The sequence below is a fragment of the Marmota monax genome, unplaced genomic scaffold (assembly GCF_021218885.2).
Source record: "Marmota monax isolate L192 unplaced genomic scaffold, Marmota_monax_Labrador192_F-V1.1 WCK01_AAM20220418_F8-fsc00205, whole genome shotgun sequence".
NCBI lineage: Eukaryota > Metazoa > Chordata > Mammalia > Rodentia > Sciuridae > Marmota > Marmota monax.
This window is the reverse complement of record NW_026692417.1, coordinates 2,777,823-2,919,551: the sequence shown is the minus strand read 5'-3', so window position 1 is coordinate 2,919,551 and position 141,729 is coordinate 2,777,823. Positions and strand designations below refer to the sequence as shown.

Genomic DNA, 141,729 nt, shown 5'->3' with positions numbered 1-141,729 from the left:
AAAGAGGGTCTACCCAGGGAGTAGGCACAAGGCAGCTGAGCCCGGGGTTGCAGAAGCCCTCCATGCTGGCTGAGGAGGGCTCCTCCCTCCCAGAGGATGAGCAGCCATCCAAGAGCAGGGCTGAGGAAGGACATTATGATATCAGGATTTTAGGTGAAATGGAGCCAGTGGCCCAGCCCTGGGAACCTGAATGGGCTCTGGGGGGAGTCTGTGAAGTTCCCTAGGGTCCCTGAGAGCCCCTCCCCTGAGGATAGGCCCAGGGGAGGGGTCTAAGGAGGGAGCTGGGGATGGAATGTCCTCTCTAGGATGGCATGGAGAGCTGGGAGTCACCACCACTTTGAGAGGTGAGCAGAGTGCTGAGCACTGTGGAAGGCCCAAGGGGCAGGAGGGGGAGCAGAGGAGAATCTGGGGGTGTCCGAGAGGTGGGAGGAGAGTCAAGAGAGGGAGAGAGGGACTGGGGACAGAGCTCAGTTGGAAGAGTGCTTGCCTCGCATGCACAAGGCCCTGGGTTTAATCCCCAGCACCATCCTCTCCCCCCAAAAAATCCCATTCTAAATTTGGGCTGGGGTTGTGGCTCAGCATTAGAGCGCTTGCCTAGCCCAAGTGAGGCCCTGGGTTTAATCCTCAGCACCACATAAAAATCAATTAATAAAATAAAATTATGGTGTCCAGAATAAAATGATGGTGCCCATCTACAACTAAATAATTTTTTAAAAAAAAGAGGGAGGGGAGCCTCCAGGGAAAGTGGGGGAATGAGGGCTGAGGAAGGGCTCCTGGGATTCAGTACAGGTCCTCAACCAGGGAGCCCAGCCAGCAGCCTCTACCAGGGTTTTGTTCAGACAGCCAGGAGCAAGTTACACCAGAGGAAGTGAGTAAAGTTCCAATCCTTCCCACAGGATCTGGTCCCAGCCCCAGCTCTGAGCCACCTCCTATCACCCCTTCCTGCCCCCTGCTGGCTCCTGCTCCAGCCTTCTCTGCTAAGTGCTGGTGGCCTTGGGACGCTCACACCACTGTTTCCTCTGTCTGAAATGGCCACCCTAGATAACCAATGACTCACCCCAACTTCCTCTCTGCTCCTTATCACGGAGCCTGCCCCACCACCCTATCTATAAAACACCACCCATCCTCTCCCCTTCTGCTTTCTTCTGATTCTTATCACCACCTGACAACATACCTTTATTGGTTGGTTGGTTTATATTCTCTCTCCCCATCTTAGTCAGCAATTGCTGAAATAATGCTGTGTAACAAACACCCCAATACTCAGAAGCTCCGAACAAGTGTTGGTTTCTCTCTTTCTCTCTTCAGTGCTAGGATGGAACCCAGGGCACTGTGCATATTAGGGAAACGTTCTATCTCTGAGTCACATTTCAACCCAAGTATTGTTCTTATCCATGAGTCTGTGCGTCAGCTGGAGCAGGCAGCTCCAGGCTGCAGCTGGGGTTCCAGGATGATCCGTGTATCTCTGCATTTTCTTTGGAACAGCTACTCCCTGGGTCATGTGCTTCTCAAGGAGAATAGCAGGGGCTTCAAAGCCAAGCGTAAGTACATTTAAGGGTGATCATCACAGTCATTAGGGGCCAGTGAATCTGTAGCCAAGTCTGACAGCTGTGGGGGAAGGAATTTTACTCCCTCACACCTGCTGTGGAGGGGACAGGGATATGTGACTATTTTGATTACAGCAATGTAACTGTCACATGTCCCCAAAGGACATATATACCACAGGGCTGGGGCAGGTCTCTATCCTGGTTTCTCCCCAGCACCTAAAGAGTTCTTGGTATATATTAACTATTCAATAAATACTTAATAATGGATATTCAAACTACCCAAATAGCATGACACAATGATAAGGCTGTCCTTCTGTTCCCAGCTCCTAGTCCTGAAAGGTTGGGGGCCTCCTCCCCGCCTCCCTAACAAAGCTCTCCTGCCCCCTCCTGTCCATGCCCAGAGATGAGCTGCTGTGACTAGAACTCTGAGAACTTCCTGGCTCCCTGGGGATCACAGTGTCCACAGAAATCTCCATGTCTCTCTCCCATCCCTGGGGACCCTCTGGAAGTAGCTTCTAGGGCTCTCAGGGCTTAGCCAGCTCCTGCGTCTGGCCCCTGGTCATTCCAGGCTGGCTTTATTTTCTGACTTGACCCCTGTTTCATCACTTCTACCTGACTGTGGGATCCTGGCCAGGGGTGTGTGTGGGGGGGGGGGCGGGGACCAAGCGTAACAATCACCAGAGACCCAATGGTAGGATTGGTCAGGTTCGATTGGAAGAAAAAGTTGCTATGAAGGATGATATTGGACAATCGATGAGGCCTGAAAATAGACGGCATATTAGATCATATGTTGTGCTGTTATTAAACTTCCTGATGCTGATCATTCTTCTGTAGGTAAGAGAATGTCCTTGAAATATTTAGTGGGTGGAAAGGTCAAGATTGCTGGGACTTACGACTTACACATGGTTCAGCAAAATAAAAGACTAACAATAATGGTGTGATTATTATTATGTTAGTTACACAGAGCAAAAGAATAAGGTAATGTGCTGGGCACGGTGGTGCACACCTATAATCCCAGCATCTGGGGAGGCTGAGGCAGGAGGATCACAAGTTCAAAGCCAGCCTCAGCCACAGCGAGGCGCTAAGCAACTCAGTGAGACCCTGTCTCTAAATAAAATACAAAATAGGGCTGGGGACGTGGATCAGTGGTTGAGTGCCCCTGAGTTCAATCCCCAGTACCCTGCTCCCCCCAAAAAGAACAAAGTAATGTGATAAATGTCAGGAATAATGGAGGAAATAGGAATATGGATGTTTTTCATGTTCTTGCAACTTTGCTGTAGGATTCAAACCCTTCAAAATAAGTTTAATAATAAAAACAAACACTGGTGGTGAGGCTTTTCGTGTACTCGTGAGGAAACTGACCCCCCCATTCCTGACCCCTTATTTTCTCCCAAGCACCCCCGCCATGCCCCTGGGGACCCAGGGCTCTGTTTACTAAACATTTGGCAGTGAATTTCCACCCCCTGATTTCATCAATTATAAATGTGCTCGCTACTCACCACAGGGCAATTTGTGACGGACTGTGGTTTGTGGTGAGAGCCGCACCGTCCAAGTTCACCGCAGCCTCGAGCAGCGAGGAGGGCTGGGGCCAGACACGGGGCTGCGGGGGCGACAGCGGCATGCAGGCAGCCCTGCCACCTTCCTGTTTGTCAGCCAAGGGAGGCTCAGAGGGCTACGGGCAAGTGGGTCACAGCTTAGGCAGGGCTGGCTTCTGCTGCCAGGCCAGCCAGGTGAGGTCTCTGCCATCAGAGCCAGAGGCTCTCCCGGAACCTGAGGTCTCCCAGCTCCTGGAAACTGAAGGTACATGCTGACAAGCCCTGCTTGAAGGGAACTTCTGAGAATCAATTCATTCCATCTGCACAACAGACCTAGGAGCAGCTATTGTTGTTAGACCCATTTTGCAGAAGACTGAGGCAAGAAGAAGTGAAGTAACTTCCTCAAAGTCATGGGTAAATGACAGAATCAGGCCCCCACAACCATGATGCCTCATTGATAAGTAATTTTAATTAGTAGATACTACGTGTGTTCAGTTGAAATCTACTGATTACAAATCAGAGCAGCAATACTTGCACTGCTGCCTTATCCGCCTTCCTGCACCCCATCGAATATCTCCCTTGTGTAAAAGCATTTATTGACCCCCACTGATAATTTTTGTTTTTTGTTTTTTGGGATACTGGGGATTGAACTCAGGGGTACTCTCCCACTGAGCCACATCCTTAGCCCTTTTTGCATTTTATTTAGAAAGAGGGTCTCGCTGGGTTGCTTAGCACCTCACTTTTGCTGAGGCTGCCTTTGAACTTGCAATCCTCTTGCCTCAGCCTCCTGAGCTGCTGGTATTAGGGCTGTGCACCACCACGCCTGACCCCACTGCTAATTTTTAAGTAGAAATCCCTATCTGTCATATAAAGTCCTCTTTCCTATCTAACTCCCCACTTTTCTCCCTTTCTTCTTTTAATAGGCTTTTTCCTACCACATTACCCATAATTCCAGGGAGCAGACCTCCTTGCCTTGATTTTGGTGGCCCAGGCCTGGTCAATCACTTTCTGAAATTCCCCAGCTACAGTAATTGGATCAGGGAGGGGTACATGACCCACCAGAGCCAGTAAGGATCTACTCTGGTACTTCTGTCTGAACTGGTGGATGAAGAAATCTGTCAAAGTTGGGGTGGCTGAGAGAATGAATTTGAGCTGGGAGCTCCTAGTAAACATGGTATTCCCCTCGAATTTCAGGTCATGTTTTGACTTCCCCTAACAATTCCAAATCTTAATCGCTCCCCCTGTTCTTCCTGGGCTCGAGGGCTTCCATGGTCTCAAACTGGAGTTGGGATGTGCCTTGCAGTTCCCTGGTCGTGGAGACGGCTTGAGCCGGCCTGCCCTTCCCGGGGATTCATCCTTGGAGTGCAGGTTCCCTGCCTTGCTTTTTGCCCACAGAGATAAATAGAGCCACCTGGTGACCTTAAATGCATAGGGGAGACCCGTGGTTGAAGCACGGGGAGCTCTGAAGTTGGGACTAGAGGCTTGATTAAAGGCTGAAGCTTGCTACTTACTGAGTATCACCAGGCACATAAATTTCTCTGAGACTCAAGACTCTTGGTCTGTAAAATGGGTCCTGCTGAAAGATATGGGCTTGAGCAATGTTTCCTAGCCTCTAAGCACTGGACTTCCTGATCATGGCCTTAACACAGGGAGAGTGGGTTTATCCTCTCCTGCGTTGTCTTTGGGCTCCTGGTCATTGTGAGTTGGGTGACTGAGCCTAGGACTCTGAATATCTGGACAAGTTGAGTCTTCTAACTCTCTGGAACTTTCCCAGTGCCCGCCCCATATGGATCTTCTGTCAGCTTGCAGAATGAGTGCCAACTGTGGTGGGAAACAAAAGTAGACACTGTGTCATCAGAGTCATTGGTATTTGAGGGGCCACACTTGCTGCAGGATTAGTGCCCGGATCCACTATTGACTCGCTTTTCTAACCAAGGCCTGAAGAAGGGGCACTGGGCATATGTCAAGGGCATCCTGGAGGGACCAAGCCCAACCACCAGGCTAGGTCAGGTAGAGCTGCCCTGGCCTAGCCTCCTTCTCCCCACTCAACCCAGGGTTCCCACCCCAGGGGCCTGGAGACCAGGCTGAGGACCCCGTTGCTGAGAAGCCCACCCGCCCCCTCTCCCTTCCATAGCCTTTTGGCCAGGGAGAGCGAGAGCCCATCATCCACTGGGGTACAGTTTTGATCACAGTTTTTGAACTGGACAGTCTAGTGTCTGAACTGACATGATATTTGTGACTTCATGTGACTTCAGGACTCTGCTGAAGAATGGGCAGTAAAGTCATGGGCCTGGGGGCAGGCTCACTCAGGAGAGGTCATATTACCTGAAAAAAGTGTCAAGGAAGGTGGGAGCAGAAATAAAGGTGTGTCTTGTGATACTAGGAGACGTCCTTGTGTGGCATACAGCCGAACCCGCCATCGCAGAGCCGTGAGTTGGGGAACCAGGTGTTGGAAATTCTATCCAGAAGAACTTGGAGGGCACGCCCCGGGGGTTTCTGGGGCTAAAAGTCTGCATTGAACCCCAAGAGCCCGCCCAGGCTATCAGCCCAGTGTCTAGGCACAGCTTCTTTGAATCTCCCTGTGCCTTCTGAATCCTCTGCCCAGAGCCCCTCCCCCATGCTTCAGTGGTGGGAAGCGGGCCCCTGCTGGGCTGAGAACCAGGTTTCCATCCATGGGGTGGTCTGGGCTGGGGCCAGCCAGAGAGTGATAATTACCATCAAGTTGTAGGGCCCCTGGGTGAGCCCCCACACCCCCACTTCTATTTGGGCAATGAATAGACCTGCCCCCAGTTAAGACGGTGTCAGCAGGTATCCGCCCACCTCTTGCTGAGTTCCCAGGCCCCTAGGGCCTCTTGTAATAGGGGCCACTTGCCCCCTAACCAGTGGGTGACCAGCTTTTTAATCTTGGAGACCCCTCAGATCCCAGCTGGGAAGTGGGATTTGTCCAACGGGGAGGGGAGGGCCTGTCTGGGAATGCCAGGAGGCCTCTCGGCACAAGGGGGTTGACCTGGAGCAGTCTGTCTCCTTTCCAGACCAGCCTCCCCATCCCTCCGACCTCCCCCAATCCCAAAAGCCAGCCCGGTCGCTTCTGGGGGGGGAGTCTGTAACATGCCCAGCCACTGAAAGCAAATGGGTGCCTGAAGTTGACATTGGAACGGCTTGCTTTGTGCTAACTCAGGTGCACGTCAAATTGGGGTGCCTCTTTGTTTGTCTCCCATTCTCCCTCTTCGGGAAGCTTCCTTTCTGCCTGCTGCCTGTCAGCAACCGCCCTGACAACCCTTCACCTGGCCACGGAAAAAGGTCAGTCCTGGCTGTCAGGGGTGAGAACACTGGGCCAAACCCTGCCAACTCTCTGCCACAACTTGCAGTGTGACCTTGGGCAAGTCACCTTCCTTCTCTGGTCTCCGTTTCAGGAGGGGAACAGACTTGACACTTCTTGAGTGCCCATGTGTCTTGTTCTTGACATGCATGATCCCACACAGGCCTTGACCATGACCTTGGGATTTAAGTCTTCTTTGTTCCCAGTCCATAGCAGAGAAGGTGTGGCCTGGAAGGGATGAGCTGGTGTCTCAGACCACACAGTAAGTCACCCAGGACCAGGATCTGAAACAGATCTCTCCAATTCCACTGTCTAAGCCTTTTATCCTTTGCTGTGGCCTCCAGGCAATGGCGAGGACCCTTCCAGACTAAAGGGAGAGAGTTATGACCCAGGAGCCCAGGTCTCATGCCTTCTCTATGGCACTCATTGCTTGACCAAGGGTGTCTTTCCTGGAAACCATCCCCCACCCCCGCCTCACCTCTGCCAAGCTGTTGTGGTGTGTGCATGGCACCTGGGGTTGAGAGCCTTTGGCTTCAGTTTCCTTTTCTGAGAATTCATTCTCCTGGGGTAGATAAACTCAGGTGCCACCTCCTCCAAGAGGTCTTCCTGGCCATATCACCTGGACCACACATGGCCATCGCCCCCTGACCTCTCTCTCTCTCTCTCAGGACCTGGCATGTGCTAGGCAAGCAGTCTACCCCTGAGCTACATCCCCAGCCCTTTTCATTTTTTGAGATAGGGTCTGGATAAGTTGCTGAGGCTGGCGTCAAACTTGCTACCCTCCTGTCTCAGCCACTCTAGTCGCTGGCATTACTGGTGTGCATCACCCCCAACTCTATCAGACTATGCCACATATTCATTTGTCCATTATCATGTTCCCCTACCAGAATGTCAGTGCCACAGAGGCGAGGCTTGCTCAGTTTTGTTCATTGTTGTATCCTCAGCACCTAAAACTGTGGCTGGCCCATACGGTATAGGTGGAGCATCCCTAATCTGAAAATCCAAAATAGTCCCAAATCAGAGACGTTTTGAGCACCAACATGACACAAAATTTTAGATTTTTTAGCATTGTGGATTTGGGATTTGGGGGACTAAGGATGCCCAACTTGTAAATATTCTTAAATCCCAAAACTCTGAAATCTAAAGTACTTTTGGTACCAAGCATTTCCAATAAAGGATATTCAACCTGTACTCAGATGTATTTGCTCAGTGAACAAATGAATATATAATAAAACAGCAGTGACCACTTTGGGAATGTTCACCACGTATCAGGCACTGTGTCAATCTGCACAACCCTGTGAAGAATGGCAATCATTATACCCATTTTACAGAGTAGCAAACTCAGGCATGGAAGGTAGCTAACTTGCCCAAATCCTACAGTCTCACTTTGCACTTCTACATGTCTGGCTCCGATACTCATCCAAGAACTTTGACAATTCAAGAGTATTCTACAGCTTAAATGGCTTATAGCCACAGAGACTATCCTGCTGAGAGCTGGACTCTGACATGGGCACATCCTGTGCATAGCTGGCCTGTCCTGGACCTCTTGATCCAGTTGAGGGGAGAAGTACTGGAACCCACAGGAGCCCCGAGGACAGAGACCTGGATCCTTTCCCTTTCATGGGCAATGGTCCAAAATGAAAAACAAACACTTTAAAATAAAAGCCATATTAAAAAACAAAACTAACTTTTTTTTTTTGCCTTAAAATATTGCAAGTCAGGGGGGCAATTAGCAATTATGCTGTATTTTATTATGAGAAGATAGAATTCTAATTGGACTGATTTGAATTCCACACTCCTCTACAGATTGTTTTGGGAATTAAGGTATCAGTTGTATCGGTAATTATGGTTTACCATTAAATTACCCCCCCACAGAAAACTGTCAAATTGTCTGTGACGAGCTTAAATTTAGCCCAGAGCCATGTCCTATGAAGACTGCGCGAGTCAATACAAGCCATCCGGAAACCACTGGGTGCCCTGTGCCAGGCGGTAATTACGGGTTGAGGTTTCCAAAGTCTTACCTGAGACAGCAGGGACAAGCGCCTGGCCTGCGGGATGCTCACGTGGGGGCTTGGATGATCCCCCAGCACGGGATCCTGGATCCTGCCCTGCTTTGCTGTTCCAATACCTGGCTGCTGCAGGCATTCTGGAAAGCAGTGTGGTTTCAGCTGAAGGGTGACACTCTGGCGAGGTACACCAGCACAGAGGCCACCCTCAGGCAGGGGGGGACTGTGTAAGGCCCAGGACATTATAATCAGACACATCTGGGATTGATTCTCTGCTCTGCCGCTTTATCACTGTGAGCCTCTGTTTACTCATCTGTCGAATGGGTACAACCATTGGCCTCATGCAGGGATTATTTACTGTGAAGATGAACAGAATAGCAGTGACAAGAACACCAGCCACGGGCATTCACCTTTGACCGCTACAAGAAGTCCGTGAGTTGCTATGAGCTCTGTGCTGGTATGAGAGTGTGTTGGGTGGGGGAGGGGGATACTCACAGAATGGCAGGGGAGGCCAGAGGAGAGAGAGTCAGCGGGCCTCAGGGACATGAACTGCTCATCTTGGTCTCCCAGGCATCCCCAGAGGAACAAACAAGCTCCTGGTGTCTATCCCAGTCCTGGACCCTGGCCCTCCAGACCTCGTTGAGTTCCAAGCCTGCCCCTTTGTGCTTTGATGATGCAGGCAGCAAGAGGAAGTTCTGTTCAAAGGCCGGGCACTTACATTTCCTATTTTTTTGAGGCAATACAAAGAGTCGCAAAGGGAGATCAGGGTGCTTGGGAACAGAGACCTGACACAATTTTTATTACTTCCATTTTCTAGAGGAGGAGACCGAGGTCAGAGCTGCTAAGCCCCTGCCCAAGGGAGTGGCGGAGAGGGGATTCAACTTCTCGCTTCCCCCATCGACTCTGCTCCAGGCCTGTACCCGACACCAGCGCCCAGGAGTGGCATTCACAGGGCTCACACAGACATCGGGCTCTGGGGGCCCTAGCCAGGGTGGCCCAGCCTCAGCTTGGAGGGGCAGCTACCCTCACCTGACTCACGGGACCAGGCAGAGAATGCAGGGAGCACGTCTGGTCCTCGGTGTGCCAACACATCAGTCTGCACGGGGCTGGGGCTGGGCTGGGAGGATGTAGAAGTTGTTAGTTGCTCTGACAACCTCGTTTTGACGTTGTGAAAGGGCTTCGTCCTTCTTTGCTCCACACCTTGGCTTTGGCTATTTCTTCCACCTGGAACGATGTCCACCCCTTTCTTTATAACCCCACATATTTTTAGAAAACTGGGTCTAAATTCCACTCTTTCTTACAGGATTTTTTTTGGCAGGGGGGCACCAGGGATTGAACCCAGGGGCACTCGACCATTGAGCCACATCCCCAACCCTATTTTGTATATTAGGGTCTCACGGAGTGGCGTAGGGCCTCGCTTTTGTTAAGGCTGGCTTTCTGGCTTTGAACTCGTGATCCTCCTGCTTCAGCCTCCAAAGCCACTGGCATTACAGGCATGTGCCTCAGCGCCCTGCCAAATTCTACTCTTTCTAAGAAGCTTTTCTGACTCCCTAACCAGGGCAGTCCTCTCCTTCCTCTGGCCATTATAGAGTCTGTTCCCCTGACCCTGGCTGTGCTCTGTGTGGCTGGGAGCTTGTTTTGACACCTGTCACCAAAGCATAGTGCTGGCTCCAGGAGACAGTCACAAGCTGTGTATTAAGTGAATCAAAACTGTTTTCTTCCCCTAACAAATTTTTGTACTCATGACATGCCAGATACTGGACATCTTCTCTAATTGCTGTCTCTAACCCTCTGAGGCAGGCAATGAAGTTATTCTCTGGGTGGTAGAAGCAGAATCTGAGCTTCCAAACCTGCCCAGGGGCATCTATTAAATGGAGCAGCTGGGATTCACACCCAGGCAGCCAAGCGCCATATCCCCGTGTGAGATGCCATGTTGGATGCCCTCTGCACCTGTCTGTCTGTCTAGAAGTGCCTCAAATGGACCCAGTCAAAAGAGGGAGGCTGTATTTTCTCATTTCAACAAGTCTTATATCCATAAAAGGTTCTGAGGGGTCGGGCATTCTTTTCTCCTGAATATAAGATTGAGAAATATTAAAGGAGGAATTAGCTTTTTTTTTCTTTTCTTTTTTTGTGGTGGTGGTAACAAGTGTTGAAGCCAGGGGTGCTCTACCATTGAGCCACATCCCCAGTCCTTTTAATTTTTTTTTTTTTTTTTTTTTTGGAAACAGGGCCTCGCTAGTTGCTAAGGCTAACTTTGAACCTGTGATCCGCCTGCCTCAGCCTCCCGAGTCTCTGGGATTCCAGGCGTGTGCCACCCCGTCCAGCTAATCTTTACTTTTACTTATCTATTTTTTTGCAGTGCAGGGGAATGGGTCTAGGGTCTTGCATGTGCTGGACAAGCACTTTACCACTGAGCTACGTACCCTGCCCCTGGCTTTTTAATGTGGTGGGAAGCGAGGCCTGCATAGCCTCCTTGAAGAGACCCAGCAGAGCAAAGGAAAGAAAATCCACACCTTATACACCACAGAGGTCACTCACACTTCACGGTGGGGAAGGGGAGATGGAACCCTGTAAAATATATGGTCTGTGGAGGATAATGGTCAGGGAAAGGGCATGGGAGTTCTCCTCTTCCAGCACCATCCATGGTTGACCACATGGGCTTGCTATCAATTGACTAGCTGTGTGACCTTTAGCAAGTTATTTAACCCCTCTGATCCTCAGTTTCCTATCCTCAAAATAAAAATAGCATTTGAAGCTACAGTAACAATTCAAGGACATGATGAATGTGAAGGGCCTCACACACTTGGCCATTTGAGGAGACCTGTTCTTACTGATGTGTTGTTCAAGGCGCAGACAGTTCCAGTCCACCTTCCAGCCCACACCAAGCAGCCATGATGGCTTGTCCAAGTCTATTTTCTGTTGCTGGAACAGAGGACCTGAAACTGGGTAATTTATATATAAAAAAAGGTTTAGTTTGGCTTATGGTTCTGGAAATCCTGGCAGGAAAATAGAAGGGAAGTAGAACCAACTGCTCTCAAGACAACTAACCTCCTCTCATGGGAACCACATGAATCTCTTCATCAGGGAGGTGCCCACAAGACCCAGCACCTCTTAAAGGTCGCACTACTTCTCAACACTGTTAAGTCTTGACCTGAGTTTCGGCCACGTTGTAACCACAGCATGTCCTGGGTACTCTCTGACTTTGCCAAGCCTCTGTGCCTTTGCACACCCTGTTCCTTCTGCTAGGAAGGCTCTTCCCTTCTCCTACCCCCTGAGTTCACCTACTTATCCCTGAGACCCAAGCTAGCAGTAGATTCTCCACGGCGCTGCCCTAATCCCTCTGCAGCCCGCTGTTCCCCTGGGCCTGAGCTCCTTTAATTCAGCCCTGACCACAGTGAGCCGTAGGTGGGACGGCTATCTGAGCAAAGCCCGGGTGAGAGCCTGGCGTGCAGCAGTTGCCCATACGTGACTTAGGAGCTGGGACTGCCTTCACGGGCAGCTTCCCCACCCGACAGGCGCCTGGCTTCCCATTTACCCATTTCAGCACCTTAGGTAACACCTGCCACTCAGTGACCCCACTCTCCGTCTCTTTTAGACATTTGCCATTTGGGTGTGGAATCTCCTGGTGACTAGGGCTGGTGGGAGGTGGTGGGGGCCATCGGGGATCCCACCACGGAAGTTGCAGAGGACACAATATCCTACTCTGTACAGGTTGGACGAGTGACCCAGGCTTGACCAGCTGGATGCTCCCCCATCTTGCCCAGAACTCTCACCTGTGGTGCCAGCCACCAAGGGGTGGCAGTGGTGGCCAGTAGGGCTGGTGCCTGCGCAGTGAGGAGTGGAGCTAGCTGGCTCTCTGTTGCCTGGCCTCCTTGCCCATTCCCATCCTGGTGTTCCAGCCTCCCTGTAGACTCCTGGCGCTCCCTAAGACTCTTCCAATCCACTGCTTTGCTGTATCCTAGCCTGCGTTGGATTCTTTCTACCATGGATTGAATTCAGGGGCACTTGACCACTGAGCCACATCCCAGCCCTATTTTGTATTTAATTTAGAGACAGGATCTTACTGAGTTGTTTGGCACCTCACTTTTGCTGAGGCTGTCTTTGAACTCGTGATCCTCCTGCCTCAGCCTCCCAAGCTGCTGGGATTACAGGCGTGTACCACTGAGCCTGGCTATCAAAGTGTATTTCTGAGCATACGCTGAAAGGCTGTTCAGATTATATGTAAGACACAGGCATGCCCCCAGGGGACCTGATCCCCTGGAGAGACAGACCACTTCATGAGACCAATAACAAGACAATGCCATGAAGCTGGACTTAGCTGGTGTTGCAGACACTAGAAGGAGAAGACTGAGAGCTCATGTATTGGGGCCATCAAAACACCAAATTAATTAGATTGTGTGAACTGGAGGCAGTGGGACAATGTTCCAGATTAGGATTTGAGCTGAAAGGATTGGGGTAGAGGAAAGGAATCCTGTGGAACCTGTGAGCCAAAGCAGGAAAAGACCAACCGAAGAGCAAGCAGCCAGGTCCTTGTGTCCATCCACTTGGACCCAGCAGGGACCCAAGGGCGAACTAATCCAAATCTAGGCTTCTCTGCATGTGGGGTGTAGGCAGGAAACCACGAGGATGCCATGAGGCTGAGAGGTCTCCAGGCAGCGGGAGCAACAATGACTTCCTCTATCCTCTCGGGTAGGGCATGAACTTCATCTGGGGATAGTCAGAGGCACAAAGTGGGTCCTGGGAAGGTGGCGGGGTTTGAGTAGGGATGATTTTGACTGTGATGCTCTCCAGTGATATGGTGTTGGGCGCCCAGAAGCCCTTGGGAATCAGGTGTCCCCCAGAGACAGGAGCTGCATATAGCCCTGAGGGGACAGCGGTGCTGGTCTGGGCTCCCCTTGCCAGACAGCAGTTTATCTCAGTAGTTTTCAGTCTCCCGACCTGTCCTCTCCTTCCACTGTTGGATGTTCAGACCTGTCACTCCTAAGCTCCAATTTCCTGTCCATCCATCAGAATCCCTTCTGCCAGGGCCACCTTCTGTCTCATTTGGCCATGGTGCAGCCATCAGGGGCTTAAATGAGACCTTCCAAGGGCTTTTGGGTCCTAGGAATGGCAATGATGTGGCTGACCCACATTTTGTCAGGAAAGTTGGGATCCACATGCCCTGAGTGACTTGTCCCAAAGAGCACAAAGGTTATGACAAAGGAAGAGAAGTAGATATCTTTGACCAAATGTCCTCTAAAAGGGTGCTTTCTTCCTACAGTGTTGCCAAAAGTTAAAAAAAAAAAATTCCATGAAGTCAGCTGGGTGATATCAAAACAATTGTGGGAGGAACGACATCAGCAAGTTTGATGGTGTGGCGGGCAGAGGCAGCAGGGTTCTGTCTTTGGCTTCACCTCCCAGGTTTGATCTAGGTAAATACAGAAGATCCCACTAGAACCCAGCCTGGCAGTGACCTGGATCTACTGGGAGGAAGACGGTTTCTTGCAAGACATCACCTGGGAGCAAACCCCAGCCCCTTCTTGGCCTGACATTGAGGGGTTGGCTCTGCATCGCAGGAAAGATGACAAGAAGCCAGAGGGGCAAATAGTTCCCATTTCACACTAACGCTGACTCAGCTATTTCAGGGTCTAGAGTGGCCAGGTTCCCAGGCAGCCCTGGCCGGAGGATTCTGAGAGGCAGACAGGGAGATGGGCACTAGGAAGCAGCAGGTCCTTACATGCGATGGAAGCAAAAGAGAAGGAAGGCGAGGGAGTCCGAAAACTGCCTGCCAACACTGCAGGGAGCCTCTCCCAGCCCCCACACCTTCCAGTTCCTTCTCACCTGAACTACCCTGCTGCCACTTGGAGGCACCTGTTCCTTGGGTGTCCCAGGGCCACGCCCTTTGTGTGTGCATAGGGAAGTACATTGTACACATTTGGTTAGTTCCTTCTTTGAAAACTGTAAATTATCAGACACAACCCTTTTGTAAAGCCATTTGGCAACAATATCAAGTGACATAAAAATGTTCACAGCCTTTGACCCAGTCATCTTCCTCCTGGGAATTAATCCTAAGAAAATAATTTACGAGGAAGAGAGAATAGTTTCGTATCCACAAAGACATTTATTGGGGTGTTATTTATAATAGGGAAAAACTAGAGACACCTTCCACCAAGGAAGGGGAAGGGGCCCATAAATTATGGGATGCCCAGCCAATGAAATACTATCCTGCTAGTCAAAATGGTGGATTGAAAATTGTGTAGCAACAAGCGAGAGTATTTAGGAAATCAAAGCGGGTGCAGAAAGGCACACAGGGCCGTGTATGCGCTGTGGTCTCTGTGCGTGGAGGCTGATCCGCCAGAACCTGGAGAGATTAGATCAGGTGGCAGTTACCTGCAGGGAAGGGTAAGGGGATGCGACCCTGCTTCAAAGGTGCTTTTCCATGGCTCTAGAGACATCCTAGTGAGACCCATTTTTGTAAAATTGTCATTGATCCCCCGGGATTTTGACCCTCTTTACCGTGGGAGGGGGCAGAAGCGGCGCACCTGAGCCCGAGCGTCGGTTCCTCCCCGTCCTCCCGCCCAGGTCCCCAACGGAGATGCCGCAGCCTCCGAGTCCCCAACGCGACGTCTCCCAATTTTCTCTGGGTTTTCGGTGGCAGACAGAGCCTGGGGCACGTTTTCATGCTCATAATTGAAATTACCTGTTGAAGTCGGTCAAATGAAAAAATAGCCGCGCCTCCCACGCGGCCGCCGGGCGCCGCGCGCTCCCCGCCGCCCGCGGCTCGGCCCTGAGCTCATTTCCTGGGGCGCGCGCGCCGGGCTATTTCAGCCTGGCGCTGGGCACACAGGACAATTTACTGCAGCCAAAAGGGGCCCAAATTACAATCGTATCACAGACAAATATCCGCCACGCCAGGTCTCCGGAGCCCCGGGAGGGGCCAGGGCGGGCGCGGGGGGCGGGCGCGGGGTCAGGCGGGTCCGCGGCTCCCAGGCAGCGCCCGCAGGACTGGCACCCCGATCTGCAGCAGAAGCGGGCACCGGCTCCCCAGGGACCTTCCTATGTGGGTCACCCTGCAGAAAACCTCGCCTCTTCCTGCGGTCTCGCTGATTTAGAGCCCCCTTTTATTTGGCTGCTTGTCAGCACTTAGGAGGAAACGTCCCTCCATTCAGCTCCTTCAAGCTCAAAGTCATGTTTCCTTGGTCAGAAAGCTCGGTGCCTCACCATCACCATCACCGTAAGGAAAAGTGGGAATCCTTAGCCTTATAGCCTTGTGGCTGGAACAGCCATGCGCCAGCCCAGGCCACCTGTACTCCAGCCTCACTCCAGCCAGCTTCAGCCATCCCGGGGAACAGCAGGCTTTCTTGGCATTTACCTTTTTCATGTCCCCTAAATGTTCCTTTGTTGCCTGGTGAATTCTTATTTCTTCCTCAGGATCCAATTACATGTCACCTTCTCCATAAAGCTTTCCCCAATGTCCCCTCACCCCTCCAGGCAACCAGCCCTGTCCCTTCCTGGCACGCAGAGCAGAAGTGTACGGGACTCCTCACATTCTGTAACTATTGGCTTGCATGTCTGTGGTACACCATACCATTGTTCACAAATATTCCCTTCTTCCCTTTTGGGAAAAATTCTACTCCTCTAACCCATTGGCCTCTCTCAGACTTGGCCGTGTAACTTGCACAGGCCAGTGAAGTAGGATGTGTGAGTCACTGGGGCATCACGCTTCCACAGTCAAGGATGGTTCACCATGCTCTCTTTCCTCTGCTACCAAGTTGGCAGTGCCCTAGCCAGAAACCACACTGCCACCTGACCCAGAAATAAATGGAGTGGAGCTGTGCAGGAACCAACACAGAATGCATAAGAAATGAGACAACTTCAGCACTTGAGACCTCTGAGACCTTGGAATCACTTGTTATTGCAGCATCAACTAGCTGGTCCTGACTTCGGCAACCTCTGCTACTCTTTCCAGGCTTTACCCTCACAAAATCAAGGATTTTACTGTATTCCCATTATAGAGCGGGTCCTCAGCCCGTGTTCTTTGCGTGGTTAATAACGTTAATAGCAAAAGTTTGTTGAGTACACACTGTACACAGGCACTGTGCTATGCCCTTGACAAACTTTATCCCACTTCATCCTTTTGGCACGGTGGATGGTGGTTACATAGGGTTTATAAAAGGAAAAGGGGTTCAGAGGAATTGGGACTTACCTGAGATCTAAAAGCTTGAGAGGTAGAGCTGTTTCATATGACCTCCCCAGCCCCAGGCTCCAGGTCAAATTCTGAGCTGACTGGTTTCTGAAACTCCAGCTTTCCCTTTTGGGCACCTCTTTCCTGGGCTCTCTTAGAAGTGTTGTTTATTTTTAAAATGCCTGTTACTAAACCAGCATTTGGGCATTTAGGGAAGAATTCTCTACCAATTATTTAATCTCAATGGGAAATAGGACCAGAGTGAATCTCCTTCCCAGGACAGATACAAGTCCAGCCGTCTCTGATTATCAGAAAGGTTTACCCTTCCTTCCTTCCTTCCTTCCTTCCTTCCTTCCTTCTTTCCTTCCTCCTCCCCTTTTCCCTCCCTCTCTTTCTTTCTGTACTGGGAATTGAAAGCTTGGCTACTCTACTGCTAAAATATACCCCAGCCCTTTTAATTTATTTATTTATTTATTTTGAGGCAAGGGTTTCCTTAAATTACTGAGGGCCTCACTAAATTGCTGAGGCTGACCTTGAACTTGAGGTCCTCTTGCCTCAGCCTCTGAAGTCACTGAAATTCCAGGTGTGTAGCATCGCTCCCAGTTACTGGGGGTTGAATTCAGGGACACTCAACCACGGAGCCACATCCCACTCTATATTGTATTTTATTTAGAGACAGTCTTGCTGAGTTGCTTAGCGCCTTGCTATTGCTGAGGCTGGCTCTGAACTCACGATCCTCCTGTCTCAGCCTCCAGAGCTGCTGGGATTACGGGTGTGCGCCACCGTGCCTGGCCCACTTACCTTTTGTTCTTAGTTACAGAAATTTCCAGCTGGAGCTTGGCAGGAGAGGGGATGTATTTCTGACTGTAGGTCCCTCACATTGCTCCAAAGAGGGAGACATGCGTCTCTCCCCTGCAGGCTCTGTTAGCTATGCCATGTCTGTTTCTTGAACATGGTCTTGGCAGGGGCTGGGAAGGCTCTTGGCTAGCTTGTCACATCAGAAAAAGCAAAATGTGACAAATCAGAAGCACTCAACTGTGTGACCAGAAGAAACCCCCAAATCAATGTGGTTTAAGATTTCACTCACCCCATACAGCTTTCCAGAAAGGAAACCTGAGGGTCCTGGTTCCTTTCAAACCCCAAAGTTAAAAACTCTTTACCTCTTCCTGACCTTCCTGGCTTGGGAATTCAGGCAGCTTCTTGGGAGCCTCCTTCGCCTGCTGTAGACTTGGCCATAAAATCGTCCATTCAGCCCTCACTGATGGTCTTGCCATGTGCCTGTCAGAAAGGGAGCAGAAATGAGTGGGGTTTGTCTTCAGGGGTCTCAAAGCCCATGAGAAACACAATCCATGAACAGAGTCAAGCACAGTGGGTGCCGTGTTGTGTGTGAGTGTGTGTTTGTTGGGGGCAGGGGGCTTAAGGAAAGACAGAGGGGAACCAGCAGGGAGCTCTTGTGAGTTGAGCTGAGCCTTGAAGTATGAAGAGGAGTTCCTCACACAGCAGAGACAAACAGTGCCCTGAATATACTAGGAGTTAAAATGTCATGCTTCCTAAGCTCAGGGAGATAACACAAATGAACAAGGAAGACTGCAGTGAGGCAGGGATTGAAGTGGAGGCAGCAGTGTGAAGTGGGAGGCCCCCCACCCTGCCTACCAGGCCTCTGCTGAGAAGACAGCCTGGTTTGGACTTGGTCTGTATTTACTCCATCTGCCAGGTGCCTTTGTGCAGTGCACAACACACATATCCTCACATGGCTTCCCTTCCTACTTATGTTGGTCATCAGTTACTTGTTGCCATGCTGAAAAAGATACATCGACTTTGTTACATTTTCCTTTTTCAAGGGAATCCAGAAACCCAGATTTTACATAAAAATATCCAACGTGTCAGCCACTGTTGAGGCAAAATCATCATCATCATCATCAATCATCATCCAACCTCAGATTGGATCCATTGAAGAGTTTCAGTTTGTAACCTTGATGGCCCATTGTCTCCTCCTCACTCACACCACACCAACACCGTCCTTCACTGAAATGTGACAGGGAAAACATAATCACTGGTGGAAGCTGAATGGCTGCTGAGTGGCTCTGTCAGGAAGATGAGATTGGCCTCCAAACAACATGGGGCTGCCGGACAGGAGCTGGCCCTTGGCATTGATGGGGAGAGGTTTAATTTATCCACGCACTTCGCTTGGAGAGAGCTGTCCCTGCCCTCTGGGCTGCCCCCACCTCCCACCCCTCCTGTTTTGCTAACGACAAATGACAAGCAGTGGACATTTATTAATTAAACTGCTCACAGTGACCAGTGGTAAAACCAAGGCCACATGCCGAGGAGGCATTGAAAGCATTCCTGCTGTCCCGGTCCCGGGCACAAGGCCCCAGGCTCGTCCTGCCCGCACAGAGCAGAGCAGAACTCGGCCACGAAGCCTTGCACAACAGGTCTTCCTAGGATCTGTCTGGGCTCCACTCTGATGAATGAAAATCATCTCCATGGGCCACACAATAATTAAACTCCCAGCATTCTTTCAACAAAAAATGTTCCTCTTGGGACATTCCCACAAACCACTGAAGGACTGTCTGGGGCCTGCAAGCTCCCGGCTCATTACCTAGGGATTTTTTGAAGTTGACCTTGACTGGGGAACAAAGGGGGATGGGAGTTCAGGGGGAGGGTACTGGTGGGAAATGCCTTGAAATTAAAATTTATCCTTTGGTTGATCAGCTTGAAGGGCTAACACCTATTTCCCTGGGAATGAGATGGGCAGAGAAAAAACAGACTTTCAAGGCCCATTTTTTATGTTTGTATTGTCTGTTTACTGATGGATCCCAGACACCTGAGACAGAGCCGGGCACCTGAGTGAGTGTTCAATAAATGTTTGTCAACTGATTAGCCTCAGGTGCACTGATGGCAATTCATAATAAAAGCAATTGGGAGCAAATCCCAATTAAGGACATGTGGCTTCTGTTTATTGCCACAAAATTGTATACAGGGTGAAGGATGAGGCCAGTGTCTATTTGATTGACTGTTCCCAGTCCCAGCCCAATGCCCAACCCAGAACCTGCATATAGTGGTTTCTTTTCTTTTTTGGTACTGGGGATTGAACTCAGGGACACTCAACCACTGAGCCACATCCCCAGCCCTATTTTGTATTTTATTTAGACACAGGATCTCATTGAGTCTCTTAGCATCTCGCTTTTGCTGAGGCTGGCTTTGAACTCATGATCCTCTTGCCTCAGCCTCCTGAGCCCCTGGGATTACAGGCATGTGCCACTATGCCTGGCTCACAGTGGTTACTTGAGACTATTGATTGCCTGAAGGTCTCAGGGACAAATCCCATTTCAGGGCTGGGTCAGGCAGAGTCCTGCTAGGATGTGTCCTTCATGTACTTTGCAGTTCCTGGAGCTGTAGCTGCGGTGGCTCGGGGATCAGAGCCTCAGTGGATGTCATAGCTGAAAAGGCCTGAGATCTCAGCCAGCCATTGGCTGGACAGAAAGAAGAAATGAATTAGCTATAAGGTCGGGTTTCTAAAAATCACAGCTTCATTTTCCTGTGTCTCTCTTTGAGACCCTCATTCTGCCTGGGAGCAGCAAATTTAATTTGATTTAAAATTTCAGCCAAACTCATTCCTATTTGAATTCAAGCTATTCCAAATTTTCTCATCTTTCTCCCCAGGTCGAGAAGGTTGGCAGGGACTTGCTTAAGGCACACACCATGAGTGAGTGGCAGCATCAGCCAGGAGCCTGGGACTTGGCTCATCACTCTGGAGCCCTCCTCCTGTACCAGATGCTGTCCCAGGTTCCAGCACGTGCAACTGTAATCAACTGTAGTGACAGTAACTTTTTTTTTTCCTTTTTTCCCCACAATTGTTTAGAATTGGGTGACAGTGATAGTTTTAAAACACAATCACAAATTCTTTGATAATTTCCCAGTTGAGACATGGGTTCTTGTCCTCATTCCTTCAGTATCTGTAAGCTCCTGAATGCTTCCATCAATAGACTACAGAGAAGTGACACACGATGTGACTTCCAAGTCTAGGCCATTATAGGTCAATCAGCTTCTTCTGCCTTTTTAGCTGGGACGCGGAAACTAACCTTGCAGCCCTGAGCCTTCATGCAAGCTCAAGTCTCCTGAGCGGTAAGGAAGCTCAGGACATGGAGAAGCCATGTGGACACACTCTGGTTGACAGTCCCCACTGAGCCATCCTAGTGCAGGTACCAGACATGAGAGAAGAAGCCACCAGATGATCTCAGACCCTGGCCTTTCTAGCCATTTCCAGCTGTTTGAAACATCCCAAATGAAGCCCTGGGCTTTGTAGAGCACAGACAAGCCACCCTGTGGGCCCTGGTCAAATTCTTTACCTTCTAAATCTGCCAGCCTAGCAAAATGGCTCTTGTCTTATTCTTTCAATTTTGGGGTGATTTGTTCTGCAGCCACAGTGCGCTGAGACAGTGTGCCATCTTGTTCTGCTGGGAGCCCAACCCTCAAGGTTCTGGTATTTATGCTTCTCCTGACCTACCAAGGAAGCCACACCTGTCCCTACCAGAAGGCCACCAAGAAGGCCAGTGAGTGTGTGGCAGTGATCCTCATTTTAAGGAAATTGCATGAATAATGTTGTTACATGACGGGTAAGAAAATACAGTACATTCTTCAGAGGTTGCCTGGAATTATTTTAGGGAAGTAAAGGAGGCAATTAGGACTCATTGACAACAGACTCTTTTCCTGTCCCTGCCCATCCACATCTCATTGATTCCCAAGGGACCCTTGAGTATCCATTCAGTGCCAGCCCCCTCATTAGACTCCGGGCTATGTACACAGAGCTGGTCCTAGGATTTCCCGAGATCCGGCAAGAGATGAACATTAAACAATTATGCATGCACATACTTTAATGCAAAGCTCGGGCTGTTCTGGGAGTGGGTGGGTAGAGATCTGTTTAATCCTCATCATTTCCTTCTAGGGTGAGCATCTTCATTTCTATTTTTGGAGGGGACAATGAGGCTCAGAGTGATTAAGTGATCTCCCTGAGGTCACCTAGCAGAGACACAAGACTGAAAAGAAGCCTGAGCAGGGCTCCCAAGTGCAGCTGGGGAAGCGTGGGCACGGGCGGCTGGCGAAGCTGGAGGACAGTGGGCCAGCAGGAGCACCGGGTGTGGGGGGACAGAGGGCAGCACCTCAGGCTGGTTGTGTTCGAGGAACAGCATTAACTCCTGGGAAGCCAGGGTAGCTTGTTGATCTAGCAGGGCTGTGCATCTTCCCAGCAGGAGATGGTCCTCTATTGGGAAGGGATGATGGGACCTCATCAAATGGGAGTCCCTGGGCAGCCATGTTCACTACCTGTAAAATGGGGACAGGACTAGATGGGTGAGGTAGGGCACCCCACAGAGAAAGCAGCTTTTTCCCTTAACCTACACCTTGATTTGAGTCCCAAGAGCCAGGGAGGGGTATAGGGAGGTGAGGTGGGACATCCAGACCCGACCCCCACCCTGGGATGGTAAGGTCTAGAAGAAGCACCCAGCGAATAGGTTCTAATACTGCTGGGGGGCTCCTGCCCTGGGAGACTTGGGTCCATTTGGCCTTGAGGGCAGCCTGAGCATCTTTGTGCTGTGAGCAACAAACACCTGGGATCTGATGCAAAGGATCCCTGCCCCAACATTTGGGGACCTCTGCCTCGAGCATTTACTCAGGTGCCTCAATAGGCAAAAGAGAAGTCTAGTCAGAGAGGGTGCAGGCCACACCCCTGCCTCCTCCGCCTGGCTCAGGCCGCCCCTCCTCTTGGGAAGGCACGTGGAAGGGGGGTCTTCGTGTGTGGATGCTCAGCCTCTGCCTCTGGTCCCACCTTCAGCCTTGTCAAATTCCAAGGCCAATCTTGGCTTCCTCCTCTCCTTGAAGGAGGACAGCACAAGGTCGTGGGCGAGGCAATCTGACCAGACTGGGTGGGAATCCCAGCTCTACTCACTAGCAGTGGGACTTGGGTGCCTTGATGAGCAATTAGCAGACAACTTTTAAAAATATATCCCAGCCGGGCATGGTGGTGCACACCTGTAATCACAGTGGCTTAGAAGGCGGAGGCAGGAGGATTGCAAGTTCAAAGCCAGCCTCAGCAATTTAGCAAGACTCTAAGCAACTTACCAAGACCCTGTCTCAAAATAAAATATAAGAAGGGTTGGAGATGGAGCTCAGTGGTTAAGCACCTCTGGGTTCAATCCCTGATACAAAAAAAAAATGTGTGTGTGTATGTATACATATATAATATATATTTATATGTATGCATATATACATATATGTGTGTGTATATATATATATATATATATATATATATTTCCTTAGCTGTGCTTTTCATAAAGCCATTAGAGTACTCCAAAGACTCAGGAAAATGAGGATGTTGAAAAATGCAAAGAGGCCATTAGGCAAATAAATCACTAACTAAATTGGCTTTCAGCTAATGGTTTTATTCCCTCAAGATCTTGGGCGAATTACTTGTCCATTCCAAACCTCAGTTTCCCCAACCATAAAATGAAGCTAATAAAACCCATTTCACCGTTTGGCGGTGAGGAGGTTGGTTGTAAGAGGGCGGGAGCTGTGGGCCAGGTTGATGGTAAACATTCAATACATTCAACTTCCCTCCCTTCCTGAGGATTTGGACCACACAGGAGCCTTCCTGCTCTGGGCTTTGGCTTTAAGGAGCTTGTGGTCACGGCGAGGATCTGACACTGGAAGTACGTGCATTCCAAATTGATACCTAACCGAATATTTTCTGGTGTAAACTATATGTCGACTCTAACTTTAGCCTGGGGAGCTTTATTATTTGTGAAAGCTATAATAGAGGAAGAGAAAACCCTGCCTCATACATTCCAATTCCTAAATACACAATTTAAAATTTTCTGGGATATTATTTAAGTTTATTTTAGTTATGGAGTCTCGCCATCCCTGTTGGGTGCTTATTTAAATTCCTGGTGGGCTCTGGAAAAGCCTGGAATATCTCAAAGGGAGGGAAAAAGAATCTCCCCATTCATTAAACAGCAGGCCTGAGAGGCCACTGCAGGTTCTAGGAGAGCGAGGGATCCCTGGGCGGAGGCTGAGCTCAAGCCAACCTCTACTTCTTATGACCTGCAGCTTTCATAGTTGAGCCTCTTTCTAACTTTTATCATCCTTTGCTCATATTGAGGCCAATGGGAGGGACTTGTTGGGCCACGGTCTGGCTGGGGCACCAGCTTCTTCCTTTTCTCTCTCTTTTTGGGAGGTTGAATCCTGGGGTGCTTTACTACTGAGTTACATCCCCAGTATTTTCTATTTTTTTAATTATTATTATTTTGAGACAGAATCTCATTAAGTTTCTGAGGCTGGCGTTGAAATTGCAATCCTCCTGCCTCAGCCTTCCAAGTAGCTGGGATTACAGATGTCGGCCAGCCACCGTGTCCTGGCTCATCCCTTTTTCTTGATGGTCGTGGGACCCAGTCGTCCATGCCCACGCCCCATGTGTAAGAAAAGACCCAACTTTAATCAGGTTCTCAGAGGGATCAGGGACCTCCAAAAGGATAAATACAGTTGCTGGATGGTCAATATCTCCCTCCCACTTGCTTCCTGTCCTCATACCTTGCTCTTGGGACAAGGCTTTCCATGCAACTCAATGGTGAGTCCTCAAGGAAGGCCTCAGCCTTGCTGAACATTCTTCAGGGAGGACTTCAGCTTCTGGCCCTGTGTCAGGTGCTATCATTAGCCACCAAGGTGCAGAATGGGGCAGCATGTGGGGGGGTTCTCCCTCTTTGTTCTGGTTGTAAATGATCAGCCTCTGTGCTGGAGTTCTATACTGGGGCTCTCAAACTTTAATATGCAGAAGAGTCCGGTGTGTTTTTAAAAACTTCACAAAAGGTCCTAGTATAGGTGGATACTTAGAGAAACAATGATTGATAAAGTTGCTAGAAAGCTGTCCCAAGTTATTGGATGTCTTTGAATTAGTTAGTCTCTCTCTCTCTCTCTCTCTCTCTCTCTCTCTCTCTCTCTCTCTCACTCTCATACACAAACACACACAAAATAATTGGGCACCTTTTTAAAAGGTATTGGCAAACTATGACTCAGGAGCCCAATTTGGCCCACTGTCTGACTTTATAGATAAAGTCTGTCTGACCTGAGCCAAGAGCCTGTGGAGAGGAGCTTGCAGCACAAAGTTTTAAAGGTAGACTAGCTCTTATACAAAACGACTTTCCCTGGTCCTTATCCTAGGTTTCTGGGAGGGAGCTTTTCAAAATTCCAACTTACCTTGGGATTTCCCAAGTGATATGTCTTTGTTATTTCCAGTGAGCCCCTAGAGCCACACCTGAGTTAATGCTAACCAGCTGACTTTATGGATGGGCCCCTAAAAAGTTTCAGCCATCAGAAAAACCAATCATGTGATTAGAGGGTTGGGCCTGTGAAGCCCATGATAAATCGGCCGAACTTTCAGGGAAGGCAGGAGGTTGAAGATAGAGTTCAGTCACATGAATAATGGTTCTATCAATTACACCTATGTGATGAAACCCCAATAAAAACCATGGATAGCAAAGCTCAGTTGAACGTCCTTCGATGTTCTAGGAGGGTAATGCATCCTGATCCTATGGGGACAAGACATGGAAGCTCTGTCCTTCCAGACCTGGCATATGGATCCCTTCCCTTGGCCGGTCCTGATTTATACCCTTATGATAATAAACTATAACAGTAAGTAAAGCACTTACTGTTCTGTGAGTCATCCTGAGGCAGGAATATAGGGTTAAAGTTTAAATCAGTGACTGTTAACAGATCTGCATGCCCAATGCTTCAGATGAACGGTAGGATCGTTCCCAACTACATCCATTATTTGAGACAAACAGCAGGAGAGCATGGAACCAGTGCAGGTAGACTGGACCACATGTGCTTGCCTGAAAGTGTCAGAGACCCCCATTTAAATGCACTTACATGCTAAAGGATACCCTCAGCAGGCAGACCTAACACAATTTTAGTCTCACTTTGGACTGTGCAAATCGGAGCAGGTGCAATAAGAGATTGCAACATAGCTTATGAATATGTTCCTTTCTAGCCCTGAAAGGTATACATGTTGTTCACCCCCTGATCTCTTTGTTACTTGCCCATGGGGCAGCCACCTTGCTATGTCAATCAGTGCAATTCTTACCAACCCTCTCTTTGGTAGCTGTGTTTGATTTCTATCCTGCATGAGATGAAGGACCTGCTGAGCTAGTGTCGGTTCCTAGCAAATTAGCAAACGTGAGGGGGTTGTGTGAATCCTCAAATTTGTAGCCAATTGATCAGACATGCAAGTGGCCTAGGGATTCCCAAACTTGTGCTGGTGTCTGCAATGAGATAAATCCTTAACCTCTGGATTCTGCACTAACTCCAGGTAATAGACATTGAAAAAAGGTACAATGTAGGGCTGGGGATACAGCTTAGTTGGTAGAGTGCTTGCTTCGCATGCATAAGGCCCCAGGTTCAATCCCCAGCACCACACACACACACACACACACACACACACACAAATGCAGTGTAGAATTGCAGTGTTAGATCCAGAAATGCCTGATTCCAGATTTGGATCTTATTTGGTTGGTGGCTAGGAGTCATGGAAAGTTTATGAGCAGAATAACAACAGAATTAGTGTCTGGGATTCTGGAATAATAATCAGGCAGATACTGAGGCCAGTCAGAGTCCCAGGCCCCCTCAATCTTGAGGTCTTGTCAGGTGTATGTAATGCTGGTCACCAAAAATTCTTCCTTTCAAAAAATAAAGAGCAGCTATAAAGCAACTCACATGTATTGGTGGGTTTGGAGGCATCTTGGGGTAGGCTGGACCAAGGAGCTGCAGAAAGCACTACTCCTGGGAAGCAAAACATTGGTTGGTTCTTCCTGAACCACTTTTTTTCAGACACTGAGGCCCATAAAAAAGGACCAGATGATGCTATGTTTTGAATACAGTTGAGTGTGACCCCAAAAGGTCTTTGTACTGGAAGTTTGATCCTCAGTGTGGGGCTACTGAGGTAGGGCTCAGTTGTAGGTGTAAGAGGTAGGGCTTAGTTGAAGGTGGTTAGGTCACTGGGGCTGTGCCCTCTGCAAGGTAATTCTCATGGAAATCCAGTTGGTTTCCACAGTAACTGGTTATTATAAAAAAGGGTAGGATTGGCCCCGATTCCCTCTGGCTTTAAGGCTCACCATGTGATCTTTCCCTCTTGCACATGCTCCAATCACGATGCCATCCACCATATTGTGATCTAACCAGAGGCCCCCACTAGAACTGAGCAGAAGCTGGTGACGTGCTCTTGGACCTCCAAAATTGTGAGCTAAACAATCTCTTTACTTATAAAGCACCTAGCCTCAGGTATTTTGATAAGGCAACAAAAAATAGCCTAATACAGATGCATACCCAGAATAAGCCTTCTCATTAAAGCATAAAAAGTATGGCAACAGACTCTGGTTCAGCCTTCTCCTTAGATATTTGAAGAACCAGTTGTCATTCAGGACCCCTTTTTCTCTAACCCTTCTGTGCTTTCCAGCTTTGATTCTTTCCAGCACCAACTAACCATGAGGGAATTGTATTCCATCATTTCTTCAGCACCCCCTGCAAGTTGGACACTACATTGCATGTTCTCTCTCTAATTTAGCCTCCCTGAAGCCTTCCCCGAGGTGATGACTTAATCTCTGGGCTGTGTGAATAGAGCCACGAAGTTCAGATAAATTTTGCAAGACAAAAACCCAAATCTATTTTGTGGCTGCTGATACACATTCTGACTTCACCACATCCGCAGTCATTCTGATCACAGACACAAAAAGTGCTATAAATTCTTCCCATGAGGTATTAGATTGTTTCTTGTCTCATTCATTTTTTGATAAGTCAGCCAGTCAAAATAGCCTGTCATTGATTCAAGAGCCCCATGGTGTTCAGCCTTTCTAAGCAGAAAGCAAGTACTTAACTTACTGACACAGTTTGGTCTTAATAGTTAATAGCCACGTTTCTGTTTTTTTCCTTGACTTCGACGAGAAAATTTCTTTTCTTTTTTTTCTCCCTTCTTTATTGATTCTTTTTTTTTTTTCTTTTTTTTGGTGTTGCTGTGTGTGCTAATGATCAAACCCAGGGCTTCATGCATGTTAGGCAAGCACTTCAGAGAAAAAATATTTAAGAGAGATGACAGTGAAAAGATTTAATTCTACTCAAAGAAGCAGCAGTCACTCTTCTTTTTTATTTAATATTTTTACAAAATAATGATCTTCAGCAAAGCTGTAAAAATATGAAAGTGTCAAGAAAACAATTCTGTAGGCATGGTGGTGCATGTATGTAATCCCAGCAATTTGGGAAGCTGAGGCAGGAGGATTACAAGTGAGGCCAGCTTCAGAAACTCAGTGATGCCCTAAGAAACTTAGCAAGACCTGGTCTCAAAAGAAAAGCGGGTGTGGGTTTGTGGATGTAGCTCAGTGGTTAAGCACTCCTGGGTTCAATCCTTGGTATAAAAAAAAAAAAAAACCCTGAGATAATGAACTTCATAACGATAAAGGGTTTATTTTAGGTCACAGTTTCAGATATTCCTGTGCCCGTAGTTGCTTGGCTCTGTTGCCTTTGGGCCTGTGGCGAGGTAGTACCTAGTGGTGGGGAACACATGGCAGAGAAAGATACTCACTTCATGGCTGGGAATAGAAAGAGAGGAAGGGGCTGGGGTTCCAACATCCCTGTCAAGGTCACTCCTCCAGTGACTTGAATTCCTCCCATTAGGCTCCACCTTTTAAAAGTTCCATCCTTCCCAACAGCATCATGGGCTAGTGACCAAACCTTTAACACATGGCCTTTGGGGGACTCTTACTTATCCAAGCCATTACACTTCCTGACTCCGATTATTTTAGAGCAACTCTTAGAAGTGAAATTACAGATTCAAAGGCTACAATGCAACGGTCGCTTTCCATGCTTTTTGGCCAGTGGGTACCTTTTGAATATACTTCCTGTATTTGATGATTCTCACTCTGTCATACCCGTCTTCCCCTGAAGGAAACAAAACTCACCTTCTCAGGGCTCTTCAACACTAAGGATCAAGGCTACCACCTAAGCTCCACTGGGCACTGAGAGGCACCATGAGTTCTAAGCAGAAAGCAAGGGGAAGTGGGAGGCACCCATAGAGTTCCCTGATTCTGGGGAGATCATGATGAAGCAAGCCAAGAGCCAACACCTTTTAGGGGTTGCTGCTGCAGGTCCTGGGCCCATCCCCAGTGGAATCTGATACCTGTGCCCAGAATTGGACTGTTGCCAAGCCTGGTCCCTGTCTGCTTGATCTCTGGGTCTCAAGGAGAGTCTCTCAGCTCCCTTACACCCTTAATCCACTTTTTTTTTTGTACCGGGGATTGAACTCAGGGGCACTTGACCACTGAGCCACATCCCTATTTTATATTATTATTTAGAGACAGGGTCTCACTGAATTGCTTAGTGCCTCATTTTTACTGAGGCTGGCTTTGAACTCCCAATCTTCTGGCCTCAGCCTCCTGAGCCACTGAGATCACAGATGTTCACCACCGTGCCTGGTTTAATCCATTTTTTAACAGCTTAAACTGACCAAGAACCTGATGGATTTGTGAATATCTTAAACACTTCTGATACACATTGATGTAAATTTTGAGGGTTTTTTTTTTCTTAATTTAATAGAACACTATTACAAGAACATTTACAAGAATTTACCTGAAAGGTAAGATGTAAAACCTTAGGGACATTTTCAGACACTCCCACAGAAGCCCAATGCTCTCTTTCATGCTGGTCTAGTCACTTAATAATGCTATTCTAATAATAGTGATATTTGCCTCTACATTCTACATCAGGGCAAAATCATGTTCTAAGAACTAGTTCCAGATTATGTCAGATGCCACGGGTTGTGTATTTTTCTTATTTTCTTGCTGAGAGATAATTCACATATTATAAAATTCACTGTTTAAAAATGTACAATTTAGTGGTTTTAGTTTATTCATAAGATTGTGCAACTATCACTGCTAATTCAAGAACATTTTTGTGGCCTACAAAGAAAGCCACACCCATTCCCAGTCATTCTCTGTGCCCCTACTTTCCTGGCAACACCTAGTCTACCTTCTGCCTCTTCTGGATATTTCATATAACTAAAATTTTATCATATATGTCCTTTGGTGACAGGATGCTTTCGCTTAGACTCATGTTTTCAAGGCTCACCCATGTTGGGGATCTAGCAATATTTTATTTCATCCTATGACTGAATAATATTCTATTGTGTGGATATACCATATGTGAACACACAGTCACCAATGACAGCACATTATTTGACTCTTATACATATATGCTGCTGTGAGTGTTGTTATACAAGCTTTCGTGTGGAATTATTTCTTCAAATCCCTTGGGAATATGAGTGGAATTGACAGGTCATTATGGCAAGTCTATGTTTAACCTACTGAACTAGAATCTCTGGAACTAGGGCCCAAGTTTTAACAACTCTATAGTTGATTCTATAATCACCAAAATTTGAGAAGCACTGCCCTCAATTAAGGGGCAGAAATTTTTTTCCTGTAGAATCAGGTGGTATATATTTGAGGTCTGCAGGCCAAGAGGCAGAATTGATGATGTTAAATAGGTACTTGGTACCAAAGCCTAAATAAATTTCCACAAAACTTTTTTATTGACAGAACTTTAAATATAATCATAATTGCCGGTGCCGTGGCACACACCTGTAATCCCAGAGGCTCAGAAGGCTCAGGCAGGAGGATTTCGAGTTCAAAGCCAGCCTTAGCAACTTAGCGAAGCAATAAGCAACTCAGAGAGACCCTGTCTCTAAATAAAATATTAAAAAGGGCTGGGGATGTAGTTCAGTGGTTAAGTCCTTCAGGGTTCAATCCCTGGTGCCAAATAATAATAATAATTAATAATGAGTGGGCACAATATTTGGTAATGCAGGTTTACTACAGAGAAGAATGGAAAATTTTGGAGAATGTATCATTTAATTGGGATTCAAAGTTTGTAATCCTTATGATTAAATCAATGACAAATATTCATCTGTATAACCACCCTGAGCTCATGAGCTAAAAAAAAAAAAAAAGGCAGATTTGGCCTGTGGCTCTTCTTTGCTAACCCATCCCAGTGCCAAAGATTTTGCAGCTTAGCTAATGGCTAATGTCAAGTGGCTCCTTTTGCCCACAGTCCAGTTTTCTTTGAGCAAATGATCTCTTTCTCGTGTCCCATGCAGTTCCAATGGGGCTATGGGTTCTAACTCCTCCCACCCCAACGTCAGCTACAGCCATGAGGCCCTCAGCAATTTGAATCTGGAAGGAGCCACTGATGGTAGAGATCAGGGCTGCAGAGCCTTCTGATGGCAGCCCTGAGTTAATTCCTGCCATGAGGATCACACTCCTATGTCTAGGCCTTGCAGGATCGCAGAGGCTCCCACCCCATCCGCTCCAGCTCTCAAATTTGCAGGCAGCCTTTGCCATATCCATTTATCGATTCAGTTTGGCAACATCTACTAATGACCTAAATCCCTTGCAAATGTACTTAAAGTGGCCCCCAGGGTTAAAGATCTGAGTGTTCTCCCTCCAGCAAAAGTACTGCTGTCTTCACAGCCCGGAGGAGGTCCCATTCTGCCTGCTGTCAGACATTTATTTATTGCTTATTAATATGTGCCAGAAATTGGATCCTCTCTTGGCCTATTTGGGTCACAGATTGTAAAGTGGTACCTATCTTCTGGAAAGGAATCGAGCAATATCTGTTAAGAGCCTCAGAAATGTCTTCCTCCCAGGAAAATAAATAATCCTAAATGCAGAAAATTCTTTTTAAGCAAAGGTGTTCACGACTGTCTTATGCCTCTCAGTGTCCTGAAATGATACAAACTCAGTTCACCACCAGCAAGAACCTTCTACACTCATCCAGGATGCAGAAGATTTCTGCCATTTTCATTGGGTTACCTTCTAGAAAACAGCTTCCTGATGTCCAGAAATCTCTGTTTCCCTTTCCCTGTCCTCCTTCCTTGTTTGACCACCTTCTCTCAGAAAACCAACCTCATCCCCTTTGGTCAGAAGCCAGCAAATCTGAATTTCTCTTGTGACTTTTGTGCTCAAGGTGGACATAACCACCTGCCCTGCATCCTCCTATTCTCTAAGTGGAGGACCCTTGAGGTAATCAGCCTCTGGTTAGAGCAGTTTCTCAATGTGTCACTTTAGTGGTTTATGATGTTCAAAGCTCCCTCTCCAGTAGGGATGAGCAGAGAGAATAGAAAGGGACTGTCTAGGTCAGAGAATCCTACCTACTACATTTTTTTAAAAAATATTTATTTATTTTTTTTTTAGTTTTAGGTGGACACAATATCTTTATTTTATTTTTATGTGGTGCTGAGAATCGAATCCGGTGCCTCACGCATGCTAGGCGAGCACGCTACCACTTGAGCCACATCCCCAGCCCCCCTACTACATTTTTAATAGCAAAAATATTAGAAACCATCAGATGTTCCAGAAGCCCTTTTGTACCAGCCAAGGGGCTTGACCCCGGAGCAGGATCCCATCAGCTGGGGTAGGATCGTGGCATGGCACTCCAAGCAACAAGGCCTCTCAGATCTGAGGATGGGTGATATCCTCAGCCTGATAGGATAGGCCTCTGTTCTAGAGAAGTCCTCTGGATTTGTGTTCTGAGTTGTGTGCGAGGGTAGAGGGTGGTTGAGAGGGCCACTGTCTCAGGTCTCACCTCAGTGGGTCTCAAATTTAGAGTGCTGCTATATTTTCAAATGTATTTGCATACTCTGAGGAATCCAAAAGAAAGAGAGAGTCTGTCACTTGGCCTTGACTCTGTGTCCCACCTCTGGGCCACTGATACCACCCAGTGAATCTTAGGAATTTATCTTTTTCTTGTGAGTTTCTTAAGGATGTTGTACCACATTATTGACTGATAAGAATATTAATTTGTTCAATGTAAACATTAAAATAGCTGGTGATCTTTAGGGATAGCTTCATTTTATAATAGACTAGGAACTGCACAAATGGATGGTAATGCAGGTTTTTCCAGTCTTGAAGTAGGCATTATCTAAGTTGCCAGATCTGGGGAAGTGACAAGTGTGTCACACATTGGGAGGCAGAGCAAAAAGTTTAGAGCAGGGAGAAGTGGGGAGCAAGGAACTAGATTGAGAGGGTCGGGATTTGGGACTTGAACAGGGCTGGGTTCCTGGAGCAGACTCCCGGTACCAGGGTATAACTTAGCGTGATGATGGGTGGGTCTGCAGACAGCAGGTGATCCTTAGAGACATCATGGCCGGACTTCTAGGCAACCATTAGGAAAGAGGGTCATGAAGATGCTACAAAAATATGGGAAGTGCTCATATTGTTATATAGAATACAAAACTCTATGGACCTAGTACACACACAGGCGCGTGTGCTCGGGGACACACACACACACACACACACACACACATATGCACACATGAGGAAACAAGACTGGAAGGAATTACACCTAAATGGAAGCAGTGCTTGTGTTAATGGGGAAGGATAAGGTTGTGGGTGGGTTTATTTGCTCTGTATTTTAAAATAAAACAATAGCACTAGCTATTAAATAAAGTACCATCTGCTAGGGTGTGGCCAGCACAGGCATGGTCCTTGTTCCCAAAACAGGCCCAAGTCAGGAGATAACTGAGCATCCCATCCAGCAACCGCCACCCCTGGGAGAAGCCCAGGCCTTGCCAAATTCCCACCACCTGGCCAAGAAAAACTAGAGCGACATGGAGGCTTCTGTCCCTCTCCTGGTGTCCTGAGCCGTGGATCTAAAACCCCATGCCTTGGGGGACCAGGCAGGGATTGGGGGCAGATGTTAAAGCTGGCAAGGTCTAGCTTGGTGGGAGCCAGCGTGATGTGGCTCCTGTCCTAGTTCCAGCCCCTTCGCCAGCATCCTAAAGTCGCCTTGAGGCTGGCTGTCCCCACCCCAACATCCCCACCTCCCCAGCCAATCAGGCCCAAGGTGCTTCCAGGACACCATCTCCTCACTGGCCAGCTAGGGGAGAGTCGGCTTCCCACTGCAGCTCCTCAGGAGATCCACATGGGAGGTCCTCAGTGAGGGACTGCATGGTGAGGCCCGAGTCCCTCCTGTGGGTCTGGGCCCACCCACCTCCACTGGGCAGTTCCCAGATGGTGCCTCCTCGGAGGCGTTGCTCAGCGCTGCTCGGCACTCCCAGGAAGACAAGGAGATTTTCTTAGGGCTTCTTTGGGCATCTCAGTCCAGGCCAGGTCTTTGGCAGGATTCCACACTTGAACTCTACACGGCCTTCTCCCTGGGTCCACCCTCAGGGACTGTGGGGACTTAAATCCCATAGCCTGGGCTTTGGGGCCTCTGACAAAAGCAGAATATGACCTTCAGTGGCTTCTAAATATTTCGATAAGAAAACATTGTTACTAAATCGTGTAAAAGTCCTTTACATTTCTGCTAGATGAGGAAGAATTTTCCTGAATACAAGAGTCAGACAAGGGCTAGGGTTATAGCTCAGTTGGTAGAGCACTTGCCTCACATGCATAAGGCCCTGAGTTCAATCCCCAGCAACACACACACACACACACACACACACACACACACAAAACCCAGCCCTGTGGCGCATACCTGTAATCCCAGCAGCTCTGGAGTTCAAAGCCAGCCTCAGCAAAAGTGAGGCATTAAGCAGCTCTGTGAGACCCTGTCTCTAAATAAAAATACAAAATAGGGTTGGGGATGTGGCTTAGTGGTTGAGTGCCCCTCGGTTCAATCCCAGTACCCTCCCTTTCCAAAAAATAAAGAAAAAGAGTCAGGCAAACTTTGAAACAAGAGGTTGGTCCCAGTCAAAAGCCAACCAATGAGGGTACAGTGGTGCATGCCTGTAACCCCAGTGGCTCCGGAGGCTGAGACAGGAGGATCATGGGTTCAAAGCCAGCCTCAGCAATGACGAGGCACTAAGCAACTCAGTGAGACCCTGTCTCTAAATAAAATACAAAATAGGGCTGGGATGTGGCTCAGTGGTCCAGTGTCCCAGAGTTCAATCCCAGGCACACCCCTCCCCCCAAAAAGCCAACCAATACAGTGGACTGCTGCATCAGAATCACTCCTTGTATTTTTTGTACTAAAAATGCAACTTCCTGGTCCCCAATCCAGAGTTACAGAATTAGAATCTTACTGGGGTGAGGACTGGGAATCTGACATTTTAACAAGCTTCCCAGGTGACTCTGAGGTACATTAAACCTCAGAGTGGTGTAACGGCTTCAGTACAGAGGAGAGTTGCTCCCTTCCTGAATGCCACCTCTCTAGCAGTAGCTCCTGAGGACATGAGAGGACTGGCCAGGACATGAGAGGCCAGGACTATGGAGATGGTGGCAGAACCAGAGGCAAGTTCCAGAGAGACATGAATGGATTCATAGACATTAGGCAGATGGACAGAAGACAGAAACGAGGCACAGGGTGGTGGTGGTGGTGGGTGGATGCATGCAGGTGGGGGTCCACAGAGGAGTCTTGGGAATTCTAGGGCCCAGTTGGGGCTCCTGAGGAGGTGGAGGGGCCCAGCTGGTCAGCCAAGCAGAAGTAGAGCAGCATGAATGGGTCCCACACTGACTTGGAATGTGTGCCTCGTCTCCCCAGACGGCAAGAGAGGCCCAGGAAACATTTTAAAGGGATTGTGTGAATTGTGTTAGTAAGACAAAGTCTCTAATGAAGGGGTGACAGTTGGATAAAAGGGAAATATTGAGGGAAGGAGGGAGGGAAAGTACCTTGTGCAGAAAGAGGCCAAGAGCCACAGGAGAGTTTAAAACAGTTTTCCAGGCCTAGGATGAAGGGGAGGGCAACCCTCACCCCCTTCCAAGGGATAGATCTGCAGGGAACTAAGGAACCAAAGTGTTTGTGATCCAGGAATTTAAATGACACCCTCAGTGGCAGTAGCCGAGCGACCAGTCTCCCCTCTGCCACTTGCTGGTTCATTCATTTCTCCAGCGTTTACTGAGCACCTGGTACGTGCCAGGCGGCTCTGTGGTCTCAGACCTCAGGAACAAGCCAGCTCTGGACAAGCTTGACTCATAGAGCTTATGACTGAGCAGCCGACGCAGACATGACACGACACAAATATAACATGGTATGACGCGTTCCAACTTGACAAATTGTGACAAAGCTGGGAGAGAGAACACAGGGTCCTGTTTTAGCCTGGGTGGTCAGAGAAGGCATCTTGGGAGGGGGTGACATGGGAACTGGGATCAGATGGCAGAGAATGCAGGAAGGGTGCTCCAGGCAGAGGGGACCAGCGCTGCCATCATCTGGGAGCCTGGTGCTTTCGAGGAACTAACAGAGGACAGGGAGGGTGGAGGGTGGGAGCCAGAGAGGGGTGGGGGCTGCCAGAGCAAGAAGCGGAATCTTCAGGCAAAGACTGGACCAAATGATTCCTGAGGGCCTTTGTCACCCCAGGTTTCAATGACAGTTTAAAGAGCCATCCTGATGCCATCATAAAAGCCTGGGGAGTCTGTTTCCTCTCCAGGTCTCCTTTAAGAAGAGGGGGCATCCAGACTGTCAAAGAGCCTGTGACCTAGAAGATGTTCCTTGGGCCAGTTCCTGCAAAGTGTCCCGTAGCATTTTTAGAAAACAGTCCCTTTTAGATTCAACTTGTCTTAGCCAAATTGACTAGGGAAAAATAAGTCCCTACAAATAGCGATCACGGGCGAGTGAGGAGAGTCATTATCTTAAATTGAGGCTGGTTTCTAAGAAAAAAGGAAAGGAAAAAAAAAATGTCACTGGGCCAACACCCTCCCCCATCTCGGAGGCACGCTCGATGGCTCCGGCTCCGACACCCTCCCTGTAAGTAGCAGGCTCCAGCAGCGGGAAGGAAGCAGACAGAGGAAGGGAGGTTAGAGATTAGAGAAACGGACAGATGTAAATAGCCCCGAGGAGCCGCTCTGTCCGGGCGTTCCTCCCCAGGGAGCCTTTGTACCGGGGAATCTGGTTGCATGAATGAAAAATGATATCATTTATTTCTTTAGTCACAGGGAGCTGTTTTCTTCAGACATAGAAATAACCTAACACCACAACACCAAATTGTGGGCCAAGTGATAGAGATATCTGTCATTTGGGCACTTGATAATGTCCTAGGTAAACAACCTTGAGGTTGTTTTTTTTTTTTTTTTTTTTTTTTTGGTACCAGGGATTGAACCCAGGGCGGCTCAACCACTGAGCCTTTTTCATATTTTATTTAGAGACAGGGTCTCACTGAGTTGCTGAGGCTGGCTTTGAACTTGCAATCCTTCTTCCGCAGCCTCTTGAGCTGCTGGGATTATAGGCGTGCACCATTGCATCTGGCCCATGGACTTCTTTCTTAGGAGGGGCCCAGTTCCCCCACTGAGGATGTTGCAAAGGTACAGAGGGACTTCAATAAGAGAAGTGCTTTTGAAAAGTTGTCCAGGGCTCTTCAGCTGGTTGCTGAACTGGAAGGGAGCTGGGCTTTTTCATTCTGTGGCTCAAATCACACCCTACCAGCCTAACACTCACTAATTCAACAAACATTAATGGAGCCCTGACTCTTGCCAAGCTCTGTGCAGAAGCACTGAGGCGACAATGTGCAGAGATGGGGTCCTGTTCACAGTCCAGAGGGGAGTTTTGGGCGTGTGGCAGTCCAGTGCAGTCAGTACAGGGTATGGTGGTCTGTCTGTCCTGTAAGAAGGCATGGGATAAGGTAGGACTTGAAAGTGGAAAGGACTTCCTTAGCTAGAGATGTGGGGCATGAAGGGGTCCCAGGAAGACTAATGAGACTGTGCAAAAGGACAACAGAGGACAGGGAGGGTGGAGGGTGGGAGCCAGGAGGGGTGGGGGCTGCCAGAGCAAGAAGCGGAATCTTCAGGCAAAGACTGGACCAAATGATTCCTGAAGGCCTTTGTTTAAAACCACCGGAGTTATTTGGAAATTAAAAGAAATAAAATATCGTAAGCCGGGCATGGTGGCTCACGCCTATAATCTCAGCGACTCGGGAGGCAGAGACGGGAGGATTGTGAGTTCAGAGCCAGTCTCAGCAATTTAGCGAGGCACTTAGCAAATCAGTGAGACCCTGTCTCTAATAAAATACAAAATAGGGCTAGGGATGTGGCTCAGTGGCTGAGTGCCCCTGAGTTCAATCCCTGGTACCCCGCCCCCTGCAAAAAAAAAAAAAAAAGGAAATACAATATTCCAGAGAATAAAGTTCTAAGGAGATCAGTAGTCGAATGTGTAGATGGACAGGTAGGCAGAAAGCAGAACTAATTCATATAAACTGATGAGTTTAGAGGAACCAGAGAGGAATTTGAGCAAGGAAGTAACATGATTTTTATATTAGAACACTGTCCTAGACAACATTTTCTGTTGCTATAACAAAATACCTGAAGCTGGGTAGTTTATAACTACAGAGATATATTTTGGCACACAGCTCTGGAAGTCCAAAAGCATGGTGTTGGCATCTACGTGGCTTCTGGTGAGGGGCTTCCTGCTAGATTAGAACATTGTGGAGGGTATCACATGGCAAGACAATGCAAACATACCAGAGTCAGCTTGCTTGCATAACAAAGCCACTCCCACAATAATATACTAATCTGTGAATGAATTAATCTAATCACCTCTTAAAGGTCCCATCTTTTAATACCTCACGATGGAAACTGGATTTCAACATGAGTTTTGGTGGGGACATTGAAACCATAGCAAACACTCACTCCTCTGTATCTTGAAGAAACCCTGGCCTGTATTATATGATGGAACCAATGCAGGCATCTTCCTTACAGCATTGCTTGTGATGGTGAAAAGCATCAGTAGAAAAAGGAGAAACAAATAGGGGTATAGTCATAAAATATAATACTGCTTAATAGTTTAAAATAGTCTAATATGTCTATCTACCTATCTATCTATATTTTGCGCTACGGATTTAACACAGGAACAATTTACTACTGACCTAAATTCCTAGCCCTTTTTGAGACAGGGTCTCACTAAGCTACTTAGAGCCTCCCTAAGTTGTTGAGGCTGGCTTGGAACTTGTGATCCTTCTGCCTCAGCCTCCTGAATCTCTGGGATTACAGGCATGTGCTACTGAGTCCAGTTCCAATATGACTAGATCTTAAAGCACAATTTTGAGTAAAAAAAGGTGAGATTCAGAAAATGTACAGTATGACAAAATGTATATAGAATTTCAAAACACACATTTGTATTTGTTTATAAATGACATATTTGTTTTACAAAAGCATAAAAACATGGATTGTTGCCTCTAGAGAGAGAAGGAAACACACGGAGAGGGAGGGGAACACAAGAAAGACAAAGAGAACTTTATCTACGATGTTCTATTGGTTTTATACTAAAAAAAGAAGAGGGCTTGGGTTGTGGCTCAGTTGTTGAGTGCTTGCTTCACATGTGTGAGGCACTGGGTTCAATTCTCAGTACCACATATAAATGAATAAAATAAAGATCCATCAACAACTAAGAATACATTTAAAAAGAAAGAAAGAAACAGAGGCTGGGGATGTAGCCCCATGGTAGAGCACTTGCCTAGCCTATAGGAGGCCCTGGGTTTTATCTCCAGGACCATAAAAAAAAAAGCAAAGAAAGGTCCACCAAAGGAGGGGGTTGGCAGCAGAGATTCTAAGCCAGCCTGTATACTCCCTCATAGCTCCCCCAGATGGAAGAGGGCTGGAGAAAGATCTCAGGGGACCCCAAAGGTGAATGCATAGAGAAAACCCTGCCTACTTGAGCTTCTTTTGGCTTCTGGACAGAGCTGAGGCAAGGTCTTGGACTCTTGTGTGGTGTCCCTGGAGATATGGGGCTCTGTCTTGTTCAGAAGTGGCTTCCTTTCTGACCCAATGTGACTTCTAGACCTCCATGGTTCAGTGCCTTGGACATCAAAACCATTCTTGGACATCTGATAACCACCTGCACGTGCACATGCACACCGCCACCCACCACGGGAGTGAGACTAGGTGCAAATTCAAGAGCAGATTGATACCAAGTTGTCTCAAAGGGGGTTTGCAGCGGGTGATGTGACTTGAGCTTGCTCACTGCTGACAGTGTTCTTACCCAGAGAAACAAGAATCTTTCCACAAAGAAGTTCATTTCTAGATGCCTTCTTAGCCTGTGGATCTCCCCCACACACACACACACACATACCACCTATCCTTCCCCACCCCTGGCCCTTGGGCTTGGCTCAATCCATCTAGATATATTTTGTTTGCTTGTTTGTTTGGAACTGGGGGGTCGAACCCAGGGCTTTGCAAATGCAAGGCAGATGCTTTGCCACTGAGCTACATCCCAGGCCCATCTAGATATATTTTGATGTCTGGGGTAGAGCTGCAGCAGGAAGGAACAAGCAATACGTTCATGCACCTTCCCGGACCAGCAAACCCTCAGCTCCATCCCAGCCTGGATTTGGTAGGCATCCGAAATGGGAGCGACAGGGTTTCCTACAACTGCCTATGAATCTCAGGGTATAGGTGTGTCCTAGAAGGAATTCAAGGGCATCGGTTTTCTTGTTGTAATACATCTATCTGCCCAACGCTGACAGCCTTCCTTATGCAAACAAAAGCTTTAAGGAAAAGGTCTTCCTAGCAATGTCATTAATAATATGCACATTGGGCCTCTCTGGGGCCTTTAATCTACAGGGCCAGGATCAGGAGAACATACAGAGAGTCTTACACAAGTGCACACAAACACACACACACACACAGATAAGCACGCACGCACACATCTCCCCTCTATAATTATAATTACTACTCTGGCTTCCAGATCACCGGTTAGCAACCTTGGCATGGAGACGTCTGAAAGACACCCAAGGCAATTAGCGGTGTCCCTTCCCCTCCCCGTACATGCCTTCAGGGCTTTTGTACTTGCTGTTTTCTCTCTCTCTCTCTGCACATTGGGCTTCATAGGGTCCATCAATGCCTCACTGCATTTAGCTCTCAGCTCAAATGCCACCTCCTCAGCGGGGCCTGGCCTGGCCACTGCAGGGCTCTATCTGCTCACTGGCTAGCTGTATTTTTATTTATAGAATTTTCATTCGCAGATCTTATGGTATACATTTATTTGTTATCCATCTTTGTCTGTTTTCTGTTACTAATAACATCATCCAGACTTGATACATTCCAATGAAAAGAGGTCTGTTTTGGTTCATGATTCTGGAGGCCCAAGGCGGGGGGCGAATCTGATGGTGGCTTTCTCGCTGGCAGTATTGAGGAGGTTTATCACATGACGTGAGATTAAGTGTGCATGTATGTCTCTTTTCCCCTTGTTATGTAGTCACCAGAATGCAATCATGGGGATCCATCCTAGGAACTTTACCTAACCCCAGTCACTTCCTCAAAACCCCACTGATAAACACTAGAGTTGGATTAAGTTTCTACCTTTTTTTTTTTTTTTTGTACCAGGGATTGAACCCGGGGGTGCTTAACCACTGAGCCATATCCCAAGCCTTTTTAAATATTTTATTTAAAATAGGGTTTCCCTGAGTTACTTAGGGCCTCGCTAAGTTTCTGAGGCTGGCTTTGAACTTGCAACCCTCTTGCCTCAGCCCACTGAGCCACTAAGACTACAGGTGTGCCCCACTACTCCTGGCAATTTCTACACTTTAACACCTCACAACAGGGATTAAATTACAGCACATGAAGCCTCGGTGGTTGGGACATACTTAACCATTCCAAATCATAATGCCATCTAACACCCACCTCTCTTCCAGCACTGGTCTGTGGACTTCACGAGGGGTTGGTTTTCCTCTTCTCCTGTCCATCTGAACCCTCTTCTTTCTTCTACTCCCTCTACTGATCTTTCCTGCCTCTGCATTATACGTGAAGACAAGATAGGCCCTCAGGGTGTCTTGAGGCAGGGCAGGTTTGTGGTCTGGGTCTTTCACCTGTCCGCCTCCCTTTCCTGCTCTCCCCCCCCCCACACCCAAGGATGCTTCTTCTCCTACCTACAGCTGATGACTGCCAATTCTGACCTCTTTAACAGGCAACACCCCATCAGGCACTCCAGATGATTATAGGGAAATTGGAAATAGGGTAAGAGAACGGTAAAAAAAAAAAAAAATCAGTCTTTCCCAAAGGAGTCCATGCTACCTTTACAGGGACCAGCCTCTTTCTCCTTGACATTCATTGCCCCTTCTCCAGTCATGACTGACAGTATTTGACTCCACTCCCAGCTCCTACTTGCTCCTCTTCCTAGTTTCCTGTGGGCACTTAATACTAAGCCTGTTATGTGAACTGACTACTCACCCACAACCCACCAGACTCTGAGCACCTTGAGTGAGTGTGGGAGCCAGGAAATGAGCCCAGGTCTGCTGCAGGGAAACAATTAGCCCCTTGGTGCCTCAGTCTCCTCAAACACAAACCTGGCTGCAGAGGCTGTGTCCCTGCCCACTGTACCACACTGCCTCTTGAGGCCAGACAATGTCTCCATTGCTGATGCTGATAAATAATTTATATGGAGTTGTTGGTAGTTAAACTGGAAAAGCCATGAAGAAGGACTAGAGCTTACTTTGGGTGGTGGGGTTCCCCAAGACAGGCTGGACTTGATTGAAAACTTTGCAGTTGACCATCCCTCCTTATTGCAATCATAGAGCATTTACTGAGTCCCAGGAAGTATGCAGCACTAGAAAGCACCACAGGAGGACAAGCCTTTGAAGGAGATGTCAGACATTATCTCTTCTTTTGAAGATCTTACTGGAAGCAGAAAATCCACATTTGGAAAAGAAAGCTCCACTGAGCTTCTTGTGAATTGGCCCTGGGGTGTACCTGCCTTTGTGTTTATCTCAGCACTAAGGAGCACTTGGCCAGGATAGCCAGGGCAAGAATGTCCAATGGAAGGCCTAGAATTAGAAACCAAAGTAGTGGCGTGGACAAAGGGGCTGGGACATCAGAGGAGAGAGGCTCACCAGAGACTGGAATATCTCTGGAAGGTTCAGAGAAGAGGTCACATGTAATATGAACTCTAAAGAGTAGGAATTCTTGGGGTAGTAAGTAGAGACTGTGAACTAAGGAGGCTGGGATCAGTGTGGCCATTTGGAGTCGGGAGGGACACTTGGCAGAGTGGGGGATGGGAATCAAGCGGAGGAAGACCCGACACATCAAACTGAGAGCCCACACTTAATCCTGGGAAGAGGAGCTGTTGAAGGATTGGGCACGGGAGTGAGAACAGCATTTTTGGAAGACAGTGTGGAGGGCAGGCTGCTCAAGGGAGAGACCATGATGAGGTTATGACAATGACCCAGTGAGGGATGAGGTGTAGGTTTGGAAAGGAAGAAACAAACATGACTTTTCAAAGGAAGAACATAATTGCCACAAGAGCCACCAAAGAACAGTCAAAGGTGCCTCACAAGGTTTGGGCCTTGTGACCATGAGAAGGGTGTTACCTGACAGAAATGACATTGTATGTGGTTGACAAAATGAGACCACATCCTCTGGGTAAGGATTCATTGTCTTTATTAACAATGCCTCTGGACTCTGAAAGAACAGACTGGTATTTTATAAAGCAATATTAACTTTGTCACTCTACAAGACAAACTTTTGCATAAATAACTTAAACGAGAAAATAAATATGTAACTTAACTCTTTAAAAACTACTACTTTCATTCTTAAGGACAAATCCCACGTGGAAGGATTGCAAAACAACCAGCCCGACAGGCTTTCACATGGCATATGCTTCTGTTTAAGATTTTCTTTTTTTTTTTCCTTTAACAATTAAAAACTATACAGAAAGTAAGAGGGGTCTGGAAATGATTTTCAAAAAAAGATTTGTGGGTGGCAGCTCTTATGCTTTGTAATTTCCCAGCGTATGTACAGCACTCGTTACCCGCCCCCCAATAATATTCCTTTAATGTAAGATAAACCATCACAGGTGGGAGCGGTAAGAAACTATTTTCTAGACAGAAATATGTCTGTGAGTGGTGGGCAGCAGGAGATGCCTGGGAAGGGACATGCTGGTCTTCGATGGGTGGTGGCTGCTCTCTTCTGGTCCTCTAACCTTGAACTTCTCTGTAGAAGGTGACTTTAAATTGTGGCAATGGGGCAAGTGGGGGACGCTGCTCTTTGGGAATGGGGGTGGGCTCTCTGTCTCTCTCACCATCTCTGGGACCCTCTTCTTCTCTACCTCTTCTTTCTTTGAGATGGACCAGGCAGAGGTAGTCAAATATCTGGGGAGGCCAAGCTGTCAAGCAGCACAGCTTCTTGCAGAAATTTGTCAACCATAAATAGACACTCTCTTTTCCTGATTGTTTTCTATGTGGGCTGTCAGACCAGAGCAACACAACTCTGAATTTGGAAAGTTGCATTGGCACTGAATGAATCCAATCCCCCCCCCCCCCACTTCTTCTCTTTTGCCACCGCCTGCCCATTCAAAGGGCACTTGGGATCATGTTACAGTACATAGTTCTGGAGATACTAATCCCAACCTCACCCCCATTTTACAAAGAGATTATTGAAGTCCCCAAAGAGAATCCTGTAGTCCAAGGTCACACTGCGAGTTAATGGCAGATCCAAGACTAGAAACCATATCTAGTCCTGTGTTCTTGGCACACACAGGCTTTCTGGTGGGTAGAGAGGTGGAGGGGGAATTTTATCGAACTCTCTGAACCAGTCCCCAACCTTTCCACACTCCCCACTGCTCCCTAAAGCCCCGGGGTGGTTAAAAAAAAAAAAAAAAAAAAGCTTCCATTCCTGCCTCCTCTGAATCGGACCAGCAAAGGTAGGCGGCCCCGGTGGGCAGGGCTGCGTGGCTCAGTGTCTGACTCTCGGCTCCCTCCCCTGCCTTGGGGGACCCGCTGGAGGGGCGGGCGAGGGGGACTTTGCGGGCACCCGGGGTTCCGCACTGCCTGGGAGGTTTCGGCTCCCTGCCCTAGTTACAGGCATTTAAAAATGAAATACAAACAATCGAACCACGCTCGGGGGGCATGAACAGGGTGTGCCTGGTCGCGGCGCCGGCAGGGGCGGCGGGCGGGCTCTAGTAGGCGTTCTCCAGCTCCGCCTGGTTGGCTTTGGCGCCCCGGGCGCTGGGCCTGGGCTTCCGACCCTTCTGCGGCCGCGCGGTCTCGGGCCCGAAGTCCTTGAGCTCCGACTGGTTGTGGAAGCGGGTGAGGCGCTTGCACTTGCAAGAGGCCACCAGGCGCACTTTGCGCGAGCGCGGTGCCGCGCCGCCGGGACACAGCAGCTGCACCCGCTGGGCGCGATAGCGGTCGGGGATGCAGCGAAAGTCTGGCCCGCTCGGGCGCCACCACTTGCCGCGGCCGATGGCATTGGGCAGCAGGCGCGCGGGGCCACACTGGCCCGAGCACACCAGCTCGGTGACCGGTTTGGCGCTGCGGCACGGCCCGTCCGTCACGTAGCGGGTGAAGTGCAGCTCCCGGCAGCTGTACTCGGACACGTCTGCAGAGAGAAGCGCGCGTCAGGGCCGCGGTCCGGCTCTCTCCACCCGGCCTCCACTTTCCCAACCTGCCTCTCCTGCCCCCTCCAGAGGATTTTGCACCTGTGCACCTATGATAGGAAGGCCCCAGATACTCCTGGAGCTGATGGGAAGATCTGGGGCTCTCCTTGGAGCAAGTGACTGCTGGATCCGACCAAGGCACCATCACTTAACTACACCAGTGATCTTGGGCAACTTACTTTACCTTTCCTCTTTCAGTCTGTAAAAGGGGTTGTCCTGGGATTCAGTGTATCAATCCACTACATATAGAATGCACAGAATACCATTTGTGCAGCCCATGGGGAGAGCTGGACATGTTGACTGTCATTGTGTATTATTATTATCCTCCTAAAGGCCCTCTTCTGATTTTATTTAAGCCACACCTGTGTGGCAGGGTCCCTGACCTGAACAGGGTAAGTACTAGCCACACCTTCTGCATGGTTCTGTCTTCTCCTAAATTCCTTTTCCAGCCACTTGGGAGGGTTGAACAGGAGATGGAGAAAGGAGTAGAGGTTAATTGAAGGCAATAAATCAGGACAGCTGCTAGGGAGGAGAGGGATAGAAGGGCAGGTGGTCAGGATAAGAATTCATTAGACTTGAAAGGAACCAAAGGCAGTATGTCCAACCCCCTCATTACCAATGAGGACACTGAGATCCAGAGAGAGACAAGAACTTGCCCAAAAGACAGAGTGGGCCTCCTGACTCCCCTCTTTAGGGGCTCAGCACCTTTTGGCTCCTTCTTGGGTGGAAGCAATTTGTTCAGGCATCCATGGGAGACTGAGCTGGAGGAGAGGGTCCAGAGGGCTGATTTTTACAAATTACCAGAGAAGGAGAGAGCTGTGACCCAAAGCCTATACCTTCAGCTGCCACAAACATTGATTAAGCACTTTCTGTATACCTGGCTCTCTGCTGGGCACATCTCTTGTTCTGGGTCACTTGATAGACACCTAATCATGATACAAACCTGCTCCCTGGGTGGGAGGAAACCTGCTGGGACCTGGCCTGGACCTCTGTGTACACCTTGACCCACTGTAGGTTTAGATGGGTGAGAGCTTTTTGAACAGCTGGTCCTCATGTGAGCACCTGTCCACCCCCAAAGGTTTCATAGGGTCAGTTCCATTTTGACACAAAAAGATAAAAAAAAGAATCCTGTGACCCAGACTAGAGAGGGTCCTGTCCCAGACCCTGGAGAACAAGCCCAGCAGGGGATATGTGGGACTTTGCCACCTCCTGTGGCTGGCTTTCTTGGTTCTGGCCTGGTTTGGTATCTTCACCAACACCTTCAGGGGTGTTGTGTGGGGGTGACCTATTTGCCCAGGAAAGAGGTGTTTGGGGGCTTTCCAATAGTGCCCCAAGGTCAGGCATTTCCTCTGCAAAGCAAGACTTTGTTTTGAGTGCTTGGCTTCCTCAGGGGCTGTGACCTTTCTTGGGATCCCAGGGAAGTGGGCTTCTTGTATTCAGGGTCCCCTACATCCCTGTAAGCAGTCATTTAAGCTCGGCTGACTGTATATGTGGGGAGTTGAGGAGGAGGGTGTTTTGTCCCCCTCTCTCATTTTAGAAGATACAAACCCTGGTTGGCCTCCCATAGGGTCCCTTTACCCACAAGCCCTGCAGGCTGTGAGGCAGGGAAGGGTGGCAGGCAGCAGCAGCCTGGGCAGTGGGCCCCTCTGGCACATGGAAAGCAGCCAGAGAGCAGTGAGGCCCTCTGAAACGTCATTCCAGCCCCTACCCCAGCCATCCCTGCCAGGTGCAGAGCCAGCTGTGCAGCCCCATCCTACCCCGCTTCTCTTGCAGACCTGACCAGGAACCCCAATTCAGCCTCCTCCAGGCCCATTGCCTTCTCATAGGGTCAGGCTCCCTCCCCAGGAATAAGGCAAAACTTGTCTGGGGCAAAGGCCTGGGACAGATGGTGCCACCTATGTCCACTGCTGCACAGGGGATACGGCCTCTCCTCCAGGACCTGGACTCAGCTGCCACCCATGTCAGATGCTAAAACTGCACCTACAATTCCCCTTCCTTCAAGTGCCAGACCTCTGGGCAAGTGGCGCTGAAGGGGGCCTCTGTAGCTTCCCTTTCCCACTGCTTCAAAAGAAGAGGGGTCTCAGTCCCCACCCACATCCCCACTCTCCCCGACCAGGACTGTCTTGGGTTTGCATCAAACTGGATTCGAATCTCAGTTCTGCTAGGCTGTGACTTAATTTTTGGAGCTTCGGTTTCTTTGCCCTCAAGCTGGGAGTTCACCTCCTGGGACTTCCACGAGATGGATGTGTGCAGCCAGTGTCTGGCATCCAGCAGGTGCCACTACCCCTCCTTGGTGCCAGCAGCTGGACCTGACTCCTGAATTCTCAGGAGAGGATTATTTGAGCCATTTTTGGAACCCCTAAATCTGTCCTAACTCTCCATCCCAGCCTCCTCCCTCCCTGCCCTTGGCTCTCATGACCAGCCCTGCCGGTACACTGAGGCTGGGATGGGGGTGGGGAATGGCAACCCTTCCCCTGTCTCCAGGCAAGCCTCCCAGCACCTATGGCTGACTTCTACCTCAGTCTCCAAAGCCTCCAAAGAGAGGATTCTAAAATCTTCCCAGATCCACCCCCAAGACCCTTAGGCTACCATTTCTCTCCTCCACCCCATACCTTTGGCCTCAAAGGGGTGGTGGGGAGGCCTCCCTCCGTTCTCCGCCCGGTTCATGGTCTTGTTCTCCAGTTCTGGCGGGGGCTCAGGGTACTCTCCGAGCTCAGGGATGATTTCCGTGGCGTCATTCTTGAAGGCCTGCCATCCCTGACCCTCCACCACATGGAAGGCTGTGTGCACCAGCAGGCATACGAGACACAGGGCTAGAGAGAGCTGCATGGTGCCAGCTGGAGGAGGGCACCCAGCCTTCCAGTAGCACAGGCTCCAGTCCCCAGCCTAGACACAGTCGCCTTTTTAAAGCCCCCTCTGCCTCATGCCAGCCAATGAGGACAGGCTGGGACAGGGCTGGTCCCATGTTTCCCTCAACCCTGGGGGAGGGAAAGGGGTGTGCTCAGAGCAAGCCCTCCCCAAAGACTTCTCAAGCTCAGCAAACTTCCAAATTGCTGCTGGCACTCCCAGGTGACCCAGGGAGAGGGGGGCGTGTGAGGCAGGGCCCAAGCCTGCTCTCCAGGCACCTCCCACGTGCAGTGGCTGTGGTTTTCAGATATCAAAATGAGCTCTCGCTTTTAATCGGCTCCCTCTGTGGGCCCCTCGGACATTCTCAAAACAAACTGCGGACCAGCTTAACAAAGAAAATGTGCAACTCTGGGTTCTCCACAGGGCTGAGCCCAGCTCATTCCATTTCTCAGGCCAAGTTCATTTGTCACCCCACCGACAAACAGACCTAGGGGTGTCTGGCTCCCGCTGACCCAGTCAGAGCCAAAGGATACTTTGTGAGTGTGTGTGTGTGTGTGTGTATTTTGCTGGGGATTAGAAGCACAGCTTCGTGCATTCTAGGCAAGCACCCAATCCCCAAGAAGGCTGCTTTTTAAAGAAATCTCATTGATTTCATCTCCATGAGGTTGGGCACTGATTATCCTGACCAAGAGAGCTTTCTCTGCAAGTCAAGAGAGAAATTTGGAGGATCACAGCAAGGGTGCCCACTTGGACAAGATGGTGGGATTCTGATGACAAGTTGAGGAGGAGAAGGTCACAAGGGCTCTGGTGATGGAATAAAAAGTGGAACTCTCACTTCCTGCTCCTCAGGGACCCAGCACACCTACCACAGGCATTCTCTGCTGGGGCTCTCACTGTGGCTCACAGCAGCTCACAGGCTGATGTGCCAAGCAGTTATTTCCCTGGCCAGGCCCTGGGTGGGAGTGGACAACACAGAATCCCTTTTCTTAGCAAAAGCCAAAGCCAGCATTTTTTAGTGCTGACATTTTTTTTCCCTGTCTCCCAACCCCTTACATTTTTCAAAACCAGCTTTGTGTTCAATATGGAAGACTTTAGTGGTATATACCATGGGTATGTTCCAGGAAGGCATCCCAGGGCTATCTAGGCACAAAGAAACCCTGGAGTAGAAAGAGGGACACAGGGAGGGGTAGAGGTGTGGGCAGGAAGGTTCACACCTGAGGTGCAAGAAAAGAAAGGAGGGCCAGCGGAAGCTTTCATTGGGGAACGTAGTTGGAGGCCGCCCTAGCCCTGGAGGGAGGCTGGGAAGAAGGCTTGGCCTGATCGCCTTGGTATGCTAACTGGGCAATGAATCAGCGTGCCCCACCTGCAGGGCCTCCGCAAGGCCTTTACCACCTGCCTCAACTTGTAAGTCACTGTGTCCATCTGCGGCCTGCTGACTGTCCTCCTTCTTTTCATCATCCATCACCCAACACATGAATGCAGCTGCTCTGACAGTTTTACAAGCCAGACAGAAGCCCCTGCAGGAAGGGCCCTCACTGATACCTGCTTCCTAAGTCAGTTTCCTCAGGGCAGACAAAAACAGCTGTGGCCATTGTTGGGGGTGATCTATCTCTCCCAACAGAGCCTGGATGTTGTGAGAAGCTGGCCCTCTCTGCCCCCTCCCTTTGTCTGTGGACCCCAGGCCCCCCACCTCCTTTTCCCCTGTTCTGGAATGTGGACTCTTAACCCTGTCATGGCCAGACAACTGCCTTCTTGCCCTGAATTTCAGAGAGGCCAGTTCCGATGCCCGGGGGTCCTTGAGTTCACAGGTTGATGCTCAGAGCCCCCACCTGCTGGTGAGAACCATTGGACCTTCCACAGACCCTGGCAGAGATGACACCATTCTTGGAACGCTTCTGCCACCTGCTGGAGATGAAAGGAAAAGCCAGCAACTGGAGGATGTCCAAACTCAGATTTTATTTCACTTCATTGGTTTTTTTTTTTTTTTTTGGAACTGAGCTAGTGTTAAAGACAGAGAGAGAGAGAGAGAATGAATCCATTTGACTTCTAAATGGTCCCCATCCCACTGACCCTCTGAATTATTCTCTGCCAATGGACAGTCATAGCTTTTCACAGGGTGGCTCAGGGAGAACCTGCTGCAACATCTGTCATCCGTTTTTTCATTGAATGTTGAGCCATTGGTGGCTCTTAGTATCTACTGGGTCCCCAGGCTTGTCATTGTTCAGAGTTAGACAATATCCCCTGGAGTTCAGTCCCCAAGGTTTCAGCTGGTCTCTGTTGTGGTGAGTTTAGGTTATTTCCAAACTTCTGTTCTCAGCGAGACTTCTGTGAACATTCTTGTATGAAGTAATTTTTTAATTGTTTTATTTTGAGATCATTGTACATTCACACATACTGGTAAAAAATTATTCAGAGAGATTCCATGTAAGTTTTCCCCACTTTCCCCCATTGGTAACATCTTGCAAAACTATAGTACACTATCACAACCAGGATTCTTTTTGTTGGGGAGGGGAAAGGCACCAGGGATTGAACTCAAGGGCACTTAACCACTGAGCCACATCCCCAGCTCTTTTTATATTTTTTATTTAGCGACAGGGTCTCACTGAATAGCTTAGGGCCTTTCTTTGAACCCGTGATCCTCCTTCCTCAGCCTCCCGAGCTGCTGGGATTGTTACAGGCATGCACCATGGTGCCCAGCTTACAACCAGGATATTGATATTGACAAAATCTGCCAATCTTATTCAGATCACCCCAGTTTTCCTGTACTCATTCATATGTGTGCCTGGGCTTGTGGGCCTGTGTGCATATTTAGTTCTATACAAGTTTATCACGTGTAGATTCAACTGTCCACCACCACAGTGAAAGACAGCAGCTCTGTAACCACGAGGGTCCTTTCTGTTGCCCTTTTATAACCCACACCCACTTTTCTCCCTCGCTTGTGTCTCTGATCCTAACCCCTGGCAACCATTAACCTAATCTCCATTTCCATAATTTTCTCATTTCAAAAATATTATGTAAATGGAGTCAAGTAATGCTGTGACCTTTGGAGATTGGCTTCTTTCAATCAACATAATTCACTGGAGAGTTATCCAAGCTCCATATATCAATAACTTGTTCCTTTGGTAGGTCTTACTACTTATCACAGGGCTATTCTCCAGGAAGCCCAGCCAGGTCTCCAGTTCCACAAGGGAAATATAAGTGGGCATGTGTGGTAGTTTGTGGGGCCACTATAACTAAGTACCGTACCTGGGTGGCTTCAACAACACAAGTTTATTGTCTCTTAGTTCTAGAAGCTAGAAGTCCAAGGCCAAGGGCTGGACTGATAATCCTGAGGGCTGTGAAGGAGAATCTGCTGGATGCCCCTGATTTTTCTTCTGGTGGGTTGCTGACTGTTTTTGGTGTTCCTTGACTTGTAGAAGAATCACCCTGGGGCTGAGGTTGTGGCTCAGCGGTAGAGCGCTCGCCTAGCATGTGCAAGGCACTGGGTTCAATCCTCAGCACCCCATAAAAATCAAAACAAATAAAAATAAAGGTATTGTATTCATAGATATTTAAAATAAAATATTAAAAAAAAGAATAACCCTGTCCTCTGCCTTCATCTTCACATGAACTTCTCTGTGTCCAAATGCTCCCTTTTTATAAGGACACCAGTCATAACAGATTAAGGCCCATCCTAATGACCTCATTTTAACTAATTACATCTGCAACAGCCCTGTTTCCAAGTAAGGAATCTGAAGTACTTGGGGTTGAATCTAACATGAATTTGGGGAAAGACAAAGCAGTCCATAACAGCATGTTTTTCCAAAGGGCTGACAAAGCTGGGTTTGAGTTTTGGCTTTAAAAAAAAATTTAATAGTCATACTTTAATTTCTAGAAAGATTATTTTTTTCAACCTATCAATACGTTACTTGTCAAACATTTAAGAGGTAAAGGGGACATGTGGTCCCCTCCAGAAGCTCCCGCTACCAGGGAAGAAAGTTCTTCATCCAAATAACTCCAATACCAGGTAGAAAGTGATTGGTATCACTAAGAAAAGGTTCTGATGCTTAAAAAAAAAAAAAAAAAAAAGACGTGGACTGGGTGTTTGCCTAGCATGTGTGAGGTGTGAGGTCCTGGGTTTGATTCCCAGCACTGCAAAAAACAAAACCAAAAATAAACCACTTATTTTTTTCCCCTTCTATTGAAGATTGAACCCAGGGGTACTTTACCACTGAGCCACATACCCAGTCCTTTATATTTTTCATTTTAAACAATGTCTCACTAAGTTGCTGAGGCTGGCCTCAAACTTGTGATCCTGTCTCAGCCTCCTGAACCACTGGAATTACAGGTGGGCACCATCACACCCAGCACCCACTTAATTTCTTTAAAGAGCAATTTTAGGTTCACATCAAAACTAAGCAGAAGGTAGAGAGAATTCTCCTATGCCCCCTCTCCCCACACCCCCCATTATCAACATTCTCCACCGGAGTGGTATGTTTGCTATGACTGACGAGCCTATATTGACACATCATTATCAACTGAAGTCCATAGTTTATGTTAGGGTTCACTTTTTTTTTTTCAGTGCTAGAGATAGAACCCAGGGCCTTTACACAGTAGGCAAGTGCCATACCACTGAGCTATATCCCTAGCTCAGGGTTCACTTTTTTTGGGGGGATTGAACCCAGGGGTGCTTAACCATTGAGCCACATCCCCAGCCCCTTTTTATATTTTACTTAGAGACAGGGTCTTGCTGAGTTGCTTAGGGTTGCTGAGGCTGGCTTTGAACTAGGGATCCTCAGCCTCCCAAGCCACTGGGAGATTACAGGCAGGTGTCATGGCTCCTGGCTCAGGGTTCACTCTTTTTTTTGGGGGGGAGGGACGGGTACTGGGGCTTGAACTCAGAGGCACTCAATCACTGAGCCACATCCCCAGCCCTATTTTGTATTTTATTTAGAGACAGGGTCTCGCTGAGTTGCTTAGTGCTTCACTTTTCCTGAGGCTGTCTTTGAACTCGCGATCCTCCTGCCTCAGCCTCCCAAATGACTGGGATCACAGGCATGCGCCACCGCACTGGGCTCAGGGTTCACTTTTGATACAGCACATTCTGTGGGTTCACATAAATATATAGTGACAGTACCACCATTGTAGTATCATACGAAATATTTTCAAATTCTCTGTGCTCCACCTCTTTTCATCTCCCCCATCTCTCCAGCTCCTGGCAACCACTGATTCTTTAAACTGTTTCCATCGGTTTTGCCTTTTCGAGAATGCCATAAAATTGGACTCACACAGCAGAGTAGTCTTTTCAGGTTGGCTTCTTTCACTTAGTAACACACATCTACATTTCCTCCATGTACTTTCACACCATGGTAGCTCATTTCTTTTTAGTGCTAAGGAGTGCTCCATTGTCTGGATATGCACACCTTTACCTAGTTGCCTACTAAAGGACATTTGAGTTGCTTCCAAGATTTGGCAATTATGAATAAAGCTGCTGTAAACATTTGTGTGCAGGTTTTTATGTGGACATCAATTTTCAAGTCATTTGGAAAAATACCAAGGCGCACATTACTGGATCATATGGTAAGCGGATGTTTAGTTTTGTAAGAAACGGCCAAACTGTCTTCCAAAGCAACTGTACCCTTTTGCATTCACACCAGCAATGGATGAAAGTTCTTGTTGTTGCATGTCTTCGCCAGATTTTGTTTGTTTTTATTGTTGTTTTTAAAGACAAAGCATTGTTTCCTCAGAGGAGAAAACCATCTCTCCCTCTGGGGAGGTCATGAGAAGACATGGCATTTGGATCTGACTTTGAAGGCCAGGCCAAATTTGGAAAGTAAATTATGCTACCTCAACTCCTCAGAATCATAGAATCTTGAAGGTCATCTGGTTTCATTCTCTACTTGATTCATGAGGCCCATCTCTAATTAATGGAAATGAAGGATTCTCCTTATTGACTACATTTAAAAACTGACTGTGCTCCCTCAGGTCAGTGATACAAAGGGAATATCTTGTTTGGGAAGGCATCAGTTTCTAGGCAGTTGCTTGCACTGATGGATGTCTAAATTACTTCATTACTTGCATTTAGAATTGGTTCTCTGTGCCAGGTGTGGTGGCCTACACCTGTAATCCCAGCAGCTCAGGAGGCTAAGGCAAGAGGATCACGAGTTCAAAGCAAGCCTCAGCAACAGTGAGGCACTAATCAACTCAGTGAGACCCTGTCTCTAAATAAAATACAAAATAGGGCTGGGGATGTGGCTCAGTAGTTGAGTGTTTCTGAGTTCAATCCCCAGCACCCAAAAAATAAAAAAAAGAAGTAGTTCTTTGTAAAGTTCAAGGTCTCAGCACAGCTGAAAATTCCCTGCTTATTCAGCAGCTCCTGGGGCACAGTAGCCCCCCAAAGCTTGTCACTCATTCTCCTTAGAAAAGACCAATGGCTGCCCAAACCCTAATAAGGTAAAACTTTAGCTTTACTTTACTTGGAAGACCAGGCCCTCTGAGGTGGGGACCAGTCACTCCTCCATTGCCACACATACTGCCACCATCCCTGCTGCCTTTGGAGACTGTCTGTCCCCCCACCCCACCCCCACCCCCGCCACACACACCTTCCTGGTACATCCTGCTGGCTGGGCTGACCTGAGGCCAGCTCAAGTAGGAGGCTTGTCTGCCCTCTCCTTCCTGCCTTTCTCCTCAGGCTGGTGGCCCAAGTACTCTGTGGTCTAGGAATGCTAACCTGGATCTAAATCTAGATCTTGGGCTTTCAAACTAGATTTTCTGAACCCCAGATTTCCAGAGAGATGTCTCATGGTTTTAAAGTAGGTATTTTAATCATTTAGAAATATACATTAAACAAATGTGTTTCACATCCACTTTTAAGGAACTGAACACCACTTGTTCATTTAGGTTAACCCATTTCAGCATATGCTTTGGAAATGGAACTTCTGTGCATTTGAACTCCTTATGAATGGCATCACTTCGCAAGGCCATGGTTCAGGAACTGTTACTAGAAAGATGTCCAACAAATATCTACTGCATAAATATAATCATCATTGAACTTCTAACTAAGGAGGGCTAATTTTTACATTAGGTTTTTTTAAAAATATATTTTTTAGTTGTTGATAGATCTTTATTTATATGCGGTGCTGAAAATTGAACCCAGTGCCTCACACATAACAGACAAGAGCACTGAGCCCCAGCCCCAGCCCCTTTACAATAGTTTCTAAAGACAGAAAAAGCAAACAAAGTCAAGGCATATAAGTAAAACTGAGATAAGGAAGACAACAAAGTCGGTTTCTTTGTAAGGTAAGACATTTATTTTGGTTACAATTTTAGTGTTTTAACACTGATTGGTGATACAACGGACATTAAACTTGCGTTTTTTGTGTGTGTGAGACAGAGATGCTGGGGGTTGAACCCACGGCCTCACGTATGCTAGGCAAGCGCTCTACCACTGAGCTACACCCCCAGCCTGACTTTTTTTTTTTTTTTTTTAAACCAGTTTGATACCTCCCCTTCCCCTTCCAGGAGACCACTCCTTTATAATCAAATTATCCTAAAAGCTGGCAGGAGGTAAATGGAACAAAAGTTAAGCTTCCAACCAGTCTTCGCTCTCACCCTAAGATGGCTTCTATTTCCAGTCAGGACAGAATCTTGACACAGAAGGACCATCTTTGTTGGCTCTTTAGTGATTCCTGACACTAGTTTTATGACAAATAAAATTTCCCACGGGAAATGCTCATCTCTTAATATTTAAGATCAGTGCTTATTTTGGTTAAAACATTAGCATCTTAACATTGTTAACATCTTACTATGAACTTGTGACATAAAAGGCACAACATTCCCTTTCAGAACCATGCATCACAATGGGTAGAACACAGCGCCACCTGCTGGCCATTGTAGTATTATGCATTCCCTCTAATTTCCTGGAGGTGCTAAATTTCAAATGGCAATTCTTGCTTAGAGGCCCCTACAATGTGGGAGCCAAAAGAGACCACATGGTCTTCTAGAGAAGTCCCCTCATTTGATAGGTGGTAGTATATTCTCTCAAGGTAACTCAGAGTGGCAGGGAAACAGATCAGCCTATGGAAAGGTAGACTGCTTCAATTTGGCCCTCTAATCTTGCCTGGATGGGGCTCTGTTAGTCAAAGAAAGGGATCAGGTCTGGGGAGGGGGAGGGACACCCTGAGTTCCATTCCATCACCTCCCAGGGGTAAAAGCTCTCCAAGAACAGCTCCCACCCACGGCTGGGCATGTGATGGCTCTTACACAACAGACTTGTATTTTACTTAAAGAACTAGGAGCTAAATCTCTTAAAGTAAATATGGGGTTTCTAGGCCTAGAGACAATGAAAAAAAAAATCCCAAGTTCTCAGCAAAGTAGCCCCAAAGGAAAGGCAGTAATTCTCCCAATAGCCTTCCCCACCTCATACCTCCAGAGAGGCCAGCCCGCAAGGGGTGCTAGTTGATTAGCCAGGCCAACCTGCAGCTTTTGCCTAAGAATTGACTGTCTTTTGGGGTAATCACAGCCTATTCCTGAGCCTCTTCCAGAAGCAGAACCCAGAAAGCCTAGGGCTGCTACAAATCACCTGGAAGAATAACTGCACATTCTAACCCCATTGGGGACCTATACTTTCCACTTCCTTCTCCAGGGCTGGGTCAAGGGTGTGAGCTGTGAACCTGGACACTCCTGGGGAGTTCCCTTCTTGAGCTGTATCACAGGAAAGAACAAATCCAGCTTCCTGGAACAGCAAACCTAAAATCTTGCCTCCGTTCTCCTTAAGGACACTAGGGGTTATGCCCTTAATCATTTTGAACACAGGTTCCTTTAAAAAAAAATGGTAACAATGTATGATTAGATTAAGCTCTGTCAACTTTATAGGGTTTCCATGAGGATCAAGTTAGATTAAGTGAGAACTGTGATGTGAGGTCCACAGCTCAGGGGATGACCACTCCATTTAGGTGGGTCTCTCTCGACAGCCCAATATCTGGTAAGGACAACAGATCCCCGTTGTTCAGGGCGATTGTGTTTATAGAAAAAAAGAGGATGGGGACAGTCCTGGCTGCGCAGCACTGTTCCTGCTGTGATCAGAGATCTGCACCCCTGGGAGTGAGGCTTTTAGGCCACCTGCTTCTCATCTCTGCTGGAAGCTCCTAGTCACTGAAAAAGGCACATTCCCCACCTTGACATGAACACTGCTAGAATTTAAATTTAAAGCTGAATTTTAAATATTCAACAAAAGTCCCTGACACTTCTTTCACTTTAAGCAAGACTCCTGTGCAAATCCTTGCAAGTGATCCCACATAAATTTATAATAGACTTCGGGGAGCTGGGTACACCCACTAGAACAACACCCTAAATATATCTGACACTCAAAACCAGAGTTTAATTCCAGAAATTTGGATGAGACTTCTCTGAGTAGGCGCTGGGAGCAGTGCTGAGGACCACCTCTCTGCCCTGAGTGACCCTGAAGACACAGCATTGCATTACTTTCCATAATAACAAGAATGTAAAGTCCCAGCAAGACAGTTCAACACACACTCCCATCTTGTGGCAAATGTGCGCACACTGTGCTAGTGTGCACTCTGACAACATCTTTAAAAAGTCCTTTTCATGTTTGCTCTGCCACCAGCGAAGGACCCAGGTGGATGCTCCACCATGGCTCATTCTCTCTCGCTGCATCACTCCAGGGCTCCTGCAAGGGCACCAGAGAGGTCTGAGCCACCTGTAAGTGGAACTCTTCTTTCCCTGTTGTCCTCTGGCTGCGGGTCTGAGAGGCACGCCCCCACGCGCTCACCCCGCACACTCGCTGTAATTGGCTCACTTCCTCCTCTGGTTCTTGGAATAGCAACTGGGACAAAAAAGCAGTTAGCACGAGTGGCTTGGGCTTGCCAACACTATAATTCAAGACAAAACCCTTGTAATTCTCCAAATGGTGGGGTTTTTAAATAGGCTGGATCTCAACACCCTGTTTTCTAAAAAAGAAAAATAAAACCGTGCCCCGAGGCATAGCTCTCCTAACAAGCGAAGTCACAGAGTAGTCCAAGGAAATATTCCAAAGCAGTGCATTCAGAACTCTGGCCTTCCAAAGAGGCACATTTAAAAAAATTCTATGCATTTAGGGGAGTCCTCCAAGAGAACGCGCTTGCCCACCCAAGCAGGCTCCTTGTGTGGCATATCTTGAATCCTAAGGAAATAATTAAAAAGCAGCCTCTTCACGGGAATTTCCATCCACTAACTGACGATACCCCCAGCCCAGCTTCAGACCCCATGATGCGCCTCTGTGCATGAGCAGGGTGTGGAAGGCTGTGATGAAACCAGGTGACAGACGTGGTGGGGACAGAGGGGGCCACACTTGCATAGTGCCTTTACTGGGCTCAAGGTGCTGAGGTCTCCACTTAGGAGAGAATCTAGGCTGTGGGAAGGAGGTCATGAGGAGCCCCTGTGAGTGGCTCAGGCCTCACATTCCCAGAGACCTCCTGCCCTGGGTCATGGAGAAGCATGCATGCCACAGGCCTTCCCCTCCCAAGTGCCCACCTGAAGAAGAGGACATAAATTACAGGAACAGGACAATCAGGAAGCAAGAATGCCCTCCTTGGCAAGCTTCTTTATAGGCCCCCTGGGGATAGGGGGAAGTGGCCCAGGGCCATGTTGGGACAGACATGTAGGCAAGTGCCTTGTGACTCTGGGGGAAGGGTACAACTGTTTCCTAAACATGGCGGCTTGGGACACCCTCAAGCAGGGCCTTCCCATCAGACCTCTAGAGAAGAGGCTGTGGGGGTGTCCTAGAGTTTCAACTTCCCCTCCTTGACTAGTCTGTCATTAAGCTGGCAAAGTTGGGCCAGGAAACCATCGTTGGGGCCGATCTCACGATTCTGCCTCACGATGCTCAAGGCAGACTTGACGTCCATCTTCTGACGCATCATGAGGTACGCAATGACTAGTGTTGGGGAGCGGCTGTAACCCTCACGGCAGTGGACAAGCACCCGGCCTGTAAGAAACGGGGGAGATTCAGTGAGCTGGGGACATCTGACCACATGACTCTTAAAAAAAAAAAAAAAAGCATTATGTAGCAGAGCATGGTGGTGCATGCCTATAATCCCAGGTACTCAGGAGGCTGAGGTAAGAGGACCACAAGTTGAGGCTAGTCTTAGCAACTGAGGCCCTGTCTCAAAATAAAAAAATTAAAAAGGGCAGGGGATGTGGCTCTACTAGTAGTAGAGTACTTGCCCATGATGCTGGATCTGGATGCCCTGGGTCCAATCTCAAAAAAAAAAAAAAAAAAGTACTATGCAATGCCACTGGGTGCCACCAAAATGGCTAAAATGATAAAGACAGAAAATAAAAAGTCAGCCAGTGAAGATGTGGAACAACAAGGACTCTTCTGGATAGCCAGGGAGGGCAAGGTGTAAAGAGTACAGCCACTCTGGAAGCTGGGGCAGAAGCTCCTCAAGCTGAACACCCACCCTAAGGCTCAGCAGTGCCACTGAGGACCCCCAGTGCACAGGACTGTGCACACGTGTTCACTAAAAGACATGGGCCAGAATTTGACTGACCTTTATTTAATTTATTTATATGTGGTACTGAGAATTGAACCCAGTGCTTTATACATGCTGGGCAAGAGCTCTACCACTGAGCCACAATCCCAGCCCTTGGATCAGAATTTGCAGTCAGCATATTCATAAAAGCCCCAGGCTGGAAACTCGAGTCCGCAGGCCCTTCACAGTAGAATGGGTAAATAATACAAATGAACAATCTACCACTGACCAGAAACAACATGTATGAAGCACACAAATAAATATGGTTCCACAGAGTGCAGAGCTGGCATGACTGACGTGTGCTGTTTGAGACTGGAGTGAGGGAGTGAGGAAGGGGCAGAGGATCAGGAGGGATGTAAGCTGGCTTCCCAGGGATGTAAGGGACTGGTTATGTTTTCTTCCATTTTTTTTTTTTTTTGTAGTATTTGGAATTGAACCCCAGAGCACTTTACTGAGAACTATATCCCCAACCCTTTCTTTTCTTTTTTAATATTTTTTTTAGTTGTTGATGGACCTTTATTTTACTTACTTATTTATATGAGGTACTGAGAATCGAACCCAGTGCCTTGCACATGCTAGGCAAGCACTCGACCTCAGAGCCACAACCCCAGACCCCAACCTTTTCTTGAATATTTTGAAACAGGGTCTCCCCAAGTTGCAGAGGCTAGCTGCTTTTTTGGTTGTTGTTGTTGTTGTTTGTGTGGTGCTGGGGATTGAATCCAGGATCATGCACATGTGAGGCAAGCATTCTACCAACTCAGCTATATTCCCAGCCCTGTTTTTTCTTAATCTGGAAGCTGATATATGGGTGTGTGCCATTCACAGAACTACATACTTGTGACATGGACCTTCTCTGTGTATATTTTGTACTTTAATCAAAGGTGAAACACGAGGAGAACTCAAACATCCACCAACTGATGAATGGATAAGCAGCTGTAATGTATCCAGTCAATGGAATACTATTCAGCAATAAGTAGAAGGGAGGGATCGACCAGGGATGTGTGACACAACATGGATGAAGCTTGAAATAAAAAATGCACACTGTCTGATTCTGTTGATATGAAGTCCTACAAAATGCTTATTGATCTCTAGTGACAGAGAGCAAATCAGCAGGTGCTTGGGAATACAGGGCAAAGGGGCAGGAGAGGACTAAAGGACATGCAAAATTTGTGGAGGTGATGGCTATGTTTACTGTCACAGGTGTGCACATGTGTCAAAACTCATTCAGTTGTCTCATTTAACGTTGTAGCTTACAGAAACCTAAATGTATTTCAACAAAACAATTTTAAAAAGACAGATGTCAAGTATAAATGCAAACAAAACCAACACACACATATACACATTCTGCCCTCTCCTGGCTCTCCAAGCGGCCCTGAGGTCCTATAAAGTCCAGCCCTCCTCTGATATCACCCCTGCTCCCCTTCTCCCAGCACTCCAGTCTGCCTTTGGCCTGCCTTCTGGGGCCTTTTTTGCATCACTACTTTTGCTGTTCGAGGTCACTAATAAGTAAAATACAGGTGAAGGAATGAAGGAAGAACAAAGAGGAGAGGCCAGAGGTCATTGTCAGCAAAGTCTCAGTACACCGCAGGAGGCCCTTCTCTATTTCTGCCCCCCTCCCCACATAGAGTGCTCAGTTCAGGTTCCTGTCATTCATATATATATATATACACATTTTTTTTTTTTTAAGGCTCCTGGGCTCAAGTGATCCTCCTGCCTCAGCCTTCTGAGCAGCCGCAGCTGGGACTATAGATGTGGGCTATCACGCCCAGTCCTCGTCATCTCTCACCTGTGCCCCTTAACGCCTCTAAAAGCAGCTCTCTCCATCATGCCTCACCACTGCCAATCCACACTCCACCCAGCAGCTGGAAGGATCTTTTTAAAATACAAAATGACCTGTCATTATCCTGAGGGTAGGGTCTAGTCTATAAAGGGTGGCTTTTAAAGCCAACTGCTTTGTTGCCATTTTCTCACCTCAATGCCTTTGCATGTATTGTTCTCTCTCTCCATCTTGGCTGCCTAGAAAACTCCTACTGGCCCTCCTGTCACCAGTCCCAGATTTCTGTTGTCAGCACAGGAGTTTAAACCCCAACTCTCTGAAGCCATCTGAACCTGGGTTTAATTAAATTTTAACTTGCTGGTTAAACAGATCAGTTTGGCTAATCTGAAGTGGCCAACTGCTTGTTACAACACAAGACTACATGTTGCTATGAAGGTTTTGTTTGGTTGTAATTAATATCTACATCAAAGGACTTTAAAGGAGATTACCCTTACCATGTAGGTTGGACTCACCAAATGAGTTAAAGACCCTAAGGACAAAATCAGGTTTCCTAGAGAAGTAATTCTGCCTCAAGACTTTAACACAGAAACCCTGCCTAAGTTTCCATTCTGATGGCCCTGTTATCCAGACTTCAGACTTGCCTGACCTGATAATCACTTGAGACAATTCTGATAAATTGAGACAGTCTAATAAATCATACATATCTGAATGTGTGTGTGTGTGTATATATATATATATATATATATATATATATATATATATATATATATATATAAAATAATACAGTATTCCTCCCTTATCTGTGGTTTTGCTCTGCAGTTTCAGCTACCTATGGTCCACCATGGTCAGAAATATGAAATGGAAAATTCCAGAAATAAACAAGTCATTAAGTTTTACATTCTGTGCAGTTCTGAGTAACGGGATGAAGTCTCATGCCATCCCACACCCTCCTGCCCAGCACGTGAATCACCCCTTCCTCCAGCATATCCACAACATATCCAACCTGAGGGTGAGTCACTTAGTAGTGGGAGGTTGGCTGTCATGGCATTGCAGGGCTTGTGTTCAAGTAACTTTTTTTTTGTGAGTGCCAGGTCGGGGGCACTCAACCACTCAACTATATCCCTAGCCCTATTTTGTGTTTTATTTAAAAACAGGGTCTCACTGAGTTGTTTGGTGCCTGGCTTTTGCTCAGGCTGGCTTTTAACTCACAATCCTCCTGCCTCAGCCTCCCGAGCCACTGGGATTACAGGCATGTCCACCGATCCTGGCTCAAGTAACCTTTATTTTACTTATTTTTAATTTAAAAAATTAATGACCTCAAACAGCAAAAGTAGTGATGCAAAAAAGGCACCAGAAGATAAAACATGGAAAGGCAGATGAACTCTGGTATTATGTGGCAAGCTACAGGGCACCCAGGAAAATGCACAGCATGTGCAGAGCTTAGTATGTCTGTCTGCAGTTTTAGGCATCCACTGGGGGGGTCTTGGATCATATCCCTTGAGGACAAGGGGGCCTACTATATAATAAATAAATATGATAAATCATATATATATATATATGTGTGTGTGTGTGTGTGTGTGTGTGTGCGTGTGCATATATACATATACACACCTTACCTGGGTGTATATATATATATGTGTGTGTGTGTGTGTGTGTATACTCATACACAGTCTACTGGCTGGTTTTCCGGAGTACACAATAAATATTAACCAATACGAGAAGTCCCCTGTGGCATCCAGTACATTGGTATTATTTGGAGGGAAATCTGCTGGCCCAGAGTCAAACAGCAGCTCTTCTGCCCTCCTCTCCCTACCCCAGAACACCATTCTGTTTTCCCAGAGCCTCCCAAATCAAGAGGTGGGAAGCCTCCACTTTCCTGCCCATTCACTCCCTGGCCATTATACCTACAGCATTCAGAGCGGAGCTTTCACCAGGCACCAAGGCACACGCCTGTAATCCCAGCAGTTTGGGAGGCTGAGGCAGGAAGATTGCTAATTAAAAGCTAGCTTCGGCAACTTAATAAGGCCCTAAACAATCCTGTCTCTAAATAAAATACAAAGAAGGGCTGGGGATGTGGCTCAGTGGTTAAGTGCCCCTGAGTTCAATCCCTAGTACAAACAAAACAAAACAGTGGAGCTTCCCCTGCCCTGCCTGGGAACAGGACCCTCTGCAGAGCAGACACCTTGCCAACTGGAACATGCTCTATGCCCAGGGCACACAGTCTACCATGCATCCAAGTCCAGCCCAGATGCCAGCCCCTCCACACAGCCTCTCTTGATCTTCCTAGCTGGAAGTACAGCCATCCCATCTGGCTCTCTTAGTGATTGGTCCTTGGTCCCTTGAGACCAGTATATTTCTGCTGACTCACTCACCCAGTCTTGAAACCATTTACACTTGGCACTTGAGCCCACGGAATTCATTGTCACTTGTTCAGTAATCATTTGCAGTATACCAACTACAGAATGTACCTGATGCTACATCAGATGCTGGGGAGATGGACAAGGGACACAGAGGACCCGGCTTGAGGGCAGGTTCACAGAAGAGAGGATGCTATGCTCAGCCCTACAGCATGAAAGAAAGCTTGCTAGAGGACAGAGGAGTGGGGAGGCAGGGAGAGCTTTCCAGACTGAAGATCTAGCCCACATGGACTACAGCAGGAGATCAAAAGAAGCCAGGGTATGTTTCCTGGTTGACTGGAAAGAGGAAACAAAGTCAAAGAACTCCGAGTCCCCTAAATGGATGACTAATTAGTGATTAACTGGGCCTTAACTGGGCCCCTTGTTCTCCATCAGTACCAGGTGAAAAACTCAGCAGAGCAGGAGGAAAGAGGGCAGGCTAGGGTAGGGAGTGACAGTGACCATGAAGAAGGCCTGATAGTAGAGTCTGCAGTTTCCCAGTCAACAAAACTCTCTTGAGCCCTGAATGTGTGCTAGCCAGTGGTCTAGGAAACTGTGCACTGGGAATTATTTGGATAGGGAGGCTGCTAGGCCCAAGAAGTATTAGAAACAAGGCTGATAGTGACTCCTGGGGTCACCCCCTCCCCAAAGAGTGAGGAAGAGGCAATGGGCAGAGCTGAGAGAAAGAGCTAAAAGCATATGGGGAAGGTGCCCAGAATACTCAACTGACATCCATCCTGTGGCCTCCCAGGATTTCTCCTTGGCATGCCTTGCCTGGCCACCAGCCCCTCTGTAGTTCCCCTTTAGTCCCACCTATGTCTGAGGACTGCAGGAAGAATTAAAGACTGGCTGACCCATAACCTAAGCCAGTCATGGCTGCCCCACTTCCCCTGGCCATGTAAGTACCTAGCCAATGAGATGGGAGAAGATCCCCACTGGAGGAACTCGGGGGAATGTTCTGTTTGCTCTTAAAAAGACAGAAATGAAAGGAAGAAATGACTGCTCATCTGCTGCACTCTGTCTAGTTGGGGTGTGGTAGCCAGCTCCCATCTTGGGACCAGAGGGGTGTACCTAACAGTGAAGGTAGCAGAAGAAAGAACCTAGTCCAGACACCACCATTGAGCTGTGTCATCAATTAGTCCTGGTGCTCCTTTGCCTGAAGACTTCTTATCAGGAACAAGGATAGATTTTCCTCATTATTAGAGCTATTTGAATTGGGTGGAGAGGTAAGTGGCTAGAAACCAACCTCAGCCAAAAGCTTCCAATGCAAGGACCTGACATTGCCACTGTGTTAAAGAGCTGAATGTCTTGTACAGTGTGGGGGCCACCTGAAAGGCAGCAGGTAAGCAGAGAGAAACCTGAAGTTCTCATTCATTCACCACAAGGAACAGGAAAGGTTTTCCCAGAGGAAATCTGCTGTGGGTCTTTCTAGAAAAACAGTCCATGTCAAAGCTGCCTTCCATTTGTTCCTAAGCAGCAGGTCCCTTACCATTCTTTTGAGCCAAGCCCTGGTCAATGAAGTCTGCAGCCCTTTCAAAATAAGCACTTAGGTTGAACTCCTGTGTGTCATTGGCCTTGATGCCCAGGTAGATGATGCCAGAGTCCTTGTAGAAGTTGGCATTGGTGTTGACATGCATGAAGGACCTGCCTTCAGCAGCGTTCAGGACATGAGTGATGCCCAGTTTCTGCAGCTTGGGGATGTCTTGAGCCACAGACCTGGAGAGGAGACAGGAGCAGATTATGATTAACTGACCAACTGGCAGCCTCAGGGGAGAAAGGAGGGGAAGCATCTGAGCCTCTTGGCAAAGTAAGGAACCCTCTGTGTGTTGGACCCAGCTGGCTTCTACAATCTCATCTTATGACCTTGCTCCTCACTCTCGCCATATCCAATTACCAGCAGCTTCCCCAAATAGACTGGTGGTTTCATGCCCAAGCTATCCCTCTGCTACCCTTTCCAGCCTTCTCTGTAGACATGCACCCTCTCATCTTTCACCACCCTCTGCACTATTTCCTCCCCTCCATTCCATATGGCAACATGCTCTCTCTATGGTGACATAGGCAAGTGAATAAAAACAGCTCTGAAGCTAGACTCCCTGGGTCTGGATCCAGCCTACCAGACAACTTTGAGCAAGCCACTTCACCTCTCTCTGCCTCCATTTCCCTCTCAGTACAATGGGAATGGTAATGGTGCCAATTGCTTAGCATAGTTATAAGTGTTAAATGAGCCATTCTGTTGATGGAGCCTGACTCCACAGCAAGGGTTACTATTCCAACATGTGGTTGTACTTGTTTGGAGGCTGTGAGCTCCTTGAGAAGGGAACTATGTCTGCTTCAGGTCAGTCTCTCCAGCACTTGCTCTGGTGCCTGGCATATAGTATGTGCTGGGTAAATATGTGGTAAATGAGTGAAAAAGAATGAAATCATCATATGCCAAGCAGCCCCTTCCCTGTCTCACTAAGCGATCCTTCTTGCCACACTCCTCTAAACTTGTTTCTGAAGCTGTCTTGGGTGAGTTAGCACTTGGAGAATAAGGAGTCTCAACAGAACTATGGAGATTACAAAATACCTGATCTGAATGGTCAAAGGGTCCCTTTATTTCATCTCACAACAACACCCCAATTCAAACAGCAGTTATTACATCATAGTGGTGTTTCCTACATGATCTCCCCACAGCAGCCTTGTGGGGAGAAAAGGAGGGAAATGCCCTCACCTGATAGAGGTTAAACTCTAGAAGGATAGGACAGGACACAGGGATGTGCATGTGCACACACAGGCTGCTGATCTGGAGCTGGGAGGAGATCTCCCTTCTCCCGACATCCAGCCCTGCTCTCACTCCTACCTTCCTCTGCTTCACATGCCCACACTAACTCCAACACCTGAAGACATGGAGAATATGGCTCACAAAGGTTCTGTCCCTGCCCATCAAGGACATGGATGGAACTCTAATTTTACTTAGGAGCTCTGGGGGGGGGGAGTGGAGTGGACTTGAGTTTTCTCATCACTAGATGGTTAGTTGACCCCACTGAGCACCCCCACACACACCAATACCCTAATATTTGAATAGAGGACAAGGGATACGTTTTTTTACAGTGGCTACCACCTTTGTCACTCTGGCTACTACCAGATATTTACAACCTTGGTTTCCACTTGGGAAGTAGCAACAGATCCATGTGCCAAACTGCCCTGACAGCCTGCTTGCTGCTTGGGTAGTTGGTGAGTAGGCAGGGTTTCCTCAGAATACTGCAATTATTGGGCCACTGGCTGACACTATGAGATTCTTTTTAGCTGTTCCTGCTCAGGACACTGAACAGTTTTATAAAGCAATGGCTGACAGAAAGAACAAAGAAGAGTCATTCCCATTCATCTCCCTTCTCTAGTGTTAATTCAACAGTTTACACATTAACCATTATCATTATTATCATCACGACTATGAAGGAACATTGCACAGTGTCTGACACCTAGCAAGTGCTCAATGTGATAAATAAGTGATGGAACAGATGAGACCTGTCCCCATGAGGTTAGGACCTTGCCTCATGAACCCCTTCTAGGTCCATAATAACCCCCATTTCAGTGGCAGTAATTTTAAGATTAAGCAGCAGGTGCTAGTGTAGGACCAGCCACATACATATGAACAAGACCCTGGCCCTGTCCTCACAATCCCTCAATCACTCTGGGTCACCGCTTTCTCCTGTGTAAAATGAGGGTTTAGTTACTGGTTCTTAACATGCAGTCTTTGGGCTGGGGCAACGGAGTTTAGGACCTTGATAACTGAGTCCTCTGAGTCTCATGAATATCCAACCCAAGCCCTCCCCAGGCTGTAGACCTGCTGGCAATTCAGCACTTTTCAGAATTGCTAACCCTGGTTCTATCCTGCTGCTGAGGAATTCTTATTAGTAGTATGAAAATAGAAAATCAATTTGATAAGAAGAACACGTAGTAATAAATAATAAATGCATTTCCTGGTGATGAGAAGGTTCGGATCCTTTATTGGGCTTACGATTTTGATTTATCCCATCTAAATCAAATTCTATCTGGAAGATAAGAAAAGGAGCCAGGAAATCCCTGGCCCAACTCTCTCTCTCTTTTGGGGTATTTCAATTCCCCGAACTTGGCCTGCAGGGTCGGGAACGGTACCACGCCCAGATCCTGACGTCAGCCCGTTGCCATAGAAGCGGAGGCAGACATTCCGCGGTGACCTCACTGCAGAACCAGGCTGCTGTCACATGACACGCGCGGGCAGGAGACCGACAGGGCTACCGAGGTCCACCTGTTAAGTGAACATGGTAGCCCGACCCCGCCCAAAGCCGAACCCCGAGAGGGTGGCAGCTGAGCGCCGGGCCTGCACCCCTCGGTCTCAGCGCACCCCGCGACCCGGCCGGCCAGGAACTAGCGCCTCAGCTCCATGCGCGGGGGTGGGCACCGATTCCAGCCCCGTCCCCAGCCCCCACTCCCGCTCCCGGAGGGGTGACAGCGCCCGGGCTCCCCACAATGTCCCCACCCCAGTTTCGGGTGGGCCAGGTGCTCGGGAAGGGGCGCCCATGCCGCGCCGGCAAGAGGGACTCACGCGTTGCCCACGTAGATCCTCGGGGTGACCTCGTTGCACGGCTGGCTCGGGAGGCTGTAGCAGCCGCTGCCGTCCGAGAGCAAGTCGTTGAGATCCTGTACCGAGAGCTCGAACGGGCCCGACATGGCGGCGGCCGGGCCCTGCGCGCCCGGGCTGGAGCGAGCGAGGGGAGAGCGGCCGGGTCAGGGGGCGGGGCTGGCGAGCCGGGAGCCGCCCCGGGGGCGGGACCACCGCGCGCGGGAAGCTGCCGAGCGCCGTGCGGCGCGCACGGGATCAACGCGCTCCGCTTGCGAAGGACACGCGCAACCCGGCGCCGGGCCCACGCTCCGCAGGGCGTCCCTGGGCGGAAATGCCGCCATTCCGGAGTGTCTAGGGTCCTCTCTCACCCTCGGCTAGGCAGTTTCGGTATCTTTGTAAACTGAAAAGTTCAAAAACTTCCTTCACTGAACCAAATTCAAGGCGCTGTAAATATTCCCATGGAACAGGTGTCGCTTTTTCAGGATGACAGGGACACCGGAGTCTACTGTGAAATCTTACTCTGCTGCAGACCAGAAGTTTTGGCATCTTCCCTCACCCCCACCCCTCACCCCCGTCCCGGGCTTGTCCGCTGAATATCTGCTCCAAGCCCAGACAGGTCACCTGCCAATCGAATAGATGGAGGACCCCAGGGGATCCAGACGGATGCCAAAATCTAAGAAGCCCTACTCTGTGGTACATCTGTTTTCAGTGGTCATTGAGAGTCCACATCGCGCTTGGACTCTATGCATCCAGGCTTGGAATTCTGACCCTGGGAAATAAAACTCTCTAAGCCTGTTTGCTAAAGAAAAGGAGGAAGCGGTGTTAATAAAAATTTTAAAAACACAGATTGAGCACTCCTAATGTGGAAATCTGAACTGTTTCAAAATCTGTAACTTTGTGCGGACATGCCACAAGTGGAAAACTGCACACCTGACCGCTTGTGACCCACCACAGTCAAAATGCCGCCGCACTAAAAATATTGTACAGATTACCTTCAGGCTATGGATAGAAGGTGTATATACATAGTCATGTTTAGACTTGGGTACCTTATCACATAAAATATCACAAAATCCAAACACTTCTGGTCCCATGCATTTCCAATAAGGGATACTAAATTCCTAACTTCTAGTGTTGTTGGAAAGATTAAATGTGACAGGAAATCACCCAGCACTAATAGTGAGCACTCAGTAAGTGTCAGTCCTTCCTTCAACAATGAATGTGTTACGCATCCACTGGGTGCTATTCCATGCTAGTGTCAACATCACTCAGACGCCTTTGCAGCCCTTCCTGAAGCAGCTATAGTAGCTCAGTTTTTGCTGAGTTCCCACTAAGTTCAAAAGCATACTGTCCTGGAAGAAAGCAGCCCTCCCCCATTCATGGAAAAAAAAAATGAGATTCTACTTTCCAAAGGGGCAAATACTGTCACTGGAATTTTTTAAAAAAATATTTTTTAGTTGTAGATGGACACAATTCCTTTATTTATTTTTATGTGGTGCTGAGGATCCAACCCAGTGCCTCACACATGCTAGGCAAGTGCTCTACCACTGAGCTACAACCTCAGCCCCAGTCACTGGAATTTAGGGACTCAACATCCTGAGCCCAGCTCTGCCACTACCTTGGTTCTTGAGCAGCTTTGCTGTTGATCTGGACTTCAATTTCTTCATCTGGAAAGTGATAAAATTGGATCAGATTATCATTAAGGCCATCTGTCATCTCCCCCAAAAGCTTGTGGTCTTGTCCTTTCAGGGAAACTGTAGTAAAAACTACTTGGCTTATAGCCCAAGGTATGTAACCAAGGATGAATTTATCCCCAGCCCATGCCTGTGCCATCCCAACCCTCTTTTCCTTCCAGCATTGTTACCATCTACATACAAATCAGAGGGGGGGAACTTCGGAGTCCCCTGCCCTTGATCTTGACTTAGACCTAGGTTAGCATGAAAAATAGAAGCCTAACACACAGAATTACATTTTAGGAGATAGAAATGCTTATTACCCTGATTTGATCATTACACACCAAATAAATGTACCAAATTATCATTCTGCATCCCACAAATATGTTCAAATTTTATGTCAACATAAAAAAAATTTAATTATAAAAACAAAGTTTTCAAAAGTAGATGCCTAGAGATGGCCAGCATGTTCTCTTGCTTCTATTCCTTTCCCAAGACCTGACCCTGATGTCATAATTGGATAACTATGACACCTGTCGGGGGGACAGCTAAGTACCTCACAGAAGACCTAGTTGCCTCATTTCTGAAGTTAGACTAGAAAGAGAAGATGAACAATTCCCTGGATTATCTGGCCTACCCTGTTATCGTCTCTAATCATAGGCAAAGCACAACTTTCAGGAAAAAGCTGGACCTTGGCCACTACATACTTCACAGGAATAGAATACAGATAGGTATGTGGATAGTTTCGGTTGGATGCTGCCATAAGCGGTTCTCCAAGGGTCCACCATAGAGCTATCAACTTTGGGGTGATATGGTCTTCTCTGCTGAGTTTATTCAAGAGGACGTTAATATCAGTAACAAAATTTATCTTCCACCAGGAACTTCATGTGGTGGAAACACTTATTTTAAACTCTTTAAAGCCAAAATAAGTTAGAAAGAGGATAGGACTTCAATGTCCATAGACAAAGGCTGTTTTATCTCTGTAAAATGTCCTCACCATTCTTTCACTTCTGCTCAAAACTCTTCAGAGCCGGGAGCAGTGGCTCACACCTGTAATTCCAGTGACTCAGGAGGCTGAGACAGGAGAATCGCAAATTCGAGGCCAGTCTCAGAAAACCTGAGAGGCCCTACGCAACTTGGCGAGGCACTGTCTCAAAATTAAAAAGGGCGGGGGGGGGGGGGGGCTAGGGGTGTGGCTCAGTGGTAAAATGCTTCGAGGTTCAATCCCCAGTACCAGGAAAAGGGCGGGGGAGATCTTGGCCAGAATATAGTCATAAATCAAGTTCATTAGTCAGAGTTTATTCTAGTAGATTTTCTGAGGCCATCACTAAGATTCCTGTGCAGTAACATTGTTCTTTTATCCCTCTTTTCTAGTAAAGCCTGTGGTCAATACCAAACCTCCAATGGCGCACACACATCACATTTTAAAATTGAGCAGATTACAGGTATTTGTTCTTGTCATCTGCAGGCATATTATATTGATTTTTTAAATCTTTACCCTAAAGAGAGTCACTTTCCCAGAACCTCCTAGATACCCACCTATCTCAAAGCTTTACTCTACCTCCTCACACCCGTCAGCTCCATTTTCCTAGGCTCTGCTTTTCTCTAGAGTGACTCACAGTCCCAGAGCAGAGTTATGCTCAGCCTTCATGTGTGAGAACAAGTACAGCAGTGATGTCATGGTGGGGTGGGGTTTCTTAACAGGGTGAACAAAAGAGAATCGACAAAATCGAGTATGAAAATAAGCAACTGTGTCAGAAAATTGCCAATGCCCATCGGGGCCCTGCCCAGGTGGACTGCTGGAATGAATACTATTCCAAAAGGTAGTGTTCTTCTTCTGTATTTCTTTTTTTTTTTTTTTTTTTGGTACCGGGGATTGAACTCAGGGGCACTCAACCACTGAGCCACATCCCCAGCCTGTGTTGTATTTTATTTAGAGACAGGGTCTCACTGAGTTGCTCAGTGACTTGCCATTGCTGAAGCTGGCTTTGAACTCCCGATTCTTCTGTCTCAGCCTCCCAAGCCACTGGGATTACAGGCGTGCACCACCACACCTGGCTCGTATTCCATTTTTAGGAAGTCAAATTGGACCTTCCCCCTGGGTTCTCATGAGCAAGAGGAATAGTTAAAAGAAATTATCTTGAAGAGTAACCAAAGAGACCATGTTGAGAATGGAAACTTTGAGAATGGAGAACTTTCTCTAGCATCAAAGAACTAATATAATCTAAGAGGCTTTTCAGAGTTTTATTCAGAGTTCATCACAAGAAGGCACTGAAAACTTTTGTAAAATGATAGCCACATGTCTTAGTCTTTTGGGCTGCAGTACCATATACTGGGTAGCTTATAAACAATAGAAATTTATTTCTGACAGTTCTGGAGACTGGGAAGTCCAAAGATCAAGGCACCAGCAAATTAGGTGTCTGGGAAGGGCTGCTTCCTGCTGCACCGAACCCATCTTTCCACTGTAAATTCACACAGTGGGAGGGGCAAAAGGATCTCTCTCAGACTTCTCCCATGAGGACATGAATCCCATTAGGGTGACTTAATCATCTCCCCAAAGTCTCACCTCCTAATACTATCCCTTTGGGGGTTAGGATTTCAACATGCAAATTTGGGGGCCACACAGACATTCAGACCATAGCACTATAGCTGAGACAATGACACAGTATTATTCAAATTGGTTCCACAAATATTTCCTGAGTAGGTATTAATGTGCTAGGCACCAGGAATAGATGAAATAAGACATATATTTTCTAACCTCAAAGAACTCAAAGTCTGAGAAAGGGAGACATCTACGTAAATAATACCAATCTGAAGTGGTCAGAGCTACAAAAGAAGTGTATGCAAAGGAAGGAATTTGGTGGAGGTGTGTGTGCACGAAGATGCCTTTCCTCTATCCTGGTATATCTCAAACAAAATTGAAACCTGAGGGTTATGAGATGGACTAAAAATTGTAGCCAGCCATTTGTGGCTTATCCATTGGGAGCCTTTCCTCTTCATTTAAACTCGAGGTTCTCGATCCTGGTTTCACATTATAATACTGGGGGAGCTTTGTAAAATTGCCTAGTGCCCAAGTACCATCCCAGACCAATAAAGGAGAATCTTCTAGTGGGCAGTGGGATTGAGGACAGGTTTGCTTTTGGGGCCTCAGGGCACTGCAGGACTCTTTCCTCCCTGCACTTGGGCAGCCTGGAACTAAACGGAATGGCAACTTCACCTCCTCCCCGTCTCCCATCCTCAAGAAGCATTTTCTCCTTCACTCATCCTTGGGTTTTGTGTTTTTCAGCTTAAACAGAGAAACAAGGAACCGCGAACTGGTGAGAATTACTATGGAAAACCAGGGCATTCTGAAGAGGCTTGGTGATCGCAAACCCCACTATGACCGCTGGGCATCTGAGATAGACTGGCAGGCACGTGGCTTGTTATATTCCTAGGTGCACATGGGGTTTGTCTGTGGTCAGCCTAGGGAATGACTCAGAAGGACCCTCTGAATGGCTAGATTATGTGAAATGAACTTTGATTGCCAAAAGGAAAATCATCTAAGGCAACAAAGAGGCATAAACCATCAAACAGCTAAAGACATCATGATAACAAAGCTATTATGTGTCAGTTTCAGAAAATATTTGGTAGCATCTTCCTGGTATTTTAATTCATTAAGAAAGTGGTTGTGCATGCCTGTAATCTCAGAGGCTCAGGAGGCTAAGGCAGGGGGATTGTGAGTTCAAAGCCAGCCTCAGCAACAATGAGGTGCTAAGCAACTCAGTGAGACTCTGTCTTTTAAAGAAAATACAAAATAGGGGACATGGCTCAGTGACTGAGTGCCCCTGAGTTCAATCCATAGTATAAAAAAAAAGAAAGAAAGAAAGAAAAAGAAAAAAAAGCTCAGTGTGTAAAGTGAAGAAAGGGTACATGATCCCATTCTGCATGTGGCTGATTTGCCTTATTTAAGAATAACTCCTCAAAAAAAGGATGGGGGGAGCCATCTGCAGTATTTTTAAAAACCTCCACTTCCTTGATTTGGTCTGTAAACCTTTTCTAAGCCACTCTTGGAATTTAGAACTTGAGCTGTAACATCATCACCCCAGCATTGACATAAACCTTTCTGACTTTTGCCTTCTAGAATTCAAGGCGTTATATCAAAAATACAACAAGATATCTTCTCTCCCAAGATGAGTAGGTATGTCTCATTACTATAGAACATTGCTACAGTTGCTACCAAAGCCCTAAGAACCCATGAATGGTAAATAAACAAGAGGCCCAGCCTAGGGGATGAATTTTGCTCTTCTCATATACCATTGTTTGGCTGATTCAGGGAATTTAAAGATCTTTGACTTATCTCCATACAAGAAGGAAATGACATTATCTTCTATCATCAGCTTTGAGACTTTGTGGGAACCTGAGAGGAAGTGATTTGTTCCAATAAAACATTCACAGGAGGCCTCGTGGCTTTAAAGTCGTGCCAAAGTTACCCTTACAGGTCTCTGTCACTCTTCAGAAGTACTGTCATTTTGGCATTTGGTATGATTTGACATTATTAGTTAATGACTAAGTGGCCCCCTCTTTAAGGGAGAAAGAAGAAATGGACACTCAGGCTTTCCAAAGAACAGGCTGTATAATTGATGGCTCTCTTTTTCTTTCTCCCCCCACCCCAAGGCAAAGTTACTCACCATGGAGAAGATCCTAAGATTTGTTGGCTGCTTATACTCGAGACACTCCAGGGTGGCTGAAGGCTCAAACTTAAGATGCTACATAAATCTTGGAAATAAAATAGGGCAGACAGGGGAATATGCAATGGCCATTTTTAAAATTGGGGGTTATGAAAAAAAGCTTTAAGGAGGGTGGGGAGGGAGATGGGGAGAGATCTGAGAGGACTTTTAAATACACACTTGCCCCCCACACACACACCAGTGCGGGGAGCTAAATAAAGGTGGCTCGAGTGAATTTCCTGGGATACCAAATAAAACACAGACACACATTTTACCCTTAAATCAAGCTTCAGGATGGCTCCTTGCTCTCGGCCTCAAATGGGAGAGCAAGGAAAGTCATGAGAGGCTGGCGCAAGAGCTAGCACGGTGGGACGTGAACTTTTATTGGGGGGACCCTCATTCTTTAGAATGTTCCATCCAAAAAAGGTCAAGAGGGGCAGGGTTACAAGGACAGATAAGGTAATTCGACCCCTGGGGCTGTGGGAGGCCATGCCTACACGTGAAGACACATTCTGCTACTTAGAGGATCAGGGCAGCACCTTAGGCCACTATAAAGGTGACCAGGTCATTTCAAAAGTGATTGACAGAGCTTCTGCCAATCACGGGAAGGAAAATGCCAGCCATTCAGCGTGACACCCCCCAACACACACTGGGGGGAAGAAAAGGTGGGGTGAGGTGACCCAGTCACAAACCTGTCACTGTGAAAATGGAAAACGAGCACGTGATGGCATTGACACTCATCGACAACACAAGGAACAAATACCATTAGTTCTCTGTGAATTCACTGCTGGGAAAAGAAGGCTCATTGTGGCTTCCATGCACTCTGGCCATTGATAAGCAGCTGCAGCTTTGAAACTTGTCTCAAAACGTGTGGTGAGACAATGACACATCGTTTCTGTGACTCCTGATCGTACTGATTTTGAGCATGATTTTTAAAATTCTTTTTAAAAATTAACACAATAATGGCACAAATTCATGGGGTACAGTGTGATATTTTGACAGGTGTATAGAACGTGGGATGATCAAATCAGGGTTATTAATATATTTACCACACCAATATATTTTTTAAATTTTATGGACAACAATATCTTTATATGTGGTGCTGAGGATCAAACCCAGTGCGTCACACATGCAAAAAAGCACTCCACCCCTGAGCCATAACCCCAGCCCCTATCACACCAATATTTACCATTTATTTATATTAGAAATACTTAAAAGTCCTCTCTCTAGCTATTTTGAAATACACAAATCATTGACTACTGATACCCTACTCTGCTAAAGAACATTACAATTTAATTCTAACTGTGGTTTCCTACCTGCTAACCAAACTTTCTCTACCTCCTCCAAGCCCCTGGTGATTGCCGTCTACTGTCTTAGATCAACCTTTCTAGCTTCCACATGAGTGGAAGTGGAGTCTTTCTGTGCCTGGCTTATAAGCCCAGTTTTTAAAACTTTCTACTTTGAAATAAGAGACTCACAGATAGTTACAAACATGCACCTTCACCCAGGCTCCCCCAATTTTAGCATTTGCAGAACTGTAGTACAGGGCTGGGGCGTGGTTCAGTGGTAGAGCACTTGGTAGCATGTATGAGGTCCTGGGTTCCATCCCCAACACCAAAACAAAAAACAATACAGTATAATATCAAAACCAGGAAAGTGACATTGGTACAATTCCTAGAGCACATGCAGATTTCACCAGTTAAACAATGCACTCATTTGTATATATGTGTATAGAGCCCTCAACAGTTTTGTCACGTGTAGCTTTGTGTAACTAGTCAAGATACTTACCTGTATCATTTTCAAAAGACACTCGTATGCCACCCTTTTTAGCCACAACCACCTTCCTCCCCTTCTCATCTCCTGGCAATCACTGATCTGTTTTCCATCTCTATAAATATGTTATTTCTTGAGTGCTACATAAGTGAGATTGTGCAGTATATGTTTTCCTGGTTTTGTTGCTTTTTTTTTTTGTCTTGTTTTTGTTTATTTTTGGTACTGGGGATTAGACCCAGAGGGTCTCTACCACTGAGCTATGAGTTTGAGACAGTCTTGCTAAATTGCCCAAGCTGGCCTTTAACTTGTAATCCTCCTACCTAGGCCTCCTGAGCTGCTGGCATTATAGGTGTGTAACCACCTTTCCTGGCTGTGTCCTTCCTTTTAAGATTAGTTTGGTTCGTTAATATAAGTTCCTAGAGGCTCATCCACATTGTATGCATTGATTGCTTATTCTTTTTATTGCTGAGTAGTATTCCATGGTATGGATGTCACATTTGTAACCATATACCCACTGAATGATCTTTGGGTAATTTCCAGGTTTTTAAAAATATTATGAATAAAGCTACTATGGAGACTTGTGCACACATTTCTGCATGAAAATAGATTTGTATTTCTCTGGAGCAAGTATCCAAGAGTGCAATTGCTAGATCATATAGTTAGACTGCTTTTAGTTTTAAAAGGAGCCTACAAAATTGTGTTCCAGACCATCTTACATTCCCACCACCAAAGGATAAGTGATCCAGTTTCTCTACATCCTTAGCAACATTTGATATTATCTTTTTTTTTTTAATGTTAGCCATTCTGGTATGTGTGTAGTGACATCTCATGTGATTTTAATTTGCATTTCTTTAATGGTTAATGAAGTTGAACATCTTTCCTGTGCTTGTTTGCCATCTGTATATCCTCTTTGGGGAAATGTCTGTGACTATCCATGTCTTTTGCTCATTTTTTTGAATATTGAATTCTGAGAGTTATTTACATAATCTAGATACAAATCCTTTGTTAGATGCATGGTTTGCACATATTTTCTCCCAGTCTGTAATTTCTCTTTCGGGGACTCTTTACAAGGTCTTTCACACAGTGAGATATTTTTATTTTGATGATGTCCAACTTATCAATGATGAAAGTGATCTGTATCTTGACTGTATCAATGTCAATATCCTGTCAATATCATACTATAATTTTGCACTATGCTACCTCTGGGGGGAACTGGGTAAGGGATTCACAGAATATCTCCATATTATTCTTTTTTTTTTGGGGGGGGGGGTAATGGGGATTGAACTCAGGGGCATTCAGCCACTGAGCCATATCCCCAGCCCTATTTTGTATTTTATTTAGAGACAGGGTCTCATTGAGTTGCTTAGCACCTTGCTTTTGCCAAGGCTGACCTTGAACTTGTGATCTTCCCGCCCTAGCCTCCCAAGCTGCTGGGATTGCAAGCATGAATGTAAATCTACTATTATTTCACAATACAAAGGTTAAAGAAAAAAAATCAAAGTAATATAACTGGTTCCAATTAATCTCGGTTTGAGGAACAACCATTCTTCTAGACACTCTGGGGGTCATCCTTTACCCTTCTCTTTAATCACATCTCTCTTCCCACTCCAGCATAGCTCAAATTGACAAGTCCTAATTCTCAGTCTCTGTATGTGCTACCTTCCATATTTCAAGCATTTGTGATTTATTAGAATTTTTTTCATTTGTTTTTCAGGTACTCGGGGTTGAATCCAGAGGCTCTCTACCACTGAGCTACATCCCCAGCCCTTTTTACTTTATTTTGAGACAGGGTCTTGCTAAGCTGCTGAGGCTTGTCTCAAACTTGCAATCCTCCTGCCTTGTTCTCCTCAGAAGCTGGGATTACAGGTGTGCACCACCATGCCTGGCTAGGCGCTTGTGATTTATGACTGGTATTATTAATGAAAAATATATCCATATCACTTTCTAGCTTACTACCTCCAGTGACTTGCCATTCTTTCATAATGGACCATCACCTTAATTATGACATAAAAGGCATTCTATGATCTTGTCCCTATCTTTGTAGCCTCTACCCGTATGAAATCTTAATTTCAATAAACAAAACTCGACTTTCTGATATAAGTAGTGAAATAGTTTATTAAAAAATATAAATTCAGCATGCCTGTAATCCCAGCTTCTTTGGAGGCTGAGGCAGGAGGATTGTAAATTCAAAACCAGCCTCAGTAATTTAGCAAGACCGTCTCAAAATAAAAAATAAAAATGGCTGGGAATGTTGTTCAGTGGTTAAGCACCCTGAGTTCATCCCTGTAGATAAAAGACCACATAAAAGGAGACCTGTTCTGCAGATGATACAGCTTGCATGGCTGTCCCTTGAACTAGAACTTGAACTGCCACTGCTACCTTTAAAAATTCATCATTGTCTCCGATGTTCTGTCACTAGCCCCAATTCCATTTCAGAGAAGGTATATCTGATTGGTGTAAATAGATCCTCTGCCCATTCCTTAACTGCAAGGGAGTCTGACAAGGTGATACATGATTTATTTTTTGTTGTTGTTGTTTGTTGTTTTTTCCACTTTGAGATATGGGCTCTGCCTCTCACCAGGAACAAGACAGGAAGTTTGCCCCAAATTAGGATGATCAGATGCTAGACTTCCACAAAATGACAGATTTATGTAACCTTGTTAACTCTTCACTCCTGGCCTTTTTTAGCTAATAGAGACTTGTGATTTTTCTCTTCCTATTAATTGTTATGCTGTCTCCTCTGGCTGGGAGATCCACAGTTCTTCCTCTTTGCTTGACACCTGTTCATTTTCAACATTTGAGAGTCTGTGCTCCAGGAAGTTTCCATGAACTGCTCAGTTGGAGTTCCTTTGAGTACAGTTTCATTTAGAGGTTTTCCTGTTGTCCTCTTATTGATTTGTAGTTTGACTCCACTATATCCAGAGAACAACTCTATAATTTCAATTCTTTTAAGTTTGTGATGGTTGTCTTCTTACCCAGGATATGATCTATCTAGGTGCATATTTTATGGGCATTTAAAAGAGAGCTGGGGCTGTAGCTCAGTGGTAGAGTGCTTACCTAGCACATATGAGGCACTGGGTTTGATCATCAGCATCACATAAAAATAAATAAGTAATAAAATAAAAATATTCTGTCCATCTACAAAAAAACATTTTTAAAAGGCTGGGGATGTAGCTCAGTGGTAGAGTACTTGCCTAGCATGTGTGAGGCACTGGGTTCAATTCTCAGCATCACATATAAATAAATAAATAAAGGTCTATCAACAATTAAAAAATATTTTTTAAAAAAAGTTGAAAAAAAAAGTGAGAGAGAACATGTTTTGTGTCAATATTGGTAGAGTGTTCCATAAACATTGTTAGGCGCTACAGTTCAGTTCTAGATCTTGATGATTTTCTATCTAGTAGTTCTATCAATTATTGCAAGAGTGTGGTGTCAAAATCCCCAGCAATAATTGTGGATTTGGTTAATTTTCCTTTCAGTTCTGTCAGTTTTTGCTTCATCTATTCTGAAGCCCTGGTGTTGGTGTAGACACATTTAGGATTGCTGTATCTTCTTGTTGGATTGATTCTCTTGTCATTATATAATGTCCCTCTTTGTCTCTAGTAATTTCTTTTTTTTTCTTTGAATTTGACTCTCTGATATTAATATAGGCACTATTGCTTTTTAACATTTATGTTTGCATGATAGATGATTATATTTTCACTTTCAGCCTACCTGTGTATCACATTTAAAGAAGCATACATTTGTAGATAGCATGTCATTGAATCGTTTTCTCATCTATTCTGCTAATATTTTGTGTTTGTGTGTGTGTGGTGTTGGGGATTGAACCCAGGGCACTGTGTGCATGCTCAGCAGGCATTTCCACTGAGACACATCTCTATCCCTTTTTATTCTGAGACAGGGTCTTGATAAGTTGCCTAAACTGGCCTCAACCTTGCATTCCTCCTGCCTCAGCCTCCTGAGTAGCGGGAATTACAGACATGGGCCACCACGCTGGCCCACTGCCTTTTAATTGATCCTTTTGTCCTCTGCTTTAATCAGCTTTTGAATCACTATCACCAACATACCTGACTAGGACAACTTAGCAGAGGAAAAGTTTATTTTTGTCTCAGGTTCCAGAGGTTCAGTCCATGGTTGGCAGACTACATAGCTCTGGGGCTGAGGGAAGGCAGAACATCACGGTACGAGGGCATAGCAGAGGAAAGCAGCTCAGGACATAGCAACCAGGAATCAGCAAGAGAGCCTGGCTCACCAGAGACATAATATAAACCCCCAATGACATACTTTCTCCAGCTATACCCTACCTGCCTGCAATTACCACCCAGTTGATCCATATCAATGGATTAATCCACTAATTAGGTTAAAGCCCTCACAATCTAATCATTGTGCTTCTGAACATTTTTGCATTGTCTCACACATGAGCTTCCAGAGGACATATCTAAACCAAAATACCTCCTTACTTTTTTAAAAAAAAATATTTTTAGTTGTAAATGGACCCAATATCTTTATTTTGTTTATTTAGTTTTATTTATTTATTTGCACATGTGAGGCACTAGGTTCGAACCCAGTGCCTCATGCATGCTAGGCAAGAGCTCCACTACTGAGCCACAGCCCGCGTCCCCTCCTCATTTTAAAAACATAATAATCTGAATTCCTCCACAAGATTCTGAGTACTACAGTACCTTGTGGATAAAGTATGAGTACTACATCAGAAGATGATATTACTTTTGCTTCAACCATAAAATAAAGAAACTCATGAGGTGAATGATAGTGAACTGTTTTCTTCTGTTTTGTCGTTTTTTTCCTTTCTGAGGATCCCCGCCTTCCTCTGTTACTTTGTTTGGAGAATTACCTTTAAGGAAGGTCTCCACAAATTGTGTTTCCCTTCTTCCAATAACATATTTATTCCCCTTCATCCTTTTAGGATAATTACACCAAATGCAGGACTCCAAATTGATGGGGATATAGTCAGTGGCAGAGAGAGCACTTGCCTGGCATATATGAGGCCCTGGGTTCAATGCCCAGCACAAGGGAGGAAAAAAGAAAGATTGATTGTTCTTGTTTTCAGAATTTAATAAAAATGTGTGGTGCTTCTTTCAAGCCTCCATAGTTTCTCTTTGCACAGTTTCCAATTGTGTGTGTGTGTGTGTATATATATATATATATATATATATATATATTTTTTTTTTTTTTTTTTTTACCAGGGATTGAACCCAGGGGTGCTTAACCACTGAGCCACATCCCCAGACCTTTATATTTTTTATAAATATTTTTTAGTTATATATGGATGCAATGTCTTTATTTTGTTTATTTATTTTTATGTGGTGCTGAGGATCGAACCTAGGGCCTCACATGTGCAAGGCAAGCACACTGCCACTGAGCCACAACCCCAGCCCTTATTTTTTATTTTGAGACGGGGTCTTTCTAAGTTGCTCAGGGCCTCTTTAAGTTGCTGAGGCTGGCCTCGAGTTTGTGATCCTCCTTCCTCAGCCTCCCTAATCTCTGGGATTTATAGTCGTGCACCACCACACCCAGCCTAACTGATTTTAAAATGAGCTTTATGCATATGCTGAAAATCTTAAATTATTAAATAAATCAGCAAGATCTATCATTGTCTGGATGATATAAATATGATTGGTGGTATAGATGAAGTGACACCAAATAAGTAGATGCAATGCGATTGTCCATATGCTTTAAAGCATGTGTGTATTTGAACATACAGTGGCAAAAGCACCATTGGCAAATGTGCTCCCATCTGAGCACCATGTGTGAATGACAGATGGTTGTAACTTTCTTAAACCCACTTCCTGCAGGGAGTGGAGTGGGTGGAGGAAAGGCTACTCATCACTGGATCAAGGTTGGCAGCAAGATTAACTCACTTGCTAATTCTGCTCAATTGATACTGAACACTGTCCTGAAAGATCCAAAGGCAGTGCCTAGATTTGACAGGAGAGTGCTGTGATCAATGAGTAACGCCTGCTACAGGTGCAGGAACGAGTGGCAACCCATATGCCACTCATTTAACATCCCTGACCTAGAAAATTCCTCCAGAGTTCACAATCCCTCTGGCTCTAGAAACAGGAAGAGGACTTACCTGTGTTTAAAGGCCCATGAAAACAAAAGGTACATCTTGAGGGGTTTCAATGAGATTTGAAACAGCGATGAACTTCTGCAAACATTTCCCCTCAGGGCTCAGAACTTACATACTGCTAGTTGGAATGGAATTTAGAATTGCATTTACATATATCACATCAGTATATATTTTAAACAGGTGCATTAAAAAAAAAACACTTTTCTGCTTTTTACAGACTGCAAAAACGTGCCTTCTAAATGACCTCTGTCCCTGAGGCCCTATTCTTTCTACTCCCAAAGATCTGGTGCAGACAAACAGCTGTAGACCAGCTTGTCTTGAGGGTAAGAAGGTTACCTTGACAGGAAATAAGGCAAGCTCATTTTAACACCTTGCTTATAATACATGTAAAGAGATTCGTACATTTCATCTCAGAATTGGGTAAAAAGATGGAGTAAGAAGCAGATAATGTCTGTTGAGTAATATGAAATGCAGAAAACATCATTATCTGGTGCCCAATCACTGTATGCCAACCCTGGAAGACAAATCACTCAGGTGAGACTTCATAGGGTCTCCACCATGGTGCCCTCCCTACAGGGTATTCAAAAGTTATTTTTATCTAAGTATTTTTGCCTGGGAGTAGACTTTTTTTGAGAGGGGTGGGGGCAAGGGTATTAGGGGTTGAACTTGGGGATGCTGTGCCACTAAGCCACATCTCCAGCTCCCCCCACCCCCACTTTTTCTTTTTAAATTTTGAGACTGGCTCTTGCTAAATTGCTGAGGCTGACCTTGAATTTGAACTTGCAATCCTCCTGCCTCAGCTTCCAAAATCGGTGGGATTATAGCCATGAGCCACCATGCCAATCTGGAAGTAGACTTCAGATACCAGTCTCCTGCCTAACAACTTTGCACTTACCACCTACCCTTCATGGGGCAGCGACTTTCCCTGGCCTGGTTCTCTGTGGAATAACTCAAGACCAATTTCCCTTGATAAGAATCCAATACTTTGTAAGCAAAAGGAGGTCTCCAACCTTTTGCTAGAAAGTTCTGAAGAATATGATCCTGGTAGTTGGGCCTGCCAGGGTAGTGAGCTAGAGAGTTGCACAGAGTCCTTGTACAAGAAGGTAAAATAGAAATTTCTAAATGGGCAGCAGACCCTCTCCCTGGTGCTTCACCTGTGACCTGGTCTCCTTTATCTCTTCATGAGTACATTTCAACTCAGAATGGGGTAAAAAGAGAGCCTGAAAATGTAGACATGTGTAAGCAACCTCTTTGCAGTCTTAGAAGCTACAGACATGTTACATACTATTGCTAACTCCAGCTATGAACACACCTCCCTTGTAAGTCAGTTATTTAATGGGTAGCTTTAAGTATGGAGCCACAAAAGAGTGAGGCAGTATTACATAGTGGTTAAGAACCATATCTCTCTTGCTGGGCGCAGTGGCACATGCCTGTAATCCCAATGGCTTGGGAGGCTGAGGCAGGAGGATCACCAAGTTAAAAGCCAGCCTCAGCAACTTAGTGAGGCCCTAAGCAACTCAGTGAGACCCTGATTCTAAATAAAATATTAAAAAGGGCTGGGAGAGCTGGCTTAGCGGTAGAGCGCTTGCCTCATATGTGTGAGGCACTGGGTTCTATTCTCAGCACTGCATATAAATAAATGAATAAAATAAGGTGCATTAATAACTAAAAAAATTTTTTTGAGGGGGGCGGGTACCAGGGATTGAATTCAGGGGCACTTGACCACTGAGCCACATCCCCAGTCCTATTTTGTATTTTATTTAGAGACAGGGTTTCACTGAGTTGCTTAGCACCTCACCATTACTAAGGTTGGCTTTGAACTCGGGATCCTCCTATCTCAGCTTCCTGAGCTGCTGGGATTACAGATGTGTGCCACTGCATTCAGCTAAAAAACATTTTTTAAAAAGGGGTTGGGGGCTGTGGTGTGGCTCAGTGGTAGAGCGCTCGCCTAGCACATGAGAGGTACTGGGTTCAATCCTCAGCACCACATTAAAATAAAATGAAGATGTCCACCACAACTAAAAAATAAACATACATATATATATATAAAAGAGGGGGGTTAGGGATATGGCTCAGTGGTTAAGCGACTCTGGGTTCAATGCCTGGTACCAAAAGTAAAGAAAAAAAAGAACCATCTCTGGTATTAGGAAGATTTAGGCTCAAATATAACAGCTATGCCATTTTTTTTTTAAGCTGTGTACGCTTGGGTACATTATTTAAAATTTCTTTCTTTCTTTTTTTTGGTTCAGGATTGAACCCAGGTGTGCTTAACCACTGAGCCACATACCCACATTCCCAGCCCTTTTTGTATTTTATTTAGAAAGAGGGCCTGGCTAAGTTGCTGAGGCTGGCTTTGAACTCTCAGTCCTCCTGCCTCAGCCTCCCAAGTCATTGGGATTACAGGCATGCGCCACCGTGCCAGCTAAGCTTTCTAAGCCTCATTTTATCTCAATTATAAACTGAAATGATAAGAATCCCACCTCACTGGCTTGAGGTATTTGTGAAAGTTGTGTATGTAAAGGTCTTAGCATTGCACTCAACACAGAAAAAAACACATCGGCTGTTCCTCTGAGCAGCTAAAATGGATCACAAAGCTGCGTGACATTAGTCACTTTTGCTCAGAGACAACCCATCAGGCCCATGTTCTGAGTCTATATACTTTTATTTTGGCAGAACTGATTTATCATGGCTTAGACATAGTTTTGATGGGGGCGGGGGTCATCCCGTTCCCTATGATCTAGAACAGGAGCCCTAATAACCTGAAGGTGAGGACAGTTAACCAAGGCCATTGTCGATAACAAGAGGGAGAACTGATGCAATAGACCAAATAACAAAGCAAGGACTCAGTTTTAGGAGCATGAGGGTATTCAGAAAGGGGAAAAGCAGCCTTACATTCCTCAAGAGTCCCTAAAGGCACTACTGCTTTATAGAATAGTTCAGTGAGTCATGTGGACCATTAAGTGTGCCTCAGCCTTCCAGAAAAGAATTCATGTACGCTCACTATTTAAAAAGGCAGGGAACCAATTTTTCTATTACCAGGCAAGTTTGGAGCTGGAAGACAGGGGAACTTCAGATGCATGAAAAATCCCCTTGGATACATCTTAGCTTCCAAAAGAGCTGGATAAATGCAGTTTCACTGTTCATAAAGCTTAAACATTGCTGCAAATCAGTACTCTATAAATTCACCACCACCACCACCACCACCACCACTATAAGACAGTGGCTACTTAACTTTGGTACAAAGAATCAAGGTCCACTTGCCTGGGATACTTTAATGAATGACGTGTGGTTTTGTGACATGCCCCTTTTAACTCATGAGCTAAAGGAGTGCAAGTAAAAAATAACAGACAAAAGCCAACAACAGACAAGACTTTCCATTTCTACTTTTCTCGATGATGGAGTTTGTGGAAAATTCTGCCCCTCTCTGAATTGAGGTTTCTGGATGGTAAGGTGAGGGAGGCTGGACTACATGGTCTTCAAGGTCCCCTCCAGCCTGGATGTTCTGGGATAAAGTTACCTGACCCAACTAACAGGTACCCAGTGAGTGTCCTTGCTCAGCTTCTCTAAGACCACCTTGAGCTGGCTGTAAGCACCCTGCAGGTCTTCCTTCACCAACACAGTGTCCATCAGGTGCCCGTAATGCTGGTCAATGAAGGCGGCAGAGGCAGCCATCTCTTGCTGCTCCTCATCCTGCAGGAAAGAGGCAGTACAGAGAACCTTGGCTTTTTCCCCCCACAAGAAACCTATATATTGCCTTTGTGCTCAGCAATGTCCCCACCTTTAATTTTTAAGGGATGAGTGGATGACGATGTCCCGCTATTAACCAACTGCATACATGAGAACAGAGTATAGTGAAAACAGATCATACTTCAAAGCAAGTTAGTGGACAGCAGACATTGTTCAGTCATTCTCTCCCAAAACACCCACTGAGGATCTATAAGCTGAAAATACAAGCTTCTTTGGGGGAACGTCGAGTTTGTATCTTTGTATATATGTCAATATATAAATGCTGCCCCAACAGTGTTTTCCAAGAAGTAGTATCATGGGGTTGCAAAGAAATATACGGGTTAAATAATGGCAAGAATTACAAATAATTTTAACTGTATAAAAACAAAGAAAGCACTTCAGGAAATGATGGGGGCGGGGAGAAGATAAAGAATGTGTAACTCTAATATCCCTCTAAAGATTCTTAAAATAACCACGTAGAACTTGATTTTTTTTTTTTTTTTGTACCAGGGATTGAACCCAGGGGCTCTTAACCACTGAACCACATCCCCAGCCCTTTTTATATTTTATTTAGAGACAAGGTCTCCCTAAGTTGCTAAGGCTGGCTTTGAACTTGCAATTCTCCTGCCTCAGGCTCCTAAATCGCTGGGATTACTGGCGTGTGCCACCACCTCTCCCAGCCTTGATTCTTCTTTTCATCTCTTCATGCCAAGGCCAAACACAGAGTAGACAAGGTAGAATGGTTTAAGAAAGGGCTGGGACAACTCTGACCACTCTCCATCTCCTTAGGCAACCTGATTTCTTTAATCAGATTGCTTTCCTAACACCTAACATCAAAGGTGTAGACCAAAACCTAGTATTATCCGACCTGGGAAGTCCTCTCTTCTTCATTCAAAAGAATCACTACGAAGTAGAATTTCAGGAATGTAGCTGACTAACAGCCTGGTTTATGGAAGAAAGGAAAGTGGCCAATCTACTCTAAGAAAAATTACAACATGAAATTTGCGGCTGGTGTTCACCTCCCTCCCTTCCTGTCCCTTCCCAGTCCTCTGTTGCTCATTCTGCTTCCAGGGGCTCAGGCTTCTCATGAGTCCATGCAGGAAGAGGGAATTCTATCCTCCCCGTCCCTATAGAGACCCACTTTCAAAATATTCCCTCCTCTTCTCCCTTGTCACCAATTTTTACTTTCATGAGAGCATCTGCAATCTCAGGAGATGCTTTCTAAAGGTCCAGGAAACAGTGTTCGCGCGCTCCCACAGACAGTAGAAACCCAAGAGAAGGTTGAAATAGCGCTTCTTCTTCTTTCCCCCAGGAGAAGAAAATCTGGCTTCAGTTGGGAGGTACTTCATCTTTCTACAATCTTTCTGGGCTGCCCTCATACTCAGAAGCACTCTGCAGTGTCCCCATGTGGCTCCTACATCTTTAGTCCCACTGTCCCCAACCAGCTCCACTCATGCCCCACAGCCCCATCTGCTGCTTCCGCAATCTGCCTTCCTGCAGGCGCCCACGTGGTTCATCCGGAGGCTTTTAGACTTTTGAGAAATTACAGAAGGAAAATTTTTGCCACAAGTCCCGAAATCTTCTTAATAAATATTTGCATCTCAAGAACTCCAGTAAATGTCTAACAGAGTGAAATGCATAATATTTCCTTTGCATCCATAATAAATCTCCTGCACCTTTCTCCTGGCCAGTAAAAATGGAACTCATCTCTGTGACTTCACTAAGAGTCTCAGTCCCCACCCCATGCCATATCCCTTGTCCCCATTTTGGATCCACATAATGGATCAGAAGGTAGAAGCCCCATCAATTTGTGGGATAGCAAAGAAATGGACAAAGGATATGCCCAGAGGGTCTTCCATGGATCCCCCCTAGTTGAAACTCAAGGGCCAGACAGTGGACAAATATTTAGTGTTAAAACAACAACAACAAAAACCCTCAGGCCTTATATAAGACTTTTTTTTCAAACATGGTCTGGTGTTTGCCTACATACATTAAAATCATATGAAAGTATGTGTGTTAAAAAAAATGTTGACTGAGCCCCATGCCAGTCTTCCAGGTCAGAGTCTCTGGGAGCAGAGCTGGGCACGCTGTATTTGAACAGTCTTGCTGTGACCTTGGTGTCTATTCATGTTGAAAATGATTATGGCTTCAGGACAGTGGGACACAGTTGGAGAGAAGCGAAGTGGGATTTCACAATTAAAATGACCCAGAGACAAAAAACATCAGCCAGTCGCCTAGAGCAGTTTGATGGCGAGCACTAAAGGAGATGGACTAGATGGCAAAATTGGTCAGGCCAGAAGGACACCAGTAAAAGCCTGCAGTCCCCTCCAATGCCAGCTATCGGTCAAGGTGCTCTGGCTCCTAAAAAACAGGCACTGCCAGGCATGGTAGCACATTCCCATAATGCCAGTGGCTCAGAAGGCTGAGACAGGAGGATTGCGAGTTCAAAGCCAGCCTCGGCAAAGGTGAGGCACTGAGCAACTCAGTAACTCAGTGAGACCCTGTCTCTAAATAAAATACAAAATAGGGCTGGGGAGTGGCTCAGTGGCTGAGTGCCCCTGAGTTCAACCCCCAGTACCAAAAAATTTTTTAAAAAGCAAGCACTTCCTGAAGACCTTATGATTTGGCAGACCTTCCTTTGTATCTTAAGGAGCTGATTCTTACTCCCCTTTATGCCTTTTTTATTCTTTTTTAAATAAGCTTTTCCCCATGGTCATTAAATTCTAAAATATTTATAATTAAAAAAAGTAAAAACAAATTTGTAAGTTGATCCTAAAATTTATATGGAAACACAAGGAACCCAGAAGAGTCAAAATGATCTTGAAAAATAAAAAAAATCAAAAGACTCAAACTTGTTGTTTTCAGAACTTACTACAAAGCTACAGTAATCAAGACAATGTGGTCTTGGCATAAGGCTAGATCAGTGAAATAGAATTGAGAGTTCAGAAATAAATCCTTACTTTTTTGGTCAACAGGGTGCCAAGATAATCAAATTTTTAAAAATGGTAAAAAATTTCCTTCTGAGAAAACTATATCCACATACAAAGAATAAAATTAGACGCCCTGCCTCACACCATCTACATAAATTAAATCAAAATGAATGATAGTTTCACATGTTAAAACTATTAACTATTTTTTTTAAAAAAGGAGCAAAACTTTATGACTTTAGATTAGGCAATGGTTTCTTAAATATGACACCAAAAACTGAAAAGATAAAAGAAAAAGCGTTAAATTCAAAAATTTTAATGACAAACGCAGTGGTACATGCCTGTAATCTTAGCAATTAGGGAGGCTGAGGCTGGAGAATTGCAAGTTCAAGACCAGCCTCAACAACTAGAGGAGGCTCTGGATGTAGCTGGGTCAGTGGTAAAGATCTTCTGGGTTCAATCCCCAGTACCAAAAAAAAAAAAAAAAAAAAATTAATATTGAGCTTCAGATGGCACTATCAAGAAAGTGAAAAGACAACCCCACAGAATGGGAGAAAATGTTTTCAAATCATAATCCAATAAGGGACTTATACCCAGAACATAGAATTCTTTCAACTTAATAACAAAAAAATCAGTAATCTGATTTCATATAGATAGATAGATAGATAGATTGTCGATAGACCTTTATTTTTTTTTTTTATTTATACGTGGTGCTGAGAATCGAACCCAGTGCCTCACATATGCCAGGTAAGTGCACTACCGCTGAGCCCCAGCCCCAGCCCCAGTAATCTAATTTTAAATGGGCAAAATATATGTAAAGACATTTCTCCCAAGAGGATACACAAATGGCCAATACACACATGAAAAGATGCTCAATGTCATTTGCCACTGGAGAAATATCAATTAAAACCACAGTGTGATACCAGTTCATACCCACTTATGATGGCTGTAATCAAAAAGACACTGGAGAGGATGTGGGGAATGTGGAACCCTTGAATACTGCTGGTGGGAAGGTAAAATGGTATGGCTGCCTTGGAAGACTGGAATTCCTTCAAATGTCAAACAGCAATTACCAGCAATTCCACTCCCATGTCTATCCCCAAGAGAAATAAAAACATATGTTCACATAAAAGTTTGTACATGAATGTTCATAGCAACATAATTCATGATAACAGAAAACAGAACAATCCAATGTCCATGAGTTGATGGACAAAGGAACAAGATATAGTACTATTTATGATGGAATATTATTCAATAATAAAAAAGAATGTGATACTTACATATGAATGGAACTTACAAATATACTAATTAAAAGAAGTCAGATAAAAAAGGCCAAATAATGTTGGATTGGGCAGAGGGGAGTGAGGGGAAGGGAGGGGGTTTTGGGATGGGAAGGATGGTGGAATGAAGGGAGGGGGTTTGGGGGTGGGAAGGGATGGTGGAATGAGATGGGTATTATTACCCTATGTACATGTGTGACTGCCATGACTGGTGTGACTCTACATCGTGTACAGCCAGAGAAATGAGAAGTTGTGCTCCATTTGTGTACAATGAGTTGAAATGCATTCTGCTGTCATGTATAACTAATTAGAACAACAACAACAAAAAAGGACACATATATGATGCCATCTGTATGAAATATTTAGAAAAGATGAATCTATAGCAACAGAAAGTAGATTAAGAGTTTCCTGAGGATAGGAAATGTTTGGTATTTTGGCGGGGAGGGGGGTCAGAGTTTTCATTTGACAATTTACAGTCAAATGACAGTTATCAAATGTTTCTATTGCTGGTGGGTCTGCAAGTTGGTGTAGCCAATATGGAAAGCCGAATGGAGATTCCTTGGAAAACTGGGAATGGAACCACCATCTGACCCAGCTATCCTACTCCTTGGTCTATACCTAAAGGACTTAAAAACAGCATACTACAGGGACACAGCCCTGTTTCAAACTACTTTGAAATGAATGATAATGACCTTGTTAGTTGTTGATTCAACTTAAAAAATACTTGGGTTTGGCTGAGGAGTTCAACAGATGAGTGTGGTTTGTCACACTCGGATCAGATCTCTGACAGATGTCAATCCCTTACTGGAGGGGGTTGCATATGTGGGCGAGTGGGGGTGGTGAGCCTAGGCAAGGCCACCCTGCCTGGATTGGGAGGCACTTCTAGCTATCTCACCTCGAGCTTTCTGGCCAAGTGACCATCTTGTCTTAATCTTGCCAATAGGCAAAATGGAAAGGTAGTCTCGTGCAGAAGGTATGTCCTTTGTCCCTCTTCCACTGAAAGAACCCTTCTGCAGCTAGAAACATTCCCCAGAATCGTCCCCTTTAAGCCTTCATAAAGGAAAGGATCAGCTTGAAACTTACAAGTGGGGCTGCTGTGTCCTCACAAGCTGGGGACATAGGTGGTGTCTTCCTTTTTTCCTGAATTGCAGGCTTTACAAATATAATATAGGGTTTGAACTCTGAGGTCCTCAGCTGTTTCAGTGCCTGGAAAAAGAAAGTTCAGGAAAATTACACACCTTTGAAATATTCTATTGTGAAACATCCTTTCTGAAAGCTCAATTCTCGGGTACTCCCCTCGCATAACCTCAACAGCAAAGGTCCTGGTGACAATGGACTTCACGGGCAGACTAGATGCACACTTACTCATCCTCTACTTGACACTGAACTCAGCCATTCCCTGAAGAACAACCAAAGCCTCAGTTCAGAGTCGCTGACTTTTTTAGCTCAGATCCCTCTAGCTCCAATTAACCTTCTCAGGCTCTCTCCACCTGCCCATTCCTGACAGTCCAGGGAGCAGGATTCAATGTGCATTTATTTTGTCTAATATCATCAATTTGTCTACATTCATGCAAACTCTGTGCAATCACACATGCCTCCTTCTGTGAGTCAAAGAAAAGATTTGCAAAGCAAATGAAAACATGACCTAAGGGATTACTTGGAAAGAACTTGCAGACTTTAGGGTTTTCCATATGCAAATCATACATACAGTTAATGAGTATTTACACTCTCAGAACCTCTATTCAAAAAACACTGGTATTAAACTGCTACATGCCCTATCTGCACATGCAAAGATCAATAAAATCACTTTTTTAAAAAACTTTTGAAATTGAGACTTTGAATTTTGATCACCAACTCCCAGTAAGTCCAAATGAGTGAGGCTTTTCCCTTATAGGCAAAATGTGCTTTTTGAAATGTTTCAAGTCAACTTCTGTAAAATAAGCTTACAGTTTATATCATAAAATCAAAGATCTGTTTCTATAAAGGAAAAAAAAAATTCCTCATATGAGTTCAAAGCTTGGAAGTTTTTCTGAAAGACAAGGTTAAAAAGATGGCCAGGCCCCTGTGGAGCCCGCAGCTTGCTGGGTGTGCAGAACTGGAAATGGCTTTGAAGCTCGCACAGGGTCACATCTCCCTCCCTCTTTTTCCCTTTCAAACTGCTCTCCAGACTGCCTCACCCATTGTCTCCCCCAGGGGTTCCCTATGCCACTGATTTCACTTGTCCTGGTTGGGGGAGGACTGCCTGGCACAGAGCTCAACCCCAGCTTTGCCTGGGGACTTACATCTAATTCTCTGTCATGCTGCAACTGGTCAGGGGGTGTGACTGTTTTTCTTGTTTTTTGGTACTGAGGATTGAACCCGGGGGCACTTAACCACTGAACCACATCCCCAGTCCTTTTTTATATTTTATTTAGAGAAGGATCTCTCTGAGATGCTTAATGTCTCTCACTAAATTGCTAATTCTGGCTTTGAATTCATGATTCTCTTGCCTCAGCCTCTAGAGCTACTGGGATTACAGGCACGAGCCACTGCACCCGGCTGGTGCCACTAGTTTTTTTTTATGTAATTTTCTCCAAGCAGGGGTTACTGTCTTAGGTCTGTGGACCACCAAAGGGTCTATGAGCTCCCTCTAATTAATGCAATATTTGTAGATAGAGATACATGTTTAGGGGTTCAAAGTTTTCATTCTATTCTCAAAGAGAGACCCAAGGACATTTAACATCTGATATTTCATACTTTCAGACTAAGAATTCCTTAGACAGAGGGCAAACGTTCTGTAGCTACAATCCTCCAGGTTATAAATTCCATTCATTAGACACGCCCCCGCTGGCCCAGGAACTCACTTCCGGTTCCACGTCCACCAAACAAACTTTGTTTCTGGCCATGACAGCCCGAATGGCCTCCAGGCTGGTCCCATAGAGGTTTTCCTTATATTCACCATGCTCCAGGAACCTAAAGCACCAGCACAGGGGAAGAGAACTTTAGGTCCTGAGCTTTCTCAAAGTAGTTAAAAAAAAAAAAAAAAAGTGGACTTCCCAACACAGCTTCTCCCCCACTTCCCTGCCCCTTCTGGAAGCCCTCCTAGAGGTCAAGCTGCCGAGGGCTAACTGGCCCATCAAGCAACATACTTGCTGTGATGTAAGTCGGCCTCAAATGCTTGCTTAGACACAAAGTGATACTCCACCCCTTCCTTCTCGTGGCTCTTTCTGGGTCTGGTGGTATCTTTAAAAAAAAAAAAAAAAAAGGAGAGCTGGGCAAAGAGATGTCACATCACAATGAATGAGAACAGCATCAACCTGTGCCCTCGCTCCTGGGGGTCAGGTACTGTGCCTTTTCCAGACTTATCCACACAACTCATCAGGGAAAGCAAAAGGAGCCTCCCATTTTACACCTGGGGAAACTGAGGTTCAGGGAAGTTAAGCACAGCTCAGTGACCCACAGCCAGTAGGCAGTAGAGCCAGGGCCACTCTCTTTATCTCATGCTCTTTGCCAGTCTGCTGAACTGCCTTTTTTGATGGGGCTTTTAAGGACCCTAGTTTTTTTTGGGGGGAGGGGGGATACCAGGGATTGAACTCAGGGACACTCAACCACTGAGTCACATTCTCAGCTCTATTTTGTGTTTTATTTAGAGAAAGGGTCTCACTGAGTTGCTCAGCACCTCGCTATTGCTAGGGCTGGCTTTGAACTCTTGATCCTCCTGCCTCAGCCTCCCAAGCTGCTGGGATTGCAGCTGCACACCACCGCACTCAGCCAAGGACCCTAGTTTTTAGGTCATTATTGTTTTTCTTTTTCTGAGAGCAAGAGTGCCACAAATACATTGGACCCTGCTCTATGATTTTAATTCTTTATTCACTTATTTCTCTTTTTGAGAGAAAAGGAGGCATGAAGACAGACAGCCCATTATGGATTGGCTGTGTTTCAGCAGGGCTGGATCTCAAAGAAATACTTTTAACCCAAGGGCTCCCCCATCCATTTCCATAATGATGCACACTTCTGGGGACAATCAGGTCCTTTCAAAGCAAGGGCACCCATGAGGCAACATGCAGCTTTTTCTAAAAGAAAACACAGGAACTTAAAAGGACAAGGGTTTTTTTGGCCCTTGGGGCACACATGGGATGCTCTGTGTTCTCTGTGTGGCATCCTAGTCCAACCCGGGGACTAGGAGAGCTAGTAGGTCATTTCTCCAGGTCGTTCCCTTGATTAAAAACTTTTATTCACCCACAGACTAGATTTTTCAACACCTCAACAGCACATAAGACCTTCATGACTGCCCAGCCTCTGACTCAGCTTCGCCTCAGCTTCACCTCCTGCCATGTCATCCATACTAACAACCCAGTCCCCAGCTCGGTTACCCCAGGTCACACCTACATCCCTTTGCACACAGCCCCTCTGCACAGTAAGCTCTTCTTTGCCTGGAAAATTCCTATTTACTCTTTAACACCCAGCATAAAAGTCACTGTCTCTGGCAACCATCCCTGACCCTCTAGTTCCTAAAACCAAGCGAGGACAATCTTGAAGGCCCCTGAAGTCACCTAGGCCCATCACAGCTGTGATGCCAGAATGGCCTCCACAGCCTTACCAGCTCCCCAATATCCCTGCCACTTCAGTTTGGAACTGAGACAATTCCAACAGCCTCTAGGGTAAGCTGTGGGCCCCGACACTCCATGGAGAGCAGTAGAGTCAAAGAAAGGCTCTGATAGGCACTCTGGAAAGTTCTATTCCTGCTGCCATAGCATCCCCTCTTGGTAGCCACCAGGCATCCACACTGCATAAGTGTCCCAAGAGGCCAGCCACAGCCAAGGGCAGGATGTGGCAGGCAGCAGCGAAGAAAAAAGCCTTTGTACCGCTCTTAAGCACATGGTGCGGGCAGGCTGCCTGGTCCAATCTTGGCTTCACTTATCAACTGTGTGACACTGGGCAAGTTAGTTAACCTCATGGAGCCTCAATGTCCTCCTCTGCAGAATGGGTTTCTCAGAGGTACCAGGAAGGCAAACCAAGGTTCTGCACACAAAAGCTCTTGGTGAAGAACATGGCACTTCTGTCCTCCTGCTCGTCCTCCTCCTAATCATTATCCTCATCACATTCAGGACCAGGACCGTGGCCCAGGGGTCTTTGCATCCACGCTGCCTATAGCAGCAGGAAGCCCGAGGAATTGGCAGGGGTGGCATTACACAGGAGTGAACCCCCAACCCTGACAGGCTGGAATCCAGCTACAAGGGAGTGCTAAGCAATACTTCTCTGGCCTGCTCTCTTATCTAAGCAGGACAGCGGCCAGAGGAGTCAGAGTCACAGGGAAGAGGAGGATGGAAGACACCCGAAGTGGGGATCCCCTGGGTGTCAGGTGGAGGCCACTGCTGTCTACAATGTGCTCTGGACTCACCTCCCTCCCCTTGTGGGAAGCAAGCAGGTGGCCCCCCAAGCTTCCACCCGAGAGCATCTCAGCGCGCCACTGAGTCAACTCTCTTCCCATCACGCCTATATGCCACAGCAAATGGTGCCTGGTGGTCCCTCACACCCAAAGTATTAAAAGAAATAAGATAAACATGAGGAATCAAGTCCCCATGAAATAATCCTGTGCAGGCACCCAAGCACGCACACCAGCCTTCTTACGTGGAACAGCAACACCAAAGCGCTGTGGGTTCTCAGCCACCACCTTTTGCTTCAGCTCATGGAGTCGGGCTCCGAGAGACCCTGGGAAACAGAGGGAAGACTGACAGGGTCCCAGTTGAGCTTTCTCCTCACGCCTCTGGTGAGGAAACCAGCCCACTTCCCAGAAACCCAGGATGTCACCTACCAATCAGAACCACCAGGCGGGGCCGCTCACCGGGCTGCTGTTGGTACCTGGCCACCTCCTCGTAGGTCAGTAACTCTGGGGACTCAGCGCTGGCGCACATCTTCCCTTCCTGTGAGCCACTCAGCCTCTCCCTGCAGCCTAGCCGGAAGCTCCTCCGGAGACCAGCTTAGAGAGGATCAAAGAGACACGGAGGCATCTGTCCCAGGATCTCCCAGCAAAGACCTTCCTTACCTAGCCAGACCTGGTAGAAGGGCTGACCCCACTGACCTCCCCACCCTCCTGTTTAGAAAGAGGCTGTTCAGAGAGCAAAGTGATATAATGAAAGGGTGGCCCCCCAACATCCGAGTAGGGTTCAAGGTCACTATTTTGCTTGGCATGTAACTGACCTTGGGCAAATCTCTGTGTCTCTCTGAGTCTTGATTCCCTAATCCATGAAATGGCAATGCAAATGTGCAATGGGTGGTCCTACATTGGATCCTGGATCCAGGAAAATGCTTTAAAGGACATTTTTGGGACAACTGGTGAAATTGTAATAAGAGTATATAGTAGAATTGTATGCATGTTGAGTTTCCAGAAATTGATCATCATCCTGAGTTAGGTAAGAGGATGTCCTTGTCCTTAGGAAATACATGCTGTGGTACTTAGGGGTAAAGAGGCATGGCTGCATCTAACTCTCCCAAGACTTAGGAGACAAATGCATAGGAGTAGAAAGGGCAGGGTGAGGCCAACAGGGCCACAGCTCACAGCTGGGAATCTCCTGTGAGGACATGGGAGCTCTTCCTACGATTTCTACCAATACTTGATAAGTTTGAAATCAATTCAAAATAAAAGTTAAAAGACTTTTTGCCTGTCTTTAAGGCCTTAAAAAAAACTGATTAAAATTTTTAAAAAAGTGAAGGTACTTTGGAGACCAGTTTAAAAAAAAAAAAAAACGCCATGAATGTACGGTGGTGGCAGTCACACTGAATAAACTTCAGTTAGAATGATGATAAAATTAGTGTTAACATGGTGCTCAGTGTACCCTTCCAGCCAGGGCTCTTTCCCCAGTGGCTGGGTAAAAGCTGGGGTGGGGGACCCAAGAATGGACAGGCTCAGTGCCTTTTCTGGTTGACAGCAATGCAGAGGAGAGGATCCCGCAGGCCGGCTGCTCTTGGCCAGCTCCTGGGCTCCAGGTGCTCTGCCTGAGCCTTTCCCCACTCAGAAGCCTGAGGCTACAGCTGTGCAGGGGCTGGGAGTGGGTGTTGGGGGAGAGCCCAGGTACTCACCCACATAGTGCCCCTTGAAGTACCCCTCACAGTCACAGGTCTCTACGAACCAAACAGAGAGGCTAGTGAGTCATGCTGGACACATCTTCAGGCCCAGAGGGACCCAATTCTTGGATGGCCAGGCAGAAACCTCCAGAGTGGTCCCAGAGGAACTCAGGAAAAATACCATATTTGGGACAATTCCTTCTGCTTCACGGAGTTCTCCATGCTTAGGCCCCAACAGCCTTCCCAAGCCCTGGCAGAAGTTCTGGGCAGAAGATCTCTTCCTGGTCCTGAGTTGGGACCAGTGGGAATAAGGCAGAAGAACAGTCCCACTGCCCTGCCCTCCTCTCTTGGTCCTACTAGCTGCACCACACGACAGACCCATTCCAGGGGAGGATGGCCCCTTCATGTTGGTAGGAGGGAAAGGGCCTTGAGGCCTTGAATCCCATCCCCACCCCACACATCTGGCTGTAGACAGATGGGGAAAGGAAAATCAGCCCATCCAGCCCCAGATGTTCCACAGGAAAGGAGCCTCACTCGTGTGCACAGGGGACAAATACCAGGCCTACCTTTGTCACAAGGCTGATCATCTGCGGTTTGCACAAAAGACAGATGGGACAGCATTAGTGGAAGGGACCATGAAGCCCTGCGGCTAAGAGGAAGCCACAGCCTTAGGAGCCTGAGGAGCCCTCCATCTGTCTCCTGCTCCTTTCCTCCAACAAACCTGTGATCTGAGCTGTGGTGTGTCATTAAACCCCAAGACCTGCTCTAATTAGTCTTCTTGTGTGTGTCTCATTAACAGCCCAGGGAAAACAGCTCATGGCTGGTGGACGCAGCCTCCAGGCCAACTTCCCCAGCAGCCTTCCCATCTGACAGTGAATCTAGAAAAGTGGCCACTGGCAGTAACCAATGGAGAGGTTTCCTCAGGGGTCCTGCAGTGGGATTAGGACCTACTTTCCCTTTTCTGAGGTTGGAGGCTTGCCTGAGAAAAATAAACGCAGGTGCCAGAGGATGGGGTGGGGTGGAGCAGAGCTGGTGCCTGCTCAGGCCCCTTACTCAATTACAGCCCCTGCAGCAGAGAGGCCAGATTCTGGAAAAGCCTCCTTCTATATGAAGCCCTAACCTAGGGCTGTTGTGAAGGTTAAAAGGTGTGGCTCAGCCCTGGAGCACTTGCCCAGCATGCACCAGGCCCAAGGTGCATCCTCAGCACCACAAAAATAAATAAATAAAATAGAAGTACATAGAAGGCAAGAAGGTAAGTGGACATATTTCTTAAAGGTAATGTGTTACACAGAATAAGGCTGTCAGATAACATACAGGATACCCAGGGAAACTTGAGCTTCAAATAAATAACAAATGATTTCTTAGTATTCCCCAAAGACTACACGAAAAAAACCAATTCATTGTCTACCTGAAATTCAAGTTTAACGGATCATGCTTGATTTGTATTTGCCAAATCTGGTTACCCTCTCAGAGGCACGGGTCACTCAGAGCCTCCTCCATTCCCTCCTAAAATCAGCAGTTCTTGAAAACATCAGTCAGAGAACCCCTTGGGAAGCTAATGAAAGCTGCTGACAGACCCACTCCCAAACACACACACAATAGAGGTTGGCACACAATTTCAGGAGCTGTTAACATACCCCTCAATACCATATATAGATCCTAAATATAGAAGCTCCTTTCTGGGGAATGGCTGCCCCCATCCCACCCTCAATTTACTCCCTCATGCCTCTCCCACCCCACGTTCTTCTGGAGGTCTACAAGTTCATACAGAACCCCCAAAGTCCTGTCTGCTCAGATAAGACCCCTCCACCCCACTGTGTGCTCAGATAAGACCCCTCCATCCCAGTGCCAGCTTCTTCCCAGAACAAAGTGCCCAACTCCTAACCCCAGTCCCTCCCTGAAGTGCCATCCCTACCAATCTACTCACAGGGGGGCTTCTTGAGGTTCTGGGGACTTGGCAGGGTGCCCGTGGCTCTTCGGTAACTTAGACGTCTGCAGGGATACAAGAGGATGGGGGTCCATGAGCTGGGATATACTTATAAGAGCAGGTGATGAGAGTCTTCTGGAAAACTTGGGACAACCAAGGTCTGGGTCCTACAGGTGGGCACTTACTCAGCCTCCCCATCCCTGAGAAAGCTGGAAAAAACAAAACAACTCCCAGATTCCCAGAGCAGAGCTCAGCCCTAGAGTTGACCAAGATGGCTGTCAGTGGAAAAGCAGAGGCCAAGACCATATCTGAGTTGAGGAAACGCCCAGGGCTCTTGGAGGAATCTGGATGCCCACATTTAAATGCAGCCCAAAATGCAGCCCATGTCAGTGACCATGTTGCCAAGACCCATGAAGCCACACATAGATGGGTCTGGGGGTCCCCCAAGGAAACACAGCAGCAGTTCTCACACCTTAACATCTCAGAACCATGTGAATTTTTATTAGAATTCAGATCTCAGGGTCTGCCCTGGGCCTGGTGAGGGTGCAACCTCCTGGTAGGAACTTACAGAGTAACACGTCCTCCTCCTGCACCATCACAGAGACCTTCCAGCTACACCATAAGCTCCACCAGGACGGAAGCCATACCTTCCAGCAGCCTCCACACCTGGCACAGGGCCAGCCCAATTCATAATGAATACCTCCTGAGGAAATTCCTAAATCAAAAAATCACACTACAAAAAATATGTAATAACATGGGAAATGCTAATGTCAAAATATCAAGTTAAAAAAGAAAAGAGAAGGGCTGGGGTTGAGGCCCAGCAATACAGCGCTTGCCTAGCATGTGCAAGGCCCTAAGTTCGATCCTCAGTACCACATAAAAATAAATAAATAAAATAAAGGTATTTTCAACTACAACAAAAATAAATATTAAAAATAAAGGAAGAAAAGAAAAGCAAAACCCCAAATCCTGTATGTGACACTCGGGAAGGAAATAAATTGTACTGTTTATATGGTGATGAGATTTGGGATCATTTTCTTTTCTTAGTCCTCCTCTTCTGCATGTTCATATTTTATTTCTAACCTTTCTCTAAGGATGTATTGTAAAATACGGCTGGACCACTGCACCCGAGGGTTCCACATCTGCAGGCTCAACCAGCTGCAGGCTGAAAATATTTGAAAACGGTGTGTCTGCACTGAACATTACAGACTTTTTCTTGTCATTATTCTTTAAACAATACAGTACAACAATGATTTACATGGTATTTCCACTGTGTTAAGTATTATCAGTCATCTAGAGATTCTTTAAAGTATTCAGGAGGATTATATAGGTTATACACAAGTACTACACCATTTCACATGAGGATTTGAGCATATCCTGATTTGGGCATCCACAGACAGTCCTGGAACCAATCCCCATTGACACTGAGGGACAACTGTATACATTAGCTTAATAATGTAAATATCCATGCATTCACTTAAATCTCAGCCATTACCATTAATTGGGGAACAAGAAGAAGAGACACAAGCGCAATTGATACTTACATAAAGGAACAATATTCAGTGGCTCCCTCTGGCTGTTGGTGGCAGAAACTTAGGGGTTTGTCAAGTAACTGGGCCATTGGCCACTTCAGAACCACCCCATGACAGCACCCCAGACCCACCTCTCCTGGAACTGCTTGGAGGGGATAAGGCCGGCTCGAAGGTTGGTGTCCCCCACTCTCTTGGCTTGCCACCAAGTAGGGTCGTCCTGGCTCACCACCTCCAGGACCTGCCTGCGTTGGAAGGGCAGGCCTGCCTCCTGGCAGGGGATGGCCCGGTCCTCCCGAGGGTCATAGTGGAAGAGGGCCCGCATGAACACCTGCAGGGAAAGGGCCCCAGCAGAGGTGGATGGAGGTGGCCATGCCCCAGTGACAGCCAAATGATGGCAACCATTCCCGAGGGGGAACAAGTGGCCTTGACACTAGAAAACAAATCAGCAACACACTGTGCACATTTTTCTCATTGTTCTTCAACCATTTTGGACATTCCAGCCAGGAAATCCATCAAGAATTGGAAAATTAACAAATGGGCCCCATGACTGAATTTCTCTTTCCAACCTAAACATTTCCACAGTTACCGGATCTACTGTCCTCATAATAACCTCGTAGTGTATACATAAGGCAACAACTTATCCTGGGGACAAAAAGTAAAGGCAAGCACAATTTGAAACTCCACGGTTATTTTTACTACACCAACTGCTCCTAATGAAGTCAGCAGCCATCTGTTAAATAGGTAATCTAGACGTTCTGGTAAAAACACAAATATCAACAAAAGTGCTGTTCTTTACCATCACATGGGGGTGAGGGTTGAGGGTGCTGGGATGGAACCCAGGCCTTGAGCACACTGGGCAAGCTCTCTGTCACTGAGCTGCACCCCAACCCCACCAACCCCCTTCTTGGTGGATAATTGACACATTTTTTACAGCTCAACCCTGCCTCATCTGTCACTTGGAGAGGCCCCAAATCCCTGCTTGCCCTGGAGTCCCCTCTCTGGAGAAGATGGTGTGAGGACACAACACATACTTACTTGTTCTCTTCTATAATCCAGGGGCATGGGTTTATTTTAAGTATTTCGAGTTCTAGACCATTAGAGCCCAATGACTTCAACAGCAAATGGAAAGAAAAACCAAACCAAACCAAAACGGCCAAAGGTCTTCCTTCGACAGATCCAAAACTACATTTTATGTGCCAACCAGAAAAGATTCAGTTAGACAACAATAAGAATTTCTGACCAAATTTTGTGGGGGCAGAACCCCGCATCCAGCCACAGATGTTCCATGGGCCCTAGGCACCCAGAAAGATGTAATCTTAATTAAGTGGATACCCAAACGCAAACACTTGGATCAAGAAGAAATATTACAGGAGGGACAAGTTAAGGGACAGGCTATTCATTCTGTCCTCCAGGAAAACCAAGTTCTCTTCCTATATCAAGCTAGAGTCCTCGAAAGCTGCAAACAGGGACCACAGTTGCTTGTCCCAGGAAGACTCTCCTTCCGTCAGTGATATTTATACCCTGGGACTTAATCAAAGGGTGCAAATAAGAAACAGCCATGTAAAGATTATTTCTTCACTTGCTGTAAAAACACTGCCACTGAAGACCTTGTCCATTATTAAATCCTTATTCATCAAAGCATTTAGTGACATCTCCCCTGTGCCAGAAGCTGTCTTGTCCCTTTTTTCATGTACTTAGTCCCCAAAGCAGAGGTAGGACCGGTCTGCTTTCTTCCATTCACTGATGGAAAACATGTAATTCACTATCTTCTTTCTGCCCTGGCTGCCAGGAGGTTCAGATCCAAATGTATTATGAAATCACTGCAATGCCCTCCTCGCTCCTCTACCACCACCTCAGCTCATGTCTTTTTTCTTTTTTCTTTTTTTTGAGATAGGGTCTCATTATGTTACTAAGGCTGGCCTCAAACTCACAATGGTCCTGTCTCATCCTCACAAGTAGCTGGGACTACAGGCTTGGGACACTGTGCTCTGACCGGTTTCAGTTCCAGCCTTAATATTCTCTCAACTGGGCTTTTACAAGACCTCCTACCAGGTCTCCCTGCCTCCAGTCTCACCCACTCCACGCTCCTCCACTGGCTGCCAGGAGCTTTCTAAAACACAAACATGGCTGGATTGCTCCCTTCCTAAAACACCCTTAAGAACTTCTCACCATCTACAGAGTTCTCTCTTGGGTTATTGGATGTGCTCCCCCACTCCAGGGCTAGACCACTTCAGTGCACCCTGGGCTGACTTCCAACTCCCAGCCCCTGTATCTAAGGATTTAACCTCCTCTGGCCACTGAACGCCTGCTTTTCTCTAATTCAGCAGACAGACACTGCAAGAATGAATCCCCAGGTGCAGCCCGGCAGGAGCTGGAGTCTAGGTTTCCCTAGCTCCCCAGGGCACTTGAGCTGGATAACAGAAGCATGTATTCTACAGGGGATCCCTGAATTCCCCAGCCGGATTAAGCTCTGGTTGCCCACAGTGGTGACTTGCTGGGTAACATACCCCATGTCAGACTGGTGGCCTTCCTTTCCCCCCACCCCCTCACTGGAGTTTCCTGGGATCACTTCCCACCCACAAAAAAAAAAAAAAAAAGAAAAATTGCATTTAAATCCTTGTCAGAATCAGCTTGTGTGTGTGTGTGTATGTGTGTGTATGTGTGTGAGAGAGACACACACACACACACACACACACACACACCAGGGATTAAACACAGGTGCACTTAACCATTGAGCCACATCCCTCCCCCCTTTTTATTTTAGTTTTGAGACAGGGTCTCGCTAAGTTGGCTAAGTTGCTGAGATTGGCCTCAAACTTGCACTCCTACTGCCTCAGCCTCAGGAGTACCTGGGATTCCAGGCTCAGGGTCAGCTTCTAAGGGTGCTCACATGAAGCAGGAATTATGCCAAAACCATTCACAAAGCATTCAAGGCCATTCACACAAGCTTAACTTGCATTCCCAGCAAAACCCACTGCCACCCGGCCCCTGAGCCCCACCATTCCCCAAACATGCTCCCCGCCACAACTTCATGGAGCTCCTGTATAGCAGACCCCTCTGCCTGACCCTTCCTCCAAAGCCCTAGTCATTTTCACCCTCCTCCAGCCCCACCCCCAGAACCTCCACACTGTGACCCTTCCAAGGTGCCTCTGTCAGACTCTTCCCAAAGCACTTGTCACATGCCAATTAAATATACTCCCCGGACTCTCTTTCTGCACTAGGAACCCTCGAAGCTACTCATTGTCCCTGTCCCCAGCATTTGGCAGAGTGCCCTGCAAAGAGGAGGTGACCTCCACAGGTGGGCTCACAAATAATCAAACAAATGGCAATTACTTCATTGGTCCAGAATCCAGCACATTTAGTACCTTCTCCTTCTCTTGATGGCCCTGAGTTTCTATTTCAATTAAAGTAACCCTGTCTTTTATTTCCAACCTGCGACAGATCCAGTTTAAAAAGAGGCAGGGTACAAACAAGTGAATCACCCTGTGACTGAATTAAAGTCTTCTGCTGGGCACAGGTTACTCAACTAGGCGCACAATCTGTTCCCAGTGACTGTCAAAACGTTGGCCTGGGTCCAGCACACCCACCCTGCCCCTAGCAGAGCATGCTCCAGGAGCCCACCTCCCCATACCTTGCTCTCCTTGAAGCGGTCCTCTTCCTGGGTGGCTGGGATGATTTTGAGGGTAATGGATCCCTGGGAGTGGGCCTGAAGGGAGAGAGAACAGAGGCCAATCTCCTTGCAGGTCTGACCCCCCATGAGCTCCAGTCTCCCTTCCCAGTTCTAAGAACTGACTTACAGAATGAAAGTCAGACTCATGACCTTCTTCCCCGCGGCCCACCCTTCTAGAATGGCGCCCCAAATTAACTAAGGCAAAACTTAAAAATTTTCACAGGACACAGGGAGATTTTAAATGAGAACCCAAGGGCATGACATACATTGAATCCCAATCTTCCCGTTCATGGCCTCTTGGGCCCTATTAGCTCCCCATCTTGCTTTCCTCTTGGGCCATTTTAATAACCTACTTTAGTTTTATTTTCCTCTGTCCTGCCTGATTTGGGGCTGCTCCCCAATTAGTACTTCCCTCTTTGCTTCTATCTCCCCAGACAGATCTCTGCTGCCATTCCCACCTTTCTGGGAGGCCCTCTTCCCTCCCACCAGACAGAGACCTTGTCCCCAAAGCCAGAAACCCAGAGGGAAGCATGCTGTCAGATGAAGGCACAGCCTGCCAGGCTGTCTCCCAGCCCCACCTCACTCCTCAACATCTGGGCACACTGTAAGGCCACATTGCCTGCTGCCTCCTCATGAAAACAGTGAGGCTGAGCTAGAATCTGCCCTGGCTCTGGGAAGCAACCTGTTCTAGGTCTCTGAAGACACCCCCCCCCCAATATCCCAGCAGCGTAGTGTAGCTACACAGACCAGAATCTGGCTGATTTCGTCAGGCCGCTTATGTAGGACTGCGATCCCGTTCACTTCTCGGAGCTCGTCTCCAACGTGGACCAGGCCTAGGAGACACAGGGACTGACCATCAGGACAGGAAGGGGATCCGCCCAGGAGCTTGGAGCTGTGGGCACTGAGGAACGTACTGCAAGGCAGGCTCAACGTTTAGACAGTGCACAGAGCTGGGACACACTGAATCCTACTAAGTGCTAGGCACTCAGCATCAAAGTCTCATGGTCACTGGGTGACATCCACAATATACAAGCAGGCAGCTAAGACCCAGGAGGATAAAACAGCTTACCCAAGGCCACCCTGCTAAGAAACAATGGAGCCAGTATGCAGACACTATTATTTTGGTATAGGAAGCTGGGTTCCTTCTACCGCCACCTCTTCTTCTTTAAAGATATCATTAATTCTTCAAATTCCTGAGCTATAGACACACCCCAAGAACTGCCTTCTTAAATTTTATTTATTTATTTTTTATTTTAAGTTTTTATCTAAATTTTATTTTAAATTTTATTTATTTATTTTGGGTACAGGGATTGAACCCACGGGCACTTAACCACTGAACCACATCCCCAACCCTTTTTTATGTTTTAGAGGCAGGGTCTTGCTAAGTTGCTTAGGGTCTCACTAAATTGCTGAGGCTGGCTTTGAACTCTCCATCCTCCTGCCTCAGCCTCCTGAGCCACTGGGATTACAGGTATGTGCCTTCGTGCCTAGCTGCCTTCTTAAATCTTAACAAGGAAACTTAAAGGCCACAGCAAAGATCTCATCAGAGTGTTAGATACAGCCATCTATTTGCCTCTGCTTTAATGACAAGTGTCCCTGCATATTCAGACCCTATTTGCTATTCCCAGTGGGCAGTGGCCAGCAGCAGCACTCAGGAGGGGTCAGAAGTGCACGCTCCTGACTCAGTGTCTGCATGTCACCCCAATGCTCAGGGGGTTCATATGGCAAGCACTAGTCCAGGACTCTCCACAGTGAGGATCCCCCAGAGTTTAAATACAATGATCCCCCTACCCCAGGGGTTCACTTCCCAGCTCAGTAGTTCTTCCACACACCACTGATTCTCCATTTGTTTTCCACCCAAACAAATGTGGACATGAACACTCTCCCTTGAGTAAGAGCAGCTTGACAAGGCAACTGGAGGTGACAGGAAATGCCATGCCTGGCCCCATTTAGGAAACCCCCTACAAGCCCATGCTGTGGGCTTAACTAAGCCAACATATGAGACCTTTCCTGATTGCCCCAGAGGACCCCAGGCCGATTGTGTTTTCAATTAAAATTTCTACTGGGCCTGGGAAGGAGATGGAATTCAGCCCTACTCCCCAAAGCAAAACACACCCCAAACATGAGACCTGAGGTAGAGGGAGCCCTGGGAGCAAAGGGGCAGGCTCTGGGACAATGGCCGCCACCTCAGCCAGGCTGGCAGCATGTTGCTGCACTCACCACTCCGATCTGCTGCGCCCCCTCGCATGATCCTTGCCACCACGACAGCCCCCGAGTGCTCATCCCGCCGGATGGTGGCACCCTGCATTGGAGACAGACAGGTAGGCTCCTAAGAGGTAGCCCCAATCCTCAACCTCAACCCTCTGGGCCCAACTGCCTCTTCTATCCTGCCACCTGCCATTGGGACCTTCCCAATGCTAGGATTCAATAAAACCAACATCTCCCATTAGTATAGCATCACACTTCCCAATTTACAAAGCACGATTACCCTGTGATATTTTTAGATGAAGGACTGGGGTTCAGAAAAATTAAGCATCCTCAAGGTCACACAGACAGAAAGATGGAAAGCTTTTTGTGACACTGAATCCAAAGCTTTCTCTATCACATCGCGGCCCTTGCCACTCGCAAAGACACTTCATAATGAGGACAACATGTGCCAGCAAATTCTCAACCTGCCTCAAACAAATCACAGTGTTCCTGGGCCTCCTTCTGTTGTTGCCAAGAGAAACCAATCATGCCTCCACCAGAGCCTCAGGACCAGGACTTGGACCATGAAGCTCAGTAGAGATGACATCTAGGATGTGAAAGGCTCTAATGAGCCTTGATTTCCTGCCCAGGTGAGCTGGACGGTGCCAGGGCAAGAGTGAGGTGGAGAGTTGAGAACACTGGATTTGAACGCAGCTTGGCCACTGACCAAAATAAGCATGTGGCATTAGCAGGAAGGTCCCTTATCCTCTCTGAGCCTGTTTCCTCTGTCATATGGGAGAGCATTTAACTCACAGGGTCATTGCAAGAATTCCAGGAGGGAATGCATGCAAGACACTTACTGCATAGTAAGTGCTCAATAAATGTTAACCACTTATTATCAGCTGTACCCATAGACATAGTATCAATTTCATTCATGTCACCTATCTGAATTACAGAAGATCATTCTTGCTGACAAGAGAAGCCATCCATTAAGTAAGTACCTCTCTCTTCTTGTCCCTAGACCTGCCAGCTCTCCATCACTTATTCAGCTCTGAACTGCCAGCCTCCATCTCAGTGGCTGCATAGGAGGGCTCCCAGGATGTTTACCAAGTCCATGCTGATGGCCCCATTGTGCAGATGAGCAAACAGAGGCAAAGAAAAGACCTTTGCCTGTTGCAGATATGTTTCACCACAGGTCAGTGGGTGAAAAGTGAAACTTGAGCACGGAAGCTGTGGTATTCTGTAGGGCAGGTCCTCAATGCTGTGGACTTCCACTTTCCTCCATCTGATAAACAACCCTGTCCCTCTGTTGGTAAATCAGTGCTGAACCAGGAGCAAGATAACTGTCAGCTGGAGGAATGGACGGGGCCCTGTGCTACCTCACAACTCAGAGCAGGGAACTGCAAACTTTTTCTATAAAGGACCAAATATAAATATCTTAGGCTCTGGGGGCCACACAATCTTGGATGCAGCCACTCAATTCTGCCACTGGTATGAATAAGCACAACCATGATAAGAAAAATTAAAAAGTATAAAAATAAGCTATGGGTTAGATTTGGCCCTTGGGCTGAGCTTGGCAACTTCTGTTTCAGAGCATAATGATCAGGGTCATGCCATACAGATGTGTAGGTTGTTTACTGCACAAAGTGGGTTGGCCACAGTTGTGGAGGGGGGCTGTATCCACTCAGATAAAGGGGTACCCTGGACACTGGTAGCAACCCTGTCTGATGAAGCAGCCATCACACACCCTGAGGATGTCAGGAAGGTCCCTTCACAATTTTCTGGGTGGGGATAAGGTGCAGAGAAAGGGCAGGGACGAGAGATGGACACCACATACCAGGGGTTCCTTGTTCTTCACCAAACGGACAATCTTCACTGATTCTTCATCAAAATCCTCATCAATATTATCAGGCAGAGGGGGCAGAACAGGGTCGAAATTCTTCTGGGCAACTGTGTCATGTACCATGAGCACAGCCTGTCGGGAAGCAAGAGAAAAGAAGGGCTGGCCCCAGAGTTCACAGGGGTCAGGGGAAAGGGGCTGAGGGGGCCTCAGGACTCAGGCCACAGAGACTCTCACCCCAGATACCAATGCTGAGGACCCCTCAGGACCCAGAGCTCCCTCCCGCCCCCATCCCAGGAGACAGGGAGATGCGATGCGTGGGTGGCCAGGGACTGCGGCATGACTACCCTGAGGTGGGGGGTGGACAGCAGCTGCAGCAGCTCCCGCTCATCGCTGTGCACGGAGGCGGCCTGCAGCTCCTCCATCACCTGTAAGACAGTGAGAGGGAACACCACAGCAGGCTGGGGTGCCCCTGCCTAAGGCTGTGGGGAGTCCCGCAGGGAAAACCCAGTCCCCCCCCCACAACCCCCAAACAGCTTCAGCACCCAGGAGCACATCAGACCTTCAACCAGCCCAGGACTGAGGCACGCAGGGATCAGGAGAACCTGAGCAGGTCTAGAAGCAATCCTACTAGGGGCTGACTTAGTAAGCCCCTACTGTATGCTATTGCTTTATGTGCATCTCCCCAGTTAACCCTTGCAACAAACTAGATGCAGTGGGTACACTTTTGCCATTTAACAGATGAGACTTTGAGGCCTGGACAGATTATCTTGCCCAAGGTCACAAACCTCACATGTCATACAGGATTTGAACCTGGCCTTGACTGTCTGTACCCTCATTGCTATGCTTTTATGGATAAGGAAAATGGGGCTCAGAGAAGTTGCTTTAATGACAAGTGCTAGTGGTAAAGGCAGTGCTGAGCCTGAGCACTGAGTGATCTAACATGCTATTAATCACACTCCAGAGAGGAGACAGGTACGGGGGATATAGATCCTGACATAGTCAGGAGGCTGCACAGGGCCAGCTCCTGGGGTCGGGTGAGTCACTTCAGAGCTGATGATCTTAGTCATCAACCAGGACAGTTTTTCCCCATGCAACCCAGGGACCAGGACTGCAATAAGTTGAGAAGCATAAGAATCCTGAGCCGTTTAGTAGGGACACATTACAAGTCCCTTGACCTTGGGACTTCATGTTGGCCTCCTGAAGCACAAATACAAGGTGCTTATTTGACGTATTCATATCCCCAGTTCTCAGAACAGTGGGGAACTGCTGCTCTGATCCAATGCTGTCACCCAATGCTGAGAAACAGGCTTGCTCCAGACACACAGTAAGTAGGTGTCACCATGTCACCATGTCTCCTGGCCCAATCCAAGGCTCATGAGTTCCTCCCCACCTGTCAGGAGGCCCATGGAAGAGGAAGAGGAGGAAGTGGGGAGGTGCCTCTTCAACTTTGGGCTCCTGATCCCCCATGTCCCTAAGCTAAGCAATGGTGACCAAGGAAGAGGAAAGAGCTCTACAGGATGGGGAGTGCAGCTGATACCATAAGGAAAAACTTGGGACTTACATCCTCTGCCAGGGCCACTGCGCTGTGCAGGACTGGGGTTGGACTTTGCCTCTCATAATAGCGAAGCTTCTCATGAATCTGCAAAGACACCTGATTTCCAGTTTACCCTGGATACCATACTCCCCACCCATGGCTGTGAGGACACCAAGGACTAGGTCAGTCTAGGTCACCAACAGGGTAGCATATAAGAAGGGGCAGCTTAGTGGGCTGGTGAAGATGCTTCTGGGACAAGGGGATAGCTCCAATGATCTCAAGGGCCACAGGCAGACAGGAAAACCCTCCCTCATGCCCAGACAGAACTTCACCTTCATTAAGTAACTGAGGCTTTTCTCACTGAAAACGTCCCTCAGGAAACCCATCTCCTCCTTGTGGTTGGAGTCAGGCCTGAGCTGAGAGGTCAGCAGCGCCAGGGTTTCATGCAAACCTGAGGAGGGAATAAGAAAAAGAAGGGATAACAAATAAAGGTGGGGGGGACTTCCTGCCCCTGAGGACCCTGTTTTTGGACCCTCAGACAGCACTTCATCCCTGCCCTAAGGACCTCGCTGGGTTTGCAGGCAGGGCAGCTTCTAGAGGCCACACCAGCATAGCCTGGTCTCTTTCCCGCTCGGCTGCCTGGAAGGCTCCTGTCTCCAGGGCTGTGGCCAGCCCAGGCCGGGTGGGGGCACTCACCCGAGTCCTCTGATAGCACCGGCATGCCTGTGCCTGGCAGGTCCAGGTCTCCCTGCAGATTGGGGAGGGGGGTTTGCAGGTGAGTAGCACATTCACTCACCAGTGATTATACATCACCTAGGTCTGTTATGACCGATTTGGGGTTAGAAGGATCAAAAACTCTGCTCACTTTTTTTTCAGAGAGGAAGGAAAGAAAACTAAGATGTGTTGGGTGTTCCCAGTGCCGAGCATTCTGCTGGGTAATTGCATATCCATTTTTCTGAATCTGCATAAAGCCCTCAGGAATGGATACTAATGTTCCCATTTTACTGATCAAGAAACAGAAGCTCGGAGGGGTTCCGAAAGTAACTTGTGGCCCAGATTGGCTCTTCCAGGCTGGCTTTGGGGGTGGCCCTGCCTGACAGCAGGTGCTCTTCCCAGCAGCAGCTCCCTCAGCACTGCTACCTTCTCAGAGGCCTCTCTCAAGTCCCCTGCAGCAACACCCCCTTCAACAAGTACGGAGCTGGGCCTACAAGCGCCCCCCTCTTAACTTCCCCACCCCCAAGCCCCAACCTAAAGGGAGCCTCCAGAATGGAACGCAGAGAGGAGGCGGAGAAATGAAAGTCTGGTTTCTACTACGCTGGAAGGGGGGGGCTCTATCTCAGGAGGCCCCCCAGGGTACTCTGCAGCACGTGGACCTCAAAAAGTCCTCTTTCAGAAGGGGACAAGGAGAGTCATGATTCATTCATTCTGCAAACATGGAGCCAGCCCGCTGCGCTGAGCACCAGTGACACTAAGAGGCAGAAGAATGGTACCCAGGCCCTCCAGCCCCCTCCCCACCACTCCGGACTCACCCCCTGGCTGCTTCCCGCTGCGGCCCCCCTACTCTCCCAGGCGGCTAAGCACAGACTCCAGCTCGCTTTCCAAAGGAACCTGTGGGACGGACAGGGAGCGGGGAGAAATCCGGAGGTCGCTCGGAGGATGCGGAGCGGCGAAGATGGAACAGGACGCACGGGGTGTGGGAGCCGGGAGAAGGCAGATTGGGGACGGCGGGCCGGGGACAGAGCCCCGCAGCTGGGGGCCCAGTGGGCCGCTAGGCTGTGGGGCACACGAGGGACGGTCTGTGCCCACCCTCCCTCCGCCGCGCCCGCTCCCTTGTCTGCTGCCCGCGCCGCCTCCTACCTCGTCGCGCCAGGATCTCGGCTCGGTGACCGAGAGCCGCGCGGGAGCCCCGAGCCTCGGCCGCCGCTGGCTCCGCCTTCGCGGGCCCCTCCCTTCGCTGGCCTCGAGGGCGGGGGCGGCGGAGCGGCGGAGGCGTGGCGGGGCCGGGAGGGGCGGGGCGCGGACGGCCCCGGCGTGTGGCAGCGCGGCCCCGCGGCCCAGGCGCCGCTCGCAGCCTCGGACCCCTCCCCTCTCCCCTCCGCCTCCGCGAGCCCGAGGAGCCACCGCCTGGGCACGCAGCCAGCCTCCCTTCCGCCCGCACCGCCAGCACGCACCCCGCTCCCTGCGAGTGGAGGGGTGGACGCCTGCTCCACAGAGATTCCGATTTTGCAAACATTTATTGAGCGCCCTCCAAGTGCCAGGCACTGTGCCAGGGGCTGGGGCTTCAAAGGCGATCAAGGCAAGAGAGGCTGGATTTGAAGAACACCCAAGCATGGGCGGGGGGCCGGTCAGACTCGAGGGCAACTCGCTGTAACAATGCAACGTGCTGGGAAAGATTTATCGGTGCTCGCTACCCTGGGGGCGCGGAGAAGGGAGGGAGAAACCGCGCTGGGAAGAAGGCGGGTTGGATACCGCCTGGGTGTAGGGGGTGGGGCTGCGTGGAAAAGGCGACTGGAGTCCAGGGGCCTCTCCTGGGGTGAGTTCTGAAATGGCAGTGATTACCCCCGACTTCTCTGCTGACTCGGTGCCCCTGGTGCTCTTCAGATCAGTTAACATCACATTAGCATCTGAGAGATAGAGACCATCATTATTTTGGCTCTACAATTGAGGAAACTGAGGCTCAGGGGTGGAAGGATGTGTATGGAGAGAACAGGAACTGCTGGGTGAATGAGCAGGTGGTCGAGGATATTAGAGTGAGGAGTGGGCTAGGGGGTGTGTCCCCTTCCCTCAACCCAAGGAACAGAGAACGACGCCGCACCTATTGGGAGGGGTGGACCCAGAGATTCAATCTAGGAGTAAGTAGAGCATGTCACAGAGAGGAAATGAATGAGTCGACAGGACCTCGCAGCCTGCAAGGCATGGGGAGGCTGGAAGAGGCAGCAAATGTCATGAAGATATTTCCCGTCGTTCCTCAAAAACATACTTACACCATTCCTCCTCAAAATGAAATGTTCCTGTGAATCATCGGGCGCTTATGTGGGGTCAGAGCAGAGCCCGACCCTGTATTTCTTCTGACAAGCTCCCAAATGATGCTGTTGGTCTGAATACCAATTTGAGTAGATGAAGACTATACAGAATGCAAGCACATTTTTTTACGTGGGATATTCAACTTTGGAAAATTATCAAAAGCCATCTAATTGATTTTTGACAAAGGTGCAACAAATGGTATCAGAATTTGTGTGTGTGAGAGAGACAGATAGAGAAGGGACCAAATCCCTACCTCACACCACATATAAAATTCAATTTAAGAAAGAGTTCAGAGACCTAAGTAAATTGATATAAAACTATTAGAAAAAATATATTTTCAGTCTTAGGATAAGCACAGATTTATTAGAAAGGAATCAAAAAGCATGGACCCTAAAAACAATTGATAAATAGACTTCATCAAAATGTAAAACTTGGGCCAAGTTTGTGGCTCCGTGGTAGAGCGCTTGTCAACATGCATGAGGCACTGGGTTCAATCCCCCACACCACATATAAATAAATAAAATAACGGTATTGTGTCCATCTACAACTAAATTTTTTTTTAATTTAAAACTTATGTTCATAAAAAATACACATATCAAGAAAATAGGTAAGCCACAGACTAGGAAGAGATGTTTACATTTTTGTCATACACACACACACACACACCTTATATAAACAAGGACTTGCACTCTGAATAAAGATTCCTGCAACTCAATAATAAAAAGACAAACAATCCAACCAAAAAATGGGCAAAAGATATGAATATACATTTCACAAAAGAAGATATACAAATATCATATAGGCATATGAGAAAATGCTCATCCAAAATCGTTTGTCATCAGGAAAATGCAAATTAAAACCTGTCTTAGTTCCTGCTACCATAACAAAATACCTTGCCCTGGTATTATTTAAATAATAGAAAGTTATTGCTTACAACCAGGCCAGTGGCACAGACTGTAATCCCAGTGGCTTAGGAGGCTGAGGCAGGAGGTTAGCGAGTTCAATGCCAGCCTCAGCAAAAGCAAAGGGCAAATCTACTCAGTGAGACCCTGTCTCTAAATAAAATACAAAATAGGACGGGGAGTGTGGCTCAGTGGTCCAGTGCCCCTGAGTTCAATCACCGGTACCACCCCCACCCCTGCACCCAAAAAAAGTTATTGCTTACAGTTCCAAACAATGAAAGTCCAACATCAAGGGGCTGGCAGATTCAGTGTCTGGTGAGGTCATGTTCCTCTAAGATGGAGCTATATGGGTGTCCTCATATAATGAAAGAGATAGAAGGGCATAAAGGGATGAATTCTGTGCCCTCCCATGGTAGAAGTCCCCAGGAGGACCAGGGTTCTTTCCTCAAGCTCTTTTATAAGACCACTAATGCAATTCAGATGTCCATCAACAAGTGAATGGGTAAATAAATTGTGGTACATATGTACAACGAAGTATTTACTCCCCAGTAACAAGAAACAAACTATTATTCAAAGATTATCCCCACTAGGCAACTATATAAATGAATGTCAAATATATATTAGATGGAATCAAAGAAGGCAAATGTAAAAAAGAGCCATCTAATTGATCTATATTGTATGATTCATGGGACCCTGTGATCTTGATACTGTCATTACAGTCAGAGGCTTTGATTTGACTGTTACAGAACCAACTTTATTATTTTTATCATCATCAACATCCTTATTATAGAAATTACCAAAATTGCCACAGAAGAGCTGAAATATCAACATACCAATTTCAAGAGTAGAGCTGTCAAAGAACTGCTTCTTCAAAAGAGCACCAGGCCCTGGTAGTTCTACAAGAGAAATCTCCCAAACATTTAAGGAGCACTTATCTCAAACTCTCTGGAATGTAGAAATAAAAGGAAATCTTCAAAATTCTTTCTATAATAGAGTTAGAGGAATTGATAATGAATGTTGTCCAAAAAAAAAAAAAAAGGAAAAAAAACCCTACAAACCAGTCTCTCTTATGAATATTGAAATAAAGATCCTAAAAACTATACTAACTAGCAGTTTTACCAGAACATTGAAAGAATAATCCATGATGATTAAGTACAGTGTATTCTAAAATTGTTTAATGTTTGGAAATTAAGTTGTTTTCTATTTGGAAATTTTAGCTGTAAATCCATATAAGGCAATTTGTCAATAGGATAAAAAGTAACATTTTTATATTCTTATAACCATAGGTGCTGGAAAATCATCCATACATAATTTTCTAAAATATCTTTCAAAAACGAAGTTGAACATAGAGTTGCAATCTGAAACAGCAACTCCACTCTAGGGTACATACCCAAGAGAAATTAAGCCATCTGTCTCTGCAAAATCTTGTACACAAATGTTCACAGTTGTATTATTCACAATAGCCAAAAAATGGGGAAAAACAAATGTCCATTAATGGATAAATGGATAAAATGTGACGTATTCAAACAATGTAATATTATTTAGAAATGAAAAGAAATAAAGTACTGATACATGTCACAGCATGAAGGGACCTCAAAACATTGTGCTAAGTGAAAGACACCATTCACAGACCACATACCTATTAGTCCACTTACATGAAAAAATTCAGAATAATCCACTCTATAGAAGCAGAAAGGATCTGAGAGGTTGCCTATGCTGGGGGCGGTAGAGGTGGGAAAAGACTGCTAAAGGCTACAAGGTTTCTGTTCAAAATGATGAAAATGTTTTAAAATTGGATTCTGGTGACAGTTGAAAAATGTGAATATATTAAAAACAATTGAGTTGTACCCTTTAAAGAATGGATTTTATAGTATGTAAATTATACTCAATAAAATTGTTATTAAAAATAAGTGGTCTAGGGCTGGGGTTGTGGCTCAGAGGTAGAGTGCTTGCCTAGCAAGTGTGGGGCGCTGGGTTCCATCCTCAGCACCACATAAAGTAAAAAAAAAAAAAGATATTGTATCCACTTATAACTAAAAAAGAAATATTTAAAACCAAAAAAAGTAAGTGGTCTAGGGCTGGAGTTGTGGCTCAGTGGTAGAGCGCTTGTCTAGTATGTGTGAGGCACTGAGTTCAATCCTTAGCACTGCATATAAATAAATAAAATAAAGGTCCATTAACAACTAAAAAAAACATTTAATTAAATAAATAAGTAGTCTAGCCAGGCACAGTGGCCCACATCTATAATTCCAGCAGTTCAGGAGGCTGAGGCAGGAGGATTAAGAGTTCAAAACCAACCTCAGCAACTTAGCAAGGTCCTATGCAGCTCAGCGAGACTCTGTCTGAAATAAAATATAGAAAGGGCTGGAGATGAGGCTCAGTGGTTAAGTGTTCCTGGATTCAATCCTTGGTACCAAATAAATAAATAAATATAAAAATAAAAGGTCTAGCCGGGCACTGTGGCACATGCCTGTAATCCCAGCAACTCAGGAGGCTGAGGCAAAAGGATTGCAAGTTCAAGGCTAACCGAAGTAATTTAGCAAGACCCTGTCTCAAAAATAAAAAATAAAAAGGGCTGGGAAATGGTTAATGGTTAGGTGCCCCTGGGTTTAATTCTCAGCAAAAAAAAAAAAAACACCTCTAAAAATAAATAAGTAAATAAATGGTCTAGCCTGGTTCATTGGGGCACATTTGTAATCCTAGCTACTGCAGAGGCCTAGGCAGGAGGAGCCAAAGCTGGAGGCCAGCCTGGGTGATTTATGGAGACCCTGTTTCAATAAAAATATAAAAATAAAAAGGCTTGGGATGTAGCTCTGTGCATGTGGCCCTGGGTTCAATTCCTAATACTTAAATAAATAAATAAATAGTTAAAACCCTCCAATTAAAAGTCAGAGATTGTCAAATACAAAAGCAAGATATATATATATATATATATATATATATATATATATATATATACATATATATGCTTTCTAGAAGAACCTCACTTTAACAATTAAAGACACAGATATGCTGAAAAAAAAAGTGAATGGAAAAAAAAAAGATTTACCCTGGAAACACTAAATTATATGAATCTTCAAACATCAGGATATCTACCAACACCAAAGCCAATTAATAGCATACTGGATGTGTTAGCCAATAAGAGTAGATGAGAAAAAGAAATAATTGACACAGATACTAGAATGAAGGAGACAGCACAAAAGTAAATAAACTATGATGAAAAAAAGAAAATCCAAACTAAAATAGAAAGCAAAAGATTAAAAACCAGGGATGGGGTTGTGACTCAGTGGTAGAGTGCTTGCCTAGCATGCACGAGGTACATGGGAGGAAAAAAAAATCCTTAAAATGCCAGCAAAAAACATGAAAGACAACACCTATCTCAAACAGATAGGGAAAAGGACAGTTCAACACTGTAAATGTGTTAATTCATTCTAAAATAATCTCCAAGCCCAATGCAATTACAAATAAAATAGACAAATAATTTTCAGAGGGAATGTATTAAATGCCAAAACTCATCAGGAAAAACAAACATTGGTAAATAGCAGAAAAAAAATCTGAAAGGCAAGAGTTGTGGGGAGGTGAGATTAAGGTAGCACTAGCCCTATCAAATATGAATCATTTCAGATATGAAAACAAAATATTTCATACTGAAGAGTCAATCAACAAGTAGACAAAGAAGTGAATGTACAGAAATACTCATATACATAGTATTTTATTTTTATTTACTTATTTTGTGGTACTAGGGATTGAACCCAGGGGCCCTCTGCCTCTTTAACTATTCCCACCCCCCGCCTTTTTTTTTTTTAATTTTGAGATAGTATCTAAGTTGCCAAGATTGACTCAAATTTGTGATCCTCCTGCCTTAGCCTCCTGAGTAGATGGGATTACAGGCAGCACCCTCTGCTCTTTTAATTTTTCAGAAAGGTAACATAATTAATGGGAAGAAAGGAATTACTAAAAGTTAAAAAAAAAAGAAAGAAGGAAAGAAAGTTTGAGACCAGGCATGGTGGCACATGCCTGTATTCCCAGCAGCTTGGGAGGCTGAGACAGGAGGATGGCGAGTTCAAAGCCAGCCTCAGCAATTTAGTGAGACTCTAAACAACTCAGCGAGACCTGTCTCTAAATAAAATATAAAAAAAGGACTGGGGATGTGGCTCAGTGGTTAAGTATCCTGGGGTTCAATCCTGGGTACCAAAAAAAAAAAAAATGGAGAAAATATACTACTAGTGACTCTTTATGGATAAAAGCGGGAAGAAAGACAAAAGAAAAAAAGGAAACAAACTAGCTACATCCCCACTTTTATCCTCACACTAAAATACTTCCTGATGGATTTATTTCATGATCTTTGGGTGAAGGAAGCCTTCCTTTTTCTTCTTTCTTTCTTGTCTTGCAAATGAGCTAGGTTAATTCCATGTAATACAGAACTCAGAGGAAGGCCAAGACCAAAGAGCAGATTCTGGTGGAATTTAGGCTGGGTTTATTTTATTTGATTTGATACTGGGGATTGAACCCAGGGTCACTTAACCACTGAGCCACATCCCCAGCCCTTTTTATTTTTTATTTTGAATCTAAATTGTTTAGTGCTTCACTAAACTGCTAAGGCTGACCTTGAATGTGTGATCCTCCTGCCCCAGCCTCCCAAGTCACCAACATTACAGGTGTGTACCCCCACACCCCGCTAGGCTGGGTTTATTTTAAATTCACAGCTGAGGGGCTGGGGATGTGGCTCAAGTGGTAGCGCACTCGCCTGGCATGCGTGCAGCCCGGGTTCGATCCTCAGCACCACATACAAACAAAGATGTTGTGTCCACCGAAAAATAAATAAATAAATATTAAAAAAAATAAAATAAAATAAAATAAATTCACAGCTGAGGTAGGAACGGCAGCATGAAAACCAAAGAGACAGTGAGCTGCTGTTTTTTGTTTTCTTTTGTTTCTCCCCCCCACCCCAACAAAAGTTCATGCTAAATTTACAACAGACTCTCATTCTGGCTATAGGTGGCAAAAGATGTTATAGCAGGGAATCCAGAAATTTTAGCAGGAATGGAATCAAGGGTCACCTCTTCTCAGGCACACAGCTTATTTTTGGCCACCTGAAGCCAAGGAGCCATTTCCCATGGCCTTAGCTTTTATTTCCTAGAGTTTCTTCTGCTCTTCTTTTGGTCTCTGCTGGAGAGCCTTCTCTTCCTCATCCATCTCCTTCCTACATGTTGGACCATTTCAGGGGCTTCTGGCCACCTTTACCACCGGGCATTGTTCCCACTGCCCCATCCTCAAACCCTGCTCTTGAGGGAAGCCTTTCTAAGCAAACCCAAATAAAGAGAAAGAATGTATGTGACTACAATATAAATTATAAAATGTAAGCTTTTATTTTGGCAACATAATATTGTATTCAACATGATAAATTCCTTAATTTAAAAGAGTTCATACAAGTCAATAAGATGAAAAAAATAGAAAAATGGTCAAAGAAAATTGATGGTCTACTATAAAAATATACAGCCAAGTAAATACACCCCTTAAAAATGCACAATCTCACTCATAATCAAATAATTCTGACCTAGAAGCAGAGGCACAAGTCTGCAATCCCACCTACTTGGGAGACTGAGACTGAAGGATCTCAAGTTAGAGGCCAGCCTGAGAAACATGGCAGGACCCTGTCTCAAAATAAAATAAAAAGGGTTGGGGACGTAACTCGGTGGTAGAGCACTTGCCCAGCATACGCAAAGCTCTGGGTTCAATCCCCAGTACTGAAAAATAAAATAAAAAGTCTAAACCAAAATAAAAAGTAATGTTCCTTTGTCACCTATTAAGACAAAAGCATTTAAATTTTGTAGGCATTCAATGCTATGGAGGTTGTGAGAAAATAGATACATTTATACAAATTGGAAGAAATGCTAGTGGTGCAAATTTTCTGGATGAAAATTCAGCAAGATTTGCTAAAATTTTATGTATACCTGTTCTTTAGCTCAGGGGACATTTGGACAAGCAGAGAAAAAGAGAAATTTGGGTGAATGAGAGTTTGGAGCAGTAGCAAAGGAGAGAGAACAGAATTCCACAGCTGGGCAAGTGAGAGAAGAGCAGAGTTGGCCTAGGTGGCTGGGAGCCCAGGACATGAGTCACCTCACCCAGCCAGGGCTTGGACAGAGTGCTCCATCTAAAATGGCACCAGAGCCGACAGGAAGTTGAGCTCTATGCCAGAGGAATGGATGACTCCAGGTCAGTCTTTACAGGGAAAAGAGTTTAGGAAGCATACATTGCAAAAGATAAAATGCCAATAGTCCTTGAAGAAGTGACAGAGAGAATCTGTCATGGATGTGCATGGCTTGGTTTGGCATTTAGTCCAGACACCAAAGGGAACACAAAAATCATTTCAAGACAAGAGACGGGATCAGTCCCGCACCTGCATCAAGAGCTGGAGCATGGTGGTGAGTGCCTGGAATCCCAGCAAGTCAAGAGGATCACAAGTTCAAGGCCAGCCTCAGCGAATTCATGAGATCCTCAACAACTTACCAAGACCCTGTCTCAAAATAAAAAATAAAAGGGATTGGGAACAGAGCTCAGTGGTAGTGTACAGCTGGGCTCAATCCCCAGTACCACACACACACAAAAAAAAAAAAAAAAAAAAAAACCTCTTTCCCTACCCTAAGGCCATGAAGATGGAGATATTCTATACCATATTGCAGAATTTTTATCATTTTGCCTTCTACATTTAGTTCAATAATCCGGCTAAGGCTCCAGTCTCATATGTTTCCTATATGAATAACTAAGTGTCCTAACATGACTTATATATAGTCCTTCTCCCACTACTCTGCTGTACCATGGTTGTCATGTATCAGATGCCTAATCCTTACCACCTCCCTTAGACCAGGGCAAGAGGGGCTGGAGCACAGGTTTTAGCACCTTGAATATTATAAACACACACATAAATTCATTGAGTGCAAGGTGTACTGAACAGGTGTTACATGCTTATAATCCCAGCAGCCTAGGAGGCTGACACAAGTCAGCCTCAACAGCTTAGTGAGGCCCTAAGCAACTCAGCAAGACCCTGTCTCAAAATGAAATGCAAAAAGGGATGGAGATGTGGCTCTGTTGTTAAGTGCCCCTGAGATCCATCTCCAGTAAAAGAAAGAAAGAAAGAAAGAAAGAGAGAGAGAGAGAGAAGAAGAGTGCAAGGTGGGTTTCTTCAGATTTGGAACACTCTCAAAATGACTATTTCATATTGCTTGTGTCACATCCTCTGTCATCTTTTATTCTGCGTCTCCAATAAAATGTATGATGGACATTCTCATTTTATGCCCCATTATCTTTTCAGGTGTGTCTAATCTGTTTGAAACCCATCCACTGGATTATTAATTATTGGGGTTTTTTTCCAGTTATTTTTCAGTTCTGCTGTCACTTTTAGCCTTTCCAATCCCCTGTCAAGGCTTTCAAGCTGGGTTTTTGCTTCCTTGAACCCAGTAAGAACAGCCATGCTGTGGTTCATCCCGATTCCCCTCCCACCCCGGGGCTGGGGATTGAACTCAGGGCCTTGCACATGCTGGACAAGAATTCTACCATTGAGCTACAGCCCCACCCCATCTTCCTGCTATTTTAAATATTTAGAGTCCCCACAGGTCTGAATCGTTGCCCACTATCATATTCTTGCTCTAGCACTTAGTCTCCTCATATATTTGGTTATCTGTGGTTATATACACGATAGTATTTTTAAAAATGATTTACAAACAGATCTTGAGGCTTAAGCTGATGCTAATTTCCTTCTGAAAATATTTTCCACTGGTATCTTTCAGGTACCTGAAATTAAGGAGGGGAGGATGCTACCAGACTAGGACCACTTGGAATTCAAGTTCAAAGCTTAAAGTTTTCCCAGGACACCTCTATGACAGGAAGTTGAATAAGAGTCCACAGTGGCCTATTTATTTGCAATTCACCCTTTTCCTAGAATACAGCTCTTTGGGGACCTAGCTTAATGTGATAAAAATACAGCAGATTCCCCCTTATCCTTGGAAGACTCTAGACTCCTAGCCCATCCCTTTTGCTGCATCATCTGAATCAGTAAATGCTCCTGAGGCTAAAAGCACCTGACATGCTGAGCTCATCTTTCTGGGTTTCTGTCTTCTTGCAGAGCTCGGTCTACTAATCCCTCATGCTCCCTTCAGCTTTATTTTCTTAAAAAATAAACTTTATTTATTTATTTGAACTTTGTATTTTATAATAATCTTAGATCTACAGAAAGTTTGCAAAGATAGTACAGAGAGTTTCCAGATAACCTTCACTTGGCTTCCCCTAATGTGAGCATCTTACATAACCATGTACATTTATGGAAACTAAGAAGTTAACATTGATGCATTACTATTAACCAGACATTGTTAGTATTTCTGTAGTCTTTCCACTAATATTCTTTCTCCTTTCTGGGATCCAATCCAAAGTGCCACATAGCACCTAGCCTCCAGTGTTTCTCAGAGTTTTAAATATACACAGTCATTTCCCAATATCCACAGGGAATTGGTTCTAGGATCCCCCTTGAATACCCAAATCTGTGGCTGTTCAAGTTCCTTACACAAAATGGCATAGTATTTGTGTATAACCTAAATCCTCCTGCAAAACTTTATTTTTTTCTCCTGCATACTTTAAATCATATCTAGATTACTTGTAATACCTGACACTAGGTAGGTGCTATGAAATAGTTGTTGTGCTACATTATTTAGGGAATAATGATAAGAAAAATTCTGAACGTGTCCAGTACAGATGCGACCATCTTGGACTAACTCCATGGTACCTCAACAAAATGCAAAAGGTAAACAATATTCCAACGAGTGCTGGAGGCTGAGGATCCATGAAGTGACCACCCTGATGTTCCCTTCCACGAGGACAGAGCCCTACTAGTGTCATGCTCTTGGTCTCTCTCCAGTGATCCTTCACTGATTTGATTGATGAACTGGGAAGGAAAAACAAGGCAGGTGTTCCCAAGCCCCTTCCCTTCTCTGTCCCCTGGGAGCCAGCCTCCTGCAGCGTGTCTGCATGGCCCCGCAGAGGCTCCCCTTGAGTGTTAGTGGGGTCCAGGGCGAGGTTCTCATCACCACCTGTGACTGGGTAGAGGCCACATAACTCTGGGGTTCAGAATTAGAAGCCCACTGTCTTACCCCAAGACCTTGGGACTACACACACGACTTACACAAAAGCACACTTGTTTAATGGTGTTTTGAATAATTTTCAGTATAAGAAATTGAACCCAGGGCCTCACGCATGCCAGGCAAGTACTCTACCCCTGAGCCACATCCCAGCCCCTCACAGTATACTTATTTGTTCTGTAGATTTGTTCATCACCCAGGGCACTGATTCTCAATCCAGAGCAATGTTGCCTCACATGGGGACTTTCAACAGTGTCTGGAGACATTTTTTTTTGGGGGGGGGCATTTTAATAAATTGGGAAAGAGGGACTACTAACATCTAGTAAATAGAGGCCAAGGAGGCTGTCCAACATCCCACAATGCATAGGACTGCACCACCACAAAGAATTATCTGTCCAAAGTGTCACTAGTGCTGAGATCTGAAAACATGAATCTAAGGGCACCAAAATACCATCTTAGACCAACTCAGTCCTAGCAAGTCCAAACCCTAGAGGAGTTGAACCAGGGTGACTATTGAAGACCTAGGAGTTTGGTCTCCTCGGTCTCAGCCATTGCACCTGCAGCCACAGCTGAGCCATTCTTGGGTACATAGAGCCCTCAGTGAGGACACAGAGAGGCTGCTGTGAGCAGTGATGGCAGAACGCCTCCCAGCACTCAAGGGTGAGACACAGGACATAAGCATCCTCTCCTCTCAGATCCCAAAACCCACCATGGGCCGATCCTCTGGCCACCATTAGCCCAGGGTGTGATCCAGATGCAGTGCCTACAACAGCACCCCACTTACAGCCTCTCCCAATGCTCACTCCACCACCACCACCCCCCACCAGGAGGAGCTCTTTTAAATGGAACCCCCCAGCCAGCTCCTGGGCTAGGTGTGGGACTGGTAGATTGGAGGGGAAAGATGTTCGAATATACTGGGAAGGTTCAAGGATAACTCAGGTCAGACCCAACTCCCTCTTTATATAAGTAAATATTTAGTAACACTTCCTGTCCCCTCTTGAAATGACAATCACAAATAAATGCCTCTCCCACAATTTTTTTAAAGTCATAATATATGCCCAAATTGTACTAGGGAGAAAAAAAATAAAAGGAAAACAATTTATTACCAAATAACACATATTTCAAAATGTCAATGTTCAGGCCCCATGACACTAGGAAACATAATGAAGTGTCAGATGCTTGCCCCTGCTTGTGAGGAATAAATTAGGCTTTAATAAAAGTAGATTAGAAATTATTCTACATAAGGACAAAATAAAGAGCAGAAATATACTATGAGACGCTAGAATAAATATTATTTTAATTCGTGTTATTTTTTTAAACTTCAAAACCTGATTACTCTTTGAAATCTGTACACGTAAAAGGGAATCAAGTTCTGAGCTGAGATCTTCTAACAGGGTTTTCACGACATGATGTCCCTGCTCATTAAATGGCAGCAGGGCTGTCAATCATTGTGAAATCAAAACACTTCCCCCCACATTACCAGAATCACGTGCACACTCCCAGAACCAGAGTAAATGCTTCAAATATTAACTTGCCCTGTAGGTAAAATTCCAACTGTGTAGACGGAAGGAAATATGCCAAAATATTAACAATGGTTTTCTAAGGAAGAAGGGAAATTACAAGAAACATTTCCATTCTTTTTTTTTTTTCCTCACATCTCTGCATTGTGTAAAAATTTTGCTTGTAACCTGTATGAGCTTTGCAATCAGAAGAAAACCAACAGAGCTCTCTTGGAAAACAATGCGTCAGGGCTCCCTCTAGTGTGCGTGTTTGTTTGATCCTTTCGAGGAGGAGTCAAATCTGCGGTGGGGAAAACACTAATTCTCTTTTTCAAGTGCGGAACAACCCAAGACCGCTTGGAGGGGACCAACCCAGCAGGGTGGTTGGGGCAGACTGCTCGGCTCAGCTCCGCCTGCGACGCCACCCTGTGGTCAAGGGCGGTACTGTATCTCAGGCAGGGGAGACGCAGAGGAGCGGCAGTGAGTGAGTCCTGCTGCAGAGAACCTGAGTTATGTACCATTGATCACTTGGCAGTTTGGAGAAGTTTACAGAGCCCCAATCTTAGAATAATGGCATATGTATCTCTCTCTCTCTCTCTCTCTCTCTCTCTATATATATATATATATATATATATATATATATATATGCTCAAAATGAAACTAAAACAGTGAAATGTTTATGAAAATATAATTGTAATAAACATGCTTCTTTATTAGGCACTTTAATAGCAAGCTCTAGTGGCATGTCTATTAACTTTATTCCCCCAAGCAGTAAGAAGTATACACAGTATTTTGAGATATCGATATCTGCATGTCACGAAGGGCAAAGGTGCGACATCTGCAGTCGAGGGGAAAAATAAAGAATTTCCACGAGCTAATGCCCTTTTCAATGCTTTATTCACTCAAAATTATTCAATACAATTTCACTCTATAGGTTCTTAATCAAGGAATGACAATCCTTAATGCTGGGCACTACAAACACAATAATTCAGACTGATGAAAGCAATAAACACAACTAATTCAAAGCAAACAAATGCTAAGTTAATTCTAAGCACCGCAGATGCTCTTAATCATGACAGACCTATGACAGACATTCCCGCTGCATGCTAAGCTTAAGTGCTAGATTTAAAGTCGTAAGTCTTAGATCTTAAGTCCAGCACACTCACTCAGACCACAGCGATCAGGTCAGGAACCTATGGAGGCTTCTCCTCAGGTAGAGTTGATGCTGGCTAAGGAGATGGTGGTAAGGAGAAGTCGCCTTTCTCACCAGGGTCAGGAGGCTGCTGTGGAGTTTGAGAGCGGGGAGGACCATGCAGAGGATCAGGTAGATGATGAGAAGAGTTGGGATATCAGTCCAAGTCCTCATCAGGCTCTCCGGCATGTGTGCATCAGTATCGGCTGGCTGAATATCTGTTCATTTGTTCCATTATTTATACTAAATTTGGGGGGTTTCTGCACATAGTTTTGGTCCCTATCAGGCGATACAAGGTTTCTCAGTGACATCTTACATTTAGAGAGGACATATGGTCTGCTTGTTTCTGCCCTAATATTACCCTTCTCGCAAATGACATGTGACTTCACCCTGACTTTTATCAGGGTTGTAGAAAGTGACTTGTTTTATCAGACTATGCCCAGTGACATATGGGAGGGCTCTGTGGGCTTGCCTGGTGAGATTGCAGGTTTATTTTACGATGGAGTTTTAAAATGGAGTTGCTTAGGCTAAGGCCATCTTACACTGCAACAACTTGATGGTCTGGGGTCTGCCATTTTTACTGGTTACATTTACAGATACTGCTAACACTACACTCCTAATAGGAGGAAAAGCTAAACGTCACTTAGAGGTTCATGAAGGTCAATATGTAATTTTTTCCTATCCACACACATGGACTCCTTGAATTCTTCTTACGGATCCTTTGAGGTGCATGAATAACAAGTTAGGGCCTGGTGGAGGGGGCTCGAGTTAGAGAAGTGCTTGCTTGCGTGGCTGGGGACCTGAACCTCAGGGTTGGTTGGGGGTAGGGTGCGAAGTAAAAAGAAGTTCATGGGGACTGGGGTTGTGGCTCAGCAGTAGAGCACTTGCCTAGCATGCCTAGCACGTGCAAGGCCCTGGGTTCTATCCTCAGCACCACATAAAAATAAACAAATAGAATAAGGGTGTTGTGTCCAACTGCAACTAAAAAAAAAAAAAGTAAATAAAAAAAAAAAAAGAAGTTCAGAGTCGCCTCCTAGACTGGGTGTGCCCAGGGGTGACCCGCATGCCCCTCCCCTCCCTTCCTTATCCTGATGTGGCGCTTCTGCAGGAAGCTAAAGCCCCCGTGTGGTCTGGAAAGGAGCTCACAGTTGCTGTTCTGCACAGGAGGTGTCCAGCACTTACCATGCGACCTGTGGTCCTGCTGTGGAGCTGCCTCATGCTCCCAGGTGAGATGGGGTGGGGGAAGTGGGAGGGATGTGGGGCCCATGCCTGAGCTCCCCTCTGAATCAACATCCCCGCCTCAGCCCCGCATGCTCATGTGCACCTCATGCTTCCAGACTTCACCCCAGCCCATGCATCCTCTGCCCCATTGGCCCTCAGAAGAGGCCCGCACTTGCTGTTTCTGAAATTCAAGACGGGGTGCTCCCTGGCGTATGGGTTCCAGCCCCTGTGCAGCTGTGCACCTGAAAGAGGACCTTTACCTCTCTCATCTTATTTTCCTATTCTATGCAAAGCCTGGAAGCAGACAAGACACCTGTGTCTGGTAGCCCTGTTAAAATCAGAAAATATTAGTCAAAGCCCTGGAAGTTGAAGGATTATCATGCTGCATCGATTCACTGGTCTGCTTTTGTTCTTTGTCTTTTAACACAAAAACCAGGAAGCATCTTATAATGGGTATCAGTGTTCAATTGGCAAAGTCTTCCGGCTCCACTCCAGTACTGGGGATTGAACTGAAGCGCACTCTGGGGAGTTACATCCCAGCCTTTTTTATTTTTATTTTGAGACAGGGTCTCACTAAATCGGTGAGGGTCTCACTAAGTTTCTGGAGTTGGCCTCAAACTTGCAATCCTCCTGCCTCAGCCTCTCCAGGTCTCTGGGATTACAGGCATATGCCACTGCAGTGAGAATTAATTAGCACTGTTTTTTCTTAGTGATGCATAAAATTGTGGTGTGTCTTACATTGCCTCTTACATGCAATGAAGCAGGGCATTATCATCATCTATTAATGAGGAAATTCAGAGAGGTGAAGCAAGTTCCCCAATGTCACATATCTACTAGCCGGCAGTGCTAGGATTCAAACACCTGGCTGGGTGAATCTAGAGTTGGTGACCCCCTCCCCCAGTATTCCAGGTTTAGGGAAAGAGCAACAGCCTTGCACCAAGGTCTCCTAAGGCCAGGAGCGAGCTGGGTCTTACAGGACTATTCCAGAAGGACTGGCTGAGAAAAGTCTTCCTGTCTCGAAGCAAAACAGAAACTTCTGGTATTGATCCTGGTCCCCGAGCCCAGGGTAGTCCCACCTCTACCTCTGTTGTGGTTTTGAAACTAAAAGCTTGGTCCTTGTCCTTGTGGCAATCCAATAATGAGGACAAGGTTTTGAGAAAAGGGAAAAATTTTTTATTGCTTTGCTAACAAAGGAGCACACACAGGGGACTATAAAGGCTCCAAGTGAGCCCTTTCAGGAGTCATTATTCATCTGTAGCCTTTCTTAGATCCGCAGGTGCCAGCTCCAAGTCTGGATTCCCTCATTCCTGTGGTCAGTGAGCCACAGACCAGATCCCTCTCCCTGGGACAGGAAGGTGAATCTTGCTTCCCCCCCTCCCGCAGTGGTTAGGGAGGGGGAGAGGAAGGAGAGGAAGGGAAAACATAATAAAATAAACGGAGCAGCAAGCATGAAGTGAACCACTGTTATGGTTTCAGGTTATGAAGCCCTGAAAGGTCCAAAGGACATCAGCGGATTTGAAGGTGACACTGTGTCCCTGAAGTGCACGTACGGGAAAGAAGAGAGGGAGCGCAAGAAGTACTGGTGCAAGCAGATCGGGTTTCTGGTCTCCCGTTGCTCCAGCACCATCTACTCAGGAGAAGACGGCCAAGAGATAACGCAGGGCAGAGTGTCCATCTGCGACAACCCCCAAGAGCTGGCATTCACTGTGACCCTGAGGGATCTCACCCTGCAGGATGCCGGGAAGTACTGGTGTGGGGCGGATAAACTGGGCTTTGATGAGACTTTCCTGGTCTCTCTGACTGTCTTTCCAGGTAACAAACTCCTCTCTTTGCCCAGCCTGGGGAACCAGAAATGCAGAGGGGAAAGAGAAGCCCAGGGGCTGGGCTGTGGCTCAGTGGTACAGGGCTTGCCTTGCACGGGTGAGGCACTGGGTTTGATCCTCAGCACCACATAAAAATAAATAAATAAAATAAAGGTATTGTGTCCAACTACAACTAAAAATATTAAAGAGAGAGAGCCCAGTAGGTCATTAGCAATGGATCCACTTTCCCCATTACAAAAGTGGGGTGCGGTCCATCCTGGAATCAGCCTCATCAGTCACCTGAAGGACTCAGGGACATCATTTTGATCAAGTTCTGAGTTGCAGTGGGGACTCAGCTTTCTGCTCATTGCCTTTCTTCTCTGCCTGAAAGGAGATGGCTATGGACTGGGGACAAGATGGTCATCCCAAAGAATAACAAGACCTTCCCCTCCCCAACCTTCCCCTGGTGTCAGAGATATTCTTGCAGCCTCCTGAGGCTGAGCCAGCCATAGCTGCCTCCCAGACCCAACCCATGGCATCACCTAAGCTGTGGCCATGCTGGTTCCTCCCAGTTTGAGGGCTCAGCTCCCAGCTTGGCCTCCTCTTTCCCAGATCTTCAATTCCAGAGACAGATGCTAGGTGTGCCTGGGAACCAGCCCTGGGTCAGATGCCTGAAAGAGGGACTCTTTGAGCTTGAGGACATTAGGGAGCCGTGGCTGGAGCCATAGATATGGAGCACCTCTCTCAGAGCCAAGAATCTCACCTGGAGCTGCTGGTCAAAGAGAAAAGAAGCCAGAGAGGGCTCAGGGCCACGGGCAGCCCCGGTGTGCTGCTGGTCAGAGGGGGCAAGGTAGGTCTTTGAACCCCCACTTCATGGATGGGAGACCGAGGCTCCAAGAGACTCAATGATTTGATCTCTCTAAGAGACCAAAGCCTCATGGCAGGAAGTGGTATAGCTATGGTTCAAATGCAGTTCATGGTGGGCTTTTGTTCTGTTCATTTCCTCTCATGGGCCCATATCTGGGCCCAGATCTCTGTTGCCCATGGGTCTCTGTTTTAATTTAGGAAAATCAGCTCACTGAATAATAGCAGCAGCTTTGAAACTACATTAATAAGGATTGGGGGTGTACTCACCTAGCATGCATAAGGCCCTGGGTTCAATCCCCAGCACTGCAGAAAACACACACACACAAACACACACACACACACAATCTGTTTTCTGTTATTTACAAGAATCTCTGATCTCTTTGAATTCTTGTCAGTATTCAGACCTCATTTTTTATAACTTTATTTATTTATTGTTTTTATGTGATACTGAGGATCAAACCCAGTGTCTCACCAATGCTAGGCAGGCACTCTACCACTGAGCCACAACCCCCTCAGACCTCATTTTTACCTAGTTGTGATTCAGTTCACCTATTTTTGAGGCTCTCGTGTGTTTGCTACTTTTCCTCACTCATAGTTACTTCTCTGTGTATAATGTATGCATTATTGTATTATCTTCCTGTGTCAGACCTTGTTGGCCTCCCTCTGGTGACAGTTGGGATACTGAAAACAAAGAGGGCCTATAACAGTGTGTGCTGGTAGATGTTTAACAGCAGGCTGGAGACACTCTGACTTATAGTGTTTGCCAATTTCTGTGGTATAAATGGTCCTGCTCTGGCCAGTTTCTGTCTACCATGTTTAGCAGCCAGCTTACAAAATTCCCCAAAAGTTAACAATCAGTTTCCAAAGCCAATGAGAGACATCTTCTTATTGAATATGATGGAATATTTAGCAGAATTTCTAGAAAGATCCAAATAAGACAAGTGCACTCACTGTCATTTCTTTCATTCATCATTGCCTGGAGGCTCTAGGCAATGGAATGTGACAAGAGAGAGAATTATAAATATGAAAAGCAAAAGATAAATACTCTTTATTTACAGAAGATTTTGTTATCTACTTAGAAAAATCCGAGAATAAAGTAACCTAGTATTAGAATAAAGACAGGCAGAGAAAGAGGGAGATTCCCAGCTGGTCATAGTCAGAAAGGACCGGTGAGCCACTGATGGACATAGGGGAGCTTAGCAGCTCCTGGGGTGCTGGGCACTGAGGATAGGATTTTGCCCTCACGGGTCCCAGCCTAGTAGGGAGACCCATTTGGAATAATTGCAGGGTAATTATTAGCTTCCCTGAAGGTGCCTCCCCTGGAGGGTACTGCCAGTACCCAAAGGAAAAGGGGATTTGCCCCTCCATATTGAGCAGGAGCTGACCTTTGATCTGGTGCTGGAGGACATAAAGAAGTGTGTTAGGCAGGGATGGAAAGGAAAAGCATCACACACACAGAGGAACGGCGTGTGGAAGGCACAGCAGCAAGCAGGAGGCTTATGCATTCAGGAATAGAGGGCAGCTCTGTGTGGCTGGGGCACTGGTGATTTAAAGACTTGAGTTTAAAAGGCCTTAAAAGACATGCTACAATGCTGGGCACAGGGGTACACACCTGTAATCTCAGTGACTCAGGAAGCTGAGTCAGGAGGATCGTGAGTTTAAAGCCAGTCTCAGCAACTTAGCAAAGTCCTAAGCAACTTAGTGAGACCCTGTCTCTATATAAAGTATAAAACAAGGGGACGGGGATGTGGCTCAGTGGTTAAGCAATCCCCAGTACCAAAAAAAGAAAGAAAGAAAGAAAAAGTCATGCTAAAGCAGCAGGCTAATGGGCAGCTGAGAGGCAAGAGAGATGAAGTCTAAGCTAAACTGAGGCAGCAGGGACTGCAGGAGGGAAAGACACCAGGACCCGGCTCCAATTGGCTGAGATGAGAAGAGGGTGTGGCTCTGCGCCTGCCGAGATGCTGCCAGATGCTCCCAGGAAAGGTGAAAGGGTTGGTTGGACCCTTCTCTGAGAACAGCCTCTCCCTCTCCTCTAGGACCCTGCTGCCCCCCTTCCCCAACTCTCTTCTTGCAGCCTCTGTCTACAGCAAGCCTGCAGCCCCAGGCAAAAGCCCGGCAAACCCAGCCCCCAGCACTGAGTGGGTGAGCGGCTTCCCTCCTCCACCTCTATCTCAGGAACTCTCCAGCGAGTGTCCACCTGGTGCCAGAAGCTGTGTTTTATCACCATCCAGGTGCCCCCAACAAGCCTGGGAGCCAGATTGTCCAGCTGAGGAACTAGAGGCTCAGGGGGTTAGATCACTTGCTTAAGGTGGCATGGGAGTTAACAGAGCCAGGAAGTGGCCACATCCTGACCCCAAAGGTCATTCTCTGTCTGCTTCATCTGTGGAGTGGAGGGTGAGCCAGAAAGGCCAGGCCTTTGGCCCTGACCACTGAACTCATCCCTGCCACACGGCCCTGCTGGCCTCCGGCTGTTGAAGGAGGTCAGGACCTTACAGGTGGCAGGAGCATGTGATGGTGATAGGAGAACTTGCCAGTCCAGTGAGGGAGGAGGTGACAGTCGGCCATGACTGCTAGGGGACAGGAGCAGGAAGGTGCCAATGGAGTGATGCTGGACTAGGTCATGGCAGTGGGGACAGGGGTGCCTGATACATGGTCTGCTTACTCAAAATCGCCTCATCTAGACCTCTTCTTGCTGAGGAAATGCTCTAAGAAATTGGTCCCAGGGAGGTTAGGGTTCAGGGGTCAAGGGTCAGTCAGGGAGACTGGGATTCAAGGGTCAGGGAAGGTGCTGAGGCATTGCTTTTGAACTTGTAGCTCCTCCTGATCTCCACCTGGCAGTCACCACAGCCAAGCAGGGGAAGACAGGGACTGAGGCCTCTCCCGTCACAGGGACAGTCCCGTGGCAGCATGCAGGAACGTCCACACACACAGGAACCTCTCCGTATGCAGGAACCTCTGCTCACACAGCGACCTCTCCTCATGCAGGGAGCTCCCGCCCACCCATGCCGCTGGACTCCACCCTGGCAGAGGACACCAGTCCTGTCCCCATCAGCCACAGCTCCAGGTCCAGGTGAGTCCAGGTGGCCAAGGTCACCCTTCAGGCCATCACTAAATCATAAGACACCTTTGAGCCAATAAGCCCCTAACACTCTTTCTTCCAAACCAATGTCTTCTGTTGTCATGGCCATATCCTGTGGCACAAGACAGACTTCAGCCCCTATCTGCCCCGCATGGGGGCTTTTAGCCTGAGCAGTGCCTGTCTTGCAGTGCAGGATCCCACAGCCCTGCTGCCCTGAACACACCGGCCCACCCGAGGTGACGAGTTTGCCCTAGCCCCAGTCCCCACCTCTCCACCTACCCCAGCCTCAGAGTGGGTCACCCCAGATGAGTAGTTTTTGCCTGAGCCCTATGCAGTGCATGACAGTATGGAACCCTCCACCCTAATTTTTTTCTTTACCCAGATGGAGTCCCAGCCTAAAGAAAGGGTTCTGGGCTTATACCCAAGTGCTTATACACTGACTTGTAGGTCACTGCTAGCAGGTTCAGACTCACATGCAAGTGTCTTATGGGGTTGACAGCAGGGACTAAGGGTCCTTTCCAGCCCAGACAGGGCATAGATGATGGGGTAACTAGATGCTGTGACCCCTGGCACACTCTAACCTCTTGGAGACAAGGGACCTAGAGTCGGAATCAGAATTCCCTGTTGCCTAGTATGTTGGTGCCAGACGTGGGCCATGAGAACTTTCCCACATGCCCTGTATGATTTAGCGAGTCACTTAACTAGCAAGTCATTTTCTTCAATGTGAAATTAGGCTGTTCCTACCAAATGACATGGGATGAATTTAACAGCTGACATGGTGCATGGTGTGTGTGTGTGCGTGTGTGTGTGTGTGTGTGTATACACATCCCAACTGATCTTCATGAGAGCCATTTGACAAAGGAGGAAATTGATACTCTGGGAGGTTAAGTCACTTGCTCAAGGTCACCCTTCTAGAAATTGGCAGAGCCAGGGTTTGAACCCAGGCAGCCCAGCTTCAGGATCTGAGCTAATTAAATAATGTCCGTAGAGAGCCAATGGCATCAAATGCTCTGCCAGTCTTTGTCACATTGAATTAGATTTCACACTAGGAGTTGATTTTCCCAGCCTCCACATGGGCCCCAAGGATACAGATACCTTCTCTGGTGACAGCCACCAGGCTCCATGCATCTCGCCCCCAGGGTGTCCATCCCAATGGTCCGAATATTGGCCCCGGTTCTGGTGCTCTTGTCCCTTCTGCTGGCTGCAGGCCTGATTGCCTCTGGGAGCCTCTTACTCCGGTGGAGAAAGAAAGGTGAGCAAGGGCAGGTGGGTGGGAGGCTCACAGCCAGGGACCTCACTGAGACCTGCAGTCCCTCACCCACCCTGGGAAGACTTGTGGATTAGTGTGTCTGTCTGGGATATGGGATCCAGAGCCCAGATGTTACTTTCTGGAAACTGTAAGGCAGTCAGCAACAGAAAGAAGCAATTTAAATGGGGAGTGGGAGAAGAAGGGGGTTCTGGCCAAGCTCATCAATCACTTCTCTCCCTTTTGATCCAGCAAATCCATGTCCAGCTCCCCATATGGGAACTGACCGGGGTGGGGTGCAAGACTGAGCACTTGAACCTGAACAGGACAGACATTGCGTCCTGAGATGGACTGCCACTGCACCTCTAGAGGTGCTCAGTTCCTTTCATAGGCTTAAGTTTAAATCCTAGTTCAGCCACTTATTCGCTCCATGACCTTAGGCAAGAAACTAAATGCCCTGAGCCTCAGTTTCCTCAAATGACAGATATATGTCAAATAGAAACAGAATATAAGCCACCTATATAATTTAAAATTACATGGAAAAAAGTAAAGAAACTAGTGAAGTTAATTTTAATAATATAGTTTATGTAACAGTCAGTTCAACAAGAAATCAATATAAAAATACTAATGAAAGGTTTGATGGCTCACACCTATAGTCCCAGGTACTTGGGAGGCTGAGGCAGGAGGATCTCAAGTTTGAGACCAACCTGGACAACATAGCAAGACATTCATTTTGTCATATTTTTTTCTTGAAACCTGGTATGATTTGAAGTAGTCATGGTCTGGTGCTCAATGGCCATGTGTGGCTTATGGCTCCTGCTTCCCATGCGGGATGATACAGATCAAGAGGATTAAGTGAAATAAAACTAATAAGAGCTACAGATGCTATCCCGCAGTTTATAATGCTGTAATCATCTCAGTACTGTGGAGTACCCCCATTTTACAGGGAGGAAAACTGAGGCACAGGATGATTAAGCAGCTTGCCCTATTGTTTGAGAGCTAGAAAGTGATGGAGCCAGGAAGATATCTGCAATGGCATCCCAAAGAAAGAGGCCCTGGGAGTGTCCTGGGCCTGCTTGCTATCTCCTGCATGACCTTCAGGATGAAATGGCAATTTTGTCAATATTCCAAGATCCTTCAGAGATGTCTGGGAGGGAACATACAGGATCAGACTATTCCTGGTCACAACCTCAGAGCCACTTAGCACCTTACCTCTCCAAGTCCCCAGCTAGCAGCCCTGGCATTCTCTGGTACCTGCTAGAACAGAGTTTCGGGCCCAGCCCCACCCTACTGAATTAGAATCTGCATTTTAAGAAAATTTCTGGGGGGGGGTTCTTGTGTTAGTCAGCCTTCTGTCACTATAACAGAAACCTGAGATAATCAACTTATAAAGAGAAAAGGTTTATTTTGGCTCACAGTTTTAGAGGCTTTAGTCCATGATCAGTTGACCCTCTTCCTTTGGTCCAGTGACAAGGCAGCACATCATGGCAGGAACATGGGTCACCTTGTTACTAATTACCTTGTAGACAAGAAGTGAAAGACAGTGAGGGTACACCTCCAATGACATAAATATTCCTACTAGGCCCCAACCCATTTTTTTTTTCTTTCAGTAAAGGGGATTAAACCCAGGAGCTCACACGTGCTAGATACACAACTACCACTGAGCTGCATCCCAAGCCCTTTTTATTTTACTTTTTTTTTTTCTTTTGAGGCAGGCAGAGTCTCACTAAGTGAGCTATACTGGCCTTGAACTTGGGATTCTCCCGCCTCAGCCTCCCATTAGCCAGGACTACAGGATGTGCCACTGCACCTGATTTAGGCTCTATCTCTTAAAGGTTTCCCCATAGCACCAAGCTGGGGACCAGTCCTTCAATACATGATCTTTTGAGGGACACTAAAGACCCAAGCTATAGCAGCCATATGCACATGGAAGTTTTGAGAAGCAATGACCTTGGCTCATAGATTAATTTCCCAGTTACTTCCTGGCCCACACAAAGAGATCTCCATTTACTAACTCCAAAAGGAGACTCATTCCCAAGGGACTGAGCTGCACGGGACTTCCTGTTCCCCACCCACCTGACAGATTCTTACAGAAAGTCCCTGCTCCCAAGTGTGAGGGGCTAGTGCTTTTTCTGATAGCAGCTGCAGGCTCTTCCTGACTGGTCCTGGCTTCAAGATAATGCCTTTCACATCTCTTTCAGCTCAGCTGGCCCTGGAGACCCAAAAGAATGAGAAGGTCCATCTCCCAACCCTGGTAAGGACAGAGGCAGACAAAAGTACCAGCTGGGATTCCTTTGGGGCTGGAGATCTGCTGGGCTCTGCCCACCTCTGTCTTCCTCCTGACCCCAGAGGCAGGGCTTGCTCTCTAATCCTTGTGAGCCCCGAGATCAACACTTCAGGATATGATCTGGACAGAGTGCCCATTATCACCCCTGATTTCCTACCAGGTGTCAGGCAGAGGGGTACAAGGATCCACTAGAATGTGTCTCCCCCAGGCCCTATACCCTGTTCTCATCACCTTTTCAGAATCAGAGGACATCAGAACTGGGTCCCAGGCTTCCTCCCCATCATTCCCTTTTTGCACTGGGGATTGAACCCAGGGGTGTTTTCTTTCTTTCTTTTTCTTTTTCTTTGTTTTTGTTTTTAGGTATATATGAAACTAGAGTATATTTTGACATACCCAAGGGTGTTTTACCACTGAGCTACACCCCCAGTCCTTTTCTTTTTTTTTGAGACAGGGTCTCACCACGTTGTTTAGGACCTCCCTAGGTTGCTGAGGCTGGCCTCAAACTTGTAATCCTCCTGCCTCAGCCTCCTGAGTCACTGGGATTACAGGCATGCACCACTGAGCCTGGCTAATCCAGTTTTTCTCTAAATCCAACGCAAATCCCATTTTACCCGTTAGTACCTAGGGGTGAGAGAGCTCTTAGAAATGCACTGTCCAGGCCTGTGCTAATCCCTCTAGGGCTGGGTCCAGCACACCAGAGTGTGGCAATTACAGACTCTAGTGTGCTTTTGCAAAAAAAAAAGAAACTGAGGCCCTGAGAGGGCGAAGATGTTGCCCAAGGTCACACAGAAGATCACGACACAGTGCAGAACAGGACCCAGATCTCTCAATTCCCATCCCTCCTCTTTCCAGAGTTACCTGATGTCTTCTCCGAACCTTCCTTGGCTCTGAGACCAAGGTAGCATAACTGTCCTGGGACCCAGGCTGAGGGTGATGCTCTGGGGACCAGGAGGCAGATGGAATGGGGGTCCCATTCCCATCTTCCTGGAGAGGGGAACCTGCCCTGAGGGTACTGCTCCAGGACCCTTCACCAACTTCTGTGGGGTGGGACAGTGCCCTAAGAGGACAATGTTATTATTGGGGGGGGTACAGAATCTGTCCAGGAAACCGGAACCCCACCTGCCTCACGCTGGGTCACCAACCCCCCTCCAGTTGTTTACTGAGGCACCTCCAATTTGGATTCCCTCAGACTCAGGGCAGGAAAGGGGGCTCCTAATCCCTTCTTTCCTGGCGCCAATGAGGACAAAAGACTCAGGCCCGACCCCCCAGGAAAGGGCTGGGCAGGAATGGCTTAGGAAGCAGCTGCTGTTGTCTCAGGAAGTTGGACAAGGCCAAAGGTGAAGAGGGGAGTGAGGGGAGAGTCTTGAAGGCGTAAGAACAGCCTCCCTTCACAGACCCGCCTCTGGCCTGCCCTCAGCACCCAGGCCTCAGCTCTCCATCAGGCACCAGGGTGTGCGGACTGACATGTGTACCCAGCACCACACTTTCCCTGCCTTTGAGTCAACTTGCACGTCTGTCTTCTTGTCTGAGGCATCTGTCTGGCCCAGATGATGTGGGCCCAGATGATGTGGCCCCAGGACAGAGCCCAGGACCGGTAGGCAGAGGAGCTCTGAGGGATGGCATTAGCCCAAAAAAGACTGGCCAGACACAAACTGCACAGATCAGCTCTTTATTCAGGAACAAAGTTTCATGCAGGATGGGGGTGGGGAGGGGAGCAGTAATGGGGTGACACCTCTGGACCCACTGTCTGGGTGGAAAATGAGCCACTGAACAAAGGAGGGGATTGGGCTTACATAGGTTATAAGAGAGGTGACTTAATTAATGAGCCTGTCAGCTGTGGCACTCAGGAATTTGGGGTCTGTTTTACTGGGCAAAATGGGAGGGAGTCTGTGGTCGGAGGTCAGTCTCTGGGATTTATCTTACTGGGCCGGATGGAGGGCCAGGGGTCAGTGGTTGGTATCTGGAAAGGAATTGTTTAGGCAGGGACTATGCTTTGGCCTGTTCCCAGGGTCTTCCTTTCTAGGTCTGATGGACATCTCTCCCCAGGGTTGGTTTTATCACCAGGAAAGAATGTGCCGGGAAAGGATCAGTGCTCTCAGTGTATGGCTTTCCTTCTTCCTCCCCTTTCCCCAGGTCTCAGTAGTTGGGGGGTTTGTCATTTTCTATATCTAAGTAGGTGGCTCCTTGTTGGGAGGAGGATGGAAACAGGGTGGGCAGAGGCCAGGGGAGGGCTTTCTCTACCTTTTGGATTCTCTGGGATTTTGAAAACGTTGAGGGGTTTTCCTTGCCCACATTCAGGTCAAAGAGGGAAGGAGACATTTTACTTTTCCTGCAAGAGAGCCCAAGGGGCTTGAAAAATCAGAGAGAAGTGTTAGGGTCACACTAGCGTTTTCCCTCCCCAAGGAGATGTTGCTAGAGATTGTCATCCCTCCTTTCATTCATTTAATCTTTTATTGAACTGTGTCACCTGCTTTACATCCTTGAATCCTCATCATTCCTACATAAGGTGGTTGTCATTATTTCCCTCACTTTACCAGCAAAGAAAAGGAGGTTCAGAGAGGGTAAGGACTTGCCTGCAGCTGTCCAGCCTGAAAGAGACAGAACAGGAAAACTACCTGAGGACTCTGGGCTGGCTGCAAAGCTCTGCACTTCGTGCACCCTCCATGTTGAAGTACAAGGGGTTGGAAGAAAGGAGCCAAGTCCATGGCCCAAGACTGGTCTCCCAGACTGCTGAGAAAGACCCACCCTTGGTCCCTCAGTGTGGGATGGCTACAGACAAAATGTCTCCTGTGCCATTTGTTACCCAATGAAACTTGAAGGTGTCTAGCTTTGCTCTCTCTAGGCATTACAAAGAACATGTAGCCGGCTTATTCTTTCTGCTTTAAAGGATAGGAATAACATAATAAAACACACCAAGAATTCCAAAAATTCTCATTTGTTGGGTGATAAGATACTATGTGAATAATTATTTTATCTCTGCAGGGAAAAAGTTTTTGTTGTTATTTGTTTTTTCCCACACTGGGGTTTGAACTCAGGGATGCTTTACCATCCCTATATCTGTTTATCTGTCTATTTATTTATTTATTTAATGGTACTGGGGATTGAACCCAGGGGCACTTAACCACTGATCCACATCCCCAGCACTTTTTATTTTTTTATTTTGAGACAGGGTCTCACTAAGTTGCTTAGGGCCTTGCTAAGTTGCTAAGGCTGGCTTTGAACTTGCAAATCCTCCTTCCTCGACCTCAAGAGATACTGAGATTACAGATGTTCACCATGGTGCCTGGCCATTATTTTTAATTTTGAGACAGGATCTCACTAATTTGCCCAAGCTGGGCTCCAACTTTCGATCCTCCTCTCTCAGCCTCCTGAGTAGCTGGGATTGCATGTGTGAACCAGTGTGCCCAATAAAGGAAAAAATTCTTACTCCTGTTTTACAGTCGAGGAAAACTGAGCTTTGGAGAGTTAGCTAGCTTGTCCCAGGGCACCCTGAGGTGTAGGAATTGGCAGAGCCTCTGCGGAGCTAAGTGTTCTTCCCTACCCCTCCCTGCCACCCCCACCCCATCCTGTGCTAGTTCCCCTCCTCCTGGCTCCTGGACCATCCCTCTGCCAAGAATAGGCTGTTCTGACCAAGTCTCTCTCACAGCCCCTGGGGAACAGCTGGGTCCCTGAAGAAGCTGTGATCAACCTGTCAGGACCCACTGAGCCTCTCACCAGCCCTGAATCCTCTGCCAGCCCCTACAAGGAGACCCTGTGCCTAAACCAGGTGTGTACTGAAGGGCTCCGAGTCTAGAGCCACATTGTCTGACACCACTCTCTCTGTCAGGGGAGGGACAGGGAGAGCTTTTTCCTCAGCCTCCTCTCCTCGAAGACCACACTCTCCCATTCACCCACCCACCCTATCTAAGGCCATTTCTTCTGGGAAGTCAGGGCACTTGCCCTCATGTCCTCATTTTCCCTGTCCAGAAAATTCTTTCATAGCTTGTTGGGAGTCATCCTTAAGAGCTCTAGGTTGGCAGGATTCTCACTCCTGTGGCCTGGACCTGGCCTGAGGCCATGAGGATGCTCTCTGGAGGAGGATGGCAGGGGGTGCAGAGGAGGCAGGAATCAAAGCCTGGAGTCTCTGGAGAGAATCTGTGGGTCCTCCTACTCCTGCAGATGGACAGAGACCCCAATCGTGTAGAAAAGGCTGGGCTGAACACAGCAGCTGCCTGGAGACCCCTCACCCCACTCCCAGGCTCTGCTTTTCAACCCTACTCTTGTCTTTTCAGACTACAGAGGAACCGGAAGCCCCTTCCCTGGACCCCACGGAAAGCACAATCCCAGAGCCTCTGCCCTTGATGTCTGAGGAGGAGCTGGGTTTCTCCAAGTTCATCTCAGTGTAACTGTAGAAGGCTCTCCTGGCCAGGCCGATGGTGAAACTGAATGGCTGGATTTGCACTAACTCTCATGAGCTTTCTGCCATAACCTCGGAGTCCATCTGCCCACACTCCAGGACTCAGCCCACCCTCCCCAGGCTCCCTTCCTACGTGTCCCAGCATGACTTAGAAGTGTTTGTCAGCCGTGGACAAGGCTGGGACCTCCCCAGCATGTTCGCATCGCTGGGCAGGACACACAGCTGTGGACCCTCATCTGGGTCAAGCAGGGCTCAGCAGATCTGGGCTGAGTTTGTATCCACTCCAGCAAATCCCAACCACCACCCCCATCCCCCACACTGCCTTCTCCTCCCTCAAATTCTCCTCCATCAGCTGCTGAGAGGAGGGAACATTCTAGGTTTGAGCCCTGATTTCAGTTTCTCAAAGCATGCTGTGAATCCCCTGTAGCTCAGCCCTTCAGTAAGCTAATTCAAATGTGATTCCTGGGCCCCTAGGAGACCCACCGGAAACCATCCCCAAGGCCGGGCTAACAAGTGCCCTGACAATTCTTACACTTGAGTGCAAAGGCCCAGTGGGCCTGATATCCTCAGACCCTTGAGAGTCTGTATTTAGTGCCTGGGGTCTCCTACATGTTCCCTACAGGAGCTACTGACACCATGACCCAAGGTGGGGGGGTAGGGGGAGGGGGGAGGGGTTCTTGCGACTTTCCCAAGTCCCAAATTCCCTTCCTGGGTCAAGTGCACATTGGAAACATTCAACCCAGAACTGTCAGGGAGGGACCACCTTTCCATTCTCCCTACCTAGCCTTGTATTCCTGCCTTTGGAAGATGCTAGAGAAAAACTTGACTCCTTTCTTTTCTAGAAAGGTTTAATATTCCATGGGTGGTAGCCAAGAGAGGAGCAGAAAACCAGAATGCAAGTGGGCATCTTTTAGATAAAAGGGAGGAGGAAGGGAACGGGATAGGAGCTTGAGGATGACCCTGAGTCCAGCACCCTGAAGAAGCGGGAGGCAGCTGCAGTAGCAAAACATTTTTCTTTTTAAAAAATGAGATGTAAAAATGAGATGCCTGTAATCCCTGCTGCTCCAGAGCCTGAGACAGGAGACTCATCAGTTCAAAGCCAGCCTCAGCAATAAG

The 141,729-nt window shown here is 46.8% G+C and overlaps 5 protein-coding genes and 1 non-coding gene across 14 annotated transcripts; 3 read left to right on the top strand and 3 right to left on the bottom strand.

Annotated features, from left to right (window-relative positions):
* Nucleotides 1–42,975: 42,975 nt before the first annotated feature.
* Nucleotides 42,976–47,877, bottom strand: Sost (sclerostin). The gene is made up of 2 exons (XM_046442850.2): nucleotides 47,561–47,877; nucleotides 42,976–44,890 (listed from the first exon to the last, which is right to left on the bottom strand). Exons 1-2 carry the CDS (start codon nucleotides 47,775–47,777, stop codon nucleotides 44,469–44,471), a joined length of 639 nt encoding a protein of 212 aa, XP_046298806.1. The 5' UTR covers nucleotides 47,778–47,877; the 3' UTR covers nucleotides 42,976–44,468.
* Nucleotides 47,878–55,061: 7,184 nt separating this feature from the next.
* Dusp3 (dual specificity phosphatase 3) lies at nucleotides 55,062–68,228 on the bottom strand. The gene is made up of 3 exons (XM_046442848.1): nucleotides 68,043–68,228; nucleotides 64,968–65,194; nucleotides 55,062–58,758 (listed from the first exon to the last, which is right to left on the bottom strand). Exons 1-3 carry the CDS (start codon nucleotides 68,165–68,167, stop codon nucleotides 58,553–58,555), a joined length of 558 nt encoding a protein of 185 aa, XP_046298804.1. The 5' UTR covers nucleotides 68,168–68,228; the 3' UTR covers nucleotides 55,062–58,552.
* Nucleotides 68,229–70,337: 2,109 nt separating this feature from the next.
* Nucleotides 70,338–73,907, top strand: Cfap97d1 (CFAP97 domain containing 1). The gene is made up of 5 exons (XM_046442862.1): nucleotides 70,338–70,461; nucleotides 71,105–71,175; nucleotides 71,435–71,553; nucleotides 73,017–73,140; nucleotides 73,851–73,907. Exons 1-5 carry the CDS (start codon nucleotides 70,338–70,340, stop codon nucleotides 73,905–73,907), a joined length of 495 nt encoding a protein of 164 aa, XP_046298818.1.
* A 10,311-nt stretch (nucleotides 73,908–84,218) lies between these two features.
* Trnaa-agc (transfer RNA alanine (anticodon AGC)) lies at nucleotides 84,219–84,290 on the top strand. Its single transcript has one exon. It is a non-coding gene; the product is annotated as a tRNA-Ala (tRNA).
* Nucleotides 84,291–84,930: 640 nt separating this feature from the next.
* On the bottom strand, nucleotides 84,931–111,912 carry Mpp3 (MAGUK p55 scaffold protein 3). The gene is made up of 20 exons (XM_046442847.2): nucleotides 111,828–111,912; nucleotides 111,500–111,578; nucleotides 110,667–110,718; nucleotides 110,303–110,421; nucleotides 109,998–110,075; nucleotides 108,781–108,861; nucleotides 108,431–108,568; nucleotides 106,627–106,708; nucleotides 105,154–105,239; nucleotides 104,368–104,442; nucleotides 100,868–101,064; nucleotides 99,205–99,269; nucleotides 97,844–97,864; nucleotides 97,293–97,334; nucleotides 96,028–96,192; nucleotides 95,844–95,924; nucleotides 93,362–93,455; nucleotides 93,077–93,185; nucleotides 91,317–91,439; nucleotides 84,931–85,990 (listed from the first exon to the last, which is right to left on the bottom strand). The coding sequence occupies exons 3-20, from the start codon at nucleotides 110,689–110,691 to the stop codon at nucleotides 85,814–85,816; spliced, it is 1,758 nt and encodes a 585-aa protein (XP_046298803.1). The 5' UTR covers nucleotides 110,692–110,718; nucleotides 111,500–111,578; nucleotides 111,828–111,912; the 3' UTR covers nucleotides 84,931–85,813.
* A 14,897-nt stretch (nucleotides 111,913–126,809) lies between these two features.
* Cd300lg (CD300 molecule like family member g) lies at nucleotides 126,810–141,267 on the top strand. Of its 9 annotated transcripts, none has more exons than XR_006851406.2 (8): nucleotides 126,810–126,941; nucleotides 128,413–128,748; nucleotides 131,642–131,743; nucleotides 132,420–132,675; nucleotides 133,824–133,936; nucleotides 136,132–136,184; nucleotides 139,878–139,983; nucleotides 140,489–141,267. XR_006851406.2 is itself a non-coding variant. In XM_046442839.2 (8 exons), exons 1-8 carry the CDS (start codon nucleotides 126,899–126,901, stop codon nucleotides 140,600–140,602), a joined length of 1,137 nt encoding a protein of 378 aa, XP_046298795.1. In that variant the 5' UTR covers nucleotides 126,810–126,898; the 3' UTR covers nucleotides 140,603–141,267. The 9 variants fall into 9 exon arrangements, 8 of the variants coding, with proteins under 8 accessions (XP_046298795.1, XP_046298799.1, XP_046298797.1 ...); XM_046442839.2 differs by having other exon boundaries at nucleotides 139,864–139,983; XM_046442843.2 differs by lacking the exon at nucleotides 133,824–133,936 and having other exon boundaries at nucleotides 136,137–136,184.
* The last annotated feature ends 462 nt before the right edge of the window (nucleotides 141,268–141,729 follow it).

What these genes read in the sequence shown, in the direction of transcription:
- Sost (XM_046442850.2), bottom strand. Translation starts at nt 47,777, where the DNA reads ATGCAGCTCTCTCTAGCCCTGTGTCTCGTATGCCTGCTGGTGCACACA. An exon ending in CCACCCCTTTGAGGCCAAAG is followed by an intron (nt 44,891 to 47,560) that starts GTATGGGGTGGA and finishes TTCTCTCTGCAG; the next exon opens with ACGTGTCCGAGTACAGCTGC.
- Dusp3 (XM_046442848.1), bottom strand. Translation starts at nt 68,167, where the DNA reads ATGTCGGGCCCGTTCGAGCTCTCGGTACAGGATCTCAACGACTTGCTC. An exon ending in AGGATCTACGTGGGCAACGC is followed by an intron (nt 65,195 to 68,042) that starts GTGAGTCCCTCT and finishes TCTCCTCTCCAG; the next exon opens with GTCTGTGGCTCAAGACATCC. An exon ending in GGGCTTGGCTCAAAAGAATG is followed by an intron (nt 58,759 to 64,967) that starts GTAAGGGACCTG and finishes CGTTTCTTACAG; the next exon opens with GCCGGGTGCTTGTCCACTGC.
- Cfap97d1 (XM_046442862.1), top strand. Translation starts at nt 70,338, where the DNA reads ATGAACAATTCCCTGGATTATCTGGCCTACCCTGTTATCGTCTCTAAT. An exon ending in AATGAATACTATTCCAAAAG is followed by an intron (nt 71,554 to 73,016) that starts GTAGTGTTCTTC and finishes TGTGTTTTTCAG; the next exon opens with CTTAAACAGAGAAACAAGGA. An exon ending in CATCTGAGATAGACTGGCAG is followed by an intron (nt 73,141 to 73,850) that starts GCACGTGGCTTG and finishes TTTGCCTTCTAG; the next exon opens with AATTCAAGGCGTTATATCAA.
- Mpp3 (XM_046442847.2), bottom strand. Translation starts at nt 110,691, where the DNA reads ATGCCGGTGCTATCAGAGGACTCGG. An exon ending in GGTGCTATCAGAGGACTCGG is followed by an intron (nt 110,422 to 110,666) that starts GTGAGTGCCCCC and finishes TTCCCTCCTCAG; the next exon opens with GTTTGCATGAAACCCTGGCG. An exon ending in TGATCAGCCTTGTGACAAAG is followed by an intron (nt 97,335 to 97,843) that starts GTAGGCCTGGTA and finishes TTTGGTTCGTAG; the next exon opens with AGACCTGTGACTGTGAGGGG.
- Cd300lg (XM_046442838.2), top strand. Translation starts at nt 126,899, where the DNA reads ATGCGACCTGTGGTCCTGCTGTGGAGCTGCCTCATGCTCCCAG. An exon ending in CTCTCTGACTGTCTTTCCAG is followed by an intron (nt 128,749 to 131,641) that starts GTAACAAACTCC and finishes CCTCTCCTCTAG; the next exon opens with GACCCTGCTGCCCCCCTTCC. An exon ending in AGGTCCATCTCCCAACCCTG is followed by an intron (nt 136,185 to 138,754) that starts GTAAGGACAGAG and finishes TCACTTTACCAG; the next exon opens with CAAAGAAAAGGAGGTTCAGA.